We start from the raw sequence: 124,862 nt of genomic DNA on the forward strand, positions 1-124,862 counted from the left end.
TGATAGCGCCACTGGAGGATCTTCAATCCTTGTAAATCAGAATGTTATACACAGCCCTGTCTCACTTACAACTAATCTTCAAGCCGTTGCAGTGAGACTTACTCTTCATGTTGCCTTCACAGTATGCTCGTTGTATATTCCGCCTTCTTCAACACTCCAACTGTTTGATTTACAAGCTCTCTATGACCAACTTCCAAAACCCTGTATAATAATGGTTGATCTCAATGGTCATAATCCACTGTGGGGTGGTACAAATATAAACACTAAAGGTAAAACACTAGAAGATTTTATTTTCAATACTGATTTGTGTATATGTAATGATGATTCGAGCACATATCTGCATCCAGCAACCGGCACCTACTCTTCTCTGGATCTGTCTCTTGCAGACTCTAATCTACTTAATGAATTTGAATGGTCAGTCTACGATGACCTCTGTGGAAGTGACCATTTTCCTACTATACTAAAATGTGTAACTCCATCTGATGTTCCTCCATCATCAAGGCGGAATTTTAAAAAGGCTAACTGGGCTTTATATGAAACACTGTGTGCTGAAAAACTTAAACCCGAACGGTTTTTTGACGTTCCTGATGCTATTAAATGCTTTTCAGATGCATTGAATTCCATAGCTGATGAGTGTATACCAAAGTCCTCTGCAGTTCCACATATTTGAAAACCATGGTTCAACGATGAGTGCAAACAAGCTAGGAAGGCAAGGAAAAAAGCAGAACATTATTTCCGTCGCCATCTTATGGTGCCTAATTTAAATAAATTTAAAATTTTAAATGCTAAAGCAAGGCGTACTTTTAAACAGAACAAACGCCAATCTTGGCAAAATTATGTATCTAAAATAAATTCTCGGACACCCATGTCCAAGGTATGGAACATGGTCAAAAAAATTAAAGGTAAAGGCACTAAATCTACTGTCCATCATCTTAAACATGGAGATCAATTGCTTACTGATAAATCAGATATTGCTAATAAGCTAGGTGAAACCCTTGCTAAACACTCTTCCTCTTCAAATTATGTACCAAAATTCCAGCAAAATCAAAAACAACACAATTTCAACTCAGATAACGGGGAAGATTATAATGAAATGTTTTCTATTCATGAACTCCATACTGCTCTTGATCAGGCCCCTGACACTGCTACTGGAGCTGATAACATACATTATCAACTCCTGAAGCACTTCCCAGAATCCTGTTTAGAGACGCTCTTGTATATATTTGATGATATTTGGACTTCCGGGAAATTTCCTTCTTCATGGCGTGATGCTATAGTAGTACCAATACCTAAACCTGGACGTGATCATACGGATCCGTCCAATTATCGTCCGATTTCATTAATAAGCTGTGTTTGCAAGACCATGGAACGCATGATAAATAATCGACTTGTTTGGTATTTGGAAACTAATAACCTTATCACAGATATACAATGTGGTTTCCGGAAAAACAGAAGTACTGTCGATCACTTAGTGCGTTTAGAATCATTTGTAAAAAACGCACTGATCAATAAACAACACGCTGTATCTGTGTCTATCTTTTTTGATCTTGAAAAAGCATATGACACTACTTGGAAATATGGCATTCTGAGAGATTTACATGACTTCGGCTTGCGAGGTCGTTTGCCTGAATTCATTGCCAACTTTTTAAATAACAGACAATGCCAGGTCCGTGTGGGTTCTACCCTGTCTGATCATTACAATCAGGACCAGGGTGTTCCACAAGGCAGTATTTTGTCAGTCACTCTTTTTAGCATCAAGATCAACAGTTTATCAAAAATTTTAAATGATTCAATTGATGGATCGTTATTTGTGGATGATTTTAATATTTCTTGTCGTGGTAAAAATATGCATACCATTGAACGGCAATTGCAGTTGTGTTTAAACAAGATTAATAAATGGTGTCTTGAAAACGGCTTTAAATTTTCTAAATCGAAAACTAACTGCATACATTTTTGTCGTAAATACAAACCTCATAAAGACCCTGAACTGTCTCTAGATGGGACACCCCTTAAAGTTGTGAAGGAAGCCAAATTCTAGGGTCTAATCTTTGATTCACATTTAACGTTTTTACCGCATATTAAATCACTTAAAACTAAATGCCTGAAAGCTCTTGACTTGTTGAAAGTGGTTTCAAATTCAAAATGGGGAGGGGATCAAGCTACCCTTCTCCATCTATATCGATCACTCGTTCGTTCTAAACTTGATTATGGCTCCATCGTCTATGGTGGAGCCTGCAAAAGCAATCTTAAACTTCTTGATCCTGTCCATCATCAAGGTCTAAGACTTTGTCTTGGGTCCTTCAGAACTTCACCAATTGACAGTCTTTACGTTGAGGCCGATGAACCATCTCTTGCACAACGCCGTATCAAATTATCTTTACAATATATCACAAAACTATACTCTAACGAATCTAACCCTGCATAAAACTGTGTCTTCAATCCTCTTTATGAGGATTTGTATAGCAAAAAGTCTTCTCTTGTTCCACCTCTTGGACTCAGAATAAAGCCGTTGATTGCTGCTGCTGGTATTGAGCTGAACAGTATAGCTCCTTTCCGTCTTCTTTCCTCTCCCCCTTGGCAGTTGGTTAGGCCACAGGTTGACCTAACATTAACTACATTTAAAAAATCAGAAACTAATGAATTACAGTATAAACAAGAATATAATCAGTTGAAACATACATATAACAATTACAAATCCTTATTTACAGATGGGTCCAAGGACGGTGGTGCAGTTGCTTGTGCTACTGTCATTGGATCCAGAACAATATCTTCTAGATTACCAGACAATAGTTCTATTTTTACAGCAGAAGCTAACGCCATATTAACAGCCCTTAAATATATTCAAAGACACCCTAAACGTAAACAGTATATAATATATTCCGACTCTCTTTCTTGCCTTCAGGCTATTAAAAATAGTTCTTGTAAACATCCACTTTTAATTGAAATTATTGAACTGTATAATACTCTTGCTACTGGCCAATACGACATCGTCTTTTGTTGGTTACCCAGTCACGTAGGTATTTCTGGGAATGTGATGGCCGATCTTGCTGCAAAAGCAGCACTTAACAAATCTGTGACACCACTTCTTCTTCCATATTCAGATTACAAAGCTTGCATTAGAATGTATATCCGTGATCTGATGCAGAAGAAGTGGGACACTCAAGTAGGTATCAATAAATTACATTAAATAAAACCTTATATTGGTTACACCTACTTGGGTTGTCGGTCCAGATTTGAGGAGGTCATCATGCGACGATGTCGTATTGGCCACACAAGATATACACATAAATATTTGCTTAAAGGTGAGGATCCTCCGTTTTGTATCCCTTGTGATGAAAGAATCACAGTCAAGCATGTCCTGCTTGACTGTGTTGAATATTCCATCACAAGGGATCAGTATTTTAATTCACGAACTCTGAAGGATCTTTTTAATAACACAAGCTGTCATTTAATCATTGCATTTTTAAAAGAATTAGATTTATTGACCGAATTGTAAATAGATAAATATTTTATCATTGGAAGTTTAAATTCATGACTGTGCTTGTTAGTGGCTGTATCCTCAAAGGGGGTTGAAGTACTGTAAAACTATTGTCCCCCTGAGAGGGTACGTAAGTCCACAAACATTCAAAGTAAATTAAAACTTTCACGTTTTTAATCGTAGCATAAGTGTCTTTTTATTTGCATGGCTAGATTTCCCAAATTGCTGACGGCTGAGGGGATGATGTAAATCCAGCTAGGGTCCATGCAGGTAGCAAAGGTACAGTAAGTCCCCATGGACCCTAGTATGGTGATCTACCTTCAGTTGTTAGCAATCTATGGCCCATTTTTATCTTGTATTGTCCTCTATAGATAAATTGTTTTAGGTATAGTTACTAGTTTTATATTCTCATCTGTGATATTCTAGTTGTTTTACTGTCCCTCGTTGACAGGTTTTATATAATAGATAATTATATATATTTCATTTTAGTATTAAATGTTCTCGTCACGATATGGCTGAGATATTGCCGATGTGACGTTAAACTTTAACTCACTCACTCACTCCACAGTGCAGTATTTTCTCTGTCACCCTTTTTTAGTATAAAGATCAATTGTTTATCAAAACTTTTATATGATTCAATTGATGGATCGTTATTTGTGGATGATTTTAATATTTCATGTCGTGTTAAAAATATACATACTGCTGAGCAGTTGTGTTTAAACATGATAAATAAACGGTGTCCTGAAAATGGATGGCGTTACATTTTCTAAATCGAAAGCAAATTGCATACATTTTTGCCGTAAATAAAAAGACGCTGAACTACTAGTATCTCTAGACTGCGCGCCATGGCATTACTCATCGTAACAAAGACATATTTTACATTGCCACGTGTAAATGCACCGTCTTGTGGAGAGAGTGTAAAAGTATACACATTAGATCAATGAGTAAGGCATCCTGATCATCATGTAATATAACAGGTATTATTACATGAATTATTTATTTCTGACATAACATGTGAGTTTGAGTGAGTTTAGTTTTACGCCGCACTCAGCAATATTCCAGCTATATGGCGGTGGCCTGTAAATAATCGAGTCTGGACCAGACAATCCAGTGACCAACAACATGAGCATCGACCTGCGCAATTGGGAACCGGTGACATGTGTCAACCAAGTCAGCGAGCCTGACCACCCGATCCCGTTAGTCGCCTCTTACGACAGCATAGTCGCCTTTTATGGCAAGCATGGGTTGCAGAAGGCCTATTCTACCCGCTTACCCCGGGACCTTCACGAGTCTGGCATAACAAGAAATTGATGACATAAGATACATGATATGTGATCACTGATGGCGTTTGTTTGTTTGCTTTTGTTTTTATTTGTTGTTTTATTTATTTGTTTGTTTTGTTTTGTTTGCTTGTTTGTTTGTTTTGTTTTGTTTTCGGTTGTTTTTTTTCTTTGAAAAAAACAACACCTCTCTGCATCCTTGAACTTACAAACAAAACCACATGCAGCTGAATACTGTGCAAGCTGACTTTCTGTCAGGTTATGTGTGAGCAGTCCACTGGAATGTGACAGATTAGAGGAAACACATCGCTGATACCATCTGCCCATAGTCCCAGTGCCAGAGAGCTAATCCAATGCTTCTCATTAGAGCCCTGTGAACATTTTCACTCTCCCGATTGCGTTGCTGTCTACAACTGAACATATGATTGCACAGTGTTTCAATTTGTGACCATTTATAAATAGGTTTGGATAAACTGACAGTCACTCATAAATGTTGACAATTTCCCAATTTGTAAAGATCTGAGGCAAGGAAAGTTATGTGATCGATGCGTTAGATATGATATTTAACGCATAACATTCCATAAAGCTGGGATAATCTACAACTGTTAGATATGATATTTAATGCATAACATTCCATACAGCTGGGATTATCCACAACTGTTAGATATGATATTTAATGCATAACATTCCATAAAGCAGGGATAGTTTACAACTGTTAGAGTCTCCCTGTATGGAGGAGCAGTGACAATAATCTATAAATCACAAATATAATATATAGCTATAATGTATCAGTGATGGTATTTTCCAGCAGATATATTACTTTGTCCGAATTTGGAAATCGGTGATTCAAAAAAAGTATAAAACAAGGAAGAGCCATTAAAGGCGTAATCTAAGCAGTAATCAGTATTAGCTAAAGTGGCTATTACGTTTTCATATACTCCAGACTCACTCCCCAACACACCACACCAACTTAAGACACCACTCCATGTTTTACAGAATGCAGTCGCGTCTTTGTTCAAGGGAGATAACTCTGTTAAGCGTTTGACATGCGGGAAATTTGTTTTCGTGATCAAATATCGATGTTATGGAATTGTCAGACCCATGAAAATGACGTCACTTTTGAGTCCTTTCAGCAAACTTCCAAATCGTCAAGAGTGTACAGTATTGGTGAGAACATTTACCTCATCATCAGATATTAGTTTTGTTTCCCAAACCAGAATGGGAAGGAATATGTATATTGTTCGGTTTTCGATTGCCTTCAGTAAGTTAATTAAATGTGCTCTGTCTTTACATCAGTACAACGATTGTACGAGGTGCGTGCAGCTCTTAACCGTCAACGCGGAGAATCTCACTGGGGTTCCTGTTTGCAGTTAAACGAGGGCAATGAGTTAATACTAGTAGCCAATAGTGGAAACGTGATGGGACATTGTGCTCATTTTCGGAATCGAACCCGAGCCTTTAGCTTCACGAGCAAACACTTTAACCAGTAGGCTACCCCACTGCTGACTATTGGCTTTCTGCACCTTTTTCAGATTAATTAGTGGTCCCTATAGATCGGAAAAGGTACCAGACCCAAACCCCCAAACCTAAACCCCCAAACCCTAAGTGTAAAGATCATAAAGGGTGGAGATGTTATAGTAAGACAATAGCTCTGCAGCGTTTGCTGGTGTTGCACCTGGTAAACTGCATTCTGTCTCTGACTATAACTGCCTCCATGAGAATGGAATGTAGATTTTGAAACATCTTCTTGTTACACTGCCTGGTATTACTGGGAAACAAGGAAAAGATGGACAGACATAGAGAACGTGTTTACGGGAAGTAGTCAGAGCATAACAATGAGCAACCCCATCAGGTTTTTGAAAGGGAGAAAGTATGAGCTAGAGCACATTCAGTGCATGACGATGAAATTGATTCAGTGCCTAGATACGCATGACCTGCTTATCTCAAATATGACCTCAGAATTTCATATATACAAGAATCACAAACTAAACTAAAAGTGCTTTATGGTTCAACTTCTTTATTATACAAGGTCACAACGTTTCGAGACAGATTCTAGTCTCTTCTTCAGGTGAAGTGAAGAGACCTATGGCGTTTTAAGTGATTCTCATAAATGTGTTTTGTACACCCAGATTAAATGAGTTAATGAGATTTTCATTGAGTAAAATAAACAAATATGCACCTTATCTGGGGCTCTGATACCAGCATAAAGAATGTAGATCACCACACACTGAATAGAACTTTGATAAGAAACAGTCATTTTGGTTTTGTCAGTAGAAAAGTTTCTTAAGCGGCAAAGAATTTAGAGTCGCTGTTGTTCCTTTTGGTAATGTGATCCATGTGTTTTGAACGCAAAAGCTTTTAGTCCAAAATTACTTTGAGATGTTTGTAATGATTCACTCTTTCAATTTGTGTATTATCAATAATTAGAGTATGTAGAGGTTCTTTATTTCAGTGTTGAGGTGAAAGACGAAGATGTTTGCTTATATATTATAGCATATAGCATATAGCATAGCATACCATACCACCTCAAGGTTGGATTTGAGACATTTTGTTGAACTAAATCAAACAATGTTCCCTATACAGTTTATTCCTAAAATACCATGTTTTTTACATTCTGTTTTCAGCTTGTTGGGGATGAAGGTACAGGGAAACACGATCTGGGGTTGGCAATGCTGAATCTCAAGACACCATTCTCATTGTATATGTAAGTTGATATACCTACTTAACTGTCTGTTTAGATAAAGTGCATACTATATCACCCATCAAAAGTTAAGACTCACTAGCGTAAATGTAGTCTCATACTTCAGTCAACTGTTCAAAATTAAATATTGCAAATACTGTTTATAGGTACTATTCACACAAGAACTGATACTTTGTCAAACAAATTCTTAATGGTAAAAAGATTATTGTTATGAGTTCAATAAATGATAAAACTCAGTGAAAATTTGCGACTTCTTAACAAAACTTTACTTCAAAATGCAGCTGTTCACATGCATGATATTTGCACATGCTTTACAGCATTTTGAAGCATGGTCCTCGTGCAATTCATCAATATAATGTTTGTAGCTGCTTCCCCAAATGAGTGGAGAAATTCACCATCGATGTAACCTTATGTACATACATATATACATAACATATAGTGAATGTTTTAAGTGAGTCTAAACTTTTGATGGGTTACCAGTATATTTGTTGCCCAGCTGCATCTGTAAGTTCCCAATACAGATGAGGCATGGGAAGGTCATCGTCGAAGACACTGCTATTTACACTGCCAGACTGCATCCCTTCTCCACCTCTGAAACCTATGATTATTGGTTTTATTCATTTTGACCCAGATTCTGTTCCCTGATTTGTCAGCACAATACCTATGCTCATTCAGTTTGCTTTCCCCAAAGTCATGATCATCTGAGACCTACATCATGTTGAGGATAATGCCTGAGTAACTCTCCTTTCTTAAAAAATAATGGAGTTGAGACCCCGGAGGGCCATGGCACATTACTTTTAAGGAATGGAAAGCCACAAGGATATTACCCTACTTAAACTACATTCAAAGTATTGGCAATTTCATAAGCCTAATCAAACGCAATAAGTTTGAACTATCAAAAGTCTTACAATGGAAACAGGTACACAAGGTTCCATTCCTGAAAATAATGGAGCTAGCAGACATTGAATTGACGTCACAAATGTAATTTAATTCAGGCTTTCCTCTGATATTAAGCTGACATATCAACTGGAACCTGTATACAGTGGCTTTAGATCAAACGCCCTCCTTGCATTTACAAGGGTGGTGGTGGTAGTCTTGTGGTTCATGCATTCATTTGTCACGCTGAGGACCCAGGTTCATGTTCTGACATTGCGTTGACGTTACGTTTGCTGAAAAAATTGCTAAAAGAAGCATAAAGCCTCCAAATTCATTGACTTCAGATATAGATTAAAATATGTATTAATTCCGGTGTGTAGACGGACAGCCACCTCCCTTCCCCTGCCTGCAGAGAAAGAAGCAGATCGACCCTGTATTGATTACATCTGCTATGTCATTAATCTGACACTGGACGACAGGTAAACATATACTACATATACTACAGTTTATTTAACTGTGTTACACTGAATAGTGTACCCCACAGCGTCAGTTGGTTGTTTAGGGTCAGTAGGGTAGAGAGCTTCAGATGATTTTTCAGGCGATTGGGTATTTACTGCCATATCTGTTTAGTAACTGCATTTTTTTAGATTTAACTTGCATTTTGTGTGCTTCCACTAGTAAAAAGAATTGAGTACTTTTACACAGACTTTTTTATCCTTATTTAGTACTGAACTCTTCTAAATATGTAAATATATATGCATCTCAATAGACTAAAAGTTTTTAGTAATTGTCATATTGCCAAACATATGGCAGCCATTTCTAAATACTCATCATGTGACAGTTAGAGTAACCCTAGACAGTGGCTTCAGCTATAATAGCATATGTATATGTAGGCATTGCCTACCATTAGCTAATCCTGTTGTAGAGTTTGGATGCCACGACGAATCATACACAAGCCATCTTAGTTAATGGAGTAATGTATGCAAGGTATTATTGACCTATTGGGTTTTAAGTGATTCGTATGCACTTTTTTTACTCTCAGATTTCTAACTAATTGAGTAAATGTGATTTTTATTGAGTAAAATACGGAAATATGTGCCTTATCTGGAGCTCTGTCTAGTGATTAAAGAGCTTGCTTGTCTCGCTGAAGACCTGGGTTTGAAGCCCATTTCCGGTTTTGCTGGAATATTGACAGTAGCTAGCTGTGTAAAACTAAACTCACTCACTTGTTGGTTGTCCAACACTGCATGCAGCTATATTCCAGCTATATGGTGGCAGTCTGTAAACACTCAAGTCCAGTGATCAATGTCATGAGCATCGATCTACGTAATTAAATACAATGACATGTGCTAACCAGTGGTACTGAAGACCATTTCTAACCCTGATCCTGTGTACCCCACTGAGACCCTGATTGATGTTGGTTATGTCTGCAGCATGAAGATTGTCGAGGAAGCTTTGTCAACTGTAGATGTGAGGTACTTCGTGGGACGCTCCTCCCTGATAGTAACTGGAGGTGGGAATTTCATTTTTTCTTATCCCTTTATCCACTTGACAAACATCATGAGTCATTGACGTCTCAAACATCAAGGCAGTGGTGTTGCTGGTGAAAAGAACTGAATGCGGTGTATGAAATAAGCCCAAAACCCAGTCTGACATCAGGGCTGGTAAATTTAGAATGTTACCAGCCCCAAATGGATTTAACCAGACACCTAGACATGTTGAATTTTCTCAGATGTGTCAACACCAGACTACCAGGCTGGCAAGCTGTAAATTTAGACGGTCCATCAGAAATCTGACCTGTCTTTATGTCATACACTAAATGTGCAGCACGAGATTGCCATGGTATAATATAGAATGTTAGATGTGTGTTGTTCACATAACTCTTCATCAAAAACATTGTTTAATTTTGTCTTAAGATGTATTGTGAAAATCTTTCATTCTGGTGAAGATTCGTAAATAGATATAATTTACATGTTTGTTAAACCTTGCTTGCATTTATTAAAAAGTTCAGGAACTGTTACCATGGTTACTTGTTTTCACAGTTGAGTTCCCCAACAAACAAGTAATCGAGATGGAGACTGTGTTGAAGTTGGCAGAATCCTATGACTTGCCGATCATATTTGGAGAAGTAGAAGTAAGTTCTGTCGATCAGATAGTTATATTGTATCACATTTTCTGGGATGGCAACTGTGGCAAATCCACAGAAATTTGCAGATTTAAATGAAAATCAATCGATCATGGACCCTGTCTGGGCCCTATGACCCCCTGACTCCCAGCTGATTTTCTGCTGAAATCACGGTCACCTGTTGCCATCCCTGCATTCTGGATTTACTGGGCCAAGTTGCTAAGTGTCAAATCAATGAATGCATGTTGTCTTCTGGAAAGTGGTCAAATGTACACTTTCTCAGCAAAGTGGGATTTGAACCCATATCTACTTGCCAAAACACACCAGAAATGTTCCAGTTTTCACTTAGCCACTGTGGCCGTCTCAAAAATGGAAGTCAACATGTACTCTAAATAGTAAGCACTCTGTGTACCCATCCCTCTGACAAGAGCAAGTGCTGTGGCAACCACGGCTATTCGCAGATGAATATATTATTCCATTGAGAAGTGGTCAAATTTGTGTACTGTTATATAAGATGCCTCACTAAGAATGTGTGGTTTCAAATCTGGATTGGGACTTGACCCCAAAAAGATACTTGAAAGTGTACTTTACTGAGAAAGTGTAATGACATACATAGATTTAATTTTAAGTTGGTATTCAAAGTATTAATGACCTGCCAAAATACCATTGGCTCGTCATGCTGGTTTTCACAGCTGTGATATTGCTATAGGCAGTGTAAAGCCAATCACTCACTGTCTGTAACTTAAGGAATGAAATGAAATATGTTTGCAGAAACCTGAGGAGCTTCTGTCCTTGGCCACCAAGGTGACAAAAACTGTTGAGATTGCTGCTGGCTACAAACCCAATGTTTCTCCAATGTTGGTAGAGGCAACACAAAGGAACTTTGAACAGAACCTGTGAATCTTCCAGAAATGTGACTGGCCCAGTGCTATGGTGATTCATATGGTGAATAATGCAGAAGTTTGAACAGATGCCATTTGATGGACATCCACTTCGTGGCAATTTGTTTTGCCAATCCACTCTTTGATATTGTACACAAAGGAGGGTTTGTGTCTGATCTCCTGATATATTTTGTTAGTGAAGAATGTTGGTGACACCTGTCTTCAACACTTCCTTCTTGAAACAATGAGAGTATGTATCACATTATTTGTTACGTTGAAGCAGAGATCACTCCTTACACACCAGGGCCCACTTGCACAAAACGATCTTAGAGCTACAATTATTGTAAATCCTTAAGATCGCGATCTTAGGCTTCGGCTACAATCGCCATCCACTTGCACAAAGCGATTGCAGGCTAAGATCATTGTAAGTTACAGTCAAAACTTACAATTGGTCGGAACCAATTGTAAGGGGCTAAGATCATTGTAGTCAGTAGCAAAATGGCGTTCAAGTTATTGTCAGTTTCACGCATATAATTAGCTTTGCGTTTGGGGATTGCTTTTATATTGCATAAAACTGTATGATTCGCCTCGATACTTCAACAACACGGAGAATGCAACATCGATTTAACGTTTGAAATATCGTTATTTGAGGTAGTGAACAACATCATTATCGAGTCGATATCATTGAGTACAAATCTCACCCGATTCAGTGTTGGAAAAAGTATGAACACCATACCTTTTTGATAAACAAGGAAAGGATAGTAGCGAAAGGTGACTGCATGCGATTAGCAGTGACCATGACCTTTTCAATAACTCAAGGGCAGTTAATTTTAGTTTTTACGCAAGATGGGAGTGGTTTCCCTTTGCAGATTATGCCGTTGCCGTAAAATCTGCCATGCCTAAATACAATGCATTTTCTGTTGTGACAGAACAGACCTCCACGTGTTTCTTTTCGGTTAATGATTTTGTCTTAGTTTATCATTGAAATAATCTACAGTTGGATAACGTGCAGAATTATGTTTTTCCTAGTTGTGAAAATTGAATCTGACGAGAGACAAGAGTTGTAAACTATGCATTTTAAATAAGTATTCTTCAAACGGGAAAATACACTTGCTGGGGTATGTGAAATTTGCATAAAACGTTTTTTTAACAAAACGAAAAAATAATTATCAGCAAAATATCATAAAGTAATTAATATTCTGTGGATGAGCATTCAACAACACATACAACACACACGAAATAAGTTACGTTTTCATATTTCCCTGCTATGAATTTTCCACAACACTCCCACAGTCATGTCACACTTTCATATCTTTACAAATCTAATGCTTGTGGGATATATTTGGGATTTTACTCATGGTACATTTAGGCGTTATGTCATAAGGAAATTTTATTTATGTGCTATCTTTTAATTTCATGATTATTAGGTCAATAACTCAAGACCCAATTTGTTAACGTATTTGTTTGTATTTCAATACTTGCATAAAACATGATATTTCTGTGGTTGCAGTATCATGTCTAGTTCATAAAAAATTAGAATGTAGAAAAATTAGAGAATAACCCCTGAGGTACGAGTGATTATACATGTTACCTTCCACGTTATCGCTGCCTTCTTCAACGTTATCATTTCCTTCAAAGATTTGTGGGTTGGGGTTTTGGGGGGTTTTATTTTGTTTTCATGAAAAATCTGCAAGGTGCGATTAAGGAAGGGGTGTCATTTGGTGTGCAGTAACCAGTTCCACGTTTTCTTTGCGCTGCATGCTATGCGCACTTGAAGACAACTGTAGACAGGCGTCGAGTTTAAGAAATTTCTACCTGCAACGTTGAAGAGTTCGATCTTAGTTAAGATCGCGATCTTAAATCCGTGCTGTCTTAAGATCATCTTTGTGCATGTGGATTAGGGCAATTGTATGGTGATTGTAAAATTGATTGTAGGGGCCTAAGATTGATTGTAACTAAGATTGCTCTGTGCAAGCGGGCCCAGGAAAACAGACGCATTGCAAGGTATTACAGACGCATTGCAAGGTCTTACAGACTTGTCGTGTACTATGTGTAACTATTCTTGGTTTAATGTCATGAAATGATGATCCTTGACAATGGTTTGAAGGCAGTGACACACTTTGCCAAGCCAAGTCAGTATAAAGCTTCATAATGTTCCATACAAATGTACGCTTCCATTTACTTTGCAAGTAAGCCTTGTTTGGAGAAAGCAATAAATTATTTTGTGAGGTCAAAAGTGTTATTAACTGATATAATACTAATATCTATTATATAGTAGACGTCTCGAGAATATTTCACTCATCTGGTGACAAGCTTGCATGTATTGTGTGGCTGCTTGTACAAGCCCAGACTTTAGCAAGTTCAATAGTTTTAACTCAGAGAAACCATTCCGCGGTTAAACATGAGTACCCCACTCAGACACATTATACTGACTCCAGACCGAACTGTCCTTTTTGTACCCAATTAATACCAGGTGCCAGGCAGGGACCAACAAGAACCAGATTTTAATGTCTTTTGGTATGACATAGTAGGGGATCAAACCCACGATCTTCCACTCTCCACGTGGATGCTCTAACCACTAGCCTAGTCAAAAAGCCTCGAAATATACCCGAGCCAAGCAGGGATTTGAACCAACAATGCTCAGTTATGCTCTTTGATGTGGCGCGCATGCAACTGAAACCTTAGACAATGCACTGTGACATATGAACAGCATTGATTCATTGGATCAACAACAGGAGACTCCTAGAAATATATGTTTTATTGTAACAAAATTGTAAATAAATATGATTTAATTACAACTGAGATAATGTTTTCAACAACTTAAAAAAATGTACATGCTATACATATGTACAAACTATTTACAGTATACAGAGGTAATGTACACTGGTGCTACTCTTATATCAATACAAGGGTTGTGATACAATCCAGTTTACTTACATAGATACAAACATACAATCTACACTACTCAAAAAAAGTTATGGGCCATCGAATTATGACTCATTGTTATACTTACTTATAAATAAGCTGTCATGGCATGTCCTTAACTTGTTTTTAGTAGCATAGCAGGTTACAGAAATGTATCTCCTTGTATCATACGATACTACACCATGTACACAGTAGTATCAATGTATCAGATTTAATGCATCAGTAATTATCATTTTATCCATCAATCCTCAACTAACAGTCAAAATATTAGCAAATTCCTGCTGAAAGATAAACCTTAAGAAGCTTAGTTTATGCTTATGTTCCTGTACGAAGAGCTTCTTACTTTGTAAAGTATTCCTTTGGACAGTTGATAACAGCACTGAAGGGAAAGTCAATCAATGTTTTGATATGCTCACCTCATTCATAAATTGGACGGAAACTAGATATGTTAATATCAATGAATTCCTTTAGGAATCCTTACCATGGACGGACAGTTGTGTACCAGTGTTCTATTTTCAGCTGTAGCTGCCATGAGACTTCGTCGTCATACTGCAGTGATGGATATCAGAGTTGGATGATCAGGGACATTTAGGCCCTTGTGTTAACAAATCAGGAAGCATTTAAAAAAAAGTCGACACAAAACCAAATTATGTTTTCTTTACGAATCCCTCCTTTTCAACAATGTCTTTGAGAATAATGAATAACAAATACTTAAAATAAATGCAGGGATTTGAACACTATTCTCATGACTCATCTGCAATAAAAGATAAAAAAGACTGCTTTGTGATGACTTGTCTGTGATGGGTGGTATCACTCAAACACTGTAGGATTCAAAGCTAATCAGTTTCTATTTATGGAGGATGTACTGGGACCATGGAAGTGAAATTTATGCGCCTGTTAGATTTCTGTGCACTAACGGCACTCTGCATATTCATCACAGATGCTATGTTATCGGTATGGTGTCATACCAAGGGACGCTCACTACAGCCATATCCTACACCTATGTCCAGAGTGAGCACATCTTATAGTGCATCAGCCTGCTGGATCCCAAATGACAATGCTGACAAGTCACACAACATCTTTTCATTTCTCATCATATGTTGACCTTATTAAAGAATAAACATGTTTCATGACATAAAAAGGACTGAAAATGTCTCTCTCAAAACATCTGATAATAAATATGTCAGCACGCCATATGACACATCTCTTGCAGACTAACATGTGCATATCACATGACTTGTCCTCTGACAGATCACACAATGACATGACACTGACATGATGACATGACATCCACTTACAGATCACGTAACCCACCTGTTGGCGTAACACAAGAAATGCAGGCTAACCTGCATGTACATTTGACCAATCAGATGACATCAGTTTGCATATCACATGACCCCTTCACTGCCAGATCACATGACATATCCATCATCATGCTGGTAGTAAGGATCGTCTATCTGCTCCAGGTCAGAGAACTGTTGAAGATGGAACTTTGTGACTTGATAGTTAACCATGATCCTGATAGCAAAGTAGCCACAAATCACCTCAAACACAATGAACAAGGCCTTCACTATGTTCACGGCACGCTCCAAAGGCACTACCTTGGCATCTTCGTTGAAGGTCATCAACAGAATGAGAGGCAGCTGTAGCAACACTGTCAACAGCCAGAAGCCTGCCAGCTCAGGAACCTGCAACATACGACACACTACACATGGTAGTCAGGGAAAGGGATAGGTGTAATTCCGCTTTGAATATATTTATATCTAGGGCTGCAGTGATTCACCCAGACCTTGATTGAATTTTCGATTTGATTTTCGATACTGGACCTTTGATTTGATCTCTTTTGATTTGATTCCTCAAATAAGTAAAAACATCAAGTTTCAATAATTCTCAAAGTCAGCTTTTTTAGGTGAAATCCATTGCGCATCTTATACTTTGTGATGTCGACTAACAACAATTCTCTCAACAATCATGTTTCACCTTATTTCAGTGCCCACTACACATTCAGTTTATCAAGTGTTTGATATACATGTACGTGTATCAAGATATCTAGAGACGGGTAGCAAAGTATCTATCCTTTTGGTAACCCAAAATAGCATAATAATATGCACTATGCTTGCCTTCTACATCAGTTGTTTCCTCTCCTGAAGCATGATACAGAAACGCACTTGGCCAACAAACCCTTTCCCATACAGTACGATATGATTTTACATATAGAATATTTTGACCCTATTTGAAACTAAACCAATACAATGCAAGAAGAAGTAAAGTTAGCAGGTTTTTCTGAATATCTAGCCACGGGACACTGCATACAGAGTTGTTTCAAACAAATTACAGTGGTACAGCTACCACTACGTAAAGATCTGAGGACCTTTGCAGGGCATGTCAGAATGATCTGTCACAAACTGACCAACCACAAAAACACTTATAGTCAGCATTAGCCTGTTAGAAAGCAGTTGTGTGAAGCTTTGTCCAGCCTTATATATGGTTTCAAACAGAACACTGCCTTTTCAAACCATCCTTAGAATTTTGAAACATCTGCAAACGAAAACTCTACACACTGTAACAGATGTCTAGGATTTTATGACAGTATTTCCCATGGGCTGTGGAAAGTCTCTTCCACCAAAACGTTCATCCAGGAAAGGAAGAATGAGGCCATGATTTTATGCCACTTTTAGCAATATTCCAGCAATATCACAGAGGGAAACACCAGAAACAGGCTTCACACATTGTACTCATGTGGGGAATTGAACCCAGGTCTTCGGCATAACTTTAACCACTATGCCCCAAAAAGGCAATAGCTTTGATGGACTTTGATGATGGTTTAACTGACCATCAAACAAAAATAACTCTTTTGCAAAAATTGCAACTTGATAAATTTGGCTTAAATATAGTGCCTTTTATGGCCAGTCAAGGGTGGGTGATAAGGAATGCATTTCCGGAACCTCAGATATCCGGAAAACACGACTTCCGAACAAAAATTCCTTATAACAAATTCACCACGTTGTAAAATTACTCTCCTATCCAGAAATCCAGTTTCCATAACCATACAGTCATTTTCACATACAAAATACTAAATTATGTGCATTTTTTGTCTCGTATATCCGGATGGCTGAGCACCTGTATGTTTACACATGCGATTACCGAGGGCTTCGCATGCCCTAACATGAAAGAAGTCAGCAGTCTTTGAAGCGTGAGAGGATTAACTACCTCTGAGTAGCAAGGTGACACTGAATTAACTTTGAGCTGTGTCAATTTGTGGGTCACTATAATTACTTTGAGGAACATTTTATTAGTCGATCAAAGTGGCAAGTCAACCAAACAAACGTAAGACCCATGCCATTTCAGCAAGGGAAAATAGAGAAATTTGTAGATACAAGGAGCAGTATCCCTCAGCAAGCCTAGAAACCCTTACTAAATATTTTGCACAGAATTCAGTCACACCTATGGCAAGTCAACAATCAGCGACATTCTAAAAGACAAATCAAAATGGGTACAAATTCCTGAAAGCTCATCGGAGTTATCACATGCTCGTAAAGCTAAACAATTTGTCCATCAATGACGAAATGTAAACTGAAAAAGAAGGGTCGAGATGATCTAAAAAAGGTGTTTGAAGACTATGAGGAGCAAGACATCTTCAATGTAGACAAAACTGGTTTGTTCTTCAAACCTGGACCAAATCAGACACTTGCATCTCAGACTGTCAGTACTACAAATGAGTGAGTGAGTGAGTGAGTTTAGTTTTACGCCGCACTCAGCAATATTCCAGCTATATGGCGGTGGTCTGTGAATAATCGAGTCTGGACCAGACAATCCAGTGACCAACAACATGAGCATCGATCTGCGCAATTGGGAACCGATGACATGGTCAACCAAGTCAGCGAGCCTGACCACCCGATCCCGTTAGTCGCCTCTTACGACAAGCATAGTCGCCTTTTACAGCAAGCATGGGTTGCTGAATTCTTATTCTACCCCGGGACCTTCACGAGTTGTCAGTATTACAAAACGCTCTAAAGAACGAGTCAGCCTAGCATTGTGTGTAAATGTAGATGGTTCACTAAAAATCAAACCCTTTGTAATTGGCAAGGCTAGGCATTCCCGCTGTTTTGGTAGTGACTATAATCCAGAGGTTTATGTTAGGTACAGGAAAAATGCCAAAGCATGGACTGGTTTTGGCATTCCCGCTGTTTTGGTAGTGACTATAATCCAGAGGTTTATGTTAGGTACAGGAAAAATGCCAAAGCATGGACTGGTTACTATCATTTGACAGGCAGATGTGACTGAAAGGGAGGCGTGTCATATCACTGATGAATAACGCAGCTAGCCACACCCACAATGTGAAGCTGGCACATGTCAAATTACACTTCTTGCTACCCAACACGACTGCACACATACAGCTGATGGATGCTGGAATAATCCATGCTTTCAAAGCACATTACCGCAAGCTTGTAGTGAGACATTTCATTGAGTGTATTGACACAAACCAGACTCCAGCTGTCAACATACGCACTGCAATTCGGATGATCAAGCAAGCCTGGACAGCTGTGAGTGAAAAGACAATTGCTAACTGCTTTCATCACGTAGAAATTATCCAATCACATGAGGACCCACAAGAAGCCATGGCCTTGTCAGAACTTCGCGATGCATTACGATCCTTTGCAGAAGTTGCAAATGTGACTGTTACGGCCAATGATCTTGTGAATGTCGACAGTGACGGAATGACAGGTGATTCTTTGAGTGACACTGACATCCTCCAAGCAGTGTGTTCTGACAGCGAGGCTGATGATGATGATGAACTTGAGCAGGTGCCACCTCCCCGCCCCGTGTCTCACATGGAAACACATGGTTACCTTGATCAGCTGATTAGCTACGAGTGTGCAGGCGACAGTGAGAATCTTGAACTGTTACTAAAACTAAAGTCCTCTCGCTTTTCTACAAAGCCAGTGCAAAAGGCTATGACTGATTTCTTCAAGCGAGCATTACTGCATGAACTGATATTTGTTTATGTGTAATCAATAAAGATCATGTCTGACGCCTACAATGTTCGCTTCTTTGTACATATGGCCCGTGATTCAGACATCCGAAAATTCGCCTATCCAGACAATTTCAACAAAAACACAAGTTTTCAGATAAACAGGGCACGACTGTACAACATTACTATGAAAACATATTATTTGGAAAGAAACAATTACTTATGTTTGTATTGGAAAGGAGCCCCAATGCAGAAGAAATTATGACCTGCATTATTCAGGACTTGTGCGTTATTGAAATGGGAAGTGACTATTTAACAGATGTTAACAACCTACCCGTTCCATGAGGTTGCCCACATAGCCAAGATACAGTCTGACTACCTCTATGATGCTGTAGGCAATGAAGACCGCCGTCACAATGATCTGATACAACATGTTGAGGTATGCAAACTGCAATGGAAAAATAAAGAAAGTAGACTTCCTTCCTACACACAATGGCTGCCTAAGAGACATCTGAACTACAAAGCGATATTTGGACCAATGTGACTGTTTTCCTATTAATAGCTATGTTATTACAGGAGAGTAACCTATTACATGTTGCTATACCTTGGCTTCAATGACAACAGCAATTGTAATCATCCACAATGGAGAGTAGCAGGCATTAAAGAACAGCGCCATCTGCAGGGGCAGATTGGTTACATACTCGTTACCTGAAATTTAGAAAAATATGAATCGTGAAAATAAAGTGGATGTAAAAGTTCAAAATCTTATATACAGACAGCATACTTCAACATGTTCTATGTCCATTCATACTTCAACATGTTCTATGTCCATTCATACTTCAACATGTTCTATGTCCATTCATACTTCAACATGTTCTATGTCCATTCATACTTCAACATGTTCTATGTCCATTCATACTTCAACATGTTCTATGTCCATTCATACTTCAACATGTTCTACGTCCATTCATACTTCAACATGTTCTATGTCCATTCATACTTCAACATGTTCTATGTCCATTCATACTTCAACATGTTCTATGTCCATTCAAAAAAAACATAATGATTAGCCTAGCGTGAAAAATATGCCATGAAGTGTACTTATTACATTCATAGTCATTAGGAACTGTGAAGTGTAGAAGCATTCTGCCATTAAAATGAAATTGCATTAAACATCTGGGCACACCCTTGTGATTTCATTCACTACCAAGACAGTCATCTCTCTGCCACTGAAGCTTGTCAGCTGTACATGTCACACTTAGACATTCAGTTTTGCCTTTTATCAACAAAATACAAATAAACATGATTTTGAAACGGAACCTCACTATTATGTTATCATCAGGCCTTGACTTTTACACCAATGAATCATGTTGATGTATTTGATATCAAAAGACACTGCGATATCATATTTGCAACGTGTTTGTATAAGTTACCACAATATGGCCATACCATTGCTTTTAATTTGAGTCATTTGAGTTTATCTTAATGAACTGTGACAATGTTTATGTGAAACAATATGCCCAGTTCCACGTCTGTCTGAAGAGGCTTGTCACGAAATTAAAAGAACATATGCTCAATAGCTTTCGTTCACTGATAATTGGAAAGAATGAAGGAGCAACACTATGCAGCGTTCATTTAACAACCTGGTTTAATTATCTGTTGTCTTTGTGGATCACGTGCTGTCTTACTGACAGGGAACAAAACGTCTGTGACGTTTGTCATCGTTCGCCGAAACGTTGCATCCATCCTATCCATTTTGGCAGGCCCGCTGGAATGTCACGTGATGTAAACAAGCACCGACCTGTCAATAATTTAAGAACCTATCTAATATTTATTGATATTGGTGTGTATGATTATTTGTAAAATCAAGAAAGCATGTAAACATATATTTTACTTATTCTTATGCCTCGACCTAGAGATCACCTACTCTCGACCTAACGAGACTTAGGATTAACCAATCACAGTCTACGTACCAATTTCGAAATGGCTGCCAGCTCGGCTCGGCTTACTAACATTTAGGCAGCAAGAGGACGCTTTCACAAGTTTGTTACCCTTCACTACAGGTGAATGTTTTCCTCCTACTGCCTGCTTTTACTCTTCTATATTTGTTAATTGTGTCTACTGTTCGTCAATACATAACTACCAAGCACGCTTCTGCTAAAGTCTGCCGCTACACAAATTTTGTTTTTGCCCCGACCGGATAACGGGGGACAACCTTAGAAAAACATTCCTAAATGGCGCTTGCATATTTTTTAATTTTTCCATTTCACAGTTGATCTCGTATGTATACTTTGTCGTCTATAATTTGGTTCATGCGTCACAATTTTAGTTTTGTTGCACTAGTAATGTCATCTTGAAATTCACTGACTGAACTATTTCTGTCCTTGTCATCGGCGTTAATTACTAAATCAAGTCTACTGAATCCTGACAGTACTGTATTATGATCATACATAGTCACTGTTAGATTTGGGTGAAATTTTGAGTGGGTCCAAATTGATGAAAATAATGTTTCTGGACCCCCTCCAATGTTAAATATATGGGCCGGTGTAAAATAGAGGGGTCCTCACTGAATGTGATGAGTCAAACCACTCCAAAACCCTCTCTTGAGCAAAAACTGCATAGTAATTCAAACCCCATGAACTTTTAGTTTTAGTTAAATCAGTTTTCGGGGCCCAGTTTCCTTTTAGGTGTTGGTCAATAACGCTGATGAATCTAAAAAAAGTGTACACAAGTAAAGTGCAGTACTCCAAAATAATAGTCAGTCTAGATGGTAATGAAAAGCAGTATACTCAGGCCCCCCTAAGTAACTGAAGGAATTACAGCAAATTTGAAGGAATTGCATCTCAAATGTAAACAAACGCAGCCCACTCGCGAAACAATTGCAACGATATCGGTAGTTTAGCGGTAATAACAGAAACACATCGGCCCTATCGGAAGCAATGTCGGTAATACTGGAAACACAATCGGCCATCTTCGGAGATTTTTCGGTCGCGAGCGGAAACTCACGCAGCAAAACATGGCGTCGTTGGAAGAAGCACCCGTCTCGGTGAGATTTGTTTTTAGTTCCTACTATTACATTTTCATACTTATCCATCTTTGACCACCCGCGTTGAATGCGTTTAGGTATGAGGTGTTGTCGGGGCAATAGCTTATGTTTTTAGGAAAAGACTGTCACTGCAGAAGAGTGTCACAAGTCATGCCCCTGGAGATTGTTTACATCTGAACATCGAAGTTGTGCCGATGATTACGAACATCATGAACTTGCGCCATGAAGAAGTTTATGACCCATAATTTTTCTTGCTACGAAGTGCAATTGACAAATTTAAACACATTTTACAAAAAAATGATGTTATATCTGGCGCACGTTCGTAATCATCGGCACGACTTCGATGTTCAGATGTAAACAAACTACAGGGGCATGACTTGTGACACTCTCCTAGAGTGACTATCTTTTCCTAAAAACATAAGCTTTTGCCCCGACAACACCTCATACCTAAACGCATTCAACACGGGTGGTCAAAGATGGATAAGTATAAAAATGTAATAGTAGAAACTAAAAACAAATCTCACCGAGACGGGCGCTTCTTCCAACGACGCCATGTTTTGCTGCGTGAGTTTCCACTCGCGACCGAAAAATCTCCGAAGATGGCTGAACGTGTTTCCAGTATTACCGACACTGCTTCCGATAGGGCCGATGTATTTCTGTTATTACCGCTAAATTACCGATATTGCTGCAATTGTTTCGCGAGTGGGCTGCGTTTGTTTACATTTGAGTTACAATTCCTTCAAATTTGCTGTAATTCCTTCAATTACTTAGGGGGGCCTGATACTGCACTTTACCAGGCACAGTTTTTCAGATTTATTAGTGCTCCGACCCTAACACCCAAACCTAAAGATCGTAAACGGTACCAGGCCAGAGTAGCTAACCCAAAGGATTGTAAAGGATGCAAACCCTAACCCTAAAGATCATGAAAGTGTGCTGCGCCCGGTAAACTGCATTGTACCTGAAAAAGCTAAACTTACCTGAGATACTGAGACAGTAAATGTAAACGGACATGTAACACTGCTGGCACTTTGTTGAAGGCTGGTGTGTGATCTTTTTATTTGTACATGTTGTGAAAACAGTTATGACATGTCTTTTGAATCATTTTAGCAGTTGTAAGATGAAGGAAAAAAATTTCTATGGATAGTCAGCTTGTTTGTTCAATGACTGCAACATTTCAGGAAAGACATGATAACAGATAACAGCATCTTCACAGAAACATCACATTCATAATGCTGACTTCATGCAGTTGGACAATTTTTAAAAAGTAAAACTAAACATAAAGCTGACTATCCACAGGACTTGGTTTTCCTTCATATCTTGTGTTGGTAACAATTTCATCTTGTTATTTCAGATGTTTCACACAACTTGAATCATTGATGATTCTGCGAGAATGGACCACTTCAGTTTTGCAAGTATCTTGCATGATAAGGAAAATGCTCAAACAAAAAAGGTTTGCATACATGTGTTCTGCTTTTACATGTTGTTTCACATTGATATTGATCATAATACTCCAACCACATAACCATGATAAGTGTGTCACAAGGTACAGGTCATCCAGTGCAGTGGAGGTGATGTCATTGACCGACTCACGCTTCCATAATCGATGACCAGACCCGTAACACAGGCCTTCATGTCATTGCGAGGATTAAAGATTTTTTTTAAAATATGAAAATTATGAGATGTCCCCCCTAACTTGAAACGCTACAATATATCTAGACACTTCAGTGTATCCAACCCGCCTGTTTTGCCGATCACTATGCTACTATCGCATGCAATTGATTAAAATTTCACCTAAACATAATCATGGGTGATTGGCCTATTGATCTCCACTCATGACACCTACCTGTTCTTTATTGTTATTTCTACAAGTCAACTGGAAGCCAATTTTAACCCTCATCTAAACGATCTTGACACAAATGGCAGACAATAACAAGTGTCTACCAATAAGAGGGCTCGCTTTGACCATACCCCCTTATGCAGCCTCATTGTCCGCCATTTGTGTCAAGATCGTTTAGCTGAGGGTCAAAATTGGCTTTCAGTCGACTGGTAGGTGGTATGAGTGGTGATCGATAGGCCCATCACCCATGGTTATGTTTAGATGGAGTTTCAGTAGATTGCATGCAATGATAGCGTAGCAATCGGCATGGCAAATTGCAAAAGGGTGGGGTACACCTAAGTGTCCGACCTTATCTAATATGTTCTACTGTGAAGCGTTTCAAGTCAGGGGTCATGTCAATTCTTTTGTATTTTGAAAAATAATCTTTAATCCTCTCATTGACACGAGGACCTGTGGCCCATAATGGCCATCTCATTTCATCTGATGATAAGGCTTGGTCTGTGAAACAATGCAGCAATGTTCAGACATGATGACTGCACATGTGTTGATTTTGTGTCAGAACTGTCAAATTTGTTGTTTTGAGTGAATCAGAACAGTTTTTTTTATCCTACCTCCTGTATTTGTCTTCACAGATACTGAGAGAATCACAGACAGTGGTTAACAGTCCCAGACGAACACCTCTTGGCAATGTCAGAAACAAACTGCCAACTGACAGCTATGCCTTCAACATCAGAAAAACCCTGTATGGAACTCCAACATCGTCTACTAAGTGGAAATCTCCTCACAGGTACAAAAATACAAGGAATCTGTTGTGTATATTCAGTTTTCATGAATGGTTTTTCAAAGTAACAGGACATACTGTCCTGTAAGTTTCAGATGTCTGTCTGGACCACTGAAAATTCACAAGACCCATAGAATGAAATTAAACACACATTTCAAATTTAATATTTCTTAATTATAAATGGCATTGAAATTATTAACATTGTATAATAGCAAACAGAACATAAGATTTATAAACAGCAAGCAAATGTCACATGCCACAAATAACAACTTCAGACAAAGTCATTGTGAAATATTCAGTCAGACACTGGGTGTGGTGGGTTGGTGATTTCTGTCTGACCACTGGTAAATCTGCCGGATTTGTCAGTTGGTCAGACACTATTTTCATATTCATCTTTAACATATTTCAGATTTTGTATGCATAAAGTTATGTAAAAAGATGCATTCTTGTCATGTCATGTGTCTGGCATGGTCTGGCATTGTTTTTTAATTCTTTAAATATCAGTTCATTAGACTGAACAATGTTTGCAATATGATATAATGTAAAAGTTTGCTCCAGATATGCACTGTATTTGTGAGCTTCAAAGGATTTATTAAGAATGAAAGTGAATCCCAAGTTTTTGACAAATGTCAAGGAAAATGGCCAAATTAGGATTAAATATCAGACATTCCCCCCCTTCTCTATAGTCTGGCTCCATTAACGTTGTCCATGTATGTTGTTCTGCTGATGTGATGTTTCGTGTGAACATATGCTCTTTTCTATTTTGTGCCTGACAATTAACAATGTAACTGGTATATATGCTTGGTTTCAGTTCTGTTAGCTCGAAGAAGGTACCTGTTTTGTCTGTCTCCCAAGATGTCGTTACGAAGCCACAGTCTGCAATGAAACAACATGCAGGGCAAACTGACAAGAAGAAAGTGGTAAGTAGAAATATTTCTGTAAGATTGTGATTAAATCTAAAGCAGTATTCTGTCCTTCAGCAGTGTGGTGCTGAAGCAGATATTTCCCAGAAGAAGTTGCAGATTACATAGTGCAGCATTTTTGTTTTCTAATGATGATTACAGTATCCCCTTAAGTTGAATATACATCTGACATTTTTCACTGAGTTTGCCTTTTGCAATGAGGGTCTAATGAGGGATGTGTGAAAATCATCCTCTTCATAACATTGCACTGCTTAAATATCAAGCCATGATTTACCCATCCATGATATCTCCAGGGTATACATTCCCATAAATCTCCACTATACTTTGGATGTATTTACAAGCTCAGCCCGATTATTTTATTACCTCGCTGGGCTGGCCCTTTTTCCAGGGTACTTGCATCCAGGGTATAGTGGTGATTTATCAGAATGTATGTCCTGGAGATATCGAGGATGGTTTTAAGCTAAAGACAGTACTATTTGCTAGACATATTAATACATGGACTGGTATCACAGGTCTCATATCACAATTGCTTTTCTACTTATGATAATTAGCGTCCATTTCTGCATCAGGTGCGATTCAGTCTGAAAAATCAACTCTATAGTCCCGTACCACTGATGAAAACGACTGTTGAGGATGATGCAGATGATAAATTAGACAAGGAGACTGAGGACAAGACAGAAGATAAATTGAACCAAGTGATTCAGGGCGGCGCAGAAGACAAACTAGACGAGGTTGATGCAGAGGATAAATTGGATAAAGAGATAGAGGGCTTCATCTCATCAATTCTGAAACACACAGTTGATGAAATTAGAAAGGAATATCAGGTATTTAGTAATGTCTGTCAAAGGTCAAAACAAGAATCCTTTGTCAGTAATTCATGGCACATTACAGACCAGCATCAGTTATAATTTTGGAATGTGCAGTGTTAAGCAACATACAAAACAAACTCTATGTTCACATTGCTGTATTAATTTCTTTTGCAGACTCCTGCCATAAATGTAATTCCACCAACGCCAAGTCCAAGCATAATCCTTCATGAAGACACACCCAAAACTGCTGAATACATGGCAAGACAGTTCAAGATTGAATACGCAGAAAGTGACAACTCTTCTGTTAATGGATCCCTCAACCAGTTTAAGCCAGAGGAAGAGGAACCAAACAATTCTTGTAGTTCGACTTCTGATTTCAAACTGAAATCGAAAATACCTGTCAGGTCTTCTCCACAATGTGACCACATACAAGATGAAATCCCTTCAAATTTCCCTCGTACTCCACGGATCCAGCTCAGGAAAAGGCAGTCATCTCCAGATAAAGTGGCTCATGAATGCCAACATGCATCTGAAGAAATTGTACTGAGTGTTGACGAGCAGTTTGTGCTGTATAACTCTCCTACTGCCCTGTCAAAATGTAATACATCGCCATCAAAACGACGTGGCCTAAGTATCAGTGTTGTGAAGTCAGTATCAGTACCATCCATCCAACAAAATGTTATGGAGAAAGCCTGTTCACCTATCTTACATGAAACAGCCACCACCGAAACTAACACTGATCGCATACCTGTTTCTGTGGATGCTTCAGTGACAACTGACTGTTATACTCCTGTTAAATCTGACCATCACGTCCAAGTGAAGCCAGAATCTATGTCTGTTGGCTTGTCCCCGTTCTGTATGTCCGGTACAAATGATATGGCAAAGCAAGAAACTTGTGATTCCTCAGCCATGACTGACATCATCAGTTTCATCAGTCAAGGTGTGATGGTGAAACCTGTTTGTGTTGATACAATGACGATGACTGATTTTGCATGTAAGAAGACAAGCGAAACATCGATGACACCTGTGAAAACTTTGTCTAAAGCCGGCAAAAGGTAACATATCAAGCTGTCATCCTAGGGTTGTATGTGGTATGATTTTATTCAGAATCATTAAAAAATATCAAGGATGATATTTTTTCTGCTTTACATTTTCCAAGATGTTCCATGTGCTGTGGTATTATTATATAGGCGATTTGGTAGCTAGTGGTTAAAGCACTCACTTGTCACACTGAAATCCAGGTTTGATTCGCCACATGGGCCCAATGTGTGAAGCCCATGTTTGATGCCCTTCCCCCCATACCCACCACCATCATGATATTGATGGATTTGCTGGAATATTGGTAAAAGCATAAAAACATTAACTCGCTCAACTGTGATTTTATCCTGGTGTAAGAAAGCTTACGGTTAGTGGATGACGTGTCTTGTAGGTTTGGGCCATTTTGTTTCTAAAGTTCATGTATGTTTAGATTGACAGCTGAAGAAGTAAGAAGACAGCATCCAAGGGCAATAGCCAACCAGTTGGACACAACTCTTGTCTGCAATGAGCGACTTAAATCTGACTTGAAGGTTGCAGAGAAGGAGCGAGACAGACTCAAGTGTATTGTCAAGGATCTGAGAGCTTCTTTGTCAACCAAACACAAACTCATTGAAGAACTGGAAGCACAAAAGGAAAATGAAAAGGCTGAACTAGAGGTATGGGTGCTGAAGTAATAATGTACTGTAAGACTCAATCAGTGCTGATTGCCATGCATGCATTGTACAACAGTACATGGATGCTTCATTAGGATGACCTGTTGCACTGCAAGTCATGTCCAGAATCTGAATATTGTGGATTGAAAGTCCATTTTCACTCCTGATTTTGTTTCTTGGTATCACTGCACGGGACCCCTGTGCATGAATTTTACCTGAGAGCTCCATTGCTTTGGGCTTTACTCTTAAAGTAATCTTTCACACCTGTAGACATAGTAAGACTGAAATACTGCTCAAAACAATACACCCTTACACACTGAATATTTTGTTTGAGAATTGACTGCAGTCCCACAAAACAAACATTGCACTACAACTATCTTGTTAAAGTTAAAGTGATCCCAGTGCAACAGTTGCTTAGTGGAACAGACTCCTCAGCCCTGATTCTCAATGTGTTCACTGTGTTTTGATCTGTCATAAATCTGCAGTTTATCATAGGCTTAAGAATGTTATAGCACTATGAACGTTTTGTGGACCCAGGTTAATGGATTACATTTGGGATTTACCATATCCATATGAATAAATTCTTATCCAGCTTCTCAACCTTGTCGTGTGCTTATTGTACCTAGGACCCATGAAGAGGCCTTCAGCAACCCATGCTTGCCATGAAAGGTGACTGTGCTTCTTGTAAGAGGCAACTAACGGGATCGGGTGGTCAAGTTCACTGACTTGGTTGACACTTTCATTGGTTCCCATTCAATGCTCATGCTGTTGATCACTGATTTGTGTGGTCCAGCCTCAATTATTCACTGACCACCACTATATAGCTGGAATATTGCCGAGTGCGGCGTAAAACTGAACTCACTTATTGTGCCTAGATTTATTTAACCAAGGCAATGGTGGAAATTGGAATGTAGAACTGAATCCTTGTCAACAGTAGCCATGATTTGGAAGTGACTCTTTTTCAGCAAATGCACTTTGAGGTTGTGCGGGACTTCCAGACCAAGATAGAGGAGAAAGACAATCGCTTGATGAGCATGGATCAAGAGGTGTTCAACCTGAAGTCCTTGGTGTTGGAATCTGAGCAGGAGTACAAGAGTTTCAAGTCCAAGTTGGAGAGTCAGCATGAGGAGCTTCAGATGCGTCTGGAAACTCAGGAGCAGCAGCATCTCCAACAGGTACACATGTCACACAGCCTGAGACTCTCAGTCTCACGTCACACCTTGTAGTCATGTCCCACCACCAGCAGGTACTCATGTCACACAGCCTGCAGACTCTCTCACATCACACCCCCTGCAGACACTCAGTCTCACGTCACACCTCCAGCAGGTACTCATGTCACATCCCCTGCAGGCTGTCAGTCTCACCTCACTTTGTACTCATGTTACACCACCAGCAAGTACTTGTGTCACATACCTCCAGCAGGTACTTTTGTCACACCAGCAGGCGCTCATGTCACACCTGCAGGTATTCATCTCACACCACCAGCTGGTCATTTTTATCTGGAATGGATGTATTATGTTCACTTTTAGGTTCAAGAAATGAAAGCAGATTTCGAAAACAATAACTACAAGGGCCAGTTTGAACGGTCTCAGCAGATGATCCAAGAGCTGCAGGCACAGCTTGATGAGTTTGCTGGCATCTTGGAGGACTTGGAGGTGACAGAACATCTGCAGGTAATTACTGCATCTGGTGTATACCTTGTGTACCAGGGTACAGCGGGATAGTCTAGGGGTTAATGTGTTAGCTTGTCACACTGAAGACACAACACTGGTTCTTTCCCCACTTGGGTCCAATGTGTGAAGCTCATTTATCGTGTCCTCCATGATGCTGTTGCTTGAGTATTCAACATGTGTCATATCTGGGATTTCACTTTCTTTCTAGAAGTACAAATTCTAGTACTATTTTGGTTGAGTCCCATCTCGAATCAACGCCCTCATTGCCAGCACACAGTCAGCCACCTAACCCACTCTGCCACTGCAACTTCTGCTTCGATATGGAAGTAGAATTTGTACTTTACTAAGAAAGTGAAATCCCAAATATGACATATGGAGCATTTGACTGACCACTTTCTAAATGGCATCGTGTGATCATGCTGGAATATTGCTGATTTTTGCATAAAAGCAATATTACTACATTAGCCTGTAAACCAATTTTTAAAATCAAGATGTTCGTTAGTGGGATGCAATTCATGGCATTTTTTTTTTCTGGCAATTGTTTCATACAGTATGACAGCAGCAATTCCATTTAACAGAATTAATGTGCAAAAACAAGGACCCTGTACCTGTATCTTGTATTTTAGTATATAAAATATGTGAATTATGCATAATGTGACATGTCAATGCTGATCACAACAGCTTTCATCACTAATGGATTGATTAACTGATGGAAACGCAAGGTTTTCAGTTGGTGTATATAGACAGGTGTTGTTATTTTCAGGGAGAGCTCCACTCAGCTATCAGTGAGACTCACAAGAAACTGAGACATGCTGGAGTGAAAAATGCAGAAATGAGGAAGAACCTCATCACTGAGGTAGGAGCTTCTGGACAAGTAGATACATACGAATGATTATGCAAAACTCAAAGGCACTGCTTGTCTTAGCTTCATATAAATGTAGATTGTTCTGGACAAGTAGCTGGGCATAATAAACAACTGTTTCAAGAAACACAAAAGGTCTGCAAGTCTTTTTTTTTTTTGCTATATTTGTCATTTGTACATGTGAATCAATCTAAAATATACATGTGGGTAGGGCACCCAAAACCTTTCTGTATAACAGTTTTGTTACAAACATAGCTTAGTGTAATCTGTGTAATGTCTGACATACATATTCTCTGAAGTGTCTCTGTATGTCAGTATGTGACGCTGCTTGTGCTGATGTGGCTCTATATGTCAGTATGTGATGTTGCTTTACTGATATGGTTTGTTTTATTTGTCAGTATGTGACAATGCAGAAACTGAAGAAGGAGCTTATCACAGAGGTGGAGACTCAAAAACAGGAGAATCAGGCACTGAGAGAAGAGTGTGAGTCCCTCGTCACTTCCCTGGAGATGTCTCACGACAGTATCGCACAGGTCAGTGCAAATTATTATTTGGAATTGGCTGGAATTTCACATTTGATTACTGCTTTATTACCAACGAACAATCCTTGAAAAAAGTTGGTTGGCATCATTTTTCAGATTTGGATTCTCCTATCCAGGTTGTTGTTGCAGATGTCAAATGTTTCAAAGACAATAACAGTTCTGCAATAGTTTGTGTTCAGTTATGAAAAAATGCGATCAATTGCTTGGGCGTTTGGTAACTGACCAAACTTCAATTATTTCAATGAATGTGAACACCACTTGTGAGAAGAAAACATAATCTGCAAATCCTAGCGCAAACACACTACAAAATGTAAAACATGTGACTTAACATCCTTACCTTTGTACCCCTATCATTGGTACTTCAGCACAGATACAACAAAATGTTTGGAATCACTCCAGCAATTTATCTAAAGAAATTGTGGCTTCAAGGCTGTTGACATGTGTTGTTGATGGAGTAACTGGATAGGTGTTCAGCTGTGTCAAAATATCTTTCAATACAAGTTATGAAAAGAAGTCACACTGAAGCTGCTTTCTGATTGCTTCAGGGGCTGTGGGGTAGCCTAGTGGTTAAACGTTCGCTAGTCCGGGTTCAATTCAACACATGGGTACAATGTTTGAAGCCCACTTTGGGGGTCCTCAGTCATGATGTTGCTGGAATATTGCTAAAAGCAGCGTGAAACTAAACTCACTCACCCTGATTGGTTGATGTCAGTTTTCTGATAGGCAACATATGTCATATTTAGGATTTCACTTTCTTAGTAAAGTGCAAATTCTAGTACTTTTATGGTTGAGTCCCATCAGGGATTCGAACCCGCACCCTCAGAGTCAGGCACTGCTCCCACGGCTGAAAGCTACATGTTGCCATTTAGAAAGTGATCAAATGCAACATATGTCATATTTGGGATTTCACTTTCTTAATAATGTACAAATTCTAGTACTTTTATGGTTGAGTCCCATCAGGGATTCGAACCCACACCCTCAGAGTCAATCACCTAATTGCCTAGCCCGCTCAGCTACAAAAATGAAAGTCAGACAACTGTTAGTCTAGACTGCATACTTTGTGTACCTCTCTGATAAGTGTAAAATGGCACGGCTCCCATGGCCGAAAGCTATGATTACACAATGCCATTTAGAAAGTGGTCAAGTGCAACATGTCATATTTGGGATTTCACTTAACTCTGAGAGTGCGGGTTCAAATCCCAGATGGGACTCAACCAAAACAGTACTAGAATTTGTACTTTACTAAGAAAGTGAAATCCCAAATGTGACCACTTTCTAAATGGCATCATGTAATCATTCTGACAAGCAGTTCATTTATTGTTCAAGATTGTACTGACTTGACCTCTTATGGAATGTATTGAGTTTTTTATGTAAATGTTGTGACCACATGTTGTAAACAAAAGAAAGCCAAAACTGTAAACGTTCATTATATTCAAATACCGAATGTAGTAGCATAAAGAAACCAGTTACCAACACTGAATATAAAAACATAGTAACGTGTTTAGTTCTCTCTTAGTTGCAGTCTCTCTACGCCAGCACGTCATCAGATCTCCTTCAAGCAACATCTCATGTGTGTCAACTCAACACTGAACTGGCTGGTGCTAGGAAAGGTAGTGATTGTAAGCATGCTTTCCTGAATCACAATGCTTGATAGTAAGTTAATCAAGTTGTGAGAATGTGGAAATCGCATCTTGAAGGATTTTAGCAGATGGTTGCTGTTTATGTAATGGGAAAATATAAGGCATATAGGCCCATTCCACAAAACTTGTGGGACTGACTCTCATAAGTCTGTTAGATATGATCATTTACGTGCTATATTTGCTGCATTTGCACTATGATTTTGTGGATATCTTTTGAGTATCAGAGTACCTTTTATTACTATTCAGGGCCCCATTCTCAAAGCAATCATGATGCTAAGATTCATAACTCCTAAAACATAAACTTACTGTTGTTGGCCCAGGTGGATGTTGGGAAAAGCTAGTACAGGGCCTAGATTTTAGAAGCTCCATTAGTGCTATGATAGTTGTTTTGTATGGCACTTTCGACTATCTTAGCGCTGAGAGAGCTTCAAACATCTAGGCCCAGGTCCAAGTTCTGTTAAGCAATCTTAGTGCTAGGAATATTGTAATTTCTATACCTTAACACCGACTTATGACTGTCACAGTGTTAAGATCGCCTAGTGGTACTGGGCCCTGTTTCATTATATTGCTTTCTCATGTAGTGGTTGAAGTTTAGTAGCTAGCCTAATAACTGAGTCTAATGTATGTTAAGTACAAGATGTGTTCTCTGTGCCAGCTCTTCAAGACTTTGTATTGACCAAGGAACTGCTGTTACAACATCTCTCTGATCAGAAGGACAAGCAGGAAGATCTGACACACCAGCTTGACACGCTTAGTGCTCAGCATTCGCAGAAGACTCAGGAGCTCCTGGAGGAACAGAAGAGGTATGCTTGTGTCTGTAGGGAGTGCATGGTCTAGTTGTTTTGTGGTACCACGGTTCATATGGTTGCCTGGATTACCTGGACTTGCCAGAAGTGTATCGTCATGTGTATGAATATCACGTTCGGATGATGTTCCATATTTCAGTTTGTACTAAGACTGTTTGTTATAAATATAGCTGACCGTACCTGTGTTTGTGCTTTTAACCACAGCAGTGTTCATTCTAGCCTTAATAAAAAATGGGCCTATGGCCCACTTGTCGTCAGTTATGTGTATCCTTTGAAAATAATATCGGTCATTTCATGTCAACTGCGACTGTACGTCAATTGTTACGGCATACCATGCTTAGTAGTAACTAATTTGAATTCACTTACTTATCATCGATATACAATATTTGATGTCCAATACAGGTAAGGGCAACAATTTGAAGAAAGGAAATGAAACCAAGATTTGTTCAACATTAAGTTAACAGTTAGGATTAATTCAAAATGAATTTGGAAAAGAAAAAGAAAACTCCAACAGTGAAACCACAGCAATGTTTAACAACGAAAAATGACAATCAGGAAGGTAGAGGACAATATACTTGTCTGATTGTTGAGAAAACAAGTGTAACAATTGTTCAGTTTATACTTTGAATCTGATAAGAGAATGAGAACTGATTGTAAGAAAATGATTTATCATATTTCATTGTTAACTTCAACTTAAATTCTCTGCTTTGACGATATTTGATCTTTAGATTTAGGGTGTCGTTTGAGCATACTTGATGAATTGCAGTGCCACTCCCTTTTTTGTGATGGTTAATACACACCATACATCGCATGTGATTTGCCTCTTTGTTGAATGGTAAACAAGGGAAAAGGCTACTAAAGCTGAAAAACTATGCATTTTGAAAAACACATGGACATGATACTTCATCCCGGCATTTCTCCTCAGACCCATCCTCTTTTCAGTTATCATTGTTGTGATTGGTTGTCCTCCCTGTATCATCATCATGACAAGGTTTTGGCTTTTTTTGCGGAAAATAAAGAAGAATTTTCTATTGAAATTGGCGTTTTACAGCCAATGTGTTCCTCATGGCAACAAAACTATAAAACTGCTACATGCACCGTGATTGGATTTCTCAAAGAAACCCACCAATCGGAATCTGTTTTACAAACCAGATCAGATTTTCTCATAAACCTGATTTGTATGTTTCACGCTGTTGTTTGAAACATATTGCATTTGAAAGTGAGTCAGGAGGTTTTGTTTTTGGCAGGAGTCAAGACTGGGAAACACTGGCCCTGGAGGCAAAAGCTGCTTTGACAGAGAAATGTGCTGAGTGAGTAATAATCCAAAGAAAGCTTTATGTGCTTATGCCAAGAACTTAATTTTCCCCTTGTCATGACTCTTTGTCCACTGTGATTCCATCATTGATATCTTGATGATGATGATGATGACAACGACGATGATGATGATGCCTTAAATTAGAGTGATGTTAAATAACGAATACATTCTGATAGCTGATCACAAACCGACAGCTTTTTGTTGTCCTGCAGGTATGAGCTGAGCATCACCAACCTTCAAAGAACCCTGGACTACCGGGATCATGATATTGACATCTTGGAGAAGGATCTGTATGAGTGCAGGGAGATCATTCATGAACAACGCTACCAGGTTGGGCAGATGGAAGAAGAATATGAAGCCTTCAAGCAGAAAGTCCATGTCCAGCGAGTGGACCAGGCAGAACTCAAGGTTGGGTTTGTGTCCAAATTTTAGGGGTATGGGGGGTAAAGCTTTTTCTCTCATCTCATGGAAGCCCTATGTGTCGATTCCCTACGTAGATACAATGTGTGGAGCACATCTGGTGGTCCATGCCATGATGTTCCTGCAATGTTGCTGAAAATGGCATAAATCCTAGCACAAATTCTCTACCATTTACAGGCTGCCGTGAGAAAGCTAAGATACTGCTGGCTAGCAGTCAGTGATAGAAACTTTAGACACAGAACTTCACATGGGCTTTCATTAGTGAGACTTAAAAGAATTCTGCTAAACTCGGACTTTGGACTAGTGGTTTAAGTCAAATTGAGCTAGATTAAATATCATCACATGCACTTACTGCTTTTACTGAGGTCTTTTTATTTCCATGTTATGTAAAATCTGCATCAGAACGATTATAATGATAGAAATCAATTATTGTTTAGTTATTGTCACTTTTGGTGAGAACAGGTGCTTGTTTTCTGTTTATTGATTCCCCATATGGTCCAAATGCATGGAATCTAAGCACATTCTGTTATTTCTATTAAAAAACTGTAATCATGTTAGCAAATCAGTGGAAATCTTCACAACTGTCAGGAAAAAGCGATTTCCTAACTTTGAGGGAAAGTATCTGAAAAACAAGTGTTTACTTCCTGTTGGGTGCTCAACAGGCTCTGCAAGACAATGCTGAGTTTTTGGAGGCAGAGAGAGGAATGCTGATTGACACACTGCGAGACTCCGAGGAGAAGATCCGCTCCACGTACCTGCAGTTGAACCAACAGCAGAAGACCCTGGCTGACACACAGGTCCAGTTCTTGGAGTACCAGACCACCATACAGAGTCTACAGTGAGTCATGAGATGACTGATTCCATACCAGTGAATAGTGTATCACCACTATGGTAAAACCATCCATAATCTGCTTCACTTTGAACTGTCCTTTGAAATCATGGTGATATAATTGCAGTTTTGAAATCGTAAGCAGAAATTATCTAGTAGCCCACAGACAAATAGGATACCATTATTTGATTGCACAACATGAAAACTTACTTGTTCCGGGTGGTGGTATGATTCCATGAATTGTCTGGTCCTGACATTTAGAGCACACATCATATTGTTGGAAAACACATTCTCAATGCTATGTACCAGAGGTGTTTATGATGGTGACAGTCTTACAGTTTATAGATCAGAGGTAAAGCACTAAACTCTACAAAAACATATCATAAGTTATAACATGAATTGGGAAATGATTTATTTAAGTTTGGAAATTTGTGCTAGCATTTTTGTCTTTCCTAGCTAAATATTGGCCTTCTGAACAGGAGTGAGACAAATCTCTGTAAATGATACCCACATACAGTCAGAATTGACACCAGCTTTGTGAGAAGTTCTGGTAACTCTCTGAAACAGTGTAGAATGGTAAACCATTTGTTCAAGTGTGTTCCTTGATATAGGCATAGCCAAGTGGTTAAAGCATCCCAGGTTCCATTCCCCACCTTGGTACAATGTGTAAAGCCCATTTCTGGTGTCCCCTGCTGTTATATTGCTCAAATAATGATAAAAGCAGTGTAAAAAACCCACTTACTCTACTTGATAGAGAGGGGCTGTCTGGGGTCAGACTTGACCTGCACAGTTCCTTGACACTGAAACAGCAGTTAGAATGGTCAGCCCCTTCATTAATGTCATACTTTTACTTGCTAGAGACGAACTGGCGACAGCCAGGCTTGAGTTGCACAGTATGCGCCAGGAGTCACAGAAGGTGATGTTGCAGCAGCAGGGGGAGCTGCAGGAATGTAGGGATGCAGTGACAGGGCTGGAGGAGAGAATGTGCACCATACTCGGAGTGCTCCGGAAGAAGGTGGGCGTAGAGGTAAGGAGACATGCAGTCGGTGTTGTACTAGATCATCCAAGAGTTATTAAATGTACTGAAGTAAGATAACAATCTTAACAACCATAACAAGGATTGGTCAAATACGTATACTTATCAGTGTTAAATATTATAAATGCTAAGTAGCATAAAATGTTACTCGCTGAACGTCAGTCTTCAGTGAAGGCAGTACTGTTAACATGTTTCACTTCTGTCTTTCAAAATGTCAAGTGGGCAGTGGGGTAGCCTAGTGGTTAAAGTGTTCCCTCACTACACAGAAGACTCAGGTTTGATTCCCCACTTTGACACAATGTGTGAGCTCATTTCTTGTGTCCCTTGCTGCAATGCTGCTGGAATATTGCTAAAAGTGATGAACCACACTCACACCATTAAAATGTCAGTGTTTTCTTGTTAAGAACATACATTTCAATTAATTCCTATTAAAACTAGCGTGATCACTGTCATCCTTCTTTCAGACAGATGAGGACACGGTTGATACTCCACAACACTCCAACATTTCCTCCGAGTCTCTTGTGTCCAAGGTGCTTCATGCCGTCAACACATCCATAGACACATCAGAGGAAAAGGATTCTTCATTCAGCTGGAGCAAGTCTAGACCTCCAAGTCAGGAAACCAGTTCTACAGAGGACAGCACCTCCCAAACCAGATCTTCCACTGACAGTGGATACAACAACTCTCTCACTAGTCCTGGAGAAGCAAGCAGATCCAGGTTAGGCTTCTCACAAGCTAGTGCCTTTGTCCCAGTGAGGAGCATGCCACAGTCAGGATCTAATGAAGATGAGGATAAGGCAAAAACTCCACAAGATGGGGACAGAGTCGACATGCCTGGCAATGTTGGTGGAAATCAAGTGTCTATTGTCAAACAAATCTCAGTTCTCAGCGAGGTTCTGTCCGAGATTGTCAGCATGGCCAATATTTTGGAGAAAGCTTCTGCATTGTCTCTTCAGGATCTCAAAGGAGACAAGTGAGTGGAGATTTGGGGTCAGTTCAGGGTGTTTAACGTGGAAGGTAACCCATGGTGTTGTTTCTTTGTTGGAACTTATCAGTATAAGTAATGTAGGTGGTTTACAGTTAAGTTTCAGTTTACCATATTTGTAACTTAGTACTCAACTTCTAACTGCCTCTCACAGAGGTCATCACATGTTAGCCCCAGTTTTGGAGTTCGAGCAGTTGTCATGGAGAAACAATACTTGCAATTAGTTATGTTTGAGTGCTGCAGCTGTCTGCTGCGGGAGAAGGTGTGCTGGTTGGAGGGCGAGGCATCGAGGTTGCAGCAAGACCGTGTGGCCAAGACAGAGGAGCTGACAGAGGCCAACAAGCTGGTAGAGGAACTAAAGAACAGGATCAGGGACATGGGGGATCGAATCATCGCACTCTCAGACTACCAGTTTGAAAATAAGGTAGGATTCTAAAGAACAAAATGGCTGCCTTCCTGGATGTGAACTTCTATGAGGTTTTGTGGTCATAGCATCTGAGCTAGCGCTGACATAGCCAGAAGGATGTTACTTTTTCTTGCCCTGTCTGACACTTTGCATTAAGGGGATAAAACAAAGACTGGTTAGTTGGATTTCTTTGTCAGAAAAGAATGTTAATGTTACTAAACATTGTTATGAGTTAATGGGATAGTAACATAAAACTTAATTTTTAACTTACCTTACCATAGGTCTTATGCATATTACCTCTAGCTTCGCTAAACGAGATCAGACAGTCGTTGATTCGCCATCCCCTCGATGGCTACCTCATGTAATCTACGAATGTAGTCACGGAAGTGACGTGATCTCTCCACTCGCGCGAAAGCGCAGAATCCAAAATTCACTTTTACCTTTAGCGTTCGTGCGAACGGACGTGTTGGTTTGCAGTTTTTTTTTCCTACTGTGTGTAGTTTCAATAAAGTTGCTACTCCTTGGTAGGTATGGTTTGTATCCCCTCATTATGTATCAAAGTCAAGTCATACAAGCATTTAATGTGCTTACCTTGCTACCTCGTGTTGTTCTTTTCTCACTCAGGCTTGGCTTGGCCATGTCGGAGGTGAGAACGACATGGCGTCCATGAGGGTAGTTCATCTTGTTGGTGGTTTGCCCGTCATGTTTCTGCCCATGCTTGGTCATTTTCACTTGTGTTTTCGGTATTTAGCATACTTTTTTCTGCCATGAATTTCAGCGTAGCGAAGGCAGCCATTGTGGTTGTTATTTTTCGCTGCCCCGCACTTACGGGTGTGCCTATTTTTTACGTAGGGGTGCAACTACTTTCTACATTTTTATGTAGGGGGTTTTCCTCCTAGTATTGTATTAACATGTCGTCAAGTCGTGGTTTCTTGTCTGTTACAGTTCTGTGTATGACTCGACAATATTGTACTGTCTGCAAGGGGCAGAAATCAGCCAAGGACCCACATCCCTGGTGTCCGGATTGTGCGTCCGCTGTTTGTTCCATCGATAGTCGGTGCCTACACTGTCAAGCGTTATCTCTCACCGATTTCAAGACCTTTTTGGCGGTTCGGAGGAAACGTTTTACGCAACGTAAGAGAAGAATGTCGTCGCCAGCGTCTTCCTTGGGATCCTTACCTGACGACCAAGATCTACCACCGCCTTCAATACCACTATCAACGCCGAGTGTGGAGCGCTCATCTATTACGCCGGCGCGCTCCTCTCCAGAGCCTACGCGTTCGGACGCCTTTGTAGATTTATCTCACCCGGATGCCTTATCCCATCCTGAAGTTCAGAGGCTTCTGCGATCTCTCTTGACGCCGGGCGCTGCTGTACTCCCTACCTCGGTATCTACACCTTTACCAACGACAGCGCCTAGACTTACACCAGCGCCGTTGCCTGTACCAGCGCCTCTGCCTGTCCCGGCGCCTTTGTTTACATCAGCACCGGTGTTTTCGTCAGCGCTTATTCCGATGCCAGCGCCTGTACCAACGCCAGCGCCAATATTGTTGCCGGACCCTGCTCCTATAACTACGTCTTATCGGATCCCCAGAGTGTCTCATACGCTGACTAAAGAAGAAATGTTACAGCGCCAGCTGGATGAAGAGTGCGCTCGTCGTTTAGAGGCTGAGCGCTCCCGGCGCAGATCTCGTTCTAGGTCCCCGAAGGGTCGGCGCTCTCGTTCTCCACACCGTAGCAGGCGCCGGCGCTCCCGGTCGGTTTCCCGCTCTCCAAGGCGCTCCTTAGAGGAAGACTCACGTACCAGAAGTAGACGTAGAGTGCGATCTCGGTCAAGATCACCACGACGTCTCTCTAGATCCCAGCGTTCGCGATCGCCGGAACCACTGCGGACTTCCGGCAAAGAATTTAACACTAAGAACTCTGCTTCCAACTCGAGTCAGCGACGAGAATCAACCTCTATTTCCTGGGAGGAACACGAGGAACAGTTCTTTTGCCCAGACTATGAGGAGGAACCTGGCAATGTTGGTGATAGTGATGGCACCTATCTTCCCTTAACTGCTGTCTTTGAGTGGATTGCCGACAGATTACCGGACTGTCCTTCCCCTTCTTCGGATTCAAACAACCCGGCGTCGATTCACTTGACTCCTGAGTTACTTATTCCACCACACCCTATGGTGGCGGATGCGATTACTTTGTTAGACTCGGACTTTGCGAAGTTATCCTTAAATCCGACCATCAAAGCGTCGAAGTCTAAGAAATCAGATTATAAAGTGCACAGTCTGGATTTTGCCGACAACGGGGCGGCGCTAGACGATTCAATTAAGAGGTTGTCAAGTTCAACTCCGTCATCTTACAGAGTTCAGGATTCAAAGTTAGCAGCTGTTGATACTGAACTGAAACGTATGCTTAAACCTATCTCGGCGCTTGCGTCAGCCACCTCCGCTGCAGCCTTGGATTTGTCAGAGGATAATGCCTCGAGGGTGGATCATTTAACTACCATTTTTGCTTGGCAAGGCAGAGTACTCCATGACCTACTTGGACACTTACGTGCGGCGCTAGCCATGACTACTACTATGCGCCGATCTGGATTTTTAGATGCTTGTTCTTGGCAAGAGGAATTTAAACGTCAACTTCTTCGTGCACCATTTACGTCTAAGTTCCTCTTTGATGAAAAGATACCGTCGGTGTATAAACAACATGCCGAACTTACTAACACGGAAGTGGCGCTGTCAACTTTCGAGGCCTTGGGCTCTGCATTTCGTGGCCGAGCCAGGGGTAATGCCAAGAAAAGATATGTACCCAGGAGAGAGTCGATCCGTTCCTCGTTTGGGAGGGGACGAGGTCGTACCAAAGACTCAGATGTCCAGCGCAAGCCTCAAGAACGTGGCAGGGATGCCCCAGCTACGTCCGGTCGAGGTAGGGGCAAGCGTCCCTACTCCGGCCGCTGAAGCCATGGACTACTACGACTGGGACCTCCCACCCCCAGTCGTACCAGTTCATCCGACCCCTGTAGGTGGGAGACTAGGGATCTTCTGGGCCAACTGGACATTCCTGGAAGACCCGTTTGTTTGCAAGATCCTGAGAGCCGGCTACAAGTTACCACTAGCCAGAGCTCCGCCGTTGACTACCACTCCCCTGTCACGAGGGTACTCAATAGATCAACAGGTACTTATCCTAGAAAACATCAACATTTTATTAACAAAACATGCTATAGAGATAGTGTCAGAACCCCATCTCTCCCCGGGGTTCTATTCACCCATCTTCCTGATACCCAAGAAAGGTTCCACCAAAATGCGGATGATTCACAACATGGCGACTTTCAACAACCTGTATTTAGCCGAGCCCCCGCATTTCCGAATGACATCACTGGATCAGATCCGAGCCAAATTGTCACCCGGAGCTTGGATGGCCAGCCTAGATTTACAGGATGCTTACCTGCACGTTCCTGTATTCCCACGCCACAGGAAGTTCCTGCGTTTCATATTCAACGGAGTACACTACCAGTGGCGAGTGCTGCCGTTTGGAATTTCTACGGCCCCGTGGCTTTTCACTCGGGTCACACTGCCTGTCACCCGGTTTCTGCACCTCCGGGGGATAGACTTCGATCCTTACATCGACGATTGTTTTCTAAATCACTGCAATCCTCAGTTGCTACGCAAACAACTGGACTTCTCCACACGCCTACTTCAACAGTTGGGATGGATTATCAATTTCGAGAAGTCGCAACTGAAACCAACGCAGGAGTTAACGTTCATTGGGGGGTTGTTCCTGACTCGGCTCAATCTAGTCAGGGTCCCTCCCGATCGATGACAGAAGATTCTCGCCTTTACGGATCGAGCTCTGTCCCTACCTCTCACCCTCAGAGAATGGCAGTCTCTGTTGGGCTTGTTGACGTCGGCGCAGGACCTCACCCTCAGAGGACGGCTTATGCTGCGCCCACTACAGAGGTTCCTATTACCATTCATTCGAGAGAACGACCTCCAGTCGTCATTTCTTCTACCCCCGCACCTGCATCAGTACCTCAGGTGGTGGACGGTAGAGTGGAACGTCTGCGCCGGTGTTTGTTTGACAAACTTCAACCACGACCACGAATTGTTTGTAGACGCATCCCTCTTGGGATGGGGTGCTCATTTGAACGGCCAGACAACCTCAGGGCTGTGGTCAGACGCCGAAAAGGAGTGGCATATCAACAGCCTGGAGATGCAAGCAGTCATCCTAGCGGTTCGCCACTGGCTACCGGTCCTAACAGACTCCAGACTCCTGGTAGCGTCCGACAATTCCACGGTCGTGTGGGTGATTCACAATCAGGGTACAACCAGGTCCAAACAACTTCTGGACCAGATGTTCCTGTTAGCGGATCTGGTAGACAGCAACGGCATCGTGATCGCGGCTCGTCACATTCCCGGCTGCAAAAACATTCTGGCAGACGCCCTGTCGCGCCCCGGCAAACCATCCCCGACGGAGTGGATGCTTCATCCGGACGCATTTCGCCAGATTTGCTGGCAACTCGGGAGACCACTGGTAGATCTTTTTGCCACCAGTTTCAATCACCAGTTACCAACGTACGTATCTCCCGTGCCGGATCCACAGGCGTGGGCAGTCGACGCGATGTCTCTATCATGGGAAGGACTGGACGCATATGCGTTCCCTCCTCCAATTCTTCTCTCGGATGTAATCGCCAAGATCAGACTGACGCAGAACCTCCGACTGCTTTTGGTCGCACCTTGGTGGCCAGCCAGATCGTGGTTTCCCGATCTTCGACGGCTCGCCAGCGGAGACCCTTACAAACTTCCAGAGTGGTTGCATCTGCTTCGACATCCACACAGTCGACAGCTGCATCCGGATCCACGGCGATTCCATCTTCACGCATGGGTCATCTGCAGAGAGCATTAAAGGCTAAGGGCTACTCTGCGCACGTGGCGAACGTTATAGCTCGCGCGCATAGAGTTTCTACCCGTTCTTTATATGACGACAAATGGCGCTCTTTTGAGAATTTTTGCGCACGAAGATCTCAAGATCCCATGGCAGCATCTCCTCAGTTTGTGGCACAGTTCCTTCTCTACCTACGGAACTCTAGACATCTCAAAGGCAGTACCTTAGGCACCTATTTGTCAGCTTTGAATTCTGTCCTTGCTATCAAGTCAGATTCACAGATCTCCAAGATACCGGAACTTATTGCGCTTCTCAAAGCTTTCAAGCTGGAAGACCAGAAGACCAAGTTTCGTCCTCCAGCTTGGGATCTTAATGTTGTCCTTCAACATCTCAGAGGGCCGCCGTACGAGCCATTAGAAGAAGCCTCCTTTGAACATCTTTCCAAGAAGACGGTTTTCTTACTATCATTGGCAACAGCGGCTAGAGTCAGCGAGATCCATGCTCTTGACGTTACTCAGATCCGATTTGAACAGTCAAGACACGGACGTGCTCATTTGGGTTTGCTTTGGGATTTTGTGGCTAAGAACCAGCTTCCCGGGCAGCCTAACAGGTTATTCTCCATCCCTCCTTTGTCTACGATCTTGGGTCATCATGACTTGGAGGAGGAGCTGCTATGTCCAGTCAGGGCTCTCAGATGCTATATTAAAAGGTCAGCCTCTAGGAGACGATCCCGCAAAAGGTTATTCATTCCCTTTGCCGTGTCCTGCAAAGGTGAAGTAAACAGAAATACTATTGCCCTCTGGCTCAGATCGACTATCCTGGCGGCCTATGACGACAAGCACCTGCCTCATCCGGTAGCAAGTAACCCGCACGAGATCAGGGCCTTGGCGTCTACGATGGCCCTCCATCGGAACTGCACAGTACCGCAGATCATGGAGGGCTGTTTCTGGAGGTCATCAACTGTCTTCGCATCCCACTACTTGAGGGACTTGGCAGTTGAAGACGTGGAGGGATTACAGTCATTTGGTCCATTGGTGGTTGCTCAGCAACTTACCCGACCATCCGCCCATTAGGTAACTACACTTCTACTTACCTTTGGTCTTAAGATTAACCTCACCCCCAGGGTGCGTCCTGTTCCAGGTATTATCCTGAGACCGTTGACATTGGCTTTCCCGAGTTCTCCTGATGCATGTGCACTGTTTGCTGAGGGATGGTCCTCTGGAGTCCACACCACCATCCATCTGTCGAAGCCATATGCATAAGACCTATGGTAAGGTAAGTTAAAAATTTATTAAAATCTAAATATTTTAGATATTTAAATACTTACCTTACCATAGGGCGGTGACTCCCTCCCAACGCTGGATGCTCCTCCCCACTTTGGACTCTTCGGACCTTCCGGTTGACGGTAAAAGTGAATTTTGGATTCTGCGCTCTCGCGCGAGTGGAGAGATCACATCACTTCCGTGACTACATTCGTAGATTACATGAGGTAGCCATCGAGGGGATGGCGAATCAACGACTGTCTGATCTCGTTTAGCGAAGCTAGAGGTAATATGCATAAGACCTATGGTAAGGTAAGTATTTAAATATCTAAAATATTTAGATTTTAATAACCTTTATCTGCATGAATGATGTTGAACCCCCCTTAGACAGCCTTGTACACAGTGAGCCTGATCTATGTGATTTCAGAAGATGAATCAGGATATGATGCAGCTGATGGGGGATGTGAAACGGCTGGAGGGGGAGAAGGAAATCCTGGAGGAGCAGCTGGCCAACCTCACCCCACACCAACCTGGCCAAGTCAGCATCCCCGGACACAGCATGCAGGGACAGGTGATCTCACTCAAGAAGAAGGTGAGACAAATGAATGACAAGAATGAATCAGATGTATTCACATCTTCATCTCTCATCCTGGTGCATGCTCATGATGTCATCCACTGGTTTGCTTTGCCTAAAGATAATTCCAGCCCTTTGAAATATTTCTGACTAGTTGTCCAATATCAGTAGCTATGTAGTTAGTATTGCATGTTATTGTCAGTTTTGACCCGTGAAGGTCCCAGGGTAGAATAGGCTGCCAGCAAACTATGTTTGCCATAAAAGGTAACTCTGTTTGTCGGAAGAGGCGACTAACATGATCAGGTGGTCAGACTCTCTGATTGGTTGACATATGTCATCGGTTCCCAACTGTGCAGATTGATGCTCATGTTGTTGATCACTGGATTGTCTGGTCCAGACTCGATTATTTACAGATCACGCCATATAGCTGGAATATTGCTGAGTGCCACGTAAAACTAAACTCACTCACTCACTATTGTCGGTTTCATGCCAAGATGCCAACACTCCCGAATTTATCAGAATCATCCTGATCTATTCCACACATTGTTTATGTATATTACTCACTCATCATTCACACCACTGATGCCAGGTACTGCAAACCGGCTTCAGTTACATAAAGAATGCTACATGTAATAGCATTGAAAAGATTCGTTCCTGGAGTGCCACAATTTATAGAGATCCTTAACTTGTTGGAAAAATTCCTAATTTTTTCTCTCCTAGGGACCTCAGATTCCAAACTGCACCAATTTGGGGTTGGCATCTCTTCACGTTGTCTTTTCAAACCTTGTCACTGTAGTTGTTATATTTCCCTTTCAGAACCAGCAGCTTTTAATCCAGTTGATGGAAGAGAGAGATCGTTACCAGGAAATGGGGAGCAAGGCAGCTCGCAAAGTAAGCAAAGATCTACTATTGTTGAAATCTTCCCAAGAAATAAACTAGATGCAGCAGAATGTGATTGCATATCTAAATATTTTGATATAAACTGTAGTGTGCCAGCCTCAGTGAAGTTTCATACACATCAGTTGTAATGCATGTTGTCTCCATTGAAGAGAGTAACCATAATTTCAGATGAAGATTCTTGAAGAGAACTGGAAGAAGGCGGAAGCTGAGGTGTTTCGGTTTGATGAACTGGTTGATTCCATACAGAAGGTAATCTTGATCCCTGTATCAGATTAGTATTAAAGATTCTCCAGAGTCACATGGTGATTTATTTTGTTTGGATGTCATGTATCAATAATGAAAGGGGATGTGTATTTTCACCCGAGTTCCACCTGATCTTGGCGCTAGAGCTAGTCTCGAAATGTCATGAGAAATAAATTCAAGAAGTTGTTATCCATAAGATTTGTCCTGTATCTCCTTTGGAACCTGCCATTATGATTGAATTGATGTTCTCATTATATTCTGACATTCAGCAAGCCTTCAACATTATCACTGAATATCAATGACATAAAATATTGTCCTTTTTTTTTTTTTTTTTTTTTTGGGGGGGGGGGGGGGGATTAGATTCACTGATGTAGAAGAGAGTGTCATGGTCAACCTGCTAGACTGTGTTTAACTGACAAGTTTATTATCCAGGACTATTCCATCAGTCAAAACGGAACACAGTTCAAACACACATCATTTCTTTCTTTCAGATTTTGGAAGACAATCGTGAGTTCATCTCCCGGAACCCTGAGCTTCTTCTCTTGATGAAGGTTATCAATGGAGAGGATACTATCCCCCCTGGGGGCTCACTCCAACCTACAGGACGCCCTCACGAAGGAGCCTCACTCACAAAACCCATTCAAAGACCTTCTCTGCCCAAAATGCCGAAGTTTTAATTCCTTGTGCTAGTGACAGGTCATTCTTTATATATCCACAAGATCCCATACAAACTCACTGTGAGCAGCAATTTCAAAATTTGTAACAAAAAAAAAATCTTTTACTTTTTTTTTCAGATTGAGTGATATTATTTGTCAGGGACATATACATTCTTATGTCTGTACTTTTATGAGAAGATTCATGGAACTTTGTATGCAGGCTACTGTTTAATATCTGTTTCCCTTTTAAAAACTTTTAAAAGTCACAAAAAAACACCCACTTTATTATGCTTGAAAAATGTAAATATACAAATATCTCTGTGATTGAGACAAAACACTAAAGTGAAATAAAATATTTATTCCGTGACTCCCTGTGTTGTCACGTATTTTAGTTGTAAATAGTATTGGGAATTGTCCATTTTGTGCTAAATAGTATTGAGAATTGTTCATTTTGTGCAGCACTTAGCATTAGAAGCTGAGACCCCTTGTGTATATGTATGTATATACACATGTATGTATGTATGTATATATATATATATACACATGTATGTATGTATAAATATATACACATGTATGTATGTACGTACGTATATATATACACACACCTTCAGATTAAAACAAAACAATTCATTTCCAAGATATTTATTTCTTAAATTAAATGAGAGAAATGAACGACTGTGGTCCAGAACTGGCTTCTAAAATGATGAATTGCACAAGTTTTTTTGTAAAGCGTCCTTGCAACATTCTGTTACTTAATAATTGTGTCATGTCCCATAATTTCAGAGAAATTTTATTGCTTCCACTGACAAAACATGCATACACTTGCAAAATGGTTCTATAACATTAAACAAATTATGAACTAGTAAATCTTAGAATCAGAAAATTCTTCTGAAAAATAGCAGTGCTCATATTGCATTGTTTCACTTTGTGTCTTTGGGGTACAAATATCACAGATCCAGTGTCTACATCACAAAGACAAATTTTTTCACAACTTTCAAAAATTATTGTCTCACATGTGCCTACTCCAATAATCTCAGACAGTATGCCCATGTATTTTTTAAACTGATGATTATGAATAGTGTTTGTGCAAAAGAAAAGACCACAGGAGAATACAACAGCAATAGACCAATCAATTAACACAGGTATCAACCGAAGCAGGACCAGTTGGAATGCCAAAAGGATGTACAAAAAATTATTCACTGAGACTGCCCAATTTACACAAACATCCATGTATATTCCCAAATCATTTCATATTATATCTACTGACGCATCTTTTATGATCAGTGCAGTAACACTGACAGATTGAAAACATTTTTTACATCATGTGAATCATGGTGCTACACCAAAATAGTAAAAGGTTCGAGAGCTGATGGTGGCAAAATTGTAACTACAGTGAGCTGGGTTACCTAGGGGCCCTTGTAAGCTTCAGATCTCGTAAGTTTTCTCATAGCATCCTTACCTCCTATATGAGAAAAGTTATGAGATCTTAGGCTTACGAGAGCTTTGGGAAATGGCACCCTGCTTTATATTCCTACCCTGCAGTACTGAGTGCTCAAGACATCAACCATTGCTAACAATTAAAAATCTGCCTCAAGCATACAGAAAATAATACATACAAGAAAATGGAATAATCTGCAAATATTGAAATAACCCACACATTATTTCAAATAGCACTTTCACATAGCTTTGATATGTAAAACTATAAATAGCAAATGAATATAATCACTGCATCATCAAACAAACCACCCAAGTGACTGGAATTTCAACATTCCATATTGAAAAGAATCTTTTGGCACATATATCATGGAAATATACATGCAGCATGCACCGTCACTATCATGGATATTTTAGTGTAAGGCACAACCTGTACATCACCATAACAAATATATCTACAATCCTCAGTCTTTGGCATTTATACATACATATTTTGGCATATACACTGACGAGTATTGCTGAAGCATTCAAAATCTTTACTGACGTGCACTTTACTGTAGTGCTCAGGTATTATGATAGTGCTGAACAAGTCTATGACTTGTGGGACTTTCCAAACAGGCTTTTCTTGCTGGGTTTATCTTGACCCGCCTGTAACAGATGGAACAAAATATATATTCTATTTATTATATATTATACTGAGCTCAGAAATCCTAAATGCTCTCAGTGCTCTATGGATAATGCAGGAATCCATGTCCACAGAGATGACAGGTACATCAACCATTACCTGCATGGTATGAAGTGTTCTCACAGTCTGTAATTCCACAGGATAAGTGTTCAGGTCTCAGTGTTCAAATCTGAAAGCATCCTTGACCCGTGAAGGTCCCCGGGTAGCATAGGCCTTCAGCAACCTATGCTTGCCGTAAAAGGCGACTATGCTTGTCGTAAGAGGCAACATGTCACCAGTTCCCAATTGCACAGATTGATGCTCATGTTGTTGGTCACTGGATTGTCTGGTCCAGACTTGATCATTTACAGACCGCCGCCATATAGCTGGAATATTGCGGAGTGCAGCGTAAAACTAAACTCACTCACTGAAAGCATCCTTGGTTCTTTTAGGTGTGTTTCTGTAGTATTTGCATCTGTTTGCAGTGAAAATGTAACAATGAATTTCACTTTAACCAAAAATGTAAATCAAATAAAGTGAAATTTAGATTGTGAATACTCATAATTATTATTTTCAATTGTTAAGGAAAAATTATGAGCATTCATAATCTTAATTTCACTTTATTTGATTTACATTTTTGTTTAAAGTGACATTCGCGAGTATGTTTTCGCTGCAAACAGACTATAAGGACCCCTACTGTAACATTTGAGTCATGGCAACTTTCTGCAAATCCTAGGAAATCTGCTGTCTAAGTAAACTTGGTCTCAATGTTATTTGTTACACTCTACCACTGAGTTTAACAAACCCTTGTAGAAGGTCGCATCAGGTAACCTTTGTGCAACCTATGACCGCCCAATCAATAGTGAGACGGATAAATAGATTTAATCAACCAGACAATGGCTACTACTTCAGGATCGGGGGAATTTACAAAATATTCAGGTCACTGACACAGACTTCCCCATAAACAAAAATCCGCATGTAACACAGTTACTTGACCTGCAGTATATATGCTTTGGGATTTCTGTTGACATGGTTACCATATTTCTGCTAGATGACATCCTTGTATATTCCCAAAATTTTCAGTGACTGTTCACTCACTGCTGTCATGGTTGTAATGTGCACTGTGTGCATCACCCGGAAGCGAGCGTACACTAGATAGCATTCGGAATCGTTTAAATACGAGCCTTTTTGAGAAGGTATGTACAAATGTCCATTTTCACAATTTGGTAAGCTGTGTTCTGACTGGTCAGTCTCAAAGGTTACCTAACGCAACCTCCCATAAGGTTTTGTTAAGACTCAGTAGTGGAGTGTAACGAAAAGTACTGAGACTAAGTTTACTAATACTGAGGAAATCTGCAGATTTAAATGCAAATCAACGATCCAGGACCCTGCTGGCGACCTCTGGCCCACAGTCTCCCAAGCTGACTTTCAGCTGAAATCGCTTTCACCTGTTGCCATCACAAGGACAGCCTTAACTTTCATGCCTAATTTTGAACACTGTATCCTGTGACCCAAATGCAACATTACTTACCAATAGTTTTGCTCCAAGCAGCATCTGCATCTTGGCCTTGTCTTCCTCCTGCTGGACATCGGTCAATGGCACATCATCCCCAGCCCGTGACTTCATGTGCAGCTTCTGCTTTATAGCCTACAACAAAGTATTCCCATCACAATCTCCAGTCTCCTCAGTGTTCTTTTCAGTGTTTTTTCCTATGAGGAAGTACCTGGACACACTTTAATTAAAAGTTGGGAGTGACTCTGAATATATTTAAACACACATGAACACTATATGATGTGAACTGACCATGCAACTCCTGGCAAACAAGGATAAGCTGGACCGACAGAGAATGTATTTAAGAGAAGATAATCACAAGTAGAGCATGTGTAGACCAGTGCATATGCAGTGCATGACAATGATTACAGCCGTACATGCATGCCTTGCTCATAAGACTCTCACTGATCCCTGGGGCCCCTTCATTTACAATGGCAAGCGCTAGTGGGTGGCACTTATGTTAATATGGGTCAATTGTCAGGTCGATGCTCAACTTATTGTTTGTCACTAGATATACGAGCTGTATTGTTTTACACATTTTCTGCAGCATGCAGATCTAATGCAGGACAGGCGAGCATATAAATGCAGATTGGACAAACAATTTTTAAACAGGCATGTGTATCCAAGAAATGTTTGAACAACATCATGCCTGTACCAGCCTAAGATGTCCATTCAGTAATCAGTGACCTACCTGTGACAACAGTGTCCTCTTGCTGTGGTTCTTCAGAGCCATGAGCAGATCAAACCAGGTCCAGATACAGTTGTGGTACTCCATGGTGGGCAGAACAAAACTGAAGTCATGGACGTCTTCGATGTTCTTGTCCTTCTGACCCTGAAGGCCACACAGAATAAACACTTACACGCATGTCTAGGAGGCTGAGATAGAGGGCAAAGTGAAACTGGGAAGGTGAGATAGGAATAAACACAGAAAACTGCTGTATTGAGTAATTTTTAGTTCCTGAGATTTATCAGATTCTTTTTATAGATCACATAAAGTGTCTCAAAAGAGTCATACAGTGAGTGATACATACCGTGTGTAAATTTCCCATCATGCACTACTGACCTTGTAACTGACCCGGAGATTGACCTCCGGGATCTTGGTGTACACAAACGTGTTGTTGTTGGCTGCACGTTCCTGGAAACGACACAAATACAAGTCACACACCCCCAACAATTTGAAACGCGGTGCAATACCCACAAGATATGAGAGATTATGTTTAGTCCAGATAAAACCTTTTCAGCAGTATAAATAGGTTCGACTGCCTGCTGATTTGTACAGTAACCATATCACTAACTTCCCTCCTGCTGAAGCTGCTAAAGCATTTTACTCACAAGAAATTGTTTATTACAGTATAAATAATGGAAGTAGGCAAAATGATTTGGATGACAGAAGAATCTTGTCATTTTTTGATAAAAAGTATATTACTGACTGATGATGATCTGAGGTGAACCATAAAAGAGGCAGAGGTTAAGTTTACGCCAACTTGTAGTGACATTGATAGAGTTAATATGGTCATATGTCGATCTGACGATCGAAAATGTTGTTGAATAAACACACACGAGTTTCTCTACACACTTTTTGACAAATGATGTACATGTGACATCAGATTTTAAACAAAAAGAGTCATCAGAAGATGACATATCCCCCCGGCCACGACATATTTGAAAGGACAAATCATCTGACAGTTACTTATTGTGTTTTTAGACCAAGTCTGAATTGTTCCCATGGAATTCATAAAAAATATATATGCCATATATCTGTAATCAAAAAAAGTCACCATTTCAAGATTTGTCTCATATCTACCAAGATCTTTTGAAAGATATGAAATGGTTTTCGAGTTGTGCTCCGGAAACGAAGTCAGCAACGTGTTCATGGAACCGAGAAAATAATACATCATAAAAACCTGTAAAAAGCAAAAGGCACCACTCTGCTACCAAATAACACTGACAGATATTAAGCAGTTTTTGAGTTCTGCTCCAGAAACAGAACACACCTCTCACTTTTGAGAGTAAGTCTGAAATGTTTCCATGGAAACCGAGAAAATAATGAATCACAAAAACCTCTAAGTAGCAAAAGGCACCACTTTCGGTTCCGATTGATATATCTACCAAGTTCTGAAGAAAAATATTGAACGGTTTTTGAGTTCTGCTCTGGAAACGAAGCCCATCCCTCCATTTTGAGATAATGTCCGAAACGTTTCCATAGAAACAGAGAAAATAATAAATCACAAAAACATGTAACTACCAAAAGGCACCACTCTGGGGTCTGCCACACATATCTACCAAGTAACTCTGACAGATATTAAGAAGATTTTGAGTTCTGCTCCGGAAACGAAACACACCTCTCACTTTTGGGATTAAGCCTGAAACATTTCCATGGAAACCAAGAAAATAATAAATCACAAAAACCTGTAAATGCCAAAAGGCACCACTTTAGGTTAAGATTGATATATCTACCAAGTTTTGCAGAAAGACATTGAAAGGTTTTTGAGTTCTGCTCCGGAAACGAAGCTTTTCTTTCCATTTTGAGACTATGTCTGAAATGTTTCCATGGAAACCGAGAAAATAATAAATCACAAAAACCTGTACATAGCAAAAGGCACCATTTCAGCTTCTGACTGATATATCTACCAAGTTTTGCAGAAAAATACTGAACCGCTTTTGAGTCCTGCTCCGGAAGCAAAGCCCACCCTATCAAAAGACTAACACCAAAATGTTCCATGGAAAAACAAAAAATATATAAATGCCAAAAATCAGTAAATAGCAAAAGGCACAACCACATGCTGAGATTACTATATCTATCAAGTTTGGTCCAAAAATATTGAACAGTTTCTCAGTTATGCTCCGGAAACAAAATGATTACGGATGGACGGACAGACGAGGCATCGACTATATCCCACCGCATTACATGCCGGGGGGATAATAAAGATTAAATCAGATCTAACAAATTCCATCCCAATACGACAATGACTGCATGAAATCCACAATTAAACTCCATTCAACCATTCCTTGTCAAATATTTCTTTCTGAACACTATTTTACATGATGTCTGAAATTCCTAGCAGTGATTCCCCAGACAAGAAACCAGTTACCCTCATTTTGTCAATGTCGTCAGTGTTGTTGAACGATGGAGCCTTCTTCACCGGGGTCTCCTTCTTGGACTTCTTGTCCGACTTCTTCTTTCCCTTCACTTCTTCCTCCTCTGAAGAGATGACATACAATCAGAGTAATGGACATACCAGTAAAAAGTCGAACAGATTCAGTAACATTTAAAAAAGAACATTCCAAACTTAATTTCTTTATTGAGATAGTCACAAACTATAGAAATACACATGGTCAAAGACTGATAAATGTTTGCGAGAACTGGACACAGTCATGACAGAGACTGTTCATTGTTTAGTCAATACTGAAAAGTTGTTGATTCTGGGTGTAATGTCTTCATTTAGGACTAAATGCTATAAGACAGCGATTCTGAGGCTTGTTTGTTTCACCAGAAATAACCTGGTTTAACTGTCAATCAGGTAACTGCAAAGTCCATACTACTTCGTCATGTCCTACAACCAAGAAGTCACAAAATAGCAAACTCCAGCTTTCCCGGAACCTATTTAAATGGCATCTCGAAGATCTTGATTATTCAATCAAGATTCAATACAGTCTAACCTGTTTGTCTCCATATTGTAGCACTGACCACATCCATCCTTCTGCTTACCTTGCTGGTCATCCGTCTCAATGTTTTTGTCTGGGAAAAAGAAGCCCATGACGGCTTGGTAGAACTGGTACGTGAGTTGTATCTGTATTGGTACAACATTCACCTCGAAGTGTTCCTTCACAGCGATACCACCCACTAAAAGTACAAGATGCAATATTCATCAACACAGAATCTACACAGGGTTAACATCTCAGAGACAATATATTCAGGTCTCATATTTCTGATATCTACAGATGTGTGGTACCAAGGATGTTCCATATACCATACATATCTCAAAGGCCATACACTTGTATCATACCTACGGGATTCAATAGGTACTACAGAGGTGCACCATGTCTAAGGCCCTACAAAGGTGCAAAAGTTCAGCAATCCTGTACATATCTCTGAGGCCATAAACAGGTGCAATTTTATAACATTCCTGTACATATCTCTGAGGCCCTACGCAGGCATGATACCTCTGAGACCTTAAACAAGTGTGACATCTCCCTAACCTGGGGGTCTCTCACTGCAGACAATCCTGAGTGTCATCATCCTCTTGTCGACATCTTTGTTCTGGGCATCTCGAGGCACAAGGACATCCTGCAATGTACATACGTACTCACTTAACTCTACTTAGTGACAGTTATTCAAACACAAAAAGGTACTAAAAAAGGTTTATTAAGTGAGTGAAATTTAAGCCAAATAAAGACATAATGCAGTACCTCCAACAAAATTTCACACATCGTATCAAAGTGGGAACTGAACCTTTGTTTTGAAGTGTGACAAGTGAACACTTTAACCACATAGCTACCCTACCTGGTAGAAATGAGATTCAAAAACTGGGAGATAATTTTTCCTTAAACATTCCACTTAATCTAAAAATATAACATCATGTCATGCTGAGGATAATTTTCATTCTACTTCATTAGGTTTGTTATGATTCATTGGGGTTATCACATACTATAGGCAGTCCTAAATAATTTGTAACACTTTCATTTCATGAGATGGCATTTTTTTCTGAGAATCACAATCCCAAATCGTTTATTTTAACATTTCACAGCTCAAAGATGGGATTCTCACTCAGAGTGTAACTCTGTTCAGAGTTGTCTACTCGGCAAACAGAGGAGTACCTACCTTGTATATAGAACTTGGCAGGAGGTTTGTCATCCTCACCCATCCCAGCTCCAGCTGATGGGTCCATGAGTCATCATCCCTGTTGGTCTTGGTGTAGCTGCAACATCACTCATGGCTACAGCAGCTTCACACACAGCAACAGCATCAACAACACTGAACACACGGCTACAGCAACATCATACAGACCAACATATCACTCAAATGCAGCATAACACACAGTAATACCACATCTACAGCAAACATCACAAACTAAGCAACATCACACAGAGCTAGAGCAAGATCACACACAACTATAGCAACATCGCATAAAAGTATAGCAATATCACACTCAACTCCAGCAACGAAAAGTAAGAAGTAAGTAGACATGACCAAAGCAACAACATAAACACAGCAACAGCAACATAAACACACCAATATCGTAAATATGGTAACAGCAACATCGTAAACACAGCAACATCACACACAACAATATTATAAACACTGCAACATCACACACAGCTACATAATACACATCGTGCACACAGTAAGGCTTACAGTGTATACATGGCAAGTGCAAACACCTCACACACAGGATCACTGTATACATGGCTAGCATGGAACAGGCCATGGCTACAATGGTTTCAAACAGCTTTCCCTGCTGGTACAGTTGTTAATGACAGATAAAAACTTTAAATTATGAAATGATGCACATCCATCAGGACCTCAAGACCGGACAAGGATAAGAATCCTATGACATCAACTATCCTCTAACAACCAGCATGAGTTGTCACAGAGCAATTGATGATGCGTAAAGAAGAGTTCTACAATGGTATTATTCACACAAAAGTTACGGGGAGTAAAGTTTAGCGCAGACCTGCTCACACAGAACTATGAACAATGATGTCCACGATAGTGTAACTCACACAAAGTTACGGAGAGTGAGATCCGCTATCCCAATCTGGCCATCTTTCTCTGTGAGTCTCCACTGGGCAAACTTAAAGCATACCTCATTGAGTCGGTTGACTGTGGCCTGCTGGGCTGTGGACAGAGAGTCAAACTGACGGACACATGGCTATCCTCCTCATCCTGTCACAATAGGAGTGGGTAAATGGGTTTAGTTTTATGCCGCTCTTAGCTATATTCCAGCAAGATCATGGCCAGGACACCAGAAATGGGCTTCATACATAATAAACAGTCAAGCCGCGTTAATCCGAACACTTCTGTTTTTCATCAAAAACGTTCGGATAGTGAAACGTACGGACTACTGAAGCAAACACCACTTCAGGAGAGTTACTTCCCTTTGACATACTGAGACAAGAACATACGAACGTATACATGTATCAAATGACTTTATTACAGTTTGTAGACATAACAACTTGAATATTAACATAACAATCAATCAATCAATGTCTGAACAGATTATTTATAATACTACACATACCAATCACTCACTTCTGTTGAAAGAAATCTCCAATAACAGTCTGCTTCCCCTTGATAAACTTGTTTCGAAATTGAGTAACATGATTTGAAGCAGTAAAGCCACCCGCGCGAATAGCCAAAATCATGAATGTCCATTTTGTTTCTGAATTCTTGACCAAAATGCTTACTAATCAGATCAAAACTGGCTTTAGGATTTTTCTCTTTGTATCTACAAATTTCTCTTTTTTGTGCGGCAGTAATTTCACATCGTTCACGCTTAGGGGCGGGACTTGCCATTGTGACTGACAGGTGTCAAGTGCAGCTGACCTCATCTTGACTCGATCGGTATTTTATACAGCAAGGAAACATGACAGGTATTACTCAAACTAAACAAAAGTGAAACCTATTAACTGATTAAAATCACAAACTAATGACATGCTCAACTCAGAAGTGTCAGTTCAGTTAACAATTACAACTGAAGTCAGCCGATGAAGACCAGCGATAATCACAGGCATGCACGAGGTAAGACTATTATCCGAACCTTTTTAACCACCGGATTAATGAAGCAAAACCATGAGTAATTAGCCAATCTGTTACCGCTAATTAACGTTCAGATACAGAGACTGAAGCATCGGATTAATGAATCAATAGGTAATGAGTTTATATAGTAAACACAATTGGTTACAGCCAGCTACTGTTCGGATATCGCGGGATTCGGATTGTTGGGGTCCGGACTAACACGGTCTGACTGTATATGTGTGAAATCAACCCTTGTGAAATTTTTAACCACTAAGCCCCCACAGCATTAGGATGGTTGCTTGGTCTGTTGTTTAACACTGCACTCAGCAATATTCTCGCTACATGGCCTTGGTCTGTAAATAACTGAGTTGGGACTAGATAATTCAGAGAGCAACAGCATGAGCATCAATCTACACAATTGGAATACGATGACATGTGTCAAACAATTCAGCAAGTCTGACCACCATATCCCATTACTAGCCTTTAATGACAAGTATGGGCTGCTGAAGATCCATTCTAACATGGACAGACAGCTATAGGAAGGACAAAACTTTAATAACTTCCTTACCTTTCTCCATCTTCATTTGGGCTTTGACTTGCAGCTGACTTTCCTTGTAACAACTGGGAACAGAAGACAGATACAGTAAAGATAACGAACATGCTTGTACCAAACAGGAATTTGTTCATCCAAGTTTCTTGTGTATTTCCATCCAAATGCATATGACGAACTATAGTAACGGCGAACTAAAACTAGTGGTTATTTGAGTTCAATACACCCATATTTTACAGTACCCAAATAATGATTCTGAAATCTTGAGAGACAGTTCCAATTCTGAATATGCTCATCTACCTCAGATTTATCTAGGACCTTCATATATAAACTCCTGTCAGGCCAGTGAATGAACGCTTGAAAATTTTTGTTCTTAAATAGTTTAAATCAATAAAGGTGAAAATGCTTTCAGCATGTTAATTTGCTTATCTTGTACACATGTAAGCTTTAAGCAATTCATTGTGGCCTCATTTCACTGCAAATCTGTTGTTGTATAAAGAGAGTTGATAAACGCTGGGATGCATTGTGGGACTTGATGAATTTAGTGTTAAAAAACATAATACTGATAAAGAGGTGTGTAGGTCATGGACCAACCACTAATTTGACCTAGTCTTGAATGACTAAGTAAAATCATTTAAATGATGTATACATAAATACCAAATCATCAATTGATAGAAATCAAATTATGAATTTGTATATCAATTTCATTCTCAGCTCCCTTAGGAGTAGACATCGAAGCAGCATGTGAGGGTAATATCTCATCCTACCAGGTACCCATTCACTGCTGTGGGTATTTAAAAAGAAGACATCTCTGTCACTTGCGTAAGAAGACATATCACATGTGTTTGGCTACTTTGTAATGGAGTAGCCATTCAACCTTCCCAGAATATGACAGAGAGTATGGCCTAATGCCACTTTTAACAATAGTCCAACAACGTCACAGCAGGGGACACCCGAAATGGGCTTCACACACCATACCCATGTTGGGAATTGATCCCAGGTCTTTGCCATGACAAGCTAATGCATTAACCACTAGACTACCCCGCCTCTTTCCCTGTATAAGAGGGGCGATGGGGTAGCCTACTAGTTAAAGCATTCACTTGTAATGTCACAGGTACAGGTTTGTTTCCCCACACAGGCACAATGTATGAAGCTTCATCTGGTGTCCCTGCCATGATATTGCTGGAATATTGCTAAAATCAGCGCAAAACTACACTAACACCCTGTACTAGATGGCAACAACCAAACAGAAAGCTTCGACAGTAGTGTCTCTGAAACGAAAAGCCCAAAATGGTGCAAGAAGGAATCTAACAAAAAATTAGAAATTTTCCCTACCAACTAGGCATCTCAATAAATTACTGCACTCAAGAATTGAAACTTTTCAAAGCCATTGCAGATAGCAATCCTTATACAACTGAAACCAGTTTGCAGTACTCGACAGCAGTGATTGTGAATAAATTGACAGTGTGTGGAATTTATCAGTCAGCCTACTCAACTTCCGGATTACTTTCCTGTATAAACAATTTGAGAACCTTTGCAAATAAGTCTTAAATTTGTTTAATCATCATTATTTATAGTCAAAGATGATCCTAGCCCTCCAGTAAGTAAGACTATTTTTATCTTTGTTATATTTTTTACAAAATCAGAATGAACTTATCTTTGGCTGAATGGTGGAATCCACATGCAGTTTTCGGCATGATTCCGACAAAGGGTTGGCATCTCTGAGTGACCTTCCGCTGCTTAATTCAACTGACCTGATTCTGATAGACAGCTCTTCATTCAATTTGTTGATCTGCTCCTTGACAGAGTAAACTTCATTCTCTAAGATGTCACTCCGTTCAGACAGACTGTAGAACATAAACACATAACACCAGACCCCAATGTTAGGAAACACAACTGACAAGGAAATAATCTCATGAACACAAATAAAGTGTTCTTTTCACACAGCCTTGACGTTTATCAACCACATGTGTGACAAGTACCAGTTTGAGTGAGTGAGTGAGTGAGTTTACTTTTATGTCGCACACTATCTAGTGATCAACAGTATAAGCATCGGTCTGCGTAAATGGAAACAGATGACATATGTCCAGCAAGTCAGCAAGCCTGACTACATGATCCTGGTAGTCACCTCTGACAACAAACATGGGTTACTGAAGGCCAATATTCATACAGGACTTTCGCCTATCCAATGTTTAGGACCATTACGGTGTGTCACAGCTGGGGGCTTGAATACAGCTGACGCTTTACCCACAAAAAGCGTTTTCTCATTACAATGAAGACTCAATTTCAATTCCCCAGAGGGATACAATGTGTGAAGCTCATTTCCAATGTCCCCTGTTGTGATATTGCTGGAATTTTACTAAAAGTGGCATAAAACCAAAGTCACTCACTCTACCACTGAAACAGATAATGATAGGATTGTATTCATTCTAAGATCAAGTGGTGGCAGAGCAGCCTTGTAACAAACTATAGTTCAACAAAGGAGAAGGAAACATTGAAAACCAGTGAAAACATTGCTATTTATTATTATAAACAAAAATATCTGAATAAAAATCAAGACTACTTACTCATCTTCAGAAGGACATTCCTCCAGGTCCTTGTGAATCATGTACAGATCCCGTTCAAGCTTCCGCTGCAGCAACACCTGCCCCCTGCAACAACAAGCAAGTCCCTGACTCCTGATGGAGAAATGTGTGTTGTACCAGCTTTCACAAAGCACTGAGGTGATCATAGGTCACTAAGATAACCTTATAACAATATTAAAGAATGGAAGTTATGGTTAACCTTAGTAAAGCTGGCTTTGTGAAAGGAGGCCCTGGTTCGAAGGATAAAGTGTGTTTCCTGACCAGCTCCTGAAGCTGCAGTCTACAGTGTGTGTATGTGTGAGCATGTGTGTGCGCATATGTGTATAGGTGTTACCCGACTTGCACCTGATGCTGCAGCCCATAGTGTGTTAGTGTTAGTGTTAGTGTTTGTGTTTTTGTGTGTGTGTGTGTGTGTGTGTGTGTGTGTGTGTGTCTGTGTGTGTGTGTGTCTGTGTGTGTCTGTGTGAGAGAGATTGTGCATGTGTGCATACATGTGTATTGGTGTTACCTGACTTGCTCTTGAAGCTGCAGCCATGTGTGTGTGTGTGTGTGTGTGATTGTGCATGTGTGCATACATGTGTATTGGTGTTACCTGACTTGCTCTTGAAGCTGCAGCCATGTGTGTGTGTGTGTGTGTGTGTGATTGTGCATGTGTGCATACGAGTGTATACATGTGTATTGGTGTTACCTGACTTGCTCCTAAAGCTGCAGCCTATAGTGTGTGTGTGTGTTTGATTGTGCATGTGTACATACATGTGTATTGGTGTTACCTGACTTGCACCTTAAGCTGCAGTCTATAGTGTGTGTGTGTGTGTGTGTGTGATTGTGCATGTGTGCGTACGTGTATTGGTGTAACCTGACTTGCACCTGAAGCTGCAGCCTATAGTGTGTGTGTGTGTGTGATTGTGCATGTGTGAATACATGTGTACAGGTGTTACCTGACTTGCTCCTGAAACTGCAGCCTATAGTGTGTGTGTGTGTGATTGAGCATGGGTGCGTACGTGTACTGGTGTTACCTGACTTGCTCCTGAAGCTGCAGCCTAGAGAGAGAGAGAGAGAGAGAGAGAGAGACAGAGACAGAGACAGAGAGAGTGTGTGTGCATGTGTGTGCGTGTGCGTGTGCGTGTGTGTGTGCATGCATGTGTGTACATGTGTACTGGTGTTACCTGACTAGCACCTGAAGCGGCAGCCTCTAGCGTGTGTGCGTGATTGTGCAGGTGTGCATACATGTGTATACATGCGTATTGGTGTTACCTGACTTGCTCCTGAAGCTGCAGGATGGGAGTCTTCTGGTCCTCCACACAACACAGCATCAGCTTGAACCTCATACTCTGCAGCTTCTCACTGGCTTCCTGCAAGAGGATCACACACATATACTCCACCTTCACCTTCATTACTCAGTCACTAACTAGCAAACACCTCACCATCACACTCTGCACTTTGTCACTGGCATCCTGCAAGGGGATCACACAGATATATACTTCACCTTCAGTGCTCAACAGAAGATGTGTTTATCACTATCATCGCAGCTGCCTCACAATCAATTTTTCTACAGGCTGAATGAGGGACATTTGATGCTGCCATGCCAAATATGACCACCCAATTCAACTTAACCACTTGTCAGTATGTAATGTCAATCAGTGAGACCTAATGTACCAGTAACAGAACATATTCATCATTGACACTTCTCAAAATTCCCATATCGAGTTTTTCAAGTGAAAGGACGACAGGCGTCATGTAGTGTGACCTTGGCCTTGGGCTCCACTCTCAGCAGCAGGTTGTTCACAATGTCCAGGATCATGGAGTACTGCAGCTGAAACCACAGATGCAAACAGTTTGAAAAACTAGTCAAACTTGACATTAGGTTGGTGTTTAATTCCACACTCAGCAATATTCCAGATGTATGAAGGTCTCTGAAGGATTTCCGTCTTAGCTCAATATTTCATACTTGAAGAGATGTACACAAGTGACTTGGTGACCTGGACATGGATTTGCATTTCCTGGATGAGAAAGCCTTAGTTTACAATCTGTGAACCATACTGACGATATTTATGAATGTTTATTCGACATGGGTCAATCATGCTACACTCTCAGATGCACAGGGCTAAGTAGCCCAGCATTTATACATCAAAGTCTCTTTGTGTAACTAAACTTTTGACAACAATTTGACTAAATAATCTTATGAAATATTTTAAATACAAATATATGATCAGTGCAAATGAACTGCAAAAACTTAAGGAAAGGCACATTAAGATTATTTGAATTCAAAAGTTTCGATAAACTCTCAACAACCTCAACTAATGAAGTAAGGACAAGATATATGGATATGCAAATTTCTTTATCATAATTAGGAGGGACATTTCAGTGTTGGTTCTAATACTCTAATTAAGCAAGTTGGAACATCATTCCATATATGTCATGTTTCTATGTACTTTGGAACTCATGAAGATCTGGGTTAGATATGATCTTCAGTAACCCTTCATTGTTGAATAACAGAGTTGAATAACTGGACTGGGTGGTCAGGCTTGCTGAGTTTGCTGACACATGTCATCGTATCCCAGTTGTGCAGAACAATGCTCATAATGCTATGTTTTTTGTTGAGGAGGTTATGTTCATTGGATGGTCTGGTCCAGATTTGATAATTTACAGAGTGCCACCATAGAGATAGCTGAGATATTGCTGAATGCTTCATAAAACTCTCACTCACTCACAAATAGAACTACAGGAAGTGCTGACTTACTGTGTTGGAGCACATGTTGAGGTCGTGATGCAGAAGGGTGAAGGTGTCCACGCCCTCCTCCACACCCATCATGTCCTCATCCTCAGCAGGCTGCAGATACAAAACATACAGATAGACTGTTTTGTTTCCCACACAGTTAGCTACAACCTGGAGGGGAACAACTGACATTGGCATCAGATGTTATACCCAGGGTGGAATCAAACCTGGTTCTTCAGTGTGATAAGCAAACACTTTAACCCCTACCCCAACTGCCCAAACTATCTGATGAAGTACATTGACAAGTTTCTCCTTGAAAATAGGCTTTGTGCTGACCAACACGTGACACAATGACAGTTTTGGAGACATTTAAACAGTTCTATGACAGTCAAAAGTTGCTGAGCTCAAACTTTTTGAGGACAACAACTCTCTGCTGCTGGAGTATTATTCATTATGTGGAGACCCTAAGCAGATTCAGATCCTCTGTAGCCATTGTGAGACCAATCAACATTTTAATGACAAAGGAAGAAGATATTGTCTACCTTGCCAGTTATATCAATGTTTGCAGACTCTGACTGGTAAAAAGTTCAAATGTCTAGTAATTTCAAAGGCTGTCTGTCAAATCTTAAAATCAATTTCCCAATTAACTCTGTCAATTGTGTATGGCTAAGAATGTGTCATTCACAGAGTCCATTAGCTTTATGTGGGATATATCGAAGAATGATGCGTGCCTGACACGTTAGGATCACAATCTGGGTCGATTGGGTTTGAAATCTGTAATCATCAATGGTGTATATGAGGAGTTTGAGCACAAGGAACTGACCGGCTTGGGTACTTGTGGCATCTTCTCCGGTTCCACCTCGCCATAGTTGACATAGAACAGCTGACACTTACAGCGGGAGATGATTCGCTGCAGCTGGATGCCGTCACTGGTAGAGCTCTGTTGTTGGAGAGGACATACTATGATACTATGATAGAGGAATAACTGCTGCATACAGACAACAGGACTGTCAAATAGGATGAGGAATTATTAGAAGCATCTCAACATGGTATATCCTGCCTGAAACAGTCATAGGCTCTCTAAAGAATCATTGTCTGCTGATAATCTCTCCTTAAACTGTATGCTAGGATGCCTGACAAATAAAGGCTACCCATCCCAGTTCTATGTTGGACCTACACAGCTAACCGTAACTCACCTCCTCTGAAGGCCCCACTGTATCACCAACCACTCCACCCACACTGTGACCACTGCCAACCATCTCAGGTACACCAGACAAATCTTCCTCAAACCGATCCTCAACGTTCTCTATGGTCAACCAGGGAATGTTCTCATCATCAAAGTCAGGGCCTGGGTCCACTGTGGCATAGTACTGAAATAACAATAATAATATAACATATAAATTTGAACTTTATTTCACATTATGGTGTACAAAGATGGGTAAGTGTCATGCTAATTTGACAAAATGACCGTCACAAGTTTTCTGTTTCCTGAGCAAGAGCAAGGGTAATACATGAATTCTTAAAAAAAACAACTATTTCTTAATCCTCTTAAGGTCTATCAAAAAAAATTTGGAACTTGTCACAATCATCAAATAGAATTGTTGAATGATGTCAACAATCTTGAGCAATGATGTTGTTTTTAGTGTGACGTAAATCTGACCTTACTCTGACCTTGACCTCCATGTATTGCCATGTCCATACAGTTACATGCATGCATTCAACACTGAAAAAAATATGTACATCCATGTATTCCAAAGTCCATACAGATACTTGACTGACCTGCATGCACTCCACGCTGCTGACCCAGGTGGTTTTGCTGCGCAGCTGACTCTCCTTCCAGATAGGGTGATGGTCACATGACAGCACCTGTGCCTTGGCCGCACTCACAATCACGTAGCCTGGCGTCTCAATCCCCTTCATCAACATCTGACTGTTGTGGAGTTCAACTAGAGAAATGAATAAAATCACTAGTTACATCTGAAAAATGGTAAGTGAATAGGTGAATGGGTGAATGCGTGCATAGGTCAGTGGGTGAGTGAGTGACTGAAGGAATGAGTGAAGGAGTGAGTGAGTTATTGTTAGTGAGTTTTCAGATGTAAAGTTTCTTTCAACGATTATATCACAGCATTTATTTTCCATGAGGTCGTCTTTGAAATTATGGAACAAAATCATTACTAATGCATAGAAGACATGAGTAACTGAGTGTGTTGGGTTAACTCAGGTAGGTTACAACACTGTTTTAACAGTGCTCTTAGTCACCTACCAAAATTACAATCAGAGCATGCAGGCAAAAACACTGCAGAGTGTGTCCCAGAGTTTCAGAGGACCTCAGTACCACACCAGGCCAGTGACTGATTAAGGTAGAATTTAACATGGATTGAGAAGTATTTCGGTTTTACACATATTCTCCAGGTGTGAGGAGAGACAACAGTTATGTTCGGAAACTGGCATCTACCATGTTTCCTTTAACCCATAGGAACAAATATGGAACAGACTGGGGTCACAATCTGTCACAAGCTGATCCTATTATGTCTAAGGGAGGCAACTCTTCAAAGTTATTCAGTTACTCGTGTTACCCTAAATGTTAATTTCATACAAGTTGATTGTACCAAGAATAAAGGGTGGCAACTCTGCAAAACCATTCAGTCACCTGTGTTGTTCTTGATAACAGGTCAAGATTTACCTGTGATTTACCACTGTCTTACGATACAGAAGGATGCCAACAACAATAATTAATGTAAAACTATAACAGAAAATTATCTTTTACATGTATTTGTATGAATATGACCAGGTATATTAATCTGGCGCAAGCTTTTTAGTCCTAGAACAATTCCAGTCAGTAAGCAATGACCTTGACCTTGCCTTATTCAAAAACATATGCTTTCAGGCTATATTTAGATCGTTTTTACCTTTGGAACTGCAGGTTGAACACAGTTATTTGCAATAAAAGCCATCTGGTGCATAGGTAGGATAACAAAATTAACATACTCAGAAAGACGTCATATTGCATTCTTACATGACTCATGTTGTAAATATAAACTGATATCTACCTTTGGGTATCTCTAGTTACTCACTGTGCCAGTTCTTGCGTAAGACGTCATCCGTCTGACAGGCTGCTACACCTCGAAGCTGTTCCACATTGTCACTTGATGGCTGCAGATGATACACATTGTCAATGAAGATAAACAGCACATTATTATCCAAAACACTGTTGTGATACACAATTACAGTCGGACCCCGTTTATCCGGACGTTTTGGTTTCACTCAAAAATCGTCCAGATGGCGAGACGTCCGGTTAACTGGATCAAACCAGCAAAACGTGAAAATTCAGTGAAAGCAAAAAAGTTTCATGTACGTATATCAATAAATCAACAGTCAATAGTAACAACAGCGAATCATCATAACATATATGTGTACCGATAATACATGGAAGGCGGAATGCAGGTTACCATTTGTCAGGTTGTCTGGGAAGTAATCATGTAGCGTGTGGAGCTTCAGATGGTAAGTTAGATGAAAAATGTAAATTGATGACAAAAAGTTTGTATTTTGCGAACCACATACTTCTTTTTTAAATTGTAAATGCCCTAAAAATGTATGACATCGCATCGAACATATGCTGTCTACAGACAGTAAACTTCCAGACTGGATCACATGACTTAGATCATGTAGGAGGCTATTTTTAACTTACATCACGACAGATAGCAGAGGTCGATTTATAAGTGTTATATACAGTACAATTACAGTGTAGTTTACCTTAATCATACTGAACATGTGTTTTTGTTACTGATGAGATGTTGTCTCACACGCCAAATCCTAATGAGTGACACGCGTCACGAGTGTTCTGATGGCTAACTAATCAATTCACACAAACTGTCTTCCGATAGATTAAGAATGAAATCACCTAGTCGTGCGGTAAACGGTATTGACGTGACACTTACTAATGCACGTTGCACACATCTCTCTGTCCGGATAACTGGATCATTTTTCAATGGAAATCTGTGGGAATGGTCAGAAAATTCCCCGGGTCCGGAAGTGCGGGGTCCAGTTAAGCGAGTAAAATTAATGAACATAAGATTCGTTTCACATAAAAATCATCAGGTAGGCGTGGTCTGAGTAAACGGGGTTCAACTGTAATTTGGACGAGGTCATGATGCAAATACAAGGACTTTAGGACAAAACAAGGAAACAAGGACCCTAAACTTGATCCCTGTCTCCTTGGTCAGGTTGGACCTCTTTGTGACTTGGGGCTGAATGTTATGTTTTTCACATATTGAACTCATCAACAATAATCATACATCAAAATTCATTTCAAAGTTTATGTAACCCTCTGTTTTGTTGAAGCAACACGTAAACTTCTACTGTCAGATGTTACCTTGCAACAGATGACGTTAATTTGCAACAGATAAGAGTCAAAATTCTTCACATGACATGTCAGTACTGATCATGTCACAAGGCTATATTTGAGGTCAGTTTTGGTCACATGTTTTGAACAGCAGTGTTTCATCAAAGGCCACAGATTTGTAAAAGTGGTGTAACAATCTTATTCAACATCTTTTACATCACAGGCCTTTAGAACTAAACAATAACCTGGATCGGTTAAACCGGGAACTGAACGCCTGTCATCCTTCAACAATATCTGGTGAACATAAAACACTACTAACCACCCCCCAGATCCTAACCAAATCCCCATTTTGACGTCTGCTACACCAATCATGATATAGTAGACACCTGAATCCTCACTGCTCACCTCCTCTGTGAAGGCAATGGACTTGCTGTCAGACTCAGAAACCAGCTTCATCAACATGGACAGGGCGTGGCCAGACTGCATCTTGGTCTGACTCGGGCCAAAGTCCGACGTAAAAGGTGAGTTCGGGCTGATACAGGATGAGGAACGACTCTTCTGAAAATAGAAACAATATACAACTTCCCTTTGAGCTACAAATTCATGTCATCCTTCACAAGGCATCACTGTATGCAAGGTATGTTGTATCTACCATGAGAAAGAGTGAGTGAGTTTAGTTTTACGCCGCACTCGGCAATATTCTAGCTATATGGTGGTGGCTGTAAGTATTCAACAGCATGAGCACCGATCTGCGCAATTGGGAACAGGTGACATGTGTCAACCAAGACAGCGAGCCTTACAACAAGCAAAGTCGCCTTTTATGGCACCCCAGACCTTCACGGATCACCATGAGAAAAGAAAGTGTCAGTGACTAAATACAGAAATATGGTAGAATACAGCTTCTGATATGTCATAGCATGAATAGGATTCTCGTAGCATTGTCTTCTAAATAAACTGAACATGTTTCCAATTCATTTAACTGGAAACCAAGAAAATTTTTCCGTGAGTACATCTGCATAAGAGACATGTGGATGCCAAAGCACAAAAAAACACTGAAAATTTAACCAAGGGCCTTAGGGGACACTCCTAAAAAGTTGAATTTGGCAACACTGGAGTAGGTTTTGAGACCTCTACTAGATTGTTTGATCCTTTGTAACGGAAAACTCTACGTAAGAGTTAACTTTGAACAACATAACTTGATCTCAAAAACATTCAAAATGAAACAAAAATCACAGAAATCCTCAGAACACTCTCATGTCTGCCCTACACTTAAAAGGACCATGAAAACACCTGGATTACAATATCCCTATAGGCTGGCAATATTATGGCAAGCACTGGTGCTGAACTTTTATCACTGATGTCTTACTGATTGCAGTTTTTGTGTCTGTGAAGTTATATTTCTAACATAATTGCGAGAATTGTCTTCAATATATTTGTGAGATATAAAACCTAGCATCCACATGACTTTTTGCTCCTCACCCTCTGACTGTCTTCCACCTTGAACCCCTTCAGGGCCTCAGATGACACGTTCCGCCTGAGAGTGCGGGCCTTCTGGATGCTGTCATACAAGTTGATGACCACATTCCGGTTCTTCTTGGTCCAGGCACCCTTCATGTCATATATCTGGACTCTCTGGTGGGGCTCATCCTGCAGGTAGCATATTTTATGTGTGAATTCATTGTTCTTCTTAGGAGTTTACTGATTCCTGACTGATTTCTCCCCATCCCCATCCCCATCCCCATCCCCATCCCCATCCCCATCCCCATCCCCAACCTCCACCCTCCCCACTATTATGATAGTATACCCTTTATCTGCACTGTTTTCTAACCATCACCACCACCATCACCACCACCACCAAGAGGCTCCATGTATTTGTTTTTTGTTATAAGGGTAACGCTATTTTTCAGGGCATTATCATTTGCAGAAGCCCAAGGTCTTTCGTTAACTGCTCGACGAAGGAGGGCACTTGAAAAGACCGAGGGTTTCTGCAAATGATAATGCTCTGAAAAATAGCTTTATCATTATTATAGCTAAAATGAATAGAATTTTTAATAAAATAAGAATAAAAACAGCGGCATCAGTTAAGAAACATTTACTGCCAACAACAAAACAACAGAGGTCACTGACACACATTTACAAATACAGACATGTCATAGAACAACACAGATGACGTCACTATTGAGAGTGAGGACATTAGACCTTGGCCTTTGCTCATACTACCAGCCACCATTGTTTTCAGTGATCAACAATGTTAGACTTCAAGTTGATATTTTCATTACTGTATCTTGTCATTTATGGTACAATTGTTATGGTTGGCACAGGCACCAAAGTGCATAATGGCACAGGCACATGTGACGAATGTGAGCCAGATATATGGTCAATAATGAACCTAAGTTCAAACGAGCCGTAGGTGATTGAACTTCAACAGCTGAGCTACTTATGACATCACCTAACAACAGGCTTGATAATGGCCCATCGTCTAGCATTTTGCGGGCATTATCAAGTTACAGTGGCCCACTCATTTCTGATAATGTGCGGTCGTTTTAATGACAATTCTATCCATTTCAGCTATAATATTATGTAATGCACTTGGGCCTGTAGTTTTATACTGAACAGACGTATTCTTTTAATTTCAAACCTAACACTGTTACAACCCATCACCATCCTCATCCTCATCCTCATCCTCATCATCACTTTCAGAATGTTCCAAGTATGTCAGTATCATCACTGTCCCTCATCTATCATCATCCTCCATCACCATCATCACCATAATCATCAACAACATCATCACCATCACGGTCAGAATGTCCAAAGAATGTCACGCTGTAAAGCAACAAACACAACTTACTGCTTCCATGCTGCCCAGTTTGGTCTCATTCTCCCAGCTCGAATCAGATCTCTGGTAAGACACTCTGGAATGGAGAGGAGCATAGCACAATATATTTCTTACACGTTCATTTGGGGAGTGTCTGAATGCATGTATGCATGTATACATGTGTGCTTGTGTTGGTCTGTTCAGTCAGGAATAGTTAACGTGAGCAATGGCCCAAATCATGGAGGTGCAACAGCAAACTGTCAATCAAGTAACTCAGGGTGACACCATACACCATATCCCTTGGGTCATCTCTTACAAACCAGCCTCATAGTGACCAGTTTCACTCACAATGCATGAAAAAGTCGTACATGGGGCAATGATTCCACAGACATACCATAAAAGACCCCTTTCACCTACCTTGCTATGCTCATGAAGAAACTCTTCTCCAAGGGATTTCTAATAGATACATTCATCTGAAATACACAGTCAGAACTGTATATGTAAAACATGCAGAGGAGAAATAGTAGAATCTCAAATACCTCTGTCATAATGTCATCATCCTACAGCACAGAATAAGATAGACCGATTCACAGGAATGATGTGAATTTTTCACACGAAATATCTTTTTTTAAATCGTAAATGACTTAAGAGGTGGATGAATGAGTAAGTATTAACTGGTACTCCAAGATATTGTGCTCCTCATAACAAAGAAGCTGACACCCATAAAATTCTCTTCTTTATGGATATCACTTCAAAGACCTCATATATGTTGGGTCAGATCAAGGATTAAGTTACCCCAGCCAAGATATACATGTTATTTGAGGCAGGACTACAAAGGGAGAACCTTCCAACAAACATACTTCTTCCTCATGGTCAGCTCGAGACTTGCATAACCAGAGTTTGGTGGTGCCCAGCTCACAGTTGAGGTAGCGGACACTCCAGTCTGCCCGGGGACGGTGACACAGCCCGTCCTCTATGGGGACCAGTGTCAGTTTGTTACACATGTGAAGAACAAAGGAGTCTGCCAGCAGCTCACCACCATGTTGGTTGGAGAAAGACATCTTGTAACAAATCTCAAAGCGATGAAAGTTGACGTGTAGTTTGATTTTTCTGGAAAATTAATATTAAGTTAGAATGTATTAGTTATCACTCCCTCATAAATTACTGCTTCAGCCTCGTATATATCAGAATGGCTTTGATCACTAATTTTACAAGGCATGTATTAGGTGTCTCACTCTTGGGGGTATGTTCAGAATCTGGGACTCAGTTGGAAAAAGGAAAAGAACTTGTAGCCATAGTGTACGATTTCGGTTTTCATCAGCACCTGCACAGGGTGTTACCTGACCTATAGGTTTGGCTGCACCATACAATAATGTCAGAGAACAATGACAGCTCTAACTGAGATGTCAACCCTTACTCAGTGGACATAATTAATATGATTTTGACCAACTAATTAGGCCATTACACTTAATATGCAAAAATTATGCTTTTCTAAGAAAATGAATGAAGTGGATAAAATTTTACAAGGAAGCGTTTCGCTACACACTAATGTAGGGGGTGAGAAATTGATAGAAATCGCTTATTCTTGGAATCATGCTCATTCCAATTAATTTGTACAGAAATAAAGCATCAATATTTTTTTAATCACAATGATTGGTGATGTGTATTTCCGTCGAGAATATTCCTTGTGCACTATATCAAAGCGACCGGAAGACAAGTATTACACTTTTAGGGTCTACATCACACTTTTTGACATCCTATATTGCACTTACGCCCCAAATAGGGTTGGCAACTCCGGTCTAAGATGTTGGAAGATTCACTGTTACCTGCACTGGGGGCAGCTTGTTACTAGAGGTAATCTGCACCAGCCATTTTGAACATGCATCAGAGCAGGTTGTAAATGACTAAATCAAACTCTGAGATAATGTAACCCTAAATATACATATGTTCTAATGTCTTGTGGTGTACCTGTAGTGTCTAGTCAGCTGCAGCTTCCTGGGTGTTGTGACACCAAACAGCTTCCCTCGTCTGACCGGCCGGGTGGTGCTGAACATACATTGCTGAAACAGCAGGTTCTTGTGTTACACAGGATCATCCTTTGAACATAATGAAACACTGCTGTAATCTAGAGTAGTATAAAAAACAACAGGTGCTTGTGTTACACAGGATCATCCTTGGAACATCCTGAAACACTGCTGTAATCTAGACTGGTATAAAAAAACAACAGGTGCTTGTGTTACACAAGATCATCTTTAGAACATCCTGACACATTCACGTTATCTGGACTAGTATAAGAAACAACAGGTACTTGTGTTACACAGGATCATCCTTTGAACATCCTGAAACGTTCCCATTATCAAAATTGCATAAAAATAACAGATGATTGTCTACACTCCTGCTACTTAGACTGGTATTAAAAGGTCATGTGCTTGTGTTACATGGGATCATCTTTGGAACATCCTGAAACACCCCTGTGGCCCAAATATGAAACCCAAGCACATGCAGAAGTTCAAAATAAGCAATGTTCAATGTGAGCTGCTCATGCTTGTGAAAGATTGTCTAGATTCTGTTCCACTGAGTATTTGAATATTGTGAGCCTATGTTAATGTATACGGGAGTTGGAAGCATGTTAGAGAAGGGTGGGTTGATGGGCATACTGTAGGGTATGTCGTGAAATCTTTCTTTATTTCAACACTGAAAGGCCACAAGCCTATAGTATAAAGACATATCACATTACACATCATATAAAAATCATATGAAAACTTGATCTCATATCATACCATGCCATATCGTGTCATTCCAGATCATATCATATCAAATGGTACCATATCACGTCATACTATATCATAATCTATACATTTTAACATGCGAAATCGTATCATACTATATTGTATCATACTATACCTATCATAGTACATTATACCATTCATATCTTGTCATATAATATATCATATCACATATTAAGTACCAAATCTTATAACATTTATCATGGCATATCAATCATATACATAGATCACACTAAGTATACTATAGTATCATGTCAAATTACTCACTTCAAAATATCATATATATGTATGTATACTCCCTATACATCTCATTTGTGGAATAGTTCTCTGGATAACATAGCTTTGTGAATAAAATTTGCAATATTTTGGATCACCTTTTCATTTCAGCAAGTCAACAGTGAGGAGAATTTATCAATCGACGGTTGCACAAAATAGAATTCTTTCATGTATTTTCTACAGAGAGTATCATATGCTGGACAGACAAGAAGGAAGTGATATTCGTCTTCTATAGTATTGCTAGTGCAATATTTACATACTCTGTCTCCTTATATATTCATAAATCTCCCTTTTTCAATGAATAAACGTGACAATGATATTCTGAATGTCATGATTTAAGATGGCCACCTTGATCTTGTCCAAGAAGCGTAGGGTGCTGGCGTAGCAGGTGCAGCTGGGTATCCGGGGGTCATCCTCTGACGTGTCCTTGGTGTCCAGGCTTATGTCCAGGTTCAAGTTCTCGGATCGGAAAGCTCGGAATGAGTCATGTTCCTGGATAGTAGAACAACAACAGTACATTTAACATGCATGTGACAGTTCGCACTTGATATACTGAACTACTGCATGATGAAAAATACAATTATTAAAAGAAACAGTAGTTCAGGGCCACCTTTGGTGTCATCCCAAATGTACCCATGTAGAAGAAAAGGAGGAGGCATTATCATGTCTGCGTAGAAGATCAAGTCTGGATCATCCCTAACCAGATCAGTAATTTGGTTTACTGGCGAATACATGGCAGAGATATGCATGCTAACATATTCTGTTAATATGAATTTTAAGCGGAAATTTGTGTACATTTAGAACTGCAAGTTATACAAGTTGACTGGTGATGTTGTACTCACCCCCATGGAGTAGTCCGGGACTTTATCCGGGGCACATGGCATGACAGAGTGATGATCATTAGCCCCGCCCAGACACAGCCACTCCAGGCGAACACTGCACAGTCATTGGTCAGATATCATGGCACGCTAAGAAACATTTTAACTTAAGGGACCAATCTTTTAATAATTTGGTGGGTCTGGAATATTTGTAAATAGTATAATTCCTTAGGCAAAAGGAGGAACTGTATAATTTATTTTGCTTGTCCACCTAACAATGTTTTGTTTGTGGTAAAACCTTTTTCAAATAATATAAAGTCCATTTCAATAGAAAAAAATTCAAACTTTATGAATATCGGGACTTCTGTGCTGCATTAAGAGTATTTGTGATTAAGTTCGAGTGAATAAAGGTTTAAATTTTAAAAACAGGTGCACTGACCAGAACCGCACGCTGGGCAGATGCAGAAGTCTGATATCATCGTACTTGGAGGCGGTGCGTGTGTACACGTCAAGGTCACCCTTCAACACCCACTTGCCTGGGAGATACAAACAGTCAGTATTTCAAAACATTTTAAACATATTGTAATAGAGTGAAACCTCTTCACAGTTACACCCTGTATACAGTTTGGTTGAGTTATTGTTTAATACCCACTCAATCAGCAGCAGATTAACAGAACTGGGATACGTTGACATATGACAAATAAGTCAGCGAGCCTGACCACCCGATTCCATCAGTCGCCTCTAACAACAAGCATGGGTTACTGAAGACAAATTCTAACCCAGATCTTCATGGGTCCTTTTCAATTCATGAAATTTTCCTTCAGACCTGTGCTAAACATTCGGGTAATAGATGATAATTTTGATACTTTATCCCAATATCAACAATCAGAGGTTCTGGGAATCTTAACTAAATCCCTGGGCCTAGATTTCGATGCTCTCTCAACACTAAGATAGTCGTAAGTCGTGCCATATATTAACACTGACTTGCGACTATCTTAGCCCTAAAAGAGCTTCCAAAATCTAAGCCCTGGATACTATAATAATATCAAGCCACATCAAAACTGACCGTTTGTCCAGTCAACAATGACCCCTGTCCATGTCCAGTCCATGAGTTCTGTAGTGTTGAAGGGGTCAAAGGAGGCATGATACTGCCAGCTCATCTTCTGGATGGACATGGTCAAGCGTCCATGCATCAGCAGACGAATTTTGTCCCAGAAGGGCAACGGGGCACTGGGGTCGATGGAGGGCTTGTTGATGAGATCCATGGACAGATTGAACAGAGCAACAGTGGGCTCCCAACATACTCCGTACGCTATAGTGAAGGAGGAAACATCTGCAGGACAGAAACAGCAGAATGTTTGACCATAAACAGGTAGGGAAGACCTCATAATCAAACATGAAAACGCCTTGCTCCAGATATCCTTAGCCTATGACTGGTGTTTTAGGCATTTTTGTTTACACTCAGCTTTATTTCAGCCAATGATCTTTGCTCATACATACAAATTTAGAATTTGAATACCATATATTGCTGTGTAAAAGTAAGTTCGTATATACCTAGCTCTAGAAATTTTGAGGAGGGGTCACCTTAAGCAGATGATTTCATATGTTTTTTACCTTCATCTGATGGTCACATTAAAGCTTCAAATGTCATTTAAAATAAATGTCCCAGCAGTAAATTTTACATATATATTTCATTTAAATCATCACTGCATTTCCTTACAAATTTGCCTACATACAGTATGTGAAAGTAAATATCAAAAAGCTAACATCTTTGAAAATACACTACCAAAGAATCGACTTCAATATCATATAAGTACGGTCCTTCACATTCAAACATAAACTATTTGTGCAGTGAACATGCAATCAATCCGAAACACACTTGTAAGAAGACTGACAGGATATCAAAGACATGTTCTCACCACAGCTGAGATCATAGAAGAATTTGAGAGGGGGCAGGCTTCTCTCTACCGACATGTTGCCCCATGGTTCATCCACCTCAACCACACATGACCGCCTGGCTGAATATCACAGAAAACAGGGCTACTCAACAGATAATGACCTACACTGAAGGCCAAAAGAAAGCTTTTGAAAGCATGACTACCTGGCTAAAAACAAAATTACTAGGAAATTACTTTCAGACTTTCTTTAAATCTATGTATTCTGCCTGGTGGTGAAAAAAACATCTGGGAAATAATTCATTTATAAGACAGTGGCTTGTAAATAATCCTGTTTATATCATTCATCCATGTGCAGTGACATGTTAAAATAAAGAAACTGGTGATCAATAAATTGGTGTCATCTCTATACCAGCAACTTCTTGAATGCCACTCAAACAAATAAGTGTGAATCTTTCATGAAATTGATTCAAGGTCTATATTCAAATAGAATCATACATTTGATAATTCCTATCAAAAGTTGAAAAGTATATAATAAGCATCAATTGACATCATCAAGGTAAGATATCCAATCAACCACTTCACACCTCGTCCACAAGATCCTCTAAGTCACTTCTTACAGTCAGTATTTGTAGCAGGGCTAATTCCATCAAGTGGATATAACATGAACACTATTTAGCTGCATACCTCTCTTGTTTCCTTCCTGCTCTGCAGCCATGAACAAGCCCCACATGTTCAGGTCATCCACGTCTATCATTGGCTGGGAGTAGTCTCTCAGTCTCACAACCCAGGATCTGATGCTGATGTTCACGTTTCGGCACCACAATGTGGAGAACTCTAGACCCTCATCAGGGTATGGGCTAGAACACCAATCGAGTCACATCACACACATCCATCCAATTCATCGTTCATAATTTACAGGTGATTTAAGGGTAACAAACACGAAACAGTTCACAGACGTATGTATACAACCAAATTGTATAAGGATTTATGATAACTATTTCCAATTCAGTTGTTTAACGAGATGTATATTAATATATGTGTTCAAAATCAGAAAGCATTTTAGAGACATTAGTTTCAGTATTACAGCCAAGGATCAGTACGCTTCTTCACAGGTAGTTCTAAAACATCATTACTTGAATCATAATTATAGAATCTACACTCAAGACAATAGAAACATCCATTGCACTAAACTCACTACGCAAGGCACACACTCAAAGCATTATTTTACCCAGGTCAAAGGATCAGCGTAGAATCAATTACTACTCTCAACTCCCGTGGGAGTACACAACTGAAGATCTACGTGAGGCCTTAGAAAGTTACCAGCCACAAAACCATCTCGTCTTACATTTACCCAGTCACTGCTTGGTGAGAGCAGAGGCACATTTTAAACAAACCCCCTTGCTGAAGGAGAATTATCTGAGGCGTCTTTTAGAACTTGGGAAGTATCATAATGATCATTTCTTACAATAAACATCTTGTTATTGCCTGGGCAACATGTGCTTTGGTGATGGACAGTGGAGAACCCCTAGAAACTCTCAGTAAACTCTTGAAATAAGTCATCCACCTATTCTTTGGTGAGATCGGTGTTTCAAATTTTCTCTAGACAGTTGGGCTAGATATGCCTTTAAGCTACTAGCCCACAAATAATTCACCGAACATTTGAACCCAGAAACGAAGAAAAAGATTACAAAATATCAACAAGGGTGTCAGTGTTCATGACTTCATGAAAATTCACTAGCAAGTCAGGTCAATGACTATGGAGATTTACTGGCCATACTGGATTTTTACAAGTCTCAGGCTTACAGTCCAGAGACTGTTTCACAAACTGGGTGGGATCTCAACATGAAGTGGAAAAGGATAAATGTGTCTGAGTGAAAATAACACAACACAAGACACATTTGTGTGTTTGGCCCACCTGTCAGGATCGACCTGCTGCATGTGCTTGACAACGTTCTCCTTGCCGTGGTAGGAGCGGTCAGCCAGTGCTGTTATCTCCAGGTCCTCGAAGGTCCAGGTGAACAGTTTGGTCCTCATGGGGGTGTTGCTGTACTGCTGCTGACATCGCTGGATGTACACCTCCGCACTCCGCTTGGCCAGGGACAGGTACAACTCCTCCTGCTTGTCCACTGACAGAAAACATGAACACCACCACATTAACATCAACACCATCACTAACAATGAGGGACACATGTGATCATGAACCAGCTTGTCTACTGACGCTGCATTTAGTGACCAGATACTTTGTTCATTTTGATGTCCCAGATTAATGATGCAAAAGCTCTACTTACAAGGAATCCTTCGTTTATTTCTCTGCAGTTCCAGAATCTTTTTGTCCATTAGCGTCCGCCGCGTCTCATTCTGTTCCCCTTCGTCCTTCAGCAGCTGGAAACACAGATACACCTTATCATGAAGATGCAGTTCATAAAGTTTATTGCATTGGCCATCATAAAAATGTGTAAGTTGTACCTGGAATAGTTAGATGTTACTACCCAGATGGTAAAAGATGGTATTTGTTGTTGTCCTGCCTCACTCTCAGCATAATGTGGAAAAACCAGGACTGACCTATTCAGAGTCAATATACTGTGTCCGAGTAATACAGCATGATAAATGACATGTACACATGTAAGCATGTATGTAGCTATTTAAGCACAATAAACTTGAATATAACATTTAAAACCTATTTCACTTCCCTTCACCTCACATCATAGTTTGCCTTGATCATAATTCCTACTTTGTTCATACTGTGGTGGTGGTTTTCACCAAGCAATCTAGATCCATCACAATGCAATCACCACACCAACGACAACGTCAATCGAATCCAATTTGACAGGATGACATAAGATCGAAACAAATCAAATGACATAAAAATTCTCCCGCAGTTCTGGACAACAGATTATAGCACAGCGAGCCAGTACTACAGCTTTCCTACATACCTCATAGTTGTCACCAAGTTTAACCTCAAAGGGGTCATCACAGATCTGTACACTGAACAACTGGAAAAGAGATAGTAAACATTCAGTTTCAGAATAGAAACAAAGGTTTAACCACAGAGCACCAAGTGTACCACAGTGTACCACAGAGCACTCACAACATAGTACATGTTTAAATACAACAGGCAGGACACAGCTCTTTCATTACACATTGTTCATGTACACATATCATCTTGATCACAGTCTAAGGAAAACTTAATCTAAGTTTTCTTATACTGACCTTGATCAGTAAAGGTCCAGTAAGACAAACAGGGTCCTGGGTTTTCGACAAACACAGACAACTAAAACCTTGAATCGTGGTGATGTTGATTTCACAGATTTGACACAAATACACACCTGAGTCCCGTTACTCAAAGCGATCACAGTACTAAGAAGATCCTAACTACCATACTTTAACATACACCTACCACTGACATGGCACTATGATCGTTTTGAGGAGCGGTGCCCTGATCGGAAGCTGTATACAATCATTGCTCACCTTGACTCTAATTTGAAGGTCCGGAGGGAGGGGACTGTCAACAGTGAAGGGTTTCTTCTTAATGTGGTGCACCAGCTTCAGCCATTTCACAAAGTTCACAACCTACGATGGAACAACTTCAAGGTTAGAATGCCTTTGCTTGGAAGAATTCATCTGTATCATTGGAAAAGCACATGTAGGCATCACAATGACTTTGGTTTATAAAAACCTACGGCACATCAGTACTGAAGCTTATCTGTATTCGGTTTTTGGTGTTGGTGTTTCAACTCATCCCTCATCAACATTCCAACAATATGATGGTGGTCTGTACATAATCCAGTTTGGACCAGACAATCCAGTGATCAACAGTTTGCAAATAATACTCAATAACTGGATACAATACATTTTTGTAAATCTTTACTGTTCCAGGAGAATCATTGTTAAATATTACTCGAAAGAGATTAAGGAGGCCAAAAGTATTACCATAGTAATAAGAAAACACAACTACAAAAGTAACTTATCAACAGAATAATGACAACAGAATAGTGACAGCTTTCATGATTTACATGATTCCAGAATATTCATGCAAGTGGACAATGTTTTCTTTTGACACTAATTTCAGTGAAGAATGATGACAATTTTCACGGACATACAGCTTCTTTTATTCTGTGAATTCAGATAACGACATTAGAATCTATGTCCAAATGTCACCTTAACAGAACAAATTGCGTATCCATAAAACTGTCACCATTCTTCATCAACTCAACATCTAAAATTCTCATCAAAGAACTAATGCTGGTTACTGACAATGACGGACACAGTATCTGCCACAGTCAACACAAATTGGTGCATCTTGCTGAAACATATAAGAGAAAGGGTGTGCTGTCTTACCTCCTCAAAGCAGGCAGCAAAGTTGTACTTGTAGGGAAACACAACCTCAAAACTGTTAAATGATATGCTCCTGAAACAGAAATCAAGGTTCAAATGCTCGTTGATTTCGCTCCTTCAATAACAATACTAAGTCACACTTAAACCACACTTATGAGTTTACATGCACAAATCAATTATTTTCATTTACCTTTGCAGCAGATTTTCTATCATAAATTTCTTGAGTAAAAAACGTTTTTCTTCCAAATACTCAACCTCTGTAAGTCAAGTTGTTTGTAAACTCTGTAATACACCTTACAGAGTTAAAGCATACTCATTGTTTTCATATGACTAATCTGAAATGACTTTTGTGGCAATACTGTGATCCAAGATCCATGACTTCAGCTAAGGTCAGGAGCCAGACAATCAGATGGTCATCTAGTACTTACCATGCTTTGTTTGTGGGGAGGGTGAGTTTCCGAATCCCTTGTCGGACAGCACTCAGTGTTGACGGTTGGAGAGTTTCCACTACCAGGTCCTGAAAAAACACACATGGCAAATTACTCGCCTTTTTCCTTCTTAAACACTGTTATGATGCAACTTGTTCTGAATATAAGACAACTTGTTACATGTTGTTGAGGTACATCTACTGCTGCAAAAAGCCTAAAGAGCACACACATTTTATTCATATGACCACAGTGAATCTGTCATGGCATGACTGGACCACCCATATCCACAAAAACAACAAAGAATGCTTGTCAAAGACCAAAGAATATGATTTGTTTGCTATGATGTTTTTGTAAAGATGCAGTGTGAGTTCCGTTGAGGACATGGCAGGCCTACCTTGATGGTGACTATCCGATGCTCGTCAAACTGCACAGTGAAGTTCTGTACTTCCATCAACATGTCAGGAAGAGTGGAGGTCAGCAGGATGCTGTCTGTCGTCATGGTGACACTGGAGGAAAATCATATAATTATAACATAGCCAAGGCATAAGCTCATGCTTGAGGACAAACGACATGCACACCTACCTGTTTCATCTCAACATACAATTGTGTCTCGTAGATAAATACCTTTGTTTTCGAGAGAACACCTATCTGATACATCTAGACACCTGTTTCTTCTAGACATACATTTGTGTCCTCACCAATCTGCTTCATCCGGACACCTACCTGTGTCCTCGAGACAGCTGCAGGGATAGCCTGGTCTCAGCATGTACCAGGACATTCACACAGACACTGGAAGACTTTTTAGTGGAAGACGTGGGGGGTGACAAAAGATTGTCTTCTTTTGCTGTCAAAAAACATGATGAGTCTTCAAAATCATTGTTGGAAGCTAAAAAGTAATCATTTATAGCTTGGACCTGAGTTACTCGGTAACGTGGATGTTTACTGACTACATGTCTAGCGATACTGGGAACAAAGAGTATATCATTGGGTAGTTCTTATAGAAAAAACAAAACAAAGTAAACAGTAGGTTTATACCAGGGGATATCAAAAAGTAGTGAACCTCACCAAGACAATGATATAAATGAAGCTGTTTTTGTGTTTTATTTTTCGATACATTATCTGTGAAAATCAAGCAAATTGATTTTGCTATTTTTCAGCCTCACAATCCCCTTGTTGTTTGACTTTTTATCTTGGTACCCCCCCAAAAATGCAAAATCTGCAATAAATGCATCATAAAGTTCAGGGAACAAAACATGCAAGAAACACATTGTGTGTTACATTGTGTGTTTTAGATTGGTAGAAGTCCGCTAGAATCAAACTTATATATTAAGTGCATAAAAGCAATTTGAAACTACAATTGCTTGCTAAAGTGACTCCCTCATCATGTTAATTGAAAGGGCTTGTTTTGGAGACACTTCTCACTCCCTTCCAGACGACATAATCATAGGGACATAACTGATTCTAATGTTTTTACTATTATTGCATGATGCTAAGGGTTCAATCTAAGTACTGAATCGTCACACAAGTGTCAGCTCCTAATATTTTGTAAACAGTGCCTGTTTGAATATCAGGACACAATGATTTTGTAAGATCAAAATGGGTGTGTCCTTACAAAACAGCCCCTGTCTACATCTAAATCAAGCAGTCCAAATCTGGCTGTTGATGACGGGAATTAATCCAAGGCCATTCTGAACAATACTTTAAATGATATTATCTGAGGACATGCCATTATCCAAGAGGTACCAAATAACATATCGTTTTCATTTTCTGCAATTATTTTACAAATATTATACCCCAATGTGTTGTGATTACTCATATCTTGTGATCCAAATTCCCCATATAAGTGAAACTCTATATCTGGATTTGCTAATGATCCCTTCAGAACAAAAAGGACACTTTACAAGCATTGGTCTTCAAGAATATAGTTAGGCTAAATACCTTTTGACATTCCCTCATAATGTGTTTATGATGGTTCCATTTGTCACTGAAATCTAATTTATTTACCCAACATTCTTTATTATTTTCAGTCTTTACCATTTAAACACCATTCACAGAAAGTTAAGAATTTTACCAGTTCTTGTTACTAAAACAAGCACTAAAAGATTATTGAAAGATTGTGCTCACATCTGTGCCCTGTCTAAATAGACTCTCTTGGCTATGAAGCAGTTTGTCTCTAGGCATAACATTACAAAAGAAACAACCTGATGCCCACCTCCACTGAAGTACTAGCTCCAGATAACAAGCAATAATTTCGTTGGGTAGTTACGCCACACAGTCAACCCATCTCAACACAACCCAACCAATAAGTGCACCTGCCTTTGAGTATTGCCTTCAGGTGGGTGAAGTCAAGGAGAGCTTGTTGCAGACACATATGACAGGATGTGGTCCACACCAGCCCTAGCTCCTTCAGGATGTGTACCTGGACCTCCTGAAACATGGAACAGGACACTGTACAGACACATGTGATAGGAGGCAGTCCACATCAGCCACACCAGCCCTAGCTCCTTCAGGATGTGTACCTGGATCTCCTGAAACATGGAACAGAAGGACACTGTACAGACACATGTGATAGGAGGCGGTCCACACAAGCCCTAGCTCCTTCAGGATGTGTACCTGGACCTCCTGAAACATGGAACAGAAGGACAGACACATGTGATAAGAGGCAGTCCACATCAGCCACACCAGCCCTAGCTCCTTCAGGATGTGTACCTGGACCTCCTGAAACATGGAACAGAAGGACACTGTACAGACACATGTGATAGGAGGTGGTCCACACAAGCCCTAGCTCCTTCAGGATGTGTACCTGGACCTCCTGAAACATGGAACAGAAGGACAGACACATGTGATAAGAGGCAGTCCACATCAGCCACACCAGCCCTAGCTCCTTCAGGATGTGTACCTGGACCTCCTGAAACATGGAACAGAAGGACACTGTACAGACACATGTGATAGGAGGCGGTCCACACAAGTCCTAGCTCCTTCAGGATGTGTACCTGGATCTCCTGAAACATGGAACAGAAGGACAGACACGTGTGATAAGAGGAAGTCCACACCAGCCACACCAGCCCTAGCTCCTTCAGGATGTGTACCTGGACCTCCTGAAACATGGAACAGAAGGACACTGTACAGACACGTGTGATAGGAGGCGGTCCACACCAGCCCTAGCTCCTTCAGGATGTGTACCTGGATCTCCTGAAACATGGAACAGAAGGACACTGTACAGACACATGTGATAGGAGGCGGTCCACACAAGTCCTAGCTCCTTCAGGATGTGTACCTGGATCTCCTGAAACATGGAACAGGACACTGTACAGACACGTGTGATGGGAGGTGGTCCACACCAGCCCTAGCTCCTTCAGGATGTGTACCTGGATCTCCTGAAACATGGAACTGGACACTGTACAGACACATGTGATAGGAGGTGGCCCACACAAGCCCTAGCTCCTTCATGATGCGTACCTGGATCTCCTGAAACATTTAACCAGAAAAGACTGTGGACACATGGTGAACACTGGGCTGCAGTAACACGGATACCAATTGTGTAGTGAATGAGGATGATAGGTAATGAATGAGGATGACAGTTAATTAATAAATACAGAACAAATCAACTGTTGTAAAAATAGCAGATGGAAGCTGTGTGCTAATGTAGACCATCTTTTGTCTTGAAGTATATGCATGGAATTTTGCTAAAACTGGAATGCTCATTTACTCTCACTCACTCACTCACTCAATCACACACTCACTCTACCCTCTATACTCGACACTCTATACACTACTGTGAAAGAAACACTACCTTTTCAGCAGACTTGACCTTGACTCGTATTTCCCTGATCTGAGCGGCTGGACTGGTCAACTCACAGGACCGGGTCAGTGTGTACTGCTGCAGAGTAAAACACAGGCTGAAACAACATCTACAACAGATGGGGAACAGTAACCAAGATGTCACATCCGTAGGGAATATTCTGGCACAGTAATAGAGTGATCTCCCCTTAACAGTGCTCCTTCTGGAATCTACCTTAGTGTTGTATGATGGGGTAGCCCAGTGGTTAAAGCATTTCTCATCAAGACCCCAGGGTCAATTCTCCCATCATTACAACTAAATCCATTTCTGTTGTCCAGTGTCATGATATTGCTAATCTCATTGCTAATACAAAGGTGGCTCCTTTCATAAAGCAACCACAGCCAAGGTTAACCTTAACTCCCATTCTTTAACACTGTTCTAAGGTTACCACAATGTCTTACAATAACCTTTGTGCTTTATGAAAGGAGGCCCAGGGCTTCAACCTACTCAAAAATTGCCCCTCCTTCCTGCTGAAAACAATTGCAAATGGGCCTAACAATGCCATACCAATCATCAGTGTCTCAAGGGTATACATTCCGATGGATATCCACCATATCCTGGATGCATCTACAGGTCAGTCTGATAATTTCGGCTAAGCCTCATTACAACCAAGCTTGCCAGTGTAACAAAGATAGTGCTGCAGCTGCCAAATTCACAGTGACTCAGATTTTGGGGAAATTATACAGACGAATTGATAGGTCTGAAACTTTGAAAAAAAAACATATGCAAGAGCCCCTTCTACCTCTTTCAGAGAACATCTGCATGAATTGTGTTGCCAAGTTTAACTGGTTAGATAATTTAAAAAGCAAAAAGAGAGCTGTGATTGGTTTGCTCAACTTCCCAGTGTAGACACCTGAAAAGACCGGTGAAGGGAGGTAATAAATTCCTCAGACTGAGCTGTAGATGCAACCAGGACATAGTGGAGGCTTATCGGAATGTATGCCCTGGAGATATCGAGGATGGGCATCCATTAAAGCAATGTTAGTGTTGGGGCAGTCATACCCACCAATATTGTTAACACTGATATAACACTGCAACAAACAGAAGAGGATATGCTTATCCCGTAGCAAACACCTCCTGTCATATCTGATTATCTGAGATCCATGAATTTAATTCTAGGACCAATTCCCTCTTTGCAGGCAATGTTGTTATTTGGCAGATAATAGAAACAGTGTATTTCATGGTCCAGATGTTCTGAACTCATATCATTTTGAGGACTATGTCTTTTGTGAGATCATACAACAAATGATAACTTAATATTTTTTCAAAAGTTATTTCTTTGCACCATGACTAATTAAAAAAGTTCATGAAAGTATAAGATTAGTCATAGCATCATAACTTGGCCTTCATTGCGGCTCTGTCTTATCTGTACTGATCAACATATAAAGCTACTTGTTTACAACTAGTTACCACTAGTTTCAACTTACATCGTCTTCTTGAGGCATGTAGACTATCTTGGCCCCATCCACAGCCAGTGTCGATAGAGATTGTCGATGGTCAACCGTGATGTTGTCAACTCGTAACATCAAGCACACTGAAGGAGAGGTAAACATACAGTCAGCAACCAAGAAACCATGAATATGGCCGTCAACACTAAATCATAGTAAATTCATATCATACGAAGGTGTGTTTAGAAGAGTGTCTATAGTCTGCAGTGAAAACATACCCTTGAATTTCACTTTAAACAAAAAAGGAAATTGAATAAAATGAAATTAAGATTGTGTAGCATCATAATATTACCGTGCCAACTGAATATTCAACTGAACATTTAGAATAAAAGTTGTTTAACAAACAATCAGTTTCAAATCATAATTATTGGTTTATAGAGCAAGGAGGTAAGCGCAGTAGTTCTAACAGTGAAACAAACGCATGTGCAGTAAGCGGTAAGAGTTAACGTACATGAACTCAACTTGTTCTCAATGTTTGACGTAACGTGCATACCCAATTGTAATACAAACCAATAACAGCGATTTGAAACAAGGATTCACTTTTTCTGACTTACTTGCTTGCTTAAAGAGAGATTCATCAGTACGTTTTCACAGCACACAGACTATAAATCAGCATTAAGCAATATATGACAGCAGCAGGTAAATAATGAAGTTATTTGAGTAAACCTGTGATAGATGTTATGAGTAACAGTCCATACAATCTTAACCAGTACAATGGCACCCCAACAACCAAGTCACTGAGCCTTGAGTCACTGTCTAATCTATGAAGCAATGTACTAGGATAGTTTGCTCGAGACCAGTTCTACCTCAAAAAACAAATGGCTGGTAACTAGCTGACAAATGTATCAATACCGGTAAATACAAACACACAAATGGACACATTAGGGAAATGTCACCCCCTTTTATATATACCGAGAATAAAAACATAAAGTGCCAGCCTATTTCAAAACTAAGATGTGAAGCTGTGGGAAAGTTAAGCTGAGCTAACTGGGCAGACCAATCCACAGTTAGAGAAGGTTCATCTGGTAACTGTTTTAGGGATATCATAATCATTTGTATTTACAAGTAAAGGAAATATTGTTACAGATATGATGACAATGCTTTTAAAGCAAAATAACTATTCCTGTTGTGCTTATACAAGACTATTAAATTTAGGCTTCACTTGTTAAAAGTGACACTCATGTGACCATGTAACAGTCATTTCTGATTTTCACTTTTCAAAAGAAGGTGATATTTTTGAGGAGGACAAAATGCATGTTTTCCAAAAGCGCATTCATCCTGTTGAAAGTAAAATATAATTTCCAATATGACTTTGTTTTTAAACTAAAAGTACTAAATCAGATTTTAATGATAGTTCTTTCTTTCTGACAGATTTCCTATGTGCCAACCTATATTTTCGCAAAATATACTCGCTGGCACTTAACTTTTTATTCACAGCATAGATAAAGTGCCATATTCCAACACCAGTCAATACAAACATACAAAAGAGGGCAAACTGGATAAATAATGGAAAATGCAACTAGCTGTTGTACAAGTTAAAAATGAATTCACATTATGGCTGGCAACCAGCAGAAGAATTGATCTGGTTGATAATCACCAAAAGATTACAAGTCTGCACTGACCTTTGAAATTATTGCACAGGAATATATTGAGGTCTGAAACGTCAAACTTGACAGAGACGAGGAACTGATTCAGCAAGGATGTCTTCATGTGGGTGGAGGCAAGGGGAGGAGTGGGTGGGGGAGACACAGCCTGGGGGGTGGGGACAGGTTTGATCTTGTTGAAGCTTGTTATGAGGCTCTGCAGAGAGGTCAGTGTGTTGGTGGACCACTCCAGCTGGACATTGTCCTTCATGCCCTCTATCTTTAACTCCCGGCCTAGTTTCTTCATCTGTGTACCAAACAGAGCACGCCTCAGTCACTGAAGTCAACAGTTTCCGCTGACTCAAACTTAGACAAAAACTTGTTAGAAACTGATGCAGCTAATTTTATCAATTACTTTGTCTATGACAGATAAATTATCAACTTATTCTGCTTTAATGTAAACAGCTTCTGAATGTCTGTAAAACTGTGTTGTCTCAGGATCCATAAATCCACTATTCTATCTGTACTATGGCACCTTTAAATATAGTTCTCAAAAAGGTTTAAACGCACCGGACTCTCTACTGACTAAGGGCAATCTGTCAGCCATGACAGTTTCACTATTGCCTGATCTTTGACTGTGGCACAATAGCAAGTAATATAGATATTACATTCTCAACTCTAACCTTGAGTATGAGGATACCCAGGTAGAACACCTGGTCCCAGTAATGTTTCTTCCTAGACAGGTTGTCAACCGCAACCTTCTTGTCGGCATGGCAACAGTAGATATTTTCCGTTTCCAACTCACAGGTCATGTCATGTGATTGAGTCCAGGATACATCTTCTGTCTGCTCTCCATGTCCTGTAACCATGGTCACAGCCAAGTGAATGTAAAGGCCTTTAAGAATTGGGCAGTGAAAGGGCGGTGTCAGACAAATAACAAAGACAAATTGACTATCTTCTTTACAAGAAACACTCGCGAAGGTCTGGGTTAGAACTGATCTTCAGTAACACAGAGGTAACTAACAGGATTGGGTGGTCAGGTTCGCCGACTTGGTTGACACATATCATATCCCAGTTGTGTAGATCGATACTGTTAATCACTGGATTGTCTGGTCGACACTTGCTTATTTACAGACCGCCACCATATAGCTGGAATATTGCTGAATGTGGCATAAAACTGAACTTACTCACTTTATAAGAAACAGTTACTATGCAAAACCCTGTGAAGGCCCGGGGTAGAATAGGCCTTCAGCAACCCATGCTTGCCTTAAAAGGTGACTATGCTTGTTGTAATAGATGACTAACAGGATCAGGTGGTCAGGCTCGCTGACTTGGTTGATGCATGTCATCGGTTCCCAATTGCACATATTGATGCTCATGCTGTTGACCACTGGATTGTCTGATACAGGCTCGATTATCTACAGACCGCTGACATATAGCTGAGATATTGCTGAGTGCGGTGTGAAACTAGATTAACTCACTACTATGCAAAAGCCTACAGAAATATGAACACATATCAATGAGAGGTGAAACTGTATCACTGTTGAGCCAACAGACATGATTCTGTCCCACTAGAGACAAGAAAAATGACGTGGACTTACCACTGAGTCAAAAGGTACAAGTTTGTCTCACCTTTGAGACCAGGTTTAAAGAACCAGGTGAGTTTGGACCTAGTGACGCCAAGCCTGAAGCCAGGGCAGGAGGCTGTGGAGAACATGGAGGAGAGGTCTGTCATCACAACCACGGCATTACATTTCTTCCCCAGAAACCATGACGTCAGGAACAACCTGCAATAGCCAACACCAGTCTTACTTACTTACACTTACTGGGGATCCTGTGAAGAAATAGCACCATTAGGAGTGAGTGATTACTGTTTCACACCGCTTTTAGCAATATTCAAGCAATATCACGGCAGGGGATACCAAAAATGGGCTTTACACATTGTACCCGTGTGGAAAATCGAACCCAGGTCTTCAGCGCAACGAGCAAACGCTTTAACCACAAGGCTCCTGCAACATTAGGAAAACTTCAAAGTGCAACTGCATGCTCACAATAACATCTTCGCACCTTAAACACTTGGACAGCATATATTTATTTTTGTATAAGTTTGGGTGCCCTGTCACCCACAGCTGAGCATTTGAAGGTAAACAGATTCCACTATCTATTCACAAAGCGGTAACTTGAGTGGCACTTTAGAAACTTCATGGATAACAACTTCTTTTCTTGCTTGAGTGTGATTCTAAGAAATGTTATGAGTCCTTGTGAAATAAGATCCACCTTCTACTGGCAAGTTCTTCAAAACACAAGAAGATATCCACTATTTCATTAATTAAGTTTTACTTCTTGAGGAGAATGTGTTAAGTGTTTCTTCATTTATTTTTCAGATATTTGAATTGTTTTAAAGCATCACAGAAAACTATCTCACTTTGTTGGTGACGGACGTGCAGGCCTTGGTGGTGGAGGTGGAGTTACCTCCCCCTGTGACATCTTGGACAGTACCAGGACCCAGTACTGGACCTCCTCGTGATGGTAGTGGAAGAAGCCGTTCAGGACGGAGATGTTCATGTTCACCAGGTCCCCCAGGAGCTAAACAGAGATCAACATACAGAACTGAAGGAGTCCTGCTGACACTGTCAAATAGCCATGAATACCATTACAGTGACAGTTGCTGCTTAGGGATGTGCTTAATGTGTACCTATTTCAGAGGTTTCAAATGTGGATTGAAAGAATGCATGCCAGGGAATGTGTGCCTGTCTTGGATGAGTGAATGAGTTTTATTTTCAGCCACCTTTTCCAATATTCCAGCAACGTCACAATGGGGGACACCAGAAATGGGCTTCACTGTTGAGTGGGGTCAATTACCACTGACAGAAACTTTAGGTCATCTGAATGTGGGAACTACGTTAGTGGCAAGTACAGATGAAGGCTTGACTGATCAATGAGTGGATAGTGTTTTCTTCATAGAGATAGAAGTGAGATTTTGTCCTAGAAAGATAGAATAGAATAAGAGGAATTATGCAGACCTGAGTTTTGACGTCAATCTTCTTCAAACCAGCAAACTGGTGCTGGGGGGAACTGGTATAAAAGTCTGAAAATTTAAAGAAGAAACACTGTAATTTTAGCATTAGCAAGCTACCTTTAATTACCCAAACATCCGGAACAACTAAATCAGACTTGCCAGGAGACTGAGAGCATACTGTTCTAATGAGGATATCACATGTCATGTGGCATGGTAAGCCTCACTTCACTGAGTTCAAGTTATGCCAAACTCAGTTCAAAATCTCTGGATAAATCATAGGAGATTCATAAATCCTATATCATATTCAGCATGGCTCCCCCTGCACATTCATGTCCAAGCAACTGTTTCAGAATTCAGTTATGATTCACATTCAATAAGCTTTGAAAGACAAAGGCATAATTCAAGCCTTTTCAAGACCATGTCTGCCTTGTCTAAGCTGTTGTGATTATAGAGTTAGAGTATACAGTGGAAGCTGTCTAAACCGGTACTCGTCAGGACTGAAGAAATAATTTGGTTTAGACACCATTCCAGATTGTAGAACTGACACAGTTTCCTATGACTGGAACTAAGATTATATTCACTTTTAATCACTTAATAATATTAACATGATAAGTAAAGACGTTTGTTTATGTTCCTTAAGCCTGAAGGGCAAGGGGAAGATAAACAAGCGTCAAGGGTACATCAACCCACAGCCCATGAGGGACCAGTGAACAACGTATTTATCTTACCGAACACCTCTATGTTAATTTTGAACTGTTTGAAGCATAAGTATAAATCTTTTTGTAGTAATCACTAGATTTTGCTGGCAAGAAAAACAGATTTAGAGTTATCTCAGTTCCATTGATTTGCTGGTGCTAAAAATACACACAATGGTGCATCTCACAACTAAAAACTGAGATATTATGCAGGTGTTGACATGCAGCTGTTGACAACTTGCTGGATGAGATAGCTGTCAGTTTGACAGCTTCCACTGTACTACAGTCTGTATATATTGTTCACATACACAAGGTAGAGAGGCAGTGTTGTGGTTTACTTGATGTGCCTTAAAGATACTGGTCAACAAGTGTCATGTCTTACCTTCCAGTAGAACACTGAGAGTCATGTCAGTGGCGCGCTCACGGCTCTGGTTATGGAAACCCACATGAAACAGCTTCAATGACACAGACAAGCTCCTGTAAGGTATTGGAAACACAAAAATGGAATTTGTGCTTATACGATTTTGCAAGATATGTCAGCCATTTTCAACTGAATACTTCACTGTTATATTTCAAGTACATATATTTCTTGATATATGAATAGTTTTTGGAAAATAAATGTCAAAACAAATCCAGTGATGCCTTTTAGCAGCCGTGAACTTTAAAAAAGTGAGAGAATCATTTGTGAAGAACCTTTACATGAAACAACTATACTAGTTTACTGATAAATATTCAAAGAAAATTCACATGAGTTTTCGTTTCAAGACATTTGTTTGTTTCTAAAAGTGAAAGAATTATATGTATAGAACTTTGTAAGAAAAGATATGTAAAGTTTACCTTTGCTTCTTTTCCCTGACAATCTTCACATCAAGTTCTGTGAAGTCTATACCAACTTCTTGCTGAAACATCATTGAACATTTCATTAGCCAAACTGGACTGAAAACAAACCACAAACTTGAAAAATATATCAGTTAGTTGCCACTGATAATGGTACATCATATGTTCCAAATACAATGTTATTTAGTCTTTAAACTACAAGTGTATCAGGGTGTGACTCTTTGAGGGACATTCAGAAGCTGGTATGATGCACAGGAGCCATTTCAGTGGATCGACTTGATAACTTAAGGTTCTTGAGAGGCATTTAGAAGTCTGTATTCTAATATACAACAAAATGTTATGGACCCGTGAAGGTCCCGGGGTAGAATAGGCCTTCAGCAACCCATGCTTGCCATAAAAGGTGACTATGCTTGTCGTAAGAGGCAACTAACGGGATCGGGTGGTCAGACTAGCTGACTTGGTTGACACATGTCATCGGTTCCCCATTGCCCAGATCGATGCTCATGTTGTTGATCACTGGATTGTCTGGTCCAGACTCAATTATTTACAGACCGTCGCCATATAGCTGGAATATTGCTAAGTGCGACGTAAAACTAAACTCACTCACTCACTCACTCAACAAAATGTTATGGATGTCAACTTCTTCTTTGTTGTTTACACAACATTTCTGGGATAGGCCAGAAACATAGTGTAAACAATAAAGAGGACTTTGATGTCCATAAGATTTTGTTATATATGATAGACAACTTCTTTATTGTAATGAGTGAGTGAGTGAGTGAGTGAGTGAGTTTGGTTTTACGGTACTTTTTTAGCATTATTCCAGCGATATCACGGCGGAGGACATGAGAAAATGGGCTTCACACATTGTACCGATGTGGGGAATCAAACCCGGGTTTTCAGTGTGACAAGCGAACGCTTTAACCACTAGGCTACCACACCGCTACCCTTTATTGTAATGAATGCGACACTACTGTGTAGATGCTGTTATCAAGCAAGTAATACACAACATTACAGATAAGGGGATAATACAGAACACAAATACCCTTCATATATAATCTCCTTCTCCTGTTTATCAGGATGTAGTGGAGCAGAGTATCAAGTTTTTCCTGACATATCCCTTGACTTACCACACTCGAATATTTCTGGAAGTCAATTGGCTTTGGCTGTTCCTCCACGTTTTCTGTTTCAGCTGGTGCTGAAAATACAATGCCTTTACAATGGTGTATCTCACAACTGAGGAACCCCACTCTAAAATACCCCTTAAATATGGGAGGTCACTGTAAAAAAATTGAACATTTATTAACAGAAACATCTCACTGATAGGAGGTGTTCTCTGTAAAGTGGCATTTACTGAAAGACTGATTTAGATTATTCCCAAGAGTTGTGTCATTCTGCAGATGAAATACTGTCAGTGAAATAGTCATCACATCAAGTAACAACCACATTTTTAAGGTGATAATCAACCACCAAAAGGTCTGTATGTGTCCTGCTTCACTGACCTATCTGTGCATCTGCTGGAGCGGCCATGTTGGACTCTATGCTCTGCAGGCTGGTCAGAAATCCTGGGGACGAAATACATATATCACACAGGGCAAAGTATGAGGAAAGTTTTGGCCCACTATCATAGAGGAATCTAAGAATCAAACAAAGTTTTTTTATCCACAGAATATATGTAAATGACCATGCTGAGTGTTAGATCGGTCCATTTTCAACTGACCACCTCTAAAGTTCCAAGCACTTATTAACAAACACAGGGCAATATCAAGACCTGGTATGCCTAAAACTGCTTAGGTAATACATCTTTGAAGAGTGTTCAACATCTTTAACATGATCAGTTTACTAACTGAGCAAAACTTTCTTCTTGGGTCACACACTTGACAATAGTTATATCAATCATTAAAGGAAGCTTCAGAAATAAGCCATTTTGAAAAAGCTGATCAGAAAAAAGTATCTATGTTATCTTGAAAGCTGTACAAGTTTGTCAGCTGGAGACGACGTGGGAGCTAACTCACCTTCTGTTATCATCATCTGCGGTTTGGATACCAGTACACGCAGAATCTGAAACATGTTACAAACATGATCATACATGTAGGACTCCTCAGCAGCTAGGGCTTGAATGTTAAACAGACCAAAACAACTGATAGAATGAAAACCAGAAATTCATAATCTTTTAATTTGTCTGAGAAGACAAATGTTAGAAAGTAAACCGCAGTAACGACAGGAGTTTTGTACATATTTTATGTGCACAGCAGTGTTATCTAATATTTTTAGAGGTATTCAAAATAGAAGAAAGAGATAATAACTCCCTTTGACTCTAGCAGAAGTGAATGTATGTGTACTTTAGTCTTCATTCAAAGTGTAACGGTCAACCTGAGATGTTAATAAAGTTTCAACCCCATTGGATCAAGTCAAGATGTCAACAATGAAGAATTGGATTTCTTGGATTTATTCATATTTATATGAACAAAAGAATTAATGGTTGGCATAAGCTGTTGCTACGGGGATGACAATCAATGACTCATCACAAAAGTCATATATTTAACCTGTGGATGGGATGTTTTTCAAAAGTGAAAACCATATTTTTTACTTACAAAGGCTTTATATTTTGTCAGAGAAAAACAAACATATCTCCTAGCTCACCTTCAATTTACGAGGGTCTTCCTTATTAGCTTTGATCTCCGTAAAGAGTGAAACAGACACCTCCCAGAGGCACGACGGGGCTGAAGAAGGTTCCTAAAACACACCTCAATATCATGTTTGAGGAAACTAAAGCGGCCTTCACATGGCTAACTAAAATTTGATAACACATGTTGTTAATATCTTAGAAGTTGTCAAACTTGAATTTTCACATGTCAAACACATGTTGTCAGACTTTCATGCCATTTGAACGCCATATCTCTATCGGTGCATCACATGCCAATTTTGTTGACTGCCATTGGTTGTTTCTCAACAACACGAGTTTGACAACCCTTCAAACATCAAACAAAAACTCAATCTTTTGGATGTACATAATTTAGATTTTTGTTATTACCATGGAAACCAATTAGTGATCTAAAGTTTTGAACTTACCTCTTCCACACTTCGATGAGCTTTACATGTGATCCCATTCAAATTCAAGGAAACAAGACAGCTGGAAACAAGTTATTCCATCTTTTACAATATTTTATCATCAAGGCAGAAAAATTCTTCCATAACAGAAAAACCATGATCATAAAAAACAAGAACTGGTACTTTAATGAGTTGATATCAGTTTAATATCGTAAAACACATCCTTGATGAAACAAACAACTAATACATCCACTGAAAAGTGTTCAGATTAAGGAATTTTCAAGAAGTTGTTTTTCGTTATGAACAATTTGCATGATGCAGTTTGATGAAACCACTAGAGTTTGACCCTACGCTGCTTTTAGCACTACTCCAGCAATATCACTACTTGGGACACCAGAAATAAGCCTATGGGGTGTACCCATTACAGAAAAACTGCCAAATGTGTACAAGTTACATAAAGTGAGTGGATCAAAATCTAAGAGTACCAGTCGTTTTCCACGCAGAGGTCTGCTGCAATCTCCTGGCCTGTGATGTGTATCAGGTAGTCTGGGACCATCGTCTTGAGCAGCAACACCGTCAGGTTCTGTACACGGACACCTAGAAACTGAAACATTGCTCAAGTTCAAGCAGTGATGTTCTGATGTTGTCAGATACATGGTACTTACTTACTATTTTACTTACTTACATATTCACATAAAATTTCCAAGCATCGTACTGGGATACAAACAACTGACAATCTGATTCAATGTCAACGCCCTGTCCACATGACCAAAGCACCTGATATTGCACCCACAACCTGTGTGAGAAGCACCTGTCTAATATGACAGCCACAAATTACCTGTGCAAGGGCAAGCACCTGTGTCATGAGTGTCCAAGCTTCCAATACTGCGGCCACAACTTACCTGTGTCCAAGCTTCCAATACTGCATCCACAACTTACCTGTGCCAGAACTAGCACCTATGTCCAAGCTTCTAATGCTGCAGCCACAACATACCTGTGCAAGCGCAAGAACTTGTGTCATGTCCCTGTGCCTCTGTGTCTGTGGATCTGCCTGTCTTTGTGTCTGCCTGCCTGGCGTCTGTCTGCCCTTGTTATCTCCATTGTCTCTCCCAACATCAGCTTGAACTCGGACATCTTGGATACACACCACAACCGGCTTCCTAATAACCATGGTCAGGAATTAAACAGAATTCAACAGATCATTCAGTTAAATTTGTCTCTTGCACCTACCCTTGTGACATAAACACCACAAACATTTGTTTCAAGACTGTTTGCTTGTTCTAAAAAGAACACAGGAAAATTCAAAGAAAATATTCAGATTTAACTGTTTTCACCATAAATCTCATTCAACTTGACTTAAACAGATCTCAAATCTAACGGCAGTTTTATTATTGAGGGGCATCTATATTAACAGGATACACTGTGAACCATTTCAAACACAACCGGAATGGAGTACAGTGTAAGGACTTCCTTCCTGTTGTCTTTGTACTTAACACATCATTACCAGTCAACATGGCATTCGTAAGTCTTCTGACTTCAATAAGTTAATACTACTAATAATAAACAAGTGTGACATTTTGAATGAGTGAGTGACTGTGTTTATTTTTACGCCTCGTTTAGCAATATTCCAGCAATATCATGGCTGTGGACACCAGAAATGGGCTTTGCTCCTTGTACCCAAGTGGGGAATCGAATCCGATTCTTCAGCTTGATGAGCAAATGCTTTAACCACTATTCCCAAAGTAGATCTACACCAGCATAACAGTGAGCACAGACTGATGGTTAAAGCATTCTCTTACAACACCAAGTCCATTAATTGCCATTTAAAATTATCAAAGCAGCAAGCAAGCTTTATCTTTCTTGATATAGACACAATCTGTTCAACATTCCATCACTTACTTCACTTCAGGATTTAAAAAGCAGCTAGATAGCCATATTCGATCAAGTTCCTGTAAATGAAGAAACATACTACATAAATAGCTTTTATACAAACAGTTGTGTAGTAGTAGACAGAGTCATATTTACAGTATTCATAGATGCCTAGATACTGTTAGATATACAGGGTACCTTGTCACTGCCAGAAATACACAGTACCTCAATACTGCTAGATATACAGGGTACCTTGATACTGCTAGATATACAGGGTACCTTGATACTGCTGGATATACAGGGTACCTTGATACTGCTGGATATACAGGGTACCTTGATACTGCCAGAAATACACAGTACCTCAATACTGCTAGATATACAGGGTACCTTGATACTGTTAGATATACAGGGTACCTTAATACTGCTGGATATACAGGGTACCTTGATACTGCTAGATATACAGGGTACCTTGATACTGCTGGATATACAGGGTACCTTGATAATGCTGGATATACAGGGTACCTTGATACTGCTATATATACAAGGTACCTTGATACTGCTAGATATACAGGGCACCTTGATACTGCTGCATATGTAGGGTACCTTGATACTGCTATATATAAAGGGTACTTTGATACTGCTAGATAAACAGGGTACCTTGAAGCTGCATATATCGGGTATCTTGATACTGCTAGATATACAGGGTACCTTGAAGCTGCATATATCGGGTATCTTGATACTGCTAGATATACAGGGTACCTTGATACTGCTGGATATACAGGGTACCTTGATACTGCCAGAAATACACAGTACCTCAATACTGCTAGATATACAGGGTACCTTGATACTGCTGCATATGTAGGGTACTTTGATACTGCTAGATATACAGGGTACTTTGATACTGCTGGATATACAGCGTACCTTGATACTGCTAGATATACAGGGTACCTTGATACTGCCAGAAATACACAGTACCTCAATACTGCTGGATATACAGGGTACCTTGATACTGCTAGATATACAGGGTACCTTGATACTGCTGGATATACAGGGTACCTTGATACTGCTTGATATACAGGGTACCTTGATACTGCTGGATATACAGGGTACCTTGATAATGCTGGATATACAGGGTACCTTGATACTGCTGGATATACAGGGTACCTTGATACTGCTAGATATACAGGGTACCTTGATACTGCTGCATATGTAGGGTACCTTGATACTGCTGGATATACAGGGTACCTTGTGACTGCCAGAAATACACAGTACCTCAATACTGCTAGATATACAGGGTACTTTGATACTGCTAGATATACAGGGTACCTTGATACTGCTGGATATACAGGGTACCTTGATACTGCTGGATATACAGGGTACCTTGATACTGCCAGAAATACACAGTACCTCAATACTGCTAGATATACAGGGTACTTTGATACTGCTAGATATACAGGGTACCTTGATACTGCTGGATATACAGGGTACCTTGATACTGCCAGAAATACACAGTACCTCAATACTGCTAGATATACAGGGTACCTTGATACTGCTGCATATGTAGGGTACTTTGATACTGCTAGATATACAGGGTACCTTGATACTGCTTGATATACAGGGTACCTTGATAGTGCTAGATATACAGGGTACCTTGATACTGCTGGATATACAGGGTACCTTGATACTGCTTGATATACAGGGTACCTTGATACTGCTGGATATACAGGGTACCTTGATAATGCTGGATATACAGGGTACCTTGATACTGCTATATATACAAGGTACCTTGATACTGCTTGATATACAGGGTACCTTGATACTGCTGCATATGTAGGGTACCTTGATAGTGCTATATATAAAGGGTACTTTGATACTGCTAGATAAACAGGGTACCTTGAAGCTACACATATCGGGTATCTTGATACTGCTAGATATACAGGGTACCTTGAAGCTGCATATATCGGGTATCTTGATACTGCTAGATATACAGGGTACCTTGAAGCTGCATATGTAGGGTATCTTGATACTGATAGATATACAGAGTGCAGTGATACTGCTAGATATACAGGGTACCCTGATACTGCTAGATATACACAGTACCTTAATACTGCTAGATATACAGAATACCTTGATACTGCTAGATATACAGGGTACCTTGATACTACTAGACCTACAGGCTACCATGACACTACTAGACATACAGGGTACCATGACACTACTAGACATACAGGGTACCTTGATACTGCCAGACATACAAGGTACCTTGATACTGCTAGACATACAGGGCACCTTGATTCTGCTAGATATACAGGGTACCTTGATCAGATGTAAAATCTAAACAGTGAAACAAGATGGAAACTGTCATAATATTTCCACCAATATAATAAGAATTATCTATAGGGAAAATACACTCACCACACTTAATCCTCTCTTAATGACGATCTGCACATTTCCAAAGTTGAACAGGCCAATCTTCCCAAACTTGACCTGGATGTCAAAGTACTTCTTCAGAATGAGAGAAATCACCCAGGCAATAACCCTGTAATGGAGAAATGTTTTTCTGTACAACTTCATCATGACCAAATACTCTGTCTTACCAGTGTCAACCTCGTTTAAAAAACACTTCACTTTAAAAGCCCAAACTTAAATTTTAGCAACATATTCAGTTGTTACTTGTCCTTGTATATGAACTGGTATAACTGTATCTTACTGTACCATGTGTAATTTTACTAGACACAGGCAATATTCTAGCTATACACCAGGATTAAATTCAAGTGTGAACCAGGCAGTCCAGTAATTGACATTTTGAACATCTGGCCACCAGTGTCCGAAATAGCCAGGGACCCGCTAATACATGGGTAGTAAAACTCCTATCGGGGAGTAACTGCTCACAGTCATTGGCCCAAATGGTGAGTGACCTTTCATGGTGTCACTTTGTACTTATACCACACTCTCTGACTTGTTAAGTTAAAAAACACTTTTAAATCATGCAAGATTTTTTTAAGGCCTAATAAATGACAGTATGTTACCTTTTTGTGATCTTTTTCATTGTCTCTACATTCAAATTTCGGGCTAGTGAAACATGTTGTGCGCTAGTAACACTGAGGTATAGCTAGCCTGACTGACTAACAAACCATGGAAACTATTTCACACACTGGTGACCACCGACTACTGTAAGTCTTACGACAAACATGGGTGGCTGAAGAGCAATTGTATTCAGTGTTCACAAGAATATTACCTGATCATCTAAAACATGGAATATGACTAACATGAAAGATGCTAAATAACAAACTGTAACTATTGCCATAGGAACACAAAAATGAAGCCAAGGGTATTTAAGTAACTTGCTCTCCAAATGTTCAACAGAAGACAGTCTTTTCCAGAAATTCTTTTTTATTTCAGAAGTTAGTTAACAGGCCTTGTGAAATTGTAACAGTCCCAAATAATTTCCAACTGTGATATCTAACAAAAATTGATATTTTACATTTTTCGTCCAAAAGAAAATATTTCAGCAGTTCAGTTACTTTAAAGAACTTGAATAAGTCGACATGGTTAAGAAAGTTTATAGCATTTAACTGACACAAAATTTGAAAAATATTCCAACAAATGCGCACCTAAAACATTTTTAAAGCCAAGTATTTTTCATAATCAAATTTCCTACACATCACAAAGTATATACTTTCTGGTTTGTTTGTGTAACATCCAAAACTCTTTGTCCAATTGTGTGAATTAAAACCTAGACAAGGAAATAGAAGTGAAACCTTTTCATTTGATGTTATCTGATATCTCCTAATCTGATGACAGAAGGAAATGTTACCACAGTAATCTCTTTCATTCAGTATGATAGGCAGCTAAATCTGTGGAATATTTCATTGTCAATGAAAGCTGTAACTCTTGCACAAATAACACGGAGTGGCAGTTTTTTCATCTGAGTGTATGTGTAAACAGGTCCTAATGTCATAAATGTAAGTTAATGTTGCAAAATTGTAATGTTATAATGTTGTTAATTTTCTCATAATTATCACAATGTCAGTCAGTATGGTTTCATGCTGCTTTCAGCAATATTATAGCGATATCACAGTGGGAGACACCAGCAATGAGCTTCACACATTGTACCCATGTTGAGAATCGAATCCGGGTCTTCAGCATGATGAGCGGACACTTTAACCACTGGGCTACCCACTACCCCTATCATAAAGTGACAGGGACGATCTATTAATGGTAATGTGTAGTAGTTATTAATCTATTTACAAATATTATGGGTTAACATATTAATTAAATTCTTATGGGACAGAATGTGTCACCCCATCGCTCATCATAACTGACGATTTAACTGGTAGCCAGAGGATATTGTGGGTCCAACTGCTCCTTACCGGACTCTGCTGGTTGTAATGAGCGATCAACTGGATTGGACCAGTTTGTGCTTTTGTTGACGATGTTAACTTACTACATTACATGGACTGTTGCTAATAACATCAATCACTTCACTATCTGGTCCAGGTTCAATTATACATAGACTACCATAGTACATTACTAAGTTCAGAATTAAACAACATACAAACACAAGCTAATTACAAGGAAGGTTGTTGTTGTTAAACACAACAATCAGGAATATTCCAGACACATGATGGCAGTCTAGAAGAAACAGTCACGACCTGACAACCATGTCATTCATTTCATAAGCATTCATTATTTCTTTTATTTAAAGAATATCAAATTTAGGGTGGGAATTGCAGAGAATTTACATACTGCGATATATTGCGACTCAAAAGCATATATTGCGATATGTATTGCAATATATTGCAATAATATGTTTTGCACAAAAAATACTTATACTTGAGTTAATGCTTGATTTAAAAAGCAAAAACACGACAAAATCACTATGCTGGATTACACTTTAACAAAATCTTTTAATCATGTCAAAATGAAGGAAACAAGGAAAAGGACAATGTAACATCAACACAGTGGTTACTAGTATCTCCACTCTCGAAAAAGCCCCGGGATTGTAGACAGCAACTTGACCTGGTCAGGACATATCAGAGATCACTAGTCATTCATGAATAAATATTTATAACATTCAGATCCAAAACATAGTGAAACACTTGAACAAAATATTAAGAACACAACTTCAAACCGAACTTAACTTGGTTTCTGACATGAAAAACGGAAATATCTGAAGATTTCCAAGTGTTGCGAAGTTTTCCTAATGTATGTCAACAGTCTAAGTAAACTTAGCTTCACTACTTCTCGTTACACTCCACTACTGAGTCTAACAAAACCTTATGGGAGGTCGCATCAGGCAACCTTTGAGATTGACCAATCAAAAAATAGCTTACATCATGAAAGTGGACATTCACACATACCTTATGAACTTTTTATCTAGAAGAGTTTCCGAATGCTATCTAGCGTACGCTCGCTTCTGGGTGACGCACACGGTGTACGTACAACCATGACAATGATGAGTAAACAGTCACTGAAAATAGTGTTTTTAGCAATATTCAAGGATGTCATCTTGCAGAAATATTAGCTAGTGGTAACCATGTCAACTGAAACCCCAAAGCGGATATACTGCAGGTCAAATAACTGTGTATATGCATATTTTTGTTTGTGAAGAGATCTGTGTCAGATCTTTGTAAGTCTCTCCGTTCCCTATGTGGTAGCCATTGTCTGATTGCTTAAATCTATTTAACCATCTTGCTATTGATTGGACGGTCATAGGTCACTCAAAGGTTACCTGATGCGACCTTCTACTAGGGTTTGTTAGACTCTGTTGTGGAGTGAAACGAATAACACTGAGTCAAAGTTTACTTCAACTGGCATGTAAAAACGCGTTTTCAACCAGGGTATCACAATACATATTGATTTCATGTCTGAACCGTTAAATACCGGTAAACTACTTTTATTGCACAGTCCTATTTTAAAAAGTAATCCCTACATAATTTTTACACATTTGTAGCCTAGAAACACAAAGTTCAATCACTATCTTTTCATACTATGCACTGCTGCTCAAAAACGGTGAAAAGGCATTTTACAAATGTAACTTGGTAACAAATTATTTTAAATGAAAAAAGAGGGAGTAGTACATTCAGTCATAGTGAATCACTATCAACATGTGATCACTTCCTGTCGATGATTAATAAACATCAGTAACCTGCTGGGAGAAATTTACTGTTTCCTTTTGAAGAAGGAATTATCATTGTGACAGTAACTTTTGCACACAGTGACTCAATGTTATCTTAAGCCATCAGCTGATCATTTGAATTACAGTATAGTACTTATCAGTGTTTGGTGCAAATATCTCTAGCAATTTCTGTGTCCCTTGCCGTGATGTTGGAATACTGTTAAAAGTGGCATTATGCCATATCCACTCACTAAGTCAAATATCTCTAGCTGGTACACTTACAACACAAAATATGCAGAGGAGGCCAAAGAAATGAGTGAGAGAGATAATATTCAACATCCCAAAGGCAATATTTCAGTCATACTGTGGTGAGAACATATTTGATATTGAAATGGAAGATGTGAATATTATTAAAACCTGTCGACAAAGGACAGTAAAACAACTGGTATACCACAAATACAAAAAAACTAGAGTTGAAAGTTGAAACTAATAGCACTATTTGGACAATACAATAAAAACAACTGGCTATAGATCACCAACAACTGAAAGTAGATCACCATACTAGGAACCAAGGGGACTTACAGTACTTTCACTACCTGCAAGGATACTAGCTGGACTTACACCATCTCTTCAGCTGCTGGTGATTGTGCTGAGCTTTAGCCAGTATTGAAATAACAAATTTACTACGATTAAAAGTATGGTAGTGCTAAACTGACCTTGAATTTTAGGGAGTTGAGTACCCTCTCAGGAGGACAACAATCTTACAACACTTCAGCCTCTTTTGAGGATACAGCCACTAACAACTGCAGGTGTTGATTTATAATACCATGGAGGCAAAGCAAATGTCTGTCATTTTTACAAATAGCTTGATTTTGCAAGGTGGGTATCAGTTCCTTATGGGTCAAGAACATGCAGGTGGCACAAAAAAAGAGAAATAAATCAAGTATTGATGAAGTAACTGCCAGTTCAATGTGCAATAAGAAGCACTAACATTCGAAATAAGGGCTCCTGGAAAACTACGATTATCTTGGGGTTCTTAAATTTGGTGTTACTTTTACATATTTTTCTATTCAACTATGTAAAACTTACCATTAATTCAATTACCCATTAACTAACCATAACATTAACCCTATTAAACAGAGAAGGGAATATTAATTGACCTTGCCATCCAGTCAATCAACAAACTAAATTCTCATTTCATCATAATCAGATGTGTTATTAGTGCATAGATGTCATCTGTTGTTCTTCTTTATGTTGGTTATTAGCAAAACATGAATCACCTTGGCAAAGTCCAACAGTTATAACAAAAACAGAATGAAATGAGAACCAAATCTATGTTAAAATCTACGACATGGCTGCATATTGTGGGACCATATGTGGCGCTAAGCTGTTTCAGTAGGAATTTATCCATGATTCTAACGTTGGTGCCCCTGGCAGCAATACTAGGGGAATATCCTTATTTTGCTCAATTAAGAAGAAGCCCTATTTATCATCAGTATAACAAGAAGTCAATATCCCCTCCTACGGTGTTCTGTTCCTAAGGTGGGGTTTCCAGATGGGTGGGGTCCGAGTAAACAGGGTTCAACATTCATGTAAAGGCTGGTTGTTGTGTTGACATACACACACAGACTTACACTCACAGTTATACTGAAGTTGTGTGATCATTCATCCTACCTACATCTGTCTGACTCTTCGTCAACACTTGCCGTACATTCAAGACTACTTGCTGTGAAATATTTAACTGTTTCTCACAGAAAAACAAGGCTTTGGTGAGTTGATATTATATATGTGACACATTACTTCAGATTTGACTCAATTGCATTGAACTAAAAACCTCTATTGTGAATCATTGTATCTTACTATTTGTCTGCTCAATACATATTATTGAATATTTTAGACTAGTCAATGTTATATTTTGCTGGTTCATAGGGGGTTTCTTATACCTTTTGTCAAGGCAAATTGTTAACCGTAATAAATATACATATTGGAATTACATAGACGAGTACAGAAAAAACAATAACTAAGCAATTACCGAGGGTGATGCACAGTACTGAAATGGTGTAGTGTATTGAAAATTCAGATAATCATTTCAGATCCTGGAATGAATCAGTAATCATGTGGACAGAGTGAGTGTGTTTTGTGCCACTTTTACCAATATTTCAGCAATATCAAGCTGCAGACATTAGAAATGGGCTTCATACATCATACCCATGTGGGGAATTGAACCCATGTATTCGGCATGACATACTAAGCAAACACTTTAACCACGAGGCTACCCCACCTCCCCTGATCATGTGAACAGTGGTCATGACTGATGGATGGAAAATGTGACACAGACAACTACTTTTGGTGCACTGTGGGTAGAATTCCCATATATTTGCGGATCTCTATGGATGTGGTATTTAGGGGTTTCGTTGTCAATTCTATACATTTGTGCATATTGGACACACATTTCTACGTCACATGAAATACTGCATTACAGTAAGAACACCCTTACTGTTAACTCAGAGCTTTATCCAGACACATCGAGACGCTGATATTGCTGTAATCCGTTTGATTTAAATAACCATTCTGACCATAGTTACTCGTAAATCCTGAATAACGGATTCATATAGGACCAGTAGAGAAGCTGTTCCACTGTCAAAAACGTAAGACATATAGGAGCAACATTATACACTGAGTAGTCTGACTTAGTAAATCGATTGATTGCATGCCATCGTATAACAACAAAGAATATTGCTTGAAATAACAATGATTTGTCTGGTACAAACTCATTGATACACTGTATAAGAACATATAGTTTGTATAATGCTGAGACAGATGTAAAACACAACCAAAGTAAATCTAATATTATTTCTTTTTCATTTTACATTTTGAATAACTGACACTCATGTTTGACATAAAGGTTGCCTACAACACATATGATCACATATATAAACACGTATATCAAAGGATAATTCTTGTGAAACATGTTACAAATTGGGCTGACAAAGCATATGAGATTAATTACTCTTTGCTAGAATAATTCATATAATTAAAACTTTCTAAAACATGAACTTCTTAATTAGTATCAGCAAATGATTGTGAAGCAGCGAGTGGAAAATCTCCACTTAATACACTATTATTGATCTATAGTTACACATCATGTAATTTCACAAATACATTCACATGACGAATGAGTAATTAACTGCATATTGTCAGCTGATTTCCAAGCTGAAAGTTTATTTTGATAAAACATTGCAGACGAATTTTTCTGCCTCTATCAAGACAAGTTACCTGCTCAGAAGCCAGAACAGAATACCAATGATAATCAGTGTCCACACAAAAGAAGGCATGGTTATAGCCAATGTTCAGCTATTCTTCCGAAATGTGTACATGTGTCACTCATTGTTGTAAACATATTTGATTTCCTCCCACCGAAACGGGCACCTGTCAGCTGCCATGTTGTTTAGAAATATGGGTCAGCGGAAGTACTACTTTACAAAAACTAATTACATAAGTCATTGTGAAAAACCCTGAAATGAACGTGGTGCCTCGTGAACATTAAACATACTTCTCGAAGTTCATGAAACGTGAAAACAATGTAGAATAATAATAGCAAATAATTGTATCTTTATATTAGTCATGATTCATGTAAATAAATCACAGGAGATTGACATAACGGTATATATGAGCTATAATACAATGACATGTTTACCGGTTGTTTTTATTTCATATAGAAATGCGTGAAGCCTATTTCTAGAGTCCCCCGCTGGTAAATTGCTACAAGCAATAAATAAAAATAAATTCAATCACTCCTAACAGAGGAAACGAGTCATTTAATGGCTTCACTGTTTGGGGGATTTAGGGATGATGATGATGATGATGATGATGATGATGAGTGAGTTTAGTTTTACGCTGCACTCAGCAATATTACAGCTATATGGCGGCGACCTGTAAATGATCAAGTCTGGACCAGACAATCCAGTGATCAACAACATGAGCATCGATCTGCGTAATTGGGAACCGATGACATATGCCAACCAAGTCAGCAAGTCTGACCACCCGATCCCGTTAGTCGCCTCTTGCGACAAGATGAGTAGCCTTTTATTGCAAGCATGGGTTGCTGAAGGCCTATTCTACCCCGAGACCTTCACGGGTATGATGATGATGATCAACAGACAATCCAGTGACCAACAGCATGAGCATCGAAGCGATATGGGTCAAGCAAGTCAGCAAGTCTAACCATCTTGAGACAAGCATGGGTTACTGAAGGACATTATTCTAACCCGGACCTTCACGGGTCCTTGGTAATACAAGCTTTACCTTGTCATCACCATCCCTACGTTCGTATGTTGTCTGTAATACGGCGTTCATCACATTCACAAAGTCAAAACAAATCATTAATAATCATGATTTATCGACGTGTAGTGACCAGTCGGGGCTCAAAGAATAAGGATTTTCAGACCTGACAAGGGATGGACCCTGACTGTAAGTCGTTGGCAGCGACGAGACTGTGAGAGGGATTAAGCAGGTTTCATCACAGCCGATGGAAGGCAGACAACAACTTCAACGTGTTATGAGACAAAAACAAACAAACAAAAACAGTAAATAAAAATCATCCAAGAACTCGCCATAAGGCGGCGGTCTGTAAATAATGGAGCCTGGACCAGGGAACCCAGTACTCAACAACATAAGATCTGAGCAGATACGCAGACATGCACCAACGATGTCTATGAGCCTGTCTACCCGATCCCGTTAGTGGCCTTTCATGACAAGCATGGTGAAGACCAATTCTAGCCCTGGTTATCAAAGGTTTTGAACGTTGGGAACCCATCGCCCCTATGCAGGCTCCTTTCACTTCCGTACTGGTTGTTTTATGGCTGACATTTAAAATGCATTACATTTTACAAAACATTTTAAATCTACCCTTTCTGGTTTTCAAACTAGACTGCGGACTAAGGTAACGTTTCTTTCGGTTTTTCGGTTTTAGACCTACGTTCATGAAGCTTTACTTTTATCTGCATTAAGCTGGCCATGAGCTTTTACCATTCCCGTAAAGACAGCATTTTTGTTGAGATGTTTTCCTTCTAAGACAGGACGTAAGCGTACTGTCTTAAGCTGTTTCAAAAAAGGATTTGAATCTGGCCTTTTTCAGACAGACAGACATGTTTTTTTCAGTAAAAGGTCATTGGGCAATAATACAGTCAGATTCATGTGCACGCATCACATGAATGTTACACTACAATTTATAAAAAAAAATGTACTGCTAGTAATTCTAATTTGAACACAATATAGAAGAGACATTCTTAATCATATTGACATTAGCAGGGTGCATTATATGCATAAAATTGTTACGGAAGGTGACTTAAATATTTCACAATATATACTATCAAAAAATAGAAACTCGTCACGTACTTTTCCCCTTCTCTGCATGCAACGCTGAAGCTCGAAATGAAAAAAAACAAACACAAAAAACAACCCAAACTGTTTCATATCTAGAAATTCAAATATTATGAATCTCCTATCTCGGTGGATCTTCAGGTCAATGTGAAAGGAATTATGAATGATTTATTTTACGGTTTTTTGAGCTCTCGGGTCATATATCAACATCTATTTAGATGATGCAATAAATCATATACCGAGGAAAGAGTCAGTTTCGTGTCTACATAAACGGCAATATACACATTCAAACAAATGTTCATAGTGAGATTGATATTGACTCCAAAGTTTCTACATATCAAAGTATGTAAAAAACAGGAACGTGAAAAGGAATTAAAATTTGGATTATTTCGTCACTGCTATAAATGTGAGCATAGGTAGAATGACACTAACTATCTTGTATCTTGTATCTTGTATCTTGTATCTTGTATCTTGTATCTTGTATCCGTATTGTCAGGAAGGTATCCCATGATCATATAAACATGACATGACTTATGTCGACATAAATGTTTAATCGGTACTCGCAGCACACCCATCCGTTTAGAGTCTTATTCACAACATGTGATTATTTCTCATTCCCCTCCCCACCCCCTTTTCACCACCACCACACATCCGACCCCATCCACCCCCATCCTCACGACCCCAACCCACAGTTCTGAGCAGTCATTTCCATATGTTTTCGGAAGGCCGAGTTTATTTCGCATTATGACGAAGGGATGTGGTGTATATGAGTTTTAAACGGCTGTTCATGCGACAGGCGAGAAAACTATCAATGTTTCTCAATGTCCCGTACTCGTCACGTATTTTTTCCTTCCACTGCAATGCTAAAGCTCGAAAAATGTTTTATGTCTAGATTTTCTGAGATTATGAATCCCTATCCAGCTGGGTCTTCGTGTCAGTGTGAAAGGATTTATTTTTTTCAATTGAAATTATGCATATCGATGTCTGAATGTAGAAGTGTGTGTGCGGGTATGCGTGCGTTCGAGTGTTGCATGCTGACTCTTCATATATGTATATATCGAGATTGATCAAGATATTATGCTGAAAATACTTGTTGTTTAATTTTTGGTGAGGTGTATATATTTGTATATAAACACGTAGACAAAGTCTACATCGACCGCAATATGACCCGAGCCATCCAATGTGTACTATAAGAGTTTCTAGGTCGCCACACATACGCAGTTGGTTTGACATATTCATTCACGCTATCTAAGATATCGATTAATCTCTGAAAACGTACTACTTTTTAGTACAAATATCCATTTAAATGGAAGGGAGACCCATATATTTCACAGATGTTCATGTAATTGAAGATTCCCGATACCATACTCGTCCCGCAATTAAGTAAATATTTTTACTTGCCACAGACTTAGACCCTAATTAATTCAATGACCGTAGGTAATTTTACCAGTCTACTTCAATCTGGCTTAGGCCACGGGCGTAGATCACGGGTATGTCTGTTTTGGCAGATTTAGACCACAAGTAATTTTACTGGCCACAAGCTTAGACCACACGTAATTTTACTTGTCACATACTCAGACCATCAGTACTTGTACTTGCCACAGACTTGGACCACACGTGATTTTACTTGCCACATGTTTAGACCATCGGTACTTTTACTTGCCACAGGCTTATACCACACGTGATTTTACCTGCCACATGCTCAGACCATCGGTACTTATACTTGCCACAGACTTAGACCATAAGTATTTTACTTACCACAGGCTTACACCATAAGTACTTGTAATTTACCTTGTCACTCACTTAGGCCATAAGTAATATTACTTACCACAGGCTTACACCATAAGTACTTGTAATTTACCTTGTCACTCACTTAGGCCATAAGTAATATTACTTGCCACGGGCTTAGACCATAAATATTTTAATCGACCATAAGTATTTTTACTTGCCTCAGGTTTAGGCCATGAGTAATTTTACTTGCCACTTGCGAAAAAGGATGAAGATGGCACAGCACAGGTTGTTGGCTCTTGTGCACGTGCTTCAGGAACACCGGGCTGTCCGTTTTTCTGCACTCCTCCCTCGTAACAAACAGTGAACTCAGTCTTGATGATAGTTTTTGAAGCAACATTTTTTTAATTTTTAGAACATAAATAAAACAAACACTCACAGGTTCCGTATGATGTTTTGATTGTGAACAGGGCTTCATTGAGTATTTTATATTTGTTGGTTTTCGAGTTTGACTGCAATTCATGGTCCCGCTTTTGAGACAAACGGACTATAGGTAACATCGATGCAATGTGACCCGGTGTGATCTCGTGTGTAGAACAGGATATTCGACGTCACCACATTCACAGCTGGTTTGACAATCATGCTCATTCACGCTACCTAAACTATCGATTACTCTCAGAAAACATATACTTTTGATGGAATGATAATCCATTTAGTTTGAAAATGAGTCCCAACGAGATGGGAGATTCCTAAACCGAGGAAAACCTGTAGACTTCTTTCATTTCAGGCTTTTGAATTGCAAACACACATAATGGAAGTAGGAAAACGGGTTTGGGGCTAAGGGACAAAATATTTCATTTGAATAAAAGTGCATAAGGATGTGCTATAGTGATACAACACATGGAAAGGACACCGTGTAATTTGCATTATTGAACATAAAGGTGAGATATTATAGCACGCGGATAATCACCTGTGTTGGCGTAGCATTCTTTTTTCAATACATTATAATGGGTACAGTTACAGAATACCGGATACCTTGTGTCACGTCACCGTGACGTAAACCCAATCTTACTCTAACCCTAACCTCAATGTAAACCTGCTTGCTTTCAAAGATAGCAGAAAGTGTCCGGTATTCTGTAATCAAGATCTTTCTTCGTGAGCGCCTGGCGTGTAACAACAGGTGGAGCTAAATTTCGCTTCTCTGTATTTATCAATCTAAACCAATCAATTTATTATTAGCGATCTGGGCCCAAAGTCATCGCCATTCATGGTAACAGCTGGCCAAGCTCGTCTGTCACAAACAACACCTTCCTGTGTATGTGATTGTTTGAGTGCATCGTTTCAAGTGCGAATAGATTTCTCTTATTTATGCACCCCAATCACCCAGATTTCACACATTTGAGTAACACTGAGTTTTGTGAAATACGCATGTTACATCAGATGAGTGAGTGAGTGAGTGAGTGAGTGAGTGAGTGGATAAGCGAAGGAGCGAGTGCGTCATTTCATACGTTACTCTCCTGTCAAGAAAACTGTCCCAGATTTAACCACTCTACCGTCGCATCATAAAACACAACTCACTCCTTACTTAGAACAATCAATCACACAACAGCCTATAAATAACACTGAGTTGTGTGAAATACGCATGTTACATCAGATGAGTAAGTGAGTGCGTGGATAAGCGAAGGAGCGAGTGCGCCATTTCATACGTTACTCTCCTGTCAAGAAAACTGTCCCAGATTTAACCACTCTACCGTCGCATCATAAAACAGGATAAGCGAAGGAGCGAGTGCGCCATTTCATACGTTACTCTCCTGTCAAGAAAACTGTCCCAGATTTAACCACTTAACGTCGCATCATAAAACACAACTCACTCCTTACTTAGAACAATCAATCACACAACAGCCTATAAATAACACTGAGTTGAGTGAAATACGCATGTTACATCAGATGAGTAAGTGAGTGCGTGGATAAGCGAAGGAGCGAGTGCGCCATTTCATACGTTACTCTCCTGTCAAAAAAACTGTCCCAGATTTAACCACTCTACCGTCGCATCATAAAACACAACTCACTCCTTACTTAGAACAATCAATCACACAACAGCCTATAAATAACACTGAGTTGTGTGAAATACGCATGTTACATCAGATGAGTAAGTGAGTGCGTGGATAAGCGAAGGAGCGAGTGCGCCATTTCATACGTTACTTTCCTGTCAAGAAAACTGTCCCAGATTTAACCACTATACCGTCGCATCATAAAACACAACTCACTCCTTACTTAGAACAATCAATCACACAACAGCCTATAAATAACACTGAGTTGAGTGAAATACGCATGTTACATCAGATGAGTAAGTGAGTGCGTGGATAAGCGAAGGAGCGAGTGCGCCATTTCATACGTTACTCTCCTGTCAAGAAAACTGTCCCAGATTTAACCACTCTACCGTCGCATCATAAAACACAACTCACTCATTACTTAGAACAATCAATCACACAACAGCCTATAAAGAGCACCTAATCGTTCAGGCAGATATGATAAATCCCGTATAATGAAACACGATACGATAATATTGGCGTTGGTTAACGGGACAACAGTGAAGCTACGGATGAGAACTATTCTTAGCAACTCATGCTTGTCGTTAAAGGCGATAACAGGGTTCGGTAGTTTATCCGCACTCAGCAATATACCAGCTCTGTGGCGGTGGTCTGTAAATAATGGCGTCAGACAATCTAGTGACTGACATCATGAGCATCGACCTATAAGGCTGGGATACGATGACATGGGTCAAGCAAGTCAGCGAGAATGACCACCCGTCAGAAGACTCTTACGACAGGTATGGGTGGCTGAAGGTCAGTTCTACCCTGTAACTTTGCGTGTCTTTGGCATCGCCCCAGTGATGCAACGTTAAGGCAAGGCGTCTCCTCGGAAAGCCGAAAATCCGTGCTTGATCCCCAGTAAGTTCATAATCACAGACAGACAGACACTTTATTTGAGTCTCACCTCTACATCGCACATATGTTCATAGAACAAAATAATATAACCTTGAACCTGTCTTTACAGACTCAAGAAAGACAACAAATACGAAAATAAACAAGGATAAGATACAAAATACATATTTCCAGAGAGTATGTGAAAAGGCATGTCGCCGCTATAGGGTAAGAAAGTCGCCGCTTTAAGATAAGAAAGCAGGTTTGGGCTTTATTAAGAGACGCTTGTGGATTGGACAGTAAAATCTAATCTTACCAAGGTCACTGAATGACATAAGACTAAAGGCAGGTTGCTCACGTGTACTAAACAAGGCAAATCTCTTAGTAACGTGGATGACAGTTCAACGAATGTAAAACATTCCCAAATCACCTGCATTGTGGGTTCCAAGGGGGATTATCCTCAATACACACCTCCTTCATAGTGCAGGAGACACTTCATCATTGCCTGGAGAGGAATGATAAAGTCCAAGTAGTCTTTCTCAAATGCACCAAAGCTTTCGGATACAGTGTGGCACGAGGGGCTTCTTTGGAAACTAGAAAAGCTTCATATACCTTGACCAGTCTTGGACAACACACGCAATGGCATGACGAGCAGTGTTGTGGTCAGCGGACCTATGTCAGAGTGGTTAACCCTTGAAAGGGGGTGAGGCAAGGGAGTGTGTTGAACGCAAAATTATATCTCGTTTACACCAATTATCTTTGGCAAGCCCTGGAGTCGACAAAGAAGGGATCAATGGTGTTTAGACCTCCACATTGCAGCACCGACACAAGCTGACGACATTACATCCTATGTTCAGGACCAGAGCCCCGTTTCACAAAACTCTCGTAAGCCTAAGGTCTCGTAACCTTTCTCGTAGCATTTCCACCTCCTATGTTACAGTATGCCAGGTACAAATGCTACGAGAAAAGTTACGATACCTTAGGCTTACGAGAGTTTTGTGAAACGGGGCTATGGTCGATCTTTGTGAGACATTTAGCAAACAATGGCGATTCACCTTCTCACCTGTCAAGAGCAATGTAATGCTATTTGGAAAATCGAAAAAGAAAGACTGCAACATAATCTTCTATGAAAAAGAAATACCAATCTCAGACTCACTCAAGCATGTCGGAGTGACTCTCGGTTCAACTCATGGGACAGGACGGTCAGTGCAAGCTCCAAAATGAAATCTTCCACAATGATACAGATGAAGTCTGGCTGCCATTGCAAAGGTTTAAATTCCATCGGCAGCGAAAACTTCGTAAACATGGGGCCCTATTCGGCTCAGAGCTGTGGCGTAACCTCACCAAAGGCGAGATATTACCTCTTGAACGAGCCCATGGTTTCTGTCTAAAATGTGTCAAGGCCTACCAAGACTAACAAAAAAACAGACATGTATGACTCTATGACTCGTGGATAGGAAGGCGTCCTTTGGGAGCAGCAATACAGAGTTGTTCTTCTTTGGTATCCTCTGCAATCCCCAGCATCATCACCTTGCACACAAGATTTTCCTCAACAAATTCCATGCCTTAAATAACAACTGACGCAGACATAGTATCTAGCATCCTGCCCTGCTTGCCTCCATCATCCTGTAGGAAGATGAACTCCAGTTGTACCAGTGTGTGTGCTGATCGAGGGCTCCTACGGCCTCTTCCAATCTTTTGACTCTTAGATCCTTGACCTTTTTTTCCTTATGACGTTCTTGTAATCTCCTATTGTGGAATGAAAAAGAGTACATGTATATAAACTCACGTATGAAAGAAACGTCACCAAAATTATGTTTTATCTTTTATTGTACCTTTGTACTCCTTTCAATAAAAAACGAGTTGGAACAACTTACCTGGCAACTAACAAATACTACGCATTGAATTACACGAAATTTATGTGATTTGTGCAAAAAATGGTGATTTTGCACGGAATTTTGGTAAATACCTTCGTAAAAAGCTGCATTGAATCCATCCAGGTATAAAATGTGTAGAGACATGAAGAGGTCAAGCACCATTCCACGATTGGGCCTACCTTTAGAATACAACACCACAAACTTTAAAGACACGTCATAATACTATTTTACGTAATTGCAAGTGATTTTGTTCAAAAGCAACAAGGTCCTCAAGCTCAGCGAGTGCGTATAAGCTCCGCTCACTGATGTTTCATCTCTACCATCCATGTCATTACAGAAACCCAACGATGTTGGGAGTTTCCAGTGGTAGTTCCCGGCGGATGCGCAATTTTTCGCAAGCACCAGTTTTAAATATTTCTTTTTTTCTTTTTTGACTAATATGCTCATATTTCTTTGTATTAAGAGGTGCTGAGATGTTATATTTTGTGTATTTATATATTTTGTATGTTCAAATTTAGTAAGAATGACTCACATTGGTCACATTGTTTTATTATTCGCAGTTTTGGTCAATTAAAATAATCTAAATATATTCTATATTTCGGTTTCAAACGTAACTATTTGGATCAAATGAATTATAACTGTAAACGAATATACATACATATCTTTGTCATTCAGTAGTTTGCACCATTGCAAGGACATATTTATTTTTCGAAGCGGTAAGAATTCATTACACTGGATACGTCAGCCATTTTCGTGCCGGTTCGGTGAGCGTATTCTATTTATTACAATTATTCCAAGGGTTAGGGTTAGGGTTAGGGTTTAGGGTTTAGGGTTAGGGTAAGGGACCTAATCCAGTATAGTAGGAAAATGCATGAGTACCCAATGTTTTCCTTTTCCATTTGTAATACTTTGTTCACAAAGAAAAACGGGAGACCAAAAACGTCAAAAGTTAAATAAACGATGAAATGGTTTAATGTCGAAATTTAGCGCTAATGGAAATCGGCCTCCAGCAACTTTCACCTCTAGATCTACATATTTTCAATAATGATTCGAAGTCTAACTCACCCTCGCGCCGTCACCAAACATGCCCATGTCTCACTCATTCCTTAGCGCGATCCACACTATCCTTACTGGGTTCCCTACAACACTTTTCTGTCACGAAAGCACAGAATGATTTTTATACAAGCACGACATTCACGCATGCACCTTGAAATCAACGTCTGACGCCTGACGTCAACAGCCGTTTTCAGTTCGAACTATATCGGCTCAATCAACACAGCATGGTAGATCTATCTTGTAGATTACGGAATAGGACGATCGTGCTAAATGATATCGGGACCACTTGGCAAACATCAGTAGAATGAAAGCATGAGGCACCAAGTCTACCCGTAACCTTCGTAATTGTCCGCAACCAATTCGACTCTTTCCGTTCATTTCCGTGACTAGCTAAAGTTGCACATTGTGCAACAATGTGGACGTAGCTCAGTCGGTTAGCTGTCGGGCTAACAATCCGAAGGTCGCGGGTTCGCGTCCGGCGGGTTCTCACAAACTGGTTGCCTGTCTCACTGACATGTGACCTACGGCTGGGAACGTCTTCACGGGAAATTGTGGTGCTGAATTCTAAAGGTGCTCCGTCGGAAAACATAAATATAATGTTTCCACCAGCGATGTTAGTTGCATGACGTAAATGCAAACCAAAACTCGGGATGCAACAGAGTAGTGTACTGTAACAGTCTGTACGAGGCAATGACAACTGACATGCATTGTGACGTAATGCAACAGTGTTCGATTACGAGGGGGCAAACTAGAATAGTACAATGACGCCACCACATTGTGACGTAATGATTAAGGTGCACATTATCGTCTGGTAAGGTACTGTTGGCGTTTCTGACCATTCACCGAAGCATCTTCGAATTGTTTAAATTTGTTGCACTGAGCAATGTCCCGGGAGCACGACCTCAGTCTGTAAACAATGGACCAGACAATCCAGTGGTTCACATTATGAGCATCGAGATACACGTGTCAGCGGAGCATGTGACAACCTTAAAATTCTCTCCCCTGATGACAAGCAGGGAGTAGGATAGCCTCGTGGTAAAAGCGTTCGCTAGTCACGCCGAACACCCAGGTTCGATTCCTAGCAAGGATGAGGATGAAGACTTTTGTGGACAGAAAACTTCTTTCTTTGCAATGGATGTGACGTTTTCGGTGTAAATTCCAACACCGTTGTCAAGCAACATCTTCAACATCTTCTTTTGCTTGATAATCTGCACCTAAACGTCGTATCGAGACGGGCGATCGCCTTCTCCACTAAGCTGTTCCGTCGGCCCTTTAGATCGCTGAGAATGCACTACATGACATAAAACAATTTTATCCATATTCCTGCTGAATGGGCAAAGGAAGCACTGATCAAAACTTCGTTACATAATACAAACTATCAAATATTTTAATGCTGAAAACTGCGGTGGTCCATAACGTATTGTTGTTGAATAAAAACAATACAATAATTCATAGACGGAAACAATTATTGCTGTCTTTCAAAACCTTTCTCTACCATTTCGAAATTTAAATAAACAATTACCGTTCACGTCAGGCTTTTACAAATACGTTGCTATGCAACTTCAGCGAAGCTATGCGTCCTTGCACTTAGAATATATACATGTCTTAATGCACTTGGTGACGTAAAGTGCCCATGTAAACAAACGGGTATGTCACCGTGTGTTCATTAGGCGTGAACAGCAAGCTGATAGGTGATAAATGTATGTACTGCGGGTATCAATCGTTGTAATCGGATCAGTGATTGGTGTGTTTATTTAGCCTGAGAGCGTTGGCGGTTCGGCTATATATGTGTAAGCAGTAATGGGTTGACATGGAATATATATGCGCTTTGTGACACCTTGAATGATATTTCGTGATTTCAACTGTAGTGACTATAAATCTATAGTCATCAAGACCATTACATCATCGTTCACAGGGTGATCACGGTAACATGTGGTGGCTATACCAGACTGAACAGCAAAAGAAACGCAACTGGGAGACATAAAATACGAAAGGTTACTTTTATGAGATTTCATTTTTTCGAATCTTGCGTTTCTTTTGCTGTTCAGTATACATATGTACAAGGACAGTGTACAAAATTATAACTTTACTTCTTAATTCCCAGGCTTTATAAGGTGATTCGTTTATGACAGATATAACTGGCAATGCACATGTATATCCCTTATTTTGATTTTAACAGAGAAGGCTTACTCCCAAAATAGGAAGTAATAAACTCGTTCTAGAATATGATGATACGTATCAGGTTACGAATATGTAAGTCGAAGGGGTTTTTCAACAAGAGACGTAGGCCATCGCCCCATGACTCAGCTGTTCTGCAACAGCCACAATACTTTTTGTTTACGTTGACAGATGTTTTCTCAGTTGCATAAACTTCTCAATATATAGAACCAACTTTCTTATAAGACCACTGTTATCACTTGACATTAAAGAAGTATAGTTAGCTAATGTTGGATATACGTAAATATACTGGACACAATAAGTTAGGGATATTGGTATTTTTATGATCGATATTTCATGAAGATGCCAATGGACAAATAGGACATTATTCACAATTTCAAAATTGACATATATCCCTAACTATTTTTGGCAAGTATATGCTCTGTCTTCATCTATGTGTATAGGGAGTTGTGGTGTAGCCAAGTCATTAAAGTGTTCGCTTGTTACGTCACATGAATCAGTGAGATTATTTTTACGCCGCACGGCGTAGGTAATCGGGTCTGGACCAGACAATCCAATGATCAACAACATGAGCATCTATCTGCGCAAATTGGGTATGATAACATGTGTCAACCAAGTAGCCAGCCTGACCACCTGGTCCCGTTAGTCGCCTCTTACGACAAGCATAGTCGCCTTTTATGGCAATAATGGTTGCTGAAGGCCTATCCACGGGTCTGATGAAACATGAATGAGTAAAGCCTATATCGTATTGGTGGAATATTGTTAAAAGTGGGTATAGTGCTTCACTCTCTCATCCATTAATTATGCATACAGAAAAGATCTTCTGCAAACTGCGCATATTACAAGGGAGTGAGAAAAAAATGGTTTTACTGTGGTATTGCTAAAAACAGCCAAAACTCCCATCAAAAGCCAACTCAGTCCAAAATATGTCCCCCCAATGACCAAACATGTCCCTAGCAAGACATCCGCCGTGATGTTTTTTTTTTCTGTTTTTTTTTTTAATAATAACGGGTATCATGTTTGGGTTTAAGACCTCAAGGCTGAAGTGTCTCGGTGACTGTTTTTTATCGTACTTATGTTGAAACTATCGTGTATTTTACTTTTTGGATCAGATCTGGTTTGCCCTTAAGTTTACTTGTAAATTGTAAATATATACTGTGTACATCAATCTCGACGATCGGATTAATGATTAGCGTGTTTACATAGCCAGGGACCAGGGAAAGCCGGCGGTTGGGTGTTGAATTGATGTACGTTTAAAGCAGCGGCTTAACGTGGAATGCGCGTGGGCTTGTCACACCTTGAATGATGGATTAAAACAACACTCACACATTACATTATGTACTGAATTGACATGCCCGACATGGAGCAGGTTGTTTTATGAATGTTTAACCATTTTGTGTTTTAACTATTTGGAAATATATCGTTGTGTTCTGTCCCTGTTATTCGCAAATATAACAAATATTACATAGCTATCTTTCCTTTGTATTTAACTCAAAAATAAAATCGATTCATCACCAAAGCTGGAGACTTAATAACATAATAACACAAATATGAATATTGATAGACTGGATCGAAATGTTTCAAACATGAAAACGGGTTAGTTCCAAGGTTTAACGAAATTGAAACATGTTTTCCAATGGCAATCTCTGATGGCAACATATGTTTTATCCAACGGCTCCTACGGCCTCTTCCAATCTTTTGACTCTTAGATCCTTGACCTTTTTTTCCTTATGACGTTCTTGTAATCTCCTATTGTGGAATGAAAAAGAGTACATGTATATAAACTCACGTATGAAAGAAACGTCACCAAAATTATGTTTTATCTTTTATTGTACCTTTGTACTCCTTTCAATAAAAAACGAGTTGGAACAACTTACCTGGCAACTAACAAATACTACGCATTGAATTACACGAAATTTATGTGATTTGTGCAAAAAATGGTGATTTTGCACGGAATTTTGGTAAATACCTTCGTAAAAAGCTGCATTGAATCCATCCAGGTATAAAATGTGTAGAGACATGAAGAGGTCAAGCACCATTCCACGATTGGGCCTACCTTTAGAATACAACACCACAAACTTTAAAGACACGTCATAATACTATTTTACGTAATTGCAAGTGATTTTGTTCAAAAGCAACAAGGTCCTCAAGCTCAGCGAGTGCGTATAAGCTCCGCTCACTGATGTTTCATCTCTACCATCCATGTCATTACAGAAACCCAACGATGTTGGGAGTTTCCAGTGGTAGTTCCCGGCGGATGCGCAATTTTTCGCAAGCACCAGTTTTAAATATTTCTTTTTTTCTTTTTTGACTAATATGCTCATATTTCTTTGTATTAAGAGGTGCTGAGATGTTATATTTTGTGTATTTATATATTTTGTATGTTCAAATTTAGTAAGAATGACTCACATTGGTCACATTGTTTTATTATTCGCAGTTTTGGTCAATTAAAATAATCTAAATATATTCTATATTTCGGTTTCAAACGTAACTATTTGGATCAAATGAATTATAACTGTAAACGAATATACATACATATCTTTGTCATTCAGTACTTTGCACCATTGCAAGGACATATTTATTTTTCGAAGCGGTAAGAATTCATTACACTGGATACGTCAGCCATTTTCGTGCCGGTTCGGTGAGCGTATTCTATTTATTACAATTATTCCAAGGGTTAGGGTTAGGGTTAGGGTTTAGGGTTTAGGGTTAGGGTAAGGGACCTAATCCAGTATAGTAGGAAAATGCATGAGTACCCAATGTTTTCCTTTTCCATTTGTAATACTTTGTTCACAAAGAAAAACGGGAGACCAAAAACGTCAAAAGTTAAATAAACGATGAAATGGTTTAATGTCGAAATTTAGCGCTAATGGAAATCGGCCTCCAGCAACTTTCACCTCTAGATCTACATATTTTCAATAATGATTCGAAGTCTAACTCACCCTCGCGCCGTCACCAAACATGCCCATGTCTCACTCATTCCTTAGCGCGATCCACACTATCCTTACTGGGTTCCCTACAACACTTTTCTGTCACGAAAGCACAGAATGATTTTTATACAAGCACGACATTCACGCATGCACCTTGAAATCAACGTCTGACGCCTGACGTCAACAGCCGTTTTCAGTTCGAACTATATCGGCTCAATCAACACAGCATGGTAGATCTATCTTGTAGATTACGGAATAGGACGATCGTGCTAAATGATATCGGGACCACTTGGCAAACATCAGTAGAATGAAAGCATGAGGCACCAAGTCTACCCGTAACCTTCGTAATTGTCCGCAACCAATTCGACTCTTTCCGTTCATTTCCGTGACTAGCTAAAGTTGCACATTGTGCAACAATGTGGACGTAGCTCAGTCGGTTAGCTGTCGGGCTAACAATCCGAAGGTCGCGGGTTCGCGTCCGGCGGGTTCTCACAAACTGGTTGCCTGTCTCACTGACATGTGACCTACGGCTGGGAACGTCTTCACGGGAAATTGTGGTGCTGAATTCTAAAGGTGCTCCGTCGGAAAACATAAATATAATGTTTCCACCAGCGATGTTAGTTGCATGACGTAAATGCAAACCAAAACTCGGGATGCAACAGAGTAGTGTACTGTAACAGTCTGTACGAGGCAATGACAACTGACATGCATTGTGACGTAATGCAACAGTGTTCGATTACGAGGGGGCAAACTAGAATAGTACAATGACGCCACCACATTGTGACGTAATGATTAAGGTGCACATTATCGTCTGGTAAGGTACTGTTGGCGTTTCTGACCATTCACCGAAGCATCTTCGAATTGTTTAAATTTGTTGCACTGAGCAATGTCCCGGGAGCACGACCTCAGTCTGTAAACAATGGACCAGACAATCCAGTGGTTCACATTATGAGCATCGAGATACACGTGTCAGCGGAGCATGTGACAACCTTAAAATTCTCTCCCCTGATGACAAGCAGGGAGTAGGATAGCCTCGTGGTAAAAGCGTTCGCTAGTCACGCCGAACACCCAGGTTCGATTCCTAGCAAGGATGAGGATGAAGACTTTTGTGGACAGAAAACTTCTTTCTTTGCAATGGATGTGACGTTTTCGGTGTAAATTCCAACACCGTTGTCAAGCAACATCTTCAACATCTTCTTTTGCTTGATAATCTGCACCTAAACGTCGTATCGAGACGGGCGATCGCCTTCTCCACTAAGCTGTTCCGTCGGCCCTTTAGATCGCTGAGAATGCACTACATGACATAAAACAATTTTATCCATATTCCTGCTGAATGGGCAAAGGAAGCACTGATCAAAACTTCGTTACATAATACAAACTATCAAATATTTTAATGCTGAAAACTGCGGTGGTCCATAACGTATTGTTGTTGAATAAAAACAATACAATAATTCATAGACGGAAACAATTATTGCTGTCTTTCAAAACCTTTCTCTACCATTTCGAAATTTAAATAAACAATTACCGTTCACGTCAGGCTTTTACAAATACGTTGCTATGCAACTTCAGCGAAGCTATGCGTCCTTGCACTTAGAATATATACATGTCTTAATGCACTTGGTGACGTAAAGTGCCCATGTAAACAAACGGGTATGTCACCGTGTGTTCATTAGGCGTGAACAGCAAGCTGATAGGTGATAAATGTATGTACTGCGGGTATCAATCGTTGTAATCGGATCAGTGATTGGTGTGTTTATTTAGCCTGAGAGCGTTGGCGGTTCGGCTATATATGTGTAAGCAGTAATGGGTTGACATGGAATATATATGCGCTTTGTGACACCTTGAATGATATTTCGTGATTTCAACTGTAGTGACTATAAATCTATAGTCATCAAGACCATTACATCATCGTTCACAGGGTGATCACGGTAACATGTGGTGGCTATACCAGACTGAACAGCAAAAGAAACGCAACTGGGAGACATAAAATACGAAAGGTTACTTTTATGAGATTTCATTTTTTCGAATCTTGCGTTTCTTTTGCTGTTCAGTATACATATGTACAAGGACAGTGTACAAAATTATAACTTTACTTCTTAATTCCCAGGCTTTATAAGGTGATTCGTTTATGACAGATATAACTGGCAATGCACATGTATATCCCTTATTTTGATTTTAACAGAGAAGGCTTACTCCCAAAATAGGAAGTAATAAACTCGTTCTAGAATATGATGATACGTATCAGGTTACGAATATGTAAGTCGAAGGGGTTTTTCAACAAGAGACGTAGGCCATCGCCCCATGACTCAGCTGTTCTGCAACAGCCACAATACTTTTTGTTTACGTTGACAGATGTTTTCTCAGTTGCATAAACTTCTCAATATATAGAACCAACTTTCTTATAAGACCACTGTTATCACTTGACATTAAAGAAGTATAGTTAGCTAATGTTGGATATACGTAAATATACTGGACACAATAAGTTAGGGATATTGGTATTTTTATGATCGATATTTCATGAAGATGCCAATGGACAAATAGGACATTATTCACAATTTCAAAATTGACATATATCCCTAACTATTTTTGGCAAGTATATGCTCTGTCTTCATCTATGTGTATAGGGAGTTGTGGTGTAGCCAAGTCATTAAAGTGTTCGCTTGTTACGTCACATGAATCAGTGAGATTATTTTTACGCCGCACGGCGTAGGTAATCGGGTCTGGACCAGACAATCCAATGATCAACAACATGAGCATCTATCTGCGCAAATTGGGTATGATAACATGTGTCAACCAAGTAGCCAGCCTGACCACCTGGTCCCGTTAGTCGCCTCTTACGACAAGCATAGTCGCCTTTTATGGCAATAATGGTTGCTGAAGGCCTATCCACGGGTCTGATGAAACATGAATGAGTAAAGCCTATATCGTATTGGTGGAATATTGTTAAAAGTGGGTATAGTGCTTCACTCTCTCATCCATTAATTATGCATACAGAAAAGATCTTCTGCAAACTGCGCATATTACAAGGGAGTGAGAAAA

At 39.9% G+C, this 124,862-nt stretch overlaps 5 protein-coding genes across 6 annotated transcripts; 3 read left to right on the top strand and 2 right to left on the bottom strand.

The window, feature by feature from the left end:
* The first annotated feature begins 5,771 nt into the window (after nt 1–5,771).
* Nucleotides 5,772–13,577, top strand: LOC137298532 (centromere protein M-like). Its single transcript, XM_067830832.1, has 6 exons — nt 5,772–5,925; nt 7,383–7,462; nt 8,716–8,814; nt 9,769–9,848; nt 10,378–10,469; nt 11,232–13,577. Exons 1-6 carry the CDS (start codon nt 5,860–5,862, stop codon nt 11,358–11,360), a joined length of 546 nt encoding a protein of 181 aa, XP_067686933.1. The 5' UTR covers nt 5,772–5,859; the 3' UTR covers nt 11,361–13,577.
* A 507-nt stretch (nt 13,578–14,084) lies between these two features.
* Nucleotides 14,085–21,033, bottom strand: LOC137298523 (transmembrane protein 17-like). Its single transcript, XM_067830819.1, has 4 exons — nt 20,882–21,033; nt 19,843–19,946; nt 19,573–19,686; nt 14,085–15,954 (listed from the first exon to the last, which is right to left on the bottom strand). The coding sequence occupies exons 1-4, from the start codon at nt 20,991–20,993 to the stop codon at nt 15,679–15,681; spliced, it is 606 nt and encodes a 201-aa protein (XP_067686920.1). The 5' UTR covers nt 20,994–21,033; the 3' UTR covers nt 14,085–15,678.
* A 144-nt stretch (nt 21,034–21,177) lies between these two features.
* On the top strand, nt 21,178–47,716 carry LOC137298541 (ELKS/Rab6-interacting/CAST family member 1-like). Of its 2 annotated transcripts, none has more exons than XM_067830844.1 (23): nt 21,178–21,301; nt 23,636–23,734; nt 24,754–24,908; nt 25,714–25,822; nt 26,395–26,649; nt 26,809–27,689; nt 28,103–28,328; nt 29,291–29,500; nt 29,855–29,998; nt 30,762–30,854; nt 31,259–31,393; nt 32,919–33,021; nt 33,698–33,845; nt 35,096–35,158; nt 35,376–35,571; nt 36,246–36,421; nt 37,271–37,439; nt 37,913–38,421; nt 38,677–38,857; nt 45,404–45,568; nt 46,367–46,441; nt 46,619–46,699; nt 47,185–47,716. In XM_067830844.1, the coding sequence occupies exons 2-23, from the start codon at nt 23,675–23,677 to the stop codon at nt 47,368–47,370; spliced, it is 4,320 nt and encodes a 1,439-aa protein (XP_067686945.1). In that variant the 5' UTR covers nt 21,178–21,301; nt 23,636–23,674; the 3' UTR covers nt 47,371–47,716. The 2 variants fall into 2 exon arrangements, with proteins under 2 accessions (XP_067686945.1, XP_067686952.1); XM_067830851.1 differs by having other exon boundaries at nt 32,919–33,012.
* Nucleotides 39,985–41,890, top strand: LOC137258670 (uncharacterized). Its single transcript, XM_067796365.1, has one exon. The coding sequence runs from the start codon at nt 39,985–39,987 to the stop codon at nt 41,788–41,790; it is 1,806 nt and encodes a 601-aa protein (XP_067652466.1). The 3' UTR covers nt 41,791–41,890.
* A 259-nt stretch (nt 47,717–47,975) lies between the features above and the next one.
* LOC137298557 (protein hobbit-like) lies at nt 47,976–107,186 on the bottom strand. Its single transcript, XM_067830860.1, has 59 exons — nt 107,025–107,186; nt 100,043–100,166; nt 97,658–97,707; nt 96,753–96,918; nt 96,244–96,362; nt 95,780–95,840; nt 95,351–95,443; nt 94,723–94,768; nt 94,210–94,272; nt 93,838–93,905; nt 92,711–92,772; nt 92,256–92,350; nt 91,183–91,247; nt 90,585–90,745; nt 89,792–89,946; nt 88,843–89,018; nt 88,199–88,466; nt 86,556–86,662; nt 85,081–85,167; nt 83,604–83,715; nt 82,011–82,131; nt 81,682–81,793; nt 81,288–81,376; nt 80,863–80,932; nt 79,993–80,094; nt 79,458–79,517; nt 78,813–78,906; nt 78,440–78,650; nt 77,209–77,381; nt 76,546–76,644; nt 75,693–75,959; nt 75,066–75,162; nt 74,651–74,744; nt 74,157–74,300; nt 72,715–72,806; nt 71,607–71,856; nt 71,164–71,219; nt 70,780–70,843; nt 69,411–69,578; nt 68,337–68,489; nt 66,664–66,742; nt 65,369–65,535; nt 64,786–64,959; nt 64,413–64,529; nt 63,614–63,703; nt 62,621–62,686; nt 62,128–62,225; nt 60,856–60,939; nt 60,043–60,135; nt 58,307–58,359; nt 56,724–56,838; nt 55,822–55,918; nt 55,200–55,287; nt 54,709–54,843; nt 54,092–54,201; nt 52,063–52,134; nt 51,691–51,831; nt 50,979–51,095; nt 47,976–49,431 (listed from the first exon to the last, which is right to left on the bottom strand). The coding sequence occupies exons 1-59, from the start codon at nt 107,081–107,083 to the stop codon at nt 49,375–49,377; spliced, it is 6,606 nt and encodes a 2,201-aa protein (XP_067686961.1). The 5' UTR covers nt 107,084–107,186; the 3' UTR covers nt 47,976–49,374.
* Between the last annotated feature and the right edge of the window lie 17,676 nt (nt 107,187–124,862).

This window comes from Haliotis asinina, chromosome 1 (genome assembly GCF_037392515.1).
Source record: "Haliotis asinina isolate JCU_RB_2024 chromosome 1, JCU_Hal_asi_v2, whole genome shotgun sequence".
Lineage (NCBI taxonomy): Eukaryota > Metazoa > Mollusca > Gastropoda > Lepetellida > Haliotidae > Haliotis > Haliotis asinina.

Coding starts and splice junctions, on each gene's coding strand:
- LOC137298532 (XM_067830832.1), top strand. CDS start 5,860: ATGAAAATGACGTCACTTTTGAGTCCTTTCAGCAAACTTCCAAATCGT. Junction 5,926..7,382: donor GTCAAGAGTGTACAGTATTG/GTGAGAACATTT, acceptor TTCTGTTTTCAG/CTTGTTGGGGATGAAGGTAC. Junction 8,815..9,768: donor AATCTGACACTGGACGACAG/GTAAACATATAC, acceptor TTATGTCTGCAG/CATGAAGATTGTCGAGGAAG.
- LOC137298523 (XM_067830819.1), bottom strand. CDS start 20,993: ATGGATAGGATGGATGCAACGTTTCGGCGAACGATGACAAACGTCACA. Junction 19,687..19,842: donor CTGTTGTCATTGAAGCCAAG/GTATAGCAACAT, acceptor TTTCCATTGCAG/TTTGCATACCTCAACATGTT. Junction 15,955..19,572: donor TGGGCAACCTCATGGAACGG/GTAGGTTGTTAA, acceptor CGTATGTTGCAG/GTTCCTGAGCTGGCAGGCTT.
- LOC137298541 (XM_067830844.1), top strand. CDS start 23,675: ATGGACCACTTCAGTTTTGCAAGTATCTTGCATGATAAGGAAAATGCT. Junction 26,650..26,808: donor AAATTAGAAAGGAATATCAG/GTATTTAGTAAT, acceptor TTTCTTTTGCAG/ACTCCTGCCATAAATGTAAT. Junction 46,700..47,184: donor TGGTTGATTCCATACAGAAG/GTAATCTTGATC, acceptor TCTTTCTTTCAG/ATTTTGGAAGACAATCGTGA.
- LOC137258670 (XM_067796365.1), top strand. CDS start 39,985: ATGTCGTCGCCAGCGTCTTCCTTGGGATCCTTACCTGACGACCAAGAT.
- LOC137298557 (XM_067830860.1), bottom strand. CDS start 107,083: ATGCCTTCTTTTGTGTGGACACTGATTATCATTGGTATTCTGTTCTGG. Junction 96,919..97,657: donor TTTTTAAATCCTGAAGTGAA/GTAAGTGATGGA, acceptor CATGGTTATTAG/GAAGCCGGTTGTGGTGTGTA. Junction 88,467..88,842: donor TGGGTATCCTCATACTCAAG/GTTAGAGTTGAG, acceptor TTTGGTACACAG/ATGAAGAAACTAGGCCGGGA.